General features: G+C 46.5%; 1 protein-coding gene across 1 annotated transcript; it reads left to right on the forward strand.

Moving 5' to 3' along the window:
- Positions 1-14,254: 14,254 nt before the first annotated feature.
- On the forward strand, positions 14,255-97,660 carry RUNX3 (RUNX family transcription factor 3). Its single transcript, XM_054999456.1, has 5 exons — positions 14,255-14,518; positions 23,370-23,526; positions 35,443-35,547; positions 85,228-85,392; positions 96,925-97,660. The coding sequence occupies exons 1-5, from the start codon at positions 14,255-14,257 to the stop codon at positions 97,452-97,454; spliced, it is 1,221 nt and encodes a 406-aa protein (XP_054855431.1). The 3' UTR covers positions 97,455-97,660.
- The last annotated feature ends 46,519 nt before the right edge of the window (positions 97,661-144,179 follow it).

Here is a 144,179-nt window from a genome sequence, read left to right on the forward strand (position 1 = left end):
ATCAAATACCAGGTGATGGGGGAAGACCTTAGCCTAAGAGCCTGGGGAGTCTCAGGCAGACACTACTGACCTTAATAGACTAATGGCCTAACTCAGTACAAGGCAGTTTCATCTGTATGTGAGGTAGCTTATAAATAGTCTTAATTTAATGAATATATTTAACAATGTATATTCTACCTTATTGACCAGAACCAATCCCTTCAAGTATTGGCTTAAGGAAAAGTTAAAATATAATAGTGTTGGGGAAAACTTTTATTACTTCGTTTGCCAATTTTGAGATCCCCTTTCTCTCTTTGGCCGTTTCCACACTACTCACCTTCAATTGGAACACTGCGGAACGTTACAAACAAAATCCAGAAGATAGCGTTTTCTCGCATGAGTTTTGCGTGATGTCGCACAAAACTCACGCAAGAAAACGCTATCTTCCACGGGTTTTTTTTGCAACATTATACGGCGTTCCGATTGAAGGTGAGTAGTGTGGAAACAGCCCTTGTTTGAATAATAAACCTTAGCTTCAAACTTGGTGATCATAGAAGTAAAAGGTATATTTAGCAATAAGCATGATGCAGTCAATTAGGTAACTGAATGCATACAGGAAAGCATTAACACCTGTATTTTATACGTTTCGATCAACATAGAAACATTGTATACAGTTCTCATACAGTTCTGTAAACAAACAGCCCGTTCTTTAAAACAATCTGGTCGAGGTACATGATCCTCTGAACAGTGTGGATTGACAGTTCATAGCCAGCAATCAAATGGAACACAGTAAGAATAACATTCTTGGATGGCACCCTTAATTTCAAAACATAACGGGAAAAGAAAGCCCAAGGCTGGGACTGAATATCTCCGGATATAAACAATTCTTAACCTTTGGTGTATAGTGGAAGTAAACTCACTGTGCCTTTCTCATGGCCTCCATATTATGTTATAATAATAATTGCAGGAACAGAATTGCAAAACATAGGGTGTAAGAAGGATTTTCTCACAGGCTTTGACCAACTCAGATCAATGAGTTTTAACTGGAAATCATGAGGCTACCCCAAAATTCACTAAGAAATAGACATGATCTGGCCAAAGTAAAACATCTTTTCCCAGAAGGGAGAAACGAAATCAAAATGCTGACCCTTGAACTGGACAGCTTTCAGAATTCAGTCTTGTCCCTAAAGTGAGTTTAAAAGAGTTTTATTGTTCAGCATAAAAAACCCCTCAACATCATGTTCTTGTGGTTGGGTGTGTGGCTGATGTGTTTATTTTCATTTTATTTATCAGAACACAATCTTGCCTTTCCCCTCACTCAAGGTAGCTTTCATAAGCATACACTCAAAATGGCACATGACAATTTTCGACCTTAAAGCACATGAAATAACAAGTGTATATTCTAAAAACAATTGTAACTACAGAAAGGCATGCCCAATTTTCCATCAACAGATTGCATTTAGCCATTTAGACATGACATACAGTCCACAAGAGTTGTTTAGAGGTCTACAGATTTCAACAGATTCATACAGGGAACGAGAGAGAGTTACATTCCCAATCTATTGACAAGTCTCTTGAGGGAGGCGGGGTTTGCGACGAAAAAACTGGTGTGGTAGATTTATGCACTTTGGTTAAACTGGTTTAAGCTACATTGACACCCCTTTCTAAGCCCACTGAAACCAAGGGTGCCACTCAGGGCTTTTTTTTGGAATGGAGTTCCGGAACCTCTTGCAAATGCGGCGCGGAGGGCGATCTAAACTCTCCTCTGTCTGGAGATCGGGGGGGTGGGGCCACCAGCCATGTGACCGTTTTCGCCGAGGGTGATTTAAACTTTTTAAACTCCCCCTTGTTCCAGCTGACCCAAAGTGACGTCATTGGCCTTGGGAGCATGTGTGCACTTTGTGCGCACGCATGTGGTACCAGGGGCACCACCTCCTGCCAAGAGTTGCCCCCTGTACTGGTGGCCACTGCTTATAAGGACATTTTGAATGGGCTCCTTCATTTCCCCCAGAGGGGAAAAAGTATCACCTAAATGTTTTTAACAAACCCATAAACCGGTTAAAGGCAAAGTATCATTATTTGAACAGACCAGACCAATTTCACTTTACAGTAGAGGACTTCAGCCACATGGGTCAGGGAGCCTCACCTGCTAGATCGGGAGCCCCTCCGGGGCTGCCATTTTCTTTTGGAAAGATCTGCTGCTAGCCCAAATGCAAGGACAACCGGGCTCCTGCTTTCTCTGTGCACATGCTCAACGGAACAGGAGGGTGGTGAGGTAAGGTCACACAGTGCTGAAGAGGAATCTTCGTAGACTCTGACCCATAGTTTGTTCCTCTGTGTGATGTACTTTTCTGGTGCTTGGCTGGTGTTTCCTACCTTTTGCTGTGTCCACTTGCTGCCCACAGACCTGGCCTTGATGCTGGGAAGGTCATAACTCTGCCCCCCCTCTTCAATGGGATTCCAGGACTGGGAATATTGAAAGGCCTGAAAAGGTTGAAGAATACTGTGGTATGGGATTGTGGAGTATATGGAACGGTGGAAAGCACATTTCGGTTTACCAGCCCAATTAAACAGAACTTTACTTAAGATTTTTTTTTTACTTGTGTCATTTAGAGTCCGCCTTTCTCGCTGAGACTCAAGGTGGATTACGTAGTGTGAAATTAGCACAATCAGTATCAAGGACATTCCCATGAACAATGCCATAGGGTAAACTTGTGCTTAAGTTTACAAAGACATAGCATTAGCAAGAATCCAATACAGAGTTGAAGAAATGCTGAAACAGAACATAAGTAATTCTAGGGCTGACATTAGACCACATGAAGCACAGGTAGCTCATGGGAGCACATATTTAAAGCAACAGATAGTACATAAGGCAACATAGTGGTGAAGTGTATGGCCCTTAACTCATTAGCGAAGCATCTGAGACCCCCTCCCTACAATACAGAATACTTTTTGAATAATTCAGTTTTGCACTGTTTGCAGAAAACTAGGAGAGTGGGGGCTCAAACAAACTTGCCTATAAAGTGGTCCCATTGGTATGCAGGGAACCTGCTTCAAAGAAAACGGTGCTTCAAGATTGATGTAGAAGAAGTCTGGTCTCACTTTAGTCTTAAGGGCTGGCCACTAGGCTCAGCTTGTTCTACCTACCTGTGTGGCCTCTGTTTTCCCTACCTACTATCTGTAATATGGGCACAATAATAGTGACTAATTTACAGCATTTATTATGAGGATTGTTGAAGCTACAGTTGCAGCACAAATAATCCTAAAAGGACTTACAGCCATCAGACCCCACTGACTTCAATAGACTTCTGAGGGTGTAACTCTGTTTAGGATGGCCCTGTTGAACATCTGTGTTAAAAACCCCTTACCCATCTAGAGACTCACATGCGTGGTGTCACAGCTAAAGTAGAGAGCCTCAACTGTGTACGCAGATCAGGGAATTGTGTGATTACACAGTTGTAGTTTTTGTTAGTCTTATGTGTGTGTGATTCAGGCAGGTCCCAACCTGCCATCTTCGAGCTGCACAAAGAAGAGCCCACAGCCAAGTTTTCGTGTACGTTTTCAGACAGGGGGGATTCTGCACAGGTAAGCATTTTATGCTCACCTGGCATGATATTTAAACTGAGGCATAATACACGTGAAATGGTTTCATCATTCTAAAAGGTTTGTGTAAATGCTAAAGGCATATTCAAAAATATTACAATAATGATAGGGTAAAGTGAATAGGGATACGCTTTGCACTGCCATTCATAAACACAGCTTGCTGGTAAAACTGAATGGTTTCTATGAGATGCAATACTTTCCACTTTATATAGTGAATGTTTCTCAGTTCAAACATGTTGATGATTATAGATGGAAGTCTGGAAGGCCAGTTCTAAACATACGGAGAAGAGAATTCATTCAATTGAGTTCTATAAAGAAAATGTGTAGCCCAATTCTGTCTAGGTTTGCCAGGAAGGAAAGGCATAGATCAATGTGTGCACATAGAAATGCAACCTAAACACATCACCGCTCAGGGTGTGGACTGGCAACGGTTAGCAGTGGAGGAAGTAAAATATACACATTTACCGGCTGGTTGGTGAATGGAACCTATTTGTTTCCTTAACTAAACCGATTAAGAAGATTGTAGTCAGATAAGCTTTGAATTTACACCAATTAGGCTATGCTCATTCACTGGCAAACAAACTGGATTTGACAGGAGTTTCCCCAAACAGTAGCCTCTCTAAAATTGCAACAAATTTAAGCCTCAAATGGGAATCCTTGGGGAAAGATAAGAATCTCTCTCTCTCTCTCTCTCTCTCTCTCTCTCTCTCTCTCTCTCTCTCTCAACCCCAGTTCCCTTGGAAATAATGCCAATTGAAATGAATGGGATTTACTTAAAGATTTGTAAAGATTTAAAACCAGAGCACCCTGCTACTTTCTTAAACAGTCCAGATTTTCAAACTACTTACTTGGGCATCTTCCAGAAGTGATCTACATACAGAGATCCTTTTTTAAAAAAACTGAATTTTAATTGAAAAGTTTTAAAAACATACAAATTTTAAAAGTAAGGGGGGGAAACAAGAAAAAAGAGCAAAAAATGAAAGAAACAAAAAGATATATAGAAAAATACATACAGAGATCTGAGTGTCTTCCAAATAAAAGGAGTCCTTTAGTACCCTAAAGACTAACAGTTTTCTTGACGCATATCCTTTGTGGGCTTGAGGCCGCTTCATCAGATGCATGAAATGGATCCTCAGTTTGTAGAAATATGTAAAGAGCAGAGGGAAAGGGGGAAACGAATGGTTGTGTTAAAAGGCTTTGGATTGCAAGAGGTTTGTGGCATTTCTGCACAAAACTTGAAACTATACAATATGAGCACAGTGACAGTTTACAGCACCACTAATTGGTGATGATGTTAACTTGAGTATTTAACACCTGCAGTCACAAGCAATTTTTTTTAACATGCCGTCAAGTCATAGCTGACTTATGGCAACCCCTCAAGACGTTTGCAAGGCAAGAGCAGAGGTGGTTTGACTCTGCAGATGATCTTGGACTTCCTTGGCCTGACCCTGCTTAGCTTCCGAGAGCTGACAAGATAACGCTAGCCTGGGCTGTCCAAGCCAAGACACCACACGCTATACCTCTTGCACTTTGTGGCTTTTTAATCTACTGTTCATCATATATTACCCCTTTCCTCTGTATACATATTTCTGGTTCAGTGGTAGAGCATCAGCTGGGCATGTAGAAGGCCCCACATTCAACCCCTGGCATCTCCAGTTAAAAGGACCGGATAGAAGATGGTATGGAAAGACCTCTGCCCAAAACCCTGGAGAGCTGCGGCCAGTCTGAGTAGACAAGACTGATCTAGATGGACCAACTGCCTGATTCAATGTTCGTGTGTGTGTGTGTGTGTGTGTGTATGACAAAGTGGGCTGTAGACCACGAAAGCTTATGCCCTGATAAATCTGTCAGCAGGGTTGCCAACAGCCTGGAGAGAGGGGTTTTTTTGGTCCCTTTAATAGAGACTCAGTGTGCAGCAATGGCTAGTTGGAAGTTTTTCATGGCATTGAAGTCAATCACGTTATCTGGTAATAGCCCATTAAACCTCTATTAAAGGGACAGGACTTTTTTTTCTCCAGGACTGTTGGCCACCCCACTTTAAGGTACCACAAAGCTTCCCTTTTTGCTGCAAATAGACTGACCTGCCAGAACTTCCTGAGACAACACATACAGCAATTAATTATGATCAGTAAAGGAATGTTAGTCAAGCAGCTGAAGGCCCAGCGTTGCCACAATTTTACGGGGGGAAGGAACTTCTGAGTAGCTCAAGAAAGCACTTCTATAGAGCGACCAAAGCACCTTGCAATTCTGCTGTGTCTGGAACCCAGCGGTTCTTAACCTTTTTGCAGCCAGGCCTGTTTCTGAAGTCTCACCATTCTACTTTCTCTCTCCCCAACATAAAACCCAAGAATCCTCAGCCGATCAACAGAAAGCCCACAGCAGAAATGGCATTTTTCTTGTGCAGAAAAAGTAAGCAGACACCACTTTGGTTTAACTCCCTCAAGCGTGGGATTACAGAGATCCAAAGCAGATCTTGTGGATCCCAGGAAACCAGAAAAGTGTGTATGCAGAAAACACCTCTCACAGGTTTATTTTTCATGTCCAGTAGTTTATTTATTTATACCCAATGGGGTCCTAAAGCATCTTACAATATCATTCTCCCCTCCTCTATGTGATCCTCACAGCAACCTCCCTGTGTGGCAGATCAGGCTGGGAAAGAATGACTGGCAAACTTGAGATTGAAAACCCTTGCTGTCCCAGAATCAAGGCTGACACTCTAACCATTATGTCATTCTGGCTGCCTATAAATATATGATTCAAGATATAAGCTTTTGAGAATCAAAGCTCCCTTCTCCGTTGCTCTGTCTCTCAAGAGCTTATACCATAGAAATCTCTTTGGTCTTTAAGTTACTACTGGACTTGGATCTTGCTCTTCTACTTTATAGATGTATAGGATTCTTGAGCAACAGGCTGCAACAGTATGCAGGCACCGAACCCACTTTCTCATTTTGCCCTGTTCCACCTTCTCTATCCTGGCTTTGTGAGCTACTTGCAAAATAGTCATTGCCCATTTTAAGTCCTGACCTGTGTGAGAACTATGGTTGTTGTGGGTTTTCCGGGCTGTATTGCCGTGGTCTTGGCATTGTAGTTCCTGATGTTTTGCCAGCAGCTGTGGCTGGCATCTTCAGAGGTGTAGCACCAAAACAGTGTGAGAACTGTTTCTGTAACCTTTACAACAGCTCCATATATCAGGGCAAACTTAAGCAGTGTCTCAGCTTCGAATGACAGCCTTAAGCCGTTGTATGTGCTTATGCTAAAGGTGAGACTTGAACATTTTCTGTTTCTAGATCAGCCTCTTAGCTATTGTTCTAGACTAACCCGGATCTGCAAATACAGGACAAGTTCTTTTTTCTAACTTAGGAAATGTCAGTAGAAAAGCATTAGGGGAAGAAGGGCTGTGCGTGTGTCAATTTTTTTTTTTGCAGCAGCAGACGTGGTGGGAGGTAAACTAGCTGTGGGTTCTGAAAACCCTCCATTGGCAGTGAGGTTTTCATTTTAATACCCGCAGGGTTGTTATATTAAGCGCTTTTATGAAGCTGCAGGTTTGAATGGTGTGGTTAAAGCGCCAACTAGTGGCCGAAGAACAAAATGACACCTCAGGCTGGATTGTGCGGAGCAGGCATAGTATTACTGTGATGCGTTCGCAGTGGAGAAGGGAGCGCTCCGGAACTTCTGATAGATGCGCAGCACTTTCTTTATGCAAAATTAAAACTATCGGCTGTCAGAGATGCTCTGTGTGTCTTGATGAGTCTGTGCAGGCTTCCCGTGTGGTAAACCCATTTGAGTTTCCCCCAGCAGCCACACCTGAAGGAGGTAATTCTGTGGGGTCTTGCTTTGGAAATATTTAAACTTCCACGCCTTAGTGGATTAAGACTTCCAGTTTTTCAACCTCATTTTCCCATTCATATAAGCAGCCTATTGTAAAAAACAATGCTTATTAAAAGGAGAAGCATGTCAGAAAAATCAGATGCTGACTTCCTGATTGGAAAGAGGGCAGACCAGAGCAGTGACTCATGAAGGTACACAATGGGGAACCTCCTCTGAGGGTAGGTAATTCTGGATAGGGCATGAGCCTTCCAATCATACCTAACTTCCAGTTTATGAAGCATTTTCTCAACCCTCCTCCCCCACCCCATGAGGCAACGCTACAGCAGACAGAGAAACGGCAGGCAGCCTCCCTTGTGGAAGGTGTTTTGAGCTTTTGCTTTTAATTAACATTTCTCCGGTAGACTAGAGGTTTTCTCAGTCTTGAAATTTCTGAACTAGACTGAAACACCGTTGGGAGAAATCTCTCTCTCTCTCACACACGCACGACTTCAATTGTCCAACTTCGTTCACTGAAGCCGCTTTTCCCGGCGTCCAGAAACCGGGCCTTGGGGGCAGCCCAGGTCTATTCTTGGGAGGGCGGTTCGGTGGTTTTGCCCTTGACACGCCTCCGGTCACAGATGGGTTTGGATGGAAACGGGTCGCTTCAAAGCTCTGAAACGAAGCAATCGTTTCAATAATCCCGGCACAAATCGCCACCAAGAATCCGCCCGCAAAGGCGCCAGTTTTTCCCCGAGAAAGGGAAGGGTCCTGTGGGCAGATCCAGCCCTCGAGACGCGGCGCGGGTCTCTTTTCTGCGGAGAGGAGACGGATTGAAAACATTTGCTAGTCTGGAACGATGCTTTCCAGTCGCCGCTTTCTATTAAAACCTCTCTCTGGCCTTTTCCAGTCAAGAGCTCACTGCTCTGTTTTCCCCTACATGTTTTCTCGAAAGTAAGCCCCGCTGACTCCAGTGCGTAAGGGACTTGCTCCCACGCGTGTGTGCAACCCTAGGAACGCTTATCTAGGTGGAATAAATCGGACACCCGCTACTTGTCTGCAATGTTTATTCATACGGACCAGTCCCGTTTAAATCAGGTGGGGTTACTTCCGAGTAAAAACACCGAAGGCGTTTGGGCTCCAAGCAAGCCAAGCAAAAGAGGTTCCTAGGCCCCGGGGGGAGTTGCAGGTTAGGTGGGCGTGCCACGGAGGTCGCCCGGACCCTTACTTGGAAGTAAATTACTCGAAGCCGGCAGGACTCGCTTCCAGGTCTCCCACCCAACTGGTTTTGTTGTGGGATTTTATATGTTACTCTAACTAGGGGGGGGGTCAGCGGGAGACCAGGGGTCGTGGACAGGAAGCCTAAATAGGTCTGCTCAGAAGTAATTCCCTCCGTGGGGCTTAAGCCCAGGAAAGCGCTCTTAAGACTGCAGCCCTAATTCGGTCCGCGGTTAGTTTTTTCCAACCGGCATAAGAATCAAAAGGCTCCTGGGGGGGGGGATGATTAGTTTTGCATTCTTTGGAGGGGGGATTCAGTGGGAGATGGGCTTGCAAACGGACGCGATCCACTCTAAAGTCCAGCATTTAAAAAACATTTCCTCCCCTTGATTCTGTCGGAGAGTTCATTCAACCCGCAGGTATTTAGGAGTCCCCATTGAAATGCTTAGGGATTACTTCCGAGTAAACGTGCGGAGGGGAGCGGGCTGCACCCTGGAGCCCGAAATGCCACGGGGGTGAGTTCTGCCGAAAGAAAGGAGCCTCCCTTTGAGTAAAGGTGTAGCCGACAGCAGTTAAAATTGCCTGGACTGGGGTCAGAAGGGGTGGGAAGCAGCGCAGATGCGCCTAAGCGTGTCTACTCGTAAGTAACAGGTTGCACAGTTTTGAAACCTAGTTTCTAGCGAGCCTACGCGGAGCTGCCTGGAAGAATCAAAGCAGAGCGCTGCGTGACCACTCCCGGGCACAGCTGGAGGGGCCAGATCCCGCCCAAGCGGAACAAGTTCTTAAAACGGCTGTCCGAAACCGCTGGATCTGGGAGAGGAGCCGCTGGCATTGGAAACGGGTTTCCAACGTGGGAAAGGATGGAAACGGGTCTCCGGTCTCTCTGCCCGATCCTACCCCGCTAATTACATTGCGGTTTACTTTCGAGTAAACACGGCTACGGCCAGACTGCTGGAGCGCAATCCTACACAGTTATTGGGAGTAAATATAGGAAGCAAGCCCAAGCAGGTCTACTCCGAAGTAAGCCCCATTTTATTCCGTGAGTCTTACTCCTAAGAAAGCGTTTTTGGGATTGCAGCCTTCGTTGCTGAGGAGTAAGTAGACACCGGGCAGGGCAGCATCCTGCCCTTGAAATCACACGGCCAGATTGCTTCCCTTGTTTCCTCGGCTGTTTATTTCAATGAGATTTCCTTAACTGACGTGGTTTAAAGTCTTATATTTTAAAAATCTTCTATAGGTGCTGCTTCTCTTTGGCCGGATCGTACCTATTGTGTTTTTGTTGTTGTTGTTTTAATCCCTTACTCGCTGGAAAACAGGGACGCCCGCAGTAATTTGGCGGTGCAAAGCCGGCAATTCCACCCGCTTTCGCAGTCGCATTTTTCGACCCGCTTCAAAGTCAACCCCAAAGATCTTTCCGTTTCCTCCCCCGATCTCTCTCTCCTGTCCACGCCAGCATCTTTCTTTCCCTTCTAAAGACCCTCTATGTTTCCTAGAATTTTGCACCTTGAGTAATTTACCTAAAAATAAATATCCGGGGATTCATTTCAGCACAAAGGCACTTTGGATCGTGTGTGTGTATGTTGTATGTGTGTGTTGTGGGTTGTGCTTCCAGGATTTCTCTTTGGGCGAGGCGTGCCTGCTTCAGTTTTTCAACCTCTTTGCCCTCCAACAACCCTGATCTTTGATTATTCTCGTTTGACATCAGAGAGGAAGGGGAGAGAGGTCGAGATTTTCTGCCTCGGAGGCTCCCAAGTAGCCGTGCGGTCCAGAAAGGCACTTTTATAAAGGATTGTCGTTTACTGCCATGCCTCTATTACCCTGCTTGTCCTGCATTGTGTAATTCCACTTTTGTAATTCCACGAACTAACAATGGGTTTTTGTATACCTCCCTTTAGGCAATCTGTCCTCTAATTCTGCAGTCCTGGCCCTGTTGAATTCTGCATAGATGTCTTATGTTGTACCCAGGACATCGTTTGTGTTCTGTCGTCCGCCTTGAATCTCAGAAAGGCGGGCTATATAAATAAAAATCCAGAGGAGTTAGCCGTGTTAGTCTGTAGTCGCAAAATAGTAAAGAGAACAGTAGCACCTTTGAGACTGACCAACTTTATTGTAGCATAAGCTACAATAAAGACGAAGAGAGCTGTGGTTCTCGAAAGCTTATGCTACAATAAAGTTGATTAGTCTTAAGGGTGCTACTGGACTCTGTACTATTAGATAAATAAAGACAATGCGTAAATTGGAGAATTCTTGTTCCTGCACCTCAAGATGTTTTTGAAATGAATACCCATTTTAGCCAAAGTCCTTACTGGACTGTTTCGGGTTGGGTAGCCGTGTTGGTCTGTAGTTGAAGAGCAAGATTCGGGGCCAGAAGCGCCTTAGAGACCAGCGAGATTTCCAGGGAATGAGCTTTCGAGAATCAGAGTTTATACCCTAGAAATCTAGTTGGTCTTCAAGGCGCTACTGGACTCGAACCTTACTTTTCGGGAAAGCAACTGGTGGTTTTTGCTGCACGATTTTGGAGCCGGGTTGAGCGAGCAGCGCTCCCAAATTCCCCTGCCAAGCATCAGCCGGCTGGGAGATCAGTCCTGCTCCCCTTCCTCAAAAGCCACCTTGCTGGGCGAGCGGAATAGAAATCTAATAACTAAATTAATAAATAATAAAGGCCGCCCTGTCCTCGAAGTCCTGCAGTTTAACCCTTTCGGCCACAGCAGGGAGGAAGCCACCTGCTCGGGTATGGGAGAGGGGGATAAACCCACTCCATAACCCAAAGAAAGTGACCGGTGGTTAGAACCTCCAGCCGTGATCCGGGACCCCCGGATCCAGTTCTTCTCGTGTCTGCCTTGTGTCCAACACCCGGGCCGCCTGTTCACAAGGCGGGTCGCCTTCCTTCGCAAAACGCGGGGTCTCCCAGCCGCGTCCTGCAAGGAGGCAGAAGAGCCGGGAGTCTTCTTGGGGCAACTTGCGAACTAACCAGCGCTTCTCTCAGCAACTCTCTCTCTCCAGTCCAGCTGCAATGCGTGGGCTTTCGCTTCGCAGACCTGCACAATGGACAGCAGGGGCAGGCTGGGAGAAGGGCTGGGAGAAGGGCTTGAACGGCAAGGGGCGCCCATTCGAATGGGTGTGTGTGTGTGTGTGCAGAGGCCCTTCGCTGGTTCAGACCCGCGATGGGCGCGGGTGGGGTGGGGTGGGGGGACAGGAGCCCTGCAAAAGCTGTCCTGTCAAATACAAAACGTAATCGCGGGAAATGACACGGCTACCAAATCCCAGTAAGATTTGAGTCCAGTGGCATCTTAGAGACAAAGAAGATTTTCAGTGTGTCTGAAGCTTTGACTCTTGAAAGCTTACTCCCTGAATATCTTGTGGGTCTCTAAGGTGCCGCTGGATTCAAATCCTGCGGTTCTACTGCAGGCCAACACGGCTACGCTCCTAAAAAAGTCCCAGTGAGCCTACCTGGTTTTCCCACCTTCCCACTCCTTCCTCACGCCAGCCCTGTGAGGTAGGGCACCTTGAAAGGGGGTGGGACTGGCGGCAACCGGCTTTCCCCCCATGACCCCACCCTGTCTTTTCCTTTAGTGTAGTGGTTAAGAGTGCGGGACTCTAATCTGGAGAGCCGGGTTTGATTCCCCACTCCTCCACTTGAAGCCAGCTGGGTGACCTTGGGCTAGTCACAGTTCTCTGGAGCTCTCTCAGCCTCACCTATCTCACAGGGTGTTTTGTTGTGGGGATAATAGTAACATACTTTGTAAACCGCTCTGAGTGGGTGTTAAGTCATCCTGAAGGGCGGTATATAAATAGAATATTATTATTATTATTATTATTTCCTTAGCTTAGCTTAAGGTGTGAAGGGCCAGCTTTAATAGCGGTTAGTTGGGGTACGAGTGTTACGTGTGAACGAGCCTTGCTTCCCTTTCCCTTCCCTCCCGCCGCTTGCTCAAGGCCGTGGTTCCTCCGTGCCTCGAAAGCGCTGGCGGCTCCTTCCCCCTGCCCGGCTTCCTCTCTCCTCCTCCGGCCCGGCCTGCTGCAACCGTGCGGTGGGAGCCGGCCTCTCCGCATTTCTTAACTTCCGAGGTCAACGTTTCCCGTCCTCAAACCGCTGCCGGAGATCGCACCACAGCTCCCGGCGGCGCTGGCTGGCCTGGCATGGGTTCCCTGCGGCTGTCTGGTGAGGCTGCGGATCGTCTTCGTTTGGGGCTTTCCTTTTTCCCCAAGCTGGCCGTGGGGTTGCCAACGGGCCTGGAGCAAGACGGCTAGTCCCGTTCGTAGAGGCTTAACGGGATGTCGTTGAGCTCCACGGCCTGAAATGCCTCGACTGCCGGTTCCACAACTTAAGACGGGGCATCCCCTCCCGGCCTGTTGGCAACCTCCGCTCAGGCCTCGCACCCCAACCCCCGCCGCCTTTTCTCCGCCGCAGCTTCGCCGCCTGCACAGCCCGAAACCTTCCCGCGGCCATCGGATTCCGTTGGTTTGGAAGGGGCTTCTCCGGGCTGGCGAGTCTTCGCGGGAGAAGCGCGGCGCGGGCTGCAAGGCGAGGCCTGGGGGCGAAAGGGGCGCCTTCCCATCCAGGGCTCGACTGGAAAGCCACTGCTGGGGGGGGGGGAGGGCTTCGGGGTCACGGGCGGCTCCCGAGGTTGGCAGTCGAGGCGGCACCTCCGGCCTCGCTCCCTGGGCACAAACGCTCGGGCTTTCGGGTGTTTCGGGTCAGAGTGGCAGGCTGCGATCCGAGGGCGAGGCCTGCCGGCTCTGGTGCCCCCCACCCCCCCGAAGCGTGCCCAGAATCTCGGCTTTCGCTTGCACGGGGAAAAGCTCCGGAGGGAGCGGGAAAGGTGTTCTTTGCTTCCTCCTGGAACTGAAGTCCCCCCCCCTGCGCTCTGTGCCTGGGTTACAAATCCGCCCGCCTCTGGCTCGACCTCAGCGTCTCCCTTTCGACCTGAAGCCCCCAAGTGGCTTTCTGGGCAGCCTCCGGGTGACCCGAGGGGGGGGGAAGCGGGCGGGGGGCGGTCCTTAGCTGGGAGGAGGCGGGGCTTCCCCAGACCCCGCCCCGGTCGCTTCCTCGGGCTCCGCCCGCCTGGGTTCTCCGATTGGCCTCCCCAGCTGCCATTCCGCCCAAGCGGCCCCGCCCGGCCCCGCGTCTGCAGCGGAGTAAATAAACTTCCGAAGCGGGACGGGTTGCGGACAGTTGGGCGCTCGTTGCGGGATCGCGGAGAGGGGGCCGCTCGGAAACCGCAGGGCAGCCCCAGTCTAGACGGCAGGCGGCGGGGTCCGGCCGGGGAGGGGCGCCACCCGTGGGCAGTGCCAGCCCAGCCGCCCGCCCCACCGCAGGCGCCGGCACGGACTGCCCGGAGGAGACGTCGAGGGGGCCGGCCGGGCTCCGTTCGGACGGGCAGGCTGAGGAGGCGCGCCCCGGGGCCAGGATCGGGTGGGAGCCCCTCTGCGGCCCGCCCGCGAGCAAGACGGGGGCCGCTCTCCGGACTGGGACGCCGCGGCCGAGCGAGGGCGAGCGGGGCGGACCGGCCGGCTGGCGAGCTGCGCCCGGCTGCCCCCCTGGGCGGGACGCGCCAGGCTGGGCTGCCCCGCTGCCGCTCGAGCGCCCCCGGGCCCGGCCGCCCGCCTCGCCGCCGCCGCCGCCGGCCCCCTAACGCCCGCTGTTGTGATGCGTATTCCCGTAGACCCCAGCACCAGCCGGCGCTTCACACCTCCCTCCACGGCCTTCCCCTGCAGTAAGATGGGAGAGAACAGCGGCGCCCTCAGCGCGCCCGCCCCGCCGGGCAGCCGCAGCCGGCCCGAGGCGCGCTCCGTCGTCGACGTCCTGGCCGACCACCCGGGCGAGCTGGTGCGCACCGACAGCCCCAACTTCCTGTGCTCCGTCCTGCCCTCGCACTGGCGCTGCAACAAGACCCTCCCGGTGGCCTTCAAGGTAAGCCGGGCGGCGGGACGGGACGGGGCGGGAGGGCGAGAGCGAGGGAAGGGGGGCGCCCAGATGCTTCCTGCCCGGCCAACTTCCAGGGCGCCGCGGAGAGCTGCGGTTTAACGGACGGAGCGGCCGGCAGGGAGGGAGGGAGGGAGGGAGGGCTGGCAGAGGCTGAGCAAGCCCGCGTCTCCCTGCAGGCTGCCCCGAAGGCGAAGGCGAAGGCGAAGGCGAGTCCCCGGGCCCCCCCCCAGAGAGACCCCCCCCCGGCGGCACATTCTGCGGGCGCCCGACGCCCTCGCGCGTTTCCCGCGCAGGAAGCCGCAGCCCTCGGCCCGGGCGCAGCTGCAGCTCTCCGCCCGCGGTCTGCAGGTCCGAGCGCAGCGGCCCCGGCTGGCTGCCCGGGAAACCGGCCGCTCGACTTCGGCCCGCTATGCTCGGCGCCGGAGGGACGCGGCGGGTTTCGCGGCGCAAGCCCGCCAGCGCCTGGCCTGGGGCGGCTGCGGGTTCCCGGCGGGCCCCGAGGCTTCCGGGGCGAACCTCCGGGGCTCCCGCTGTGCGCTGCAAAGCCCCTCTCCCGGAAGCGCCCGGAGCTGCTTCCCCCTCATCGCCGCGCCAGGCAGGGCGGCTGCGGAAGGCGGCGGAAGCGGGCCGGGCCGCGCCAGGCTGACAGTCAAGCAGGCGACGTGGAAGAAGCCAAGCGGGGAAGCTCCATTTGAAGAATAAGGCTGAGGGACCCTCGCAGAAGAGCCGCGGGTTTGGGCAGGCTGCGCTTTGGGCTCGGGCTCTCCCGGCGAGTGATTCCGCACACCTTGGATAATGCTCTTCCATCCTCTTTATAGATCATTTGGAACAGATTTTGTTGTGTGCTGAACAAAAAATCCACCTCAACCATTGATAGAGTGCGTTGCAAGTGCGTTATCCAACGTGTGCGGAATCAGCCTGCGGTGTGGGAGCTCCAGAGCAACAGGGAAAGCCGCCCAGATCCGCAGCCAGCGGGGCTCAAGCAGCGGTGTGCCCGCCTCACTGGCGCTGCTCCGAGTTGGGTTTGCGCAGGAGAGGCAGGGAAGGGACGCGGGCGAGAACGAGCGGGCGGCCCAGCGAGGGAAGCCCCTTCCTGGCCTTCCCTGGGAGCTCCGGCACCGCCGCCTCGAAGCTGCCCGAGATTTCTGCCCCGACGGAGGAGTGAAGACCCCCCTCCCCTCCTTGGCGGGCCCTGCTTCTCTGCCACCCCCAGCCCGAGCCTTGCCCTGCCCTCGCCGCCTCCCCGTGCCCGGCTCCGTCCCAGCGAATCCCTGCTTTGTAGCCGAGCCCGCTCCGCTGGTTTCCCAAGGCACGTCCCCCTCTCGGGCCCGCGGCGGGACCCAAGCTTCGGGGTTCTCGGGAGCGAGCCTGGCGCCCCTTCCCCGGCTCTTGCCCGAGGCGTGGGGGGATCTCGGGCTCAGGCCGCAAGCCCCAAACCGCCAGCGGGATTCGGACCCCGTGTTAAGTCTGGAGAGCCACCCAATTTGCAGGGACTCCAGGCCTGCCGTTCTGCCGCAGACCATCGTGGCTGCCCGCCTAAGCCGACCCAACGTTTCATACTCAAGCGAAACGCCTTTTTGAAAGCGAGCTGCGCTGCCCGGCGTTGCAGTCTCGGGCCCTCCTCCGCGGAGCGCGGCCCTCCCAGGCCCCTTGAAGTCAGCGGGTTTAGCGGGCTGTCGCTCGGCTTAGGGGTCGCTGGTGGTGGCGACTTTGGGAATACCCGTGGCCCGTCTGCCGGGGGTGCCGCTTCGCCTTCTGGATTCGAGTCCAGAACTGCAGCGAAGAGAGAATTCCTCCGACGCCCCTCGGGAGACCAGAAGCGGCCCTCCTGCGGGTCCATTCAGAAGGAAGCCCCGCGACACCGGCCCGCGTTTGCAGAGTTACTGCTGTCTAATTGAAATCAACGGGTTCGGACGGCAGGCACACGCCGCATAGGATTTGCAGCGTTTGTGCGATCCCACCCGGGTTAGGTTTCAAAGCGGGTCGCTCTTTAAAGAGCGGTTCGGTTCCTCCTCGGGACTGGAGTCCGTGGAGCTTTTAGGGCGGGACGGGGAAGGGGCAGCTCAGAGAAGTGGATTTTTCTCCCCGCGTTTGTGGGCAGAGCTGGAGACCCCTGGCTTGGAGGGGGGCGCAGGACCCTCCTTCGGCGGCCTGGCTTCGCTTCCCACCCGGGGAGGCGGCCCTGCCGCTTCTCCCCCCGGGGATCTGGGCGGCTGCGCTGCTTTGGGAACAGCCGTGTTGCTTCCCCCCCGGGGGCAGTTCTCGCTTCTTCTCTGATTATTTCATTCAGTTAGGAGTGCTCAGGAAACGTTTGAAGTTTAAAGGGAGTTGAGGCTAATTAACGAGCTGGGATTTTTGAAAAACTCAGATGCAATCTCCAGCCATGAAGCCGAGCGACTCGGCTGTATCTCATCAACTCGATTCTCTTTCCTTTCTTATTTTAATAAACTGCTATTAATCCCGCCCAAGCTATATATCGTTTTAATTTAATTTTATCTCGGGCTTCTCTGAGATTAAAAAGATCTCTCTATTTTGATCTTGCATTTTAATTTTTAAAAAAATCTCTTCCGGGTAAAATCAGTTTTCGACTTTGATTTGCAACAGAAATCGAACTCTTAAGCTGAGAATGCAAAGGGCGCCACCCTCGTTGAAAGCTGTAGGGTTTACTTCTAAGTAAATGAGGTCATAATAATAATAATAATAATAATAATAATAATAATAATAATAATATGTTTTGCAAAACCGTCAGACGCCCCTAAGAGTTTACGATCCCCAATCCAATTAAAATCAAGCCCTTTTAACATCCCCTTAAAACACCCTTCCTGAGGATCTTGGGCTAATTTACCGGAGAGCAAGTCCCACTGAACAAAGTGGGTCTTACTTCTAAGTAAGCGTTTCCTTGTGATTATATTTGCTACCTGCCCTAAGGCTGGCTCAAGGAAAAGTAGGACTGCCGAGTGCCCCAAAGCGCTTGGGCCGGATCCGGCCGCGCCTTTCTCGTTGGCGAAACAAAAGGCAGCCATCTGGCATCTTTAAAGGCCCGCGGATGTGTCGAAGTCAGGTTCCTGCCCTTAAGAGTTTGCAGTCCGCGATCCAGCCCAAAGGAAACCCTTTCAACCCGATTTCGTTTTGAATTTATTTGCTCGTTCTGCTGCGATGGACGAACGGCGCCGTCTTATGCAGAGTTACTCCCGTCTAAATCCATGGATTTCAGTGGCTTTAGGCTGGAGGAACTCTGCATAGGATTGCCCCGACCCCCGATTGCCACCCGACCCCCTCCCCCGAAGATCTAAAACTTGAGGGCAAGATGAATCTGCATCAGATTCCAGGAAAGTCCTGGGAATTCTCGCCCGGAACGCTGTTCCCTTGCCTGTTGGAATCAATGGGAGAAATGGTGAGATCGGGCAGGATCCTAGTGCAGTTTGGTGGAGGGGGGGCATCAAAGGGATGGGACACTTAACGGTTTCAGGGATGCCGAACAGCCAGCAAAGAGAGGGGGACGAAAGCAGAAGTGGCAGCTAAAAAAACCCGCCCCAGCACCAAAGGCGCTGGGGAATTAGCAAACCGATCTGTCATCGCTTAGGGAGATTAACAAAACCGCAGCATTTCGGTCTCCACTCCTTGGGGATCTGTGACCAGGTTTAAAGGAGAGAACCCTAAGCCAGCCGACTGGAATAGATCCCTGGCCGTATTTCAGGAATCAGCTGGCTGTTGTCCCTTTAGGCAGGGGGAAGAGGAAATGGGAAGGAACTGGAATGACCCTCTGAAGGCGATACAGTGTTCCCCCCACCCTCCCCAGTTCCTTACGGGAGCCGAGTGGCTGCCTATGCTTGCAGGCTGGGCCCTACTAGAGTTGCCAACAGGCCTGGAGAAAACCTTCTTGCCGCTTTCATAGACACTTAATAGGTGCTGTGATCTCTACAACACCAAAAACTTCAGCAGTCCATTTTTACACATTAAACCTCTATGAAATGGGTGGGAAGGTTTTCTCCAGGCCTTTTGGCAAACCTAGTCCCTACCCATAACTACCTGAAGAATCCCATTCATTTCAGTGAGCTAAAGAGAAAAAGTGTAGAGATGTTTTTGTTTCCTGATTTGGGGGTGGGGAGGAAACTGATTGTGAATTAGCAGTGCAAGGAAAGAGAGTTGGCTTGGCACTCATCAAAGTAATATATGATTTCTCGTTATTGCAAAATGCTATGAAAGGTTGTGAAGTTACCATACTAATCTAGGTAGTTAGAAAACCAATCAGTTCAGCCTTTATTTGGTTGATGATAGTAATTTCAAATTTTCCCCCAATGGGGCTTCTTCAGAGAAACGGATTCCAGGCAAAGGAGAAATGCATGGGGTGTGTGGTGGGGTGGGGTGGGGGCCTATCTACGCCAGGGAAGAAAACGTGCTCTTGCTTTTTAAGCTTTTAAAAAATTATTTTGTTAGAAAGAGGCCTAAGTCCCTGCTCATGTGGACCTGTGGTTAAACCCTACTGAGCTCAGTGGCACTTCTGAGTAAACATGCATAAATTTCAGCTAAGCAAGACAATACACCCAAATGACGGTGGCTAGATCAAACTCTAGTCCCAAACAGATTTGTTCCATTTGCTGGCTTAGAAAGAGGCCATTGGTTGTACTTTGGAAGCAGAAACAGATTTTTTTTAAATAGCATTGAGTGTTAAATACTTGCTGTGATTTTTTTTTTAAGGTTGGGAAAAACTCTATTGCAGCATCGCTTAATTAAAACAATTATAATGATTACTTTTTTTGATCTGATTCTGCTCCTACACAATAAAACAATCCAGTGGCACCTTAAAGATGAACAAAATTTATGCCAGCAGAATCTTTGGTGAGTCAGAACTCACTTGAAGTGATGCTTGCAGAGTGGAAATCCATCTGTCGGCAGAGGGCCATTGGGCTTCTGGGAATTCTGCTTCTGCAAACACAACTGCAATTATTCTCACATACACACATATACATGAAACAATAATGGTTTCTTAAATAACAACAACAACAACAACAACAACAACAATTCTGGCATAAGACATTCAAATCTTCTTTTGATTCCCCGTATATCTGAGGCCCAGGTTTAAATGCCCACCTCCTCTGCTATGGAAACTCTTGGGGGGACCTTGGGTCAGTCACACACTCAGTCTAGCCTACCTTACAGGGGAGAGGTGAGGAGTGAATGAAGGAGGGGAGACTGAGCTCCTTGAATGAAGGGCAGGATAAAGAAATGTAATTTTAAAAATGGAGATGGTAAAATATTTGTGAACTCTGTAAATATAAGAGCTGTAAGGCTTAAGTGCTTTAGCGTGTAATTTGTTCAGTAAAGGCAAAATGATACAAATATTTATTATGTGACTTTGATTCTGCCCTTTGCACAAGGATTCTGTCTTACCAAAACCCTGTGAGGTAGGCTGGGCTGAGAGACAGTGACTGGGCCATGGCCACCCAATGAACTTCATGGCAGAATGCAGATCTGAACCCAGGTCAAACACTCGGACTCCTACACCACTCTGGCTTCCAGTCCACCACGGTGCCTGGAGATGTTTGACATAAATTAGAACCAATTTCACAAAGATGGCACCCCCACAGTTCAGCCCCCACAAAGAGTCCCCTTTTGGGTTTTGTTGATTTCAGAGTGATCGTCTGTTGCTTCCCTTTGGGCTGGATTGTGACTGTGTTTGAAATGTGGCATTGCAAGTTTCCCAAGTTACACAGAGATCTTCCTCTGGTTATAAGTGGGAGCTGGGATGATAGTACTTATTTTTGTTCTTGTTCGACTCACTCTTCTACATGGGAATGGAGGCATTCTTTCGCCACAAGCGAGCTGCTTGCTTTGCCCAACAGGTGTTTATTCAAAACAGCCTCCGTCCAATTAAGGATATATGAAAACCCCAAAGCAGACACTTGTCTGGGCCATCTATCATGGAAGAGGCGTAAAGGAGCTTTTTCCTCACCTATATAAATCTTCTTCTCCCACCCACTACCTTGTTCTGAGAGTAAAACTGAAATCACACCTACCTTTTAAAGTGCAGGGAGGCTGGAATGCGACAGCATGTCACCCTTCCAGTAGGACTGTCAGTTGATTTAGAGACATGGTGCAAGCACGTTTAACGCCGCCTTTCTGTTTTTCCACATGTATATATACATGCTTAAGTCCCAATTTAAACATGATTCTGGCAGGTTAAGGCTTATCCTGCAATGTTCTGTGTGCCCAGTTTGTCTTGTTTAAACTGGGGTCTCATCTGCCTTTACGTGCTCCTTGAAGCATGCCAGCCCAGGCAGGTGTTGCACTGATGTGCTGACATGACATGTGCAGCCCTGCAGAGTCAAAGTAATGCTGGGCACATGCAAGCTCACAGAGGTCACTGCTTTTTGTTTACTGGCATCACAATTAATTGGGCAGGTAGAGTAGCTAGCTACAAATGCCACATTAGGACCCTTCCCAGTGTGGTGTACATGCCACAGGCTGCAGAACGCTTGCATGCTAACGAGGCATGAGAAGCCATTTAGCATGCGCTGTGGCCCATTTTCAATGAGTTCAGTACATGCAGAGTCACGTGGGTAAATTCTTCTCCCCTGCCAACTTAATGTTTAAATTGGGCCCAGAATTGCCCTTCTGATGATTCACATATCTATTGCAATGGGACAGGAGGCACTTTAAATGGCTCGCATAAATTTGGTCTTGCACCGTCCCTCTTTTCAAGATAACAGTCCTGATCTTGTAACACAGAAGAGTTAATTTTTTCATATCCTATCCTTCCTCTGAGGAGGCCAGAGGAAGCTCGGGCGAGCCCTTTTTTTCCCACAGCAACTCTATGCATTAGGTTAGGCTGAAAAGAAATGCCTGGTTCAAGGTCACCCAATGATCTTTGCGACCCAAGCAGGGATTTTAAACCAGCCAAGGTCTTTAACCACTGCACTGCACTGCACTGTCCTCTTGGGGCTTAGGCTCAAAAGAAGCAACTCTTATAAGATTAGCAGTGCAATCCTAAGAATGCTTTTTTGGGAGTAAGACCCGAGTAGGATTCTAAGCAGGGCTTCTTAAGATGGCACTGCAAGGGAGAAAGCAGGGCAGCTCAGAAGTAAGTCCTATTTTATTCAATGAGGCTGGAAAATATTCTTAGGATCACAGCCTAAAACACCAGAGGTAGAATTTCCTTCCTCTCAGTAAGTCAATTGCATCTCATCCCCAACTGGAGAACTCCATCTTTTTTCATATTACTCTCTCAATAAAAAGGAAATGGAGGGACATCAACTATCTCAAAGTCTCACTTTAAAATCCACCCATTTTTGTCTCATAGAAACCTACCCGTGTCAGTGCCAAATAGGGCACCATCCCAATTTAGGGATGGTTTAATAGGTGGATGAATTAAACTGATACTAGAAAAGATGTTATTCAGCCCAAGTTACATCCTTCAACCATATGGATTTCAGTGGGAGAGATGTGCAATACAACCCCATGCGTGTTTATTCAGAAATAACTTCCACTGAATTCAGTGGGACTGACTTCCATGTAAGCGAGCACCACTGAATCAACGTCTTCATCATGTGCCAAACATGGAGATGAATGGAAAGTGGAAGTTCTCTGTCTAAATCTCATCCATTCAATAATCTGCAGGAGCCAATTTTCATTGCTGGGACTGTTGATTAAAGGTTTAGTTTGAAAGTCTTCTATGTTTTTTGTGTATGTGATTCTACCAGGGAACTTTAAAAAGAAACTGAACAATCATATCGCTGTTTGTAATAGTAACTGGCAACAATTAAACCAGAAGTGCTTTTAAAGTCCTGCTAACTTCACCAGGAAAGCGATTTTTTTAAAAAAATAGAAAAGCTGAGAATAAATAGTCCCATTTCTAACACCCTATTGCCCAATGAAATAAATAAATAAAATGTGTGTTTTATTCCCCAGTTGAAACCAACAGGGTTAAGAGTCCAGTCCTAAGCAGAGTGACACCTTTCTAAGTACATGAACCCCAAAGGATTTAGAAGGGTGTAATTCTGTTCAGGATTGCATTATAGGTGTGAGGTTCTTCTAATGCTTAACTTGGGCTAGATTGTGACCCAAATAATCCCACACTTCCTCCAGCTTTGAAAAAAATGAACCTTGTGATTTTGGTGGTGCAAAGATATATTTCAAGGAGATAATCAACCAAACACTCTCGAACTGGTCAGAAACTCTAATAATTAATAATAGCTAATAAAAACACAGCGTGCCGCCCCTCCCCATCAAATAAGCATCAACACCAAGCCCTGCACAGGCAAGGAAGGGTCTTTATGTGCTCCCGGGATACACACAGACCTTAATGTCTCCTTAAACTCAAGCAGGAAAATAAAACCAAAATGGTATAGAGCGTTGAGTTTTAGTTAAAGAAAACAGCAGCTTGCCTGCTGAAGCCCAGCAGAACTTACAGAGTTCTAAAAGAATTCACGTGGTTTTATTGGAGAGGATTTCCCAATCTCTGATAATCTCCAGTGACCTTACAGACCAGACCCTAACATATAAAATATATTTCAAAACTTAAGATGTGTTGCTGTAATGCTTATACTCGTGTCCAGTTCATTTTCTGATGGCCTGTTCCCAAATTATCTTGATCCTCCCTTATTTCTCAATGGTACATCTTGCCAAGATCAGCAGGGATTATTACTCCCAGGCAAGAAAGCCACAGGATTTGTGACAGAGTCTTGAATTTCCCACAAGTTACGCTCCATGTTCATTAGCGTCCCTGAGTGCCACGCTACATTCCCAGCCCCAAAGTCACAGACTGTCCCTAAGTGGTTATAACCTAATAAAACCCTGCTCCCCCCACCTCTTGCTTGTTCCCACTGTCCATTTCTAGGTGGTAGCCCTTGGAGATGTGCCAGATGGGACTGTGGTAACGGTCATGGCCGGCAACGATGAGAACTATTCCGCTGAACTCCGGAACGCCTCTGCTGTTATGAAAAACCAAGTGGCCCGATTCAATGACCTGCGCTTTGTGGGACGGAGCGGCCGAGGTAAGACTGGAGGTGAACAAAGGTTTCAGAGTGAAGCTGGGCATGATCCATTTTCAAATGTATTGTATTTTTTATTCATTCAGATATTTACGCTCCGCTTTTCTCCCCAGTGGGGACTCAGAGCTGTGTAGAGCAGGGTTCTCCCTTTCTCCATGTTCTCCTCTCCCATGAAATAGGTTAGGATGAGAAAGTGTGACTGGCCCAGGTCACCCAGTGAGTGTCCATGGCAAAGGTTCATTCTATGGCATCTCAAGTAAAGGATCAGGTCACACAGGATGTGAAAGATCTTTAACTGAGACCCTGGAGAGCTGTCGCCAGGCTGAGTAGACCCTACTGATTTTGATAGACCAATGCTGTGATTCGGCATAGGGTAGCGTCATGTGTCATATTCACTACCTTTGTCTAAGAGCAAAGCTACACGTGACTTTCTTCACGTGGAGAACACTAGATTTTTCTCACCAGATTACCTGGGAAGTGAAGTCCGACTGGTCCTTCCCTTCTCTGTTAGAATCGCTGCCTGAAGAGCCACAAGAGGGCTTCGTTTGGGGGCGGGCAGCTGCTACTTTCTCCCAGGGCGTCCTGCAGGCTGCCTGCTCCTGGGGAGCTGCTCGCGGCTGCTTTCTCCAGAGCAGCTCCCTGGGAGCAGGCAGCCTGCAGGACGCCCTTGGAGAAAGTAGCAGCTGCCCGCCCCCAAACGAAGCCCTCTTGTGGCTCTTCAGGCAGCGATTCTAACAGAGAAGGGAAGGACCACTCGGACTTCACTTCTCAGGTAACCTGGCGAGAAAAATCTAGTGTTCTCCACGTGAAGAAAGTCACTTGTAGTCACACTCTAAGTCACGGCTAGGAGTGGAAGTAAGAATTCTGGGCAATGATGATGCTTCTGGAATCCCCCCACTTCCTCTTTCATTTTTAGGAAATGCCAGGTTATCTGTATTCCTCCCTTGGCATTATATGACCATATTCTTGCAGAGGGGGAATCAATGCTGCAGGAGAACCAGAGTAGTTTAGTAATTTGAGTGTCAGACTTGGATCTAGGAGACCCGTCCTTGAATCCCTGACTCTGCCATGGAAGTTCTCTGGGTGACCTTGGACCAATTGCACACGTTCAGCCTCACCCACCTCACAGAGGTGTTGTCATCAGAATCAAATGGTGGAGGGGAGAATGGTGTGTGGAGCCACTGTGGGTGAAAATCGGGGTACAACCATCTAAATAAATAAATAAAACATCGGCCCTCACTGCAAAGGAGACGGAGAGGTGAATGCATCCAACATAGTGGCTGTTTTCAAGGTTCATTTCAGTCCTTCTCTCGACACAGTTTGAGAATTGTTGTCCTTGCAACAGCTTTACAGCAAGCACAGTAAATGGGAGTTGATGGCTCAGATGAATCTTCAAGGCTTCCTGTGTGGCATTCACTCATACAAACTGGCCTTAGGAGAGGAGCCATCTCTCAATGATATGCCCATGTTTTGTGCAGCAAAGGCCCCCAGTTTTATTCCTTAGCAGCAAAAAGTAGGAGGATCTTAAGGAGAAGGCCTCTTTCCTCCCTTGAGATTTTGGAGAGCTGTGTCAGTTTGGTACTGGGCAGGATGGACCAATGGGCTGACTGAACTATGGTTGCCGTCCTCCAGGTAGGGCCAAGTGATCTCCCAGAATTACAACTGATCTCCAGATGACAGACATCCGTTCCCCTGGAGAAAATGACTGCTTTGAAGGGTGGGTGCTGTGGAATTATACTCCACTCTCCCCAAGAATTTGCTATGCTGGACTTGGAAACGCATATATTTTAGGAAAGTGTTATAACTCAGTGGTTCAGCACCTGCTTTGCATATTTATTTATGTTATTTATAGTCCGCCTTTCTCACTGAGACTCAAGGCAGATTACATAGTGTGAGATTAGTACAATTAGTGGCAAGGACAAGGTCAGGCATTTCCATAGAGTTTCAAGAACATTTCCATAAACAAAGTCATGGGGGTAAAAGAATATAAGTTTATGAAGATATGGTATTAGCAAGGATCCAGTATGGGGTTGAGGAATTGCTGAAACAGAACATAAGCAATTCTAGGACTTACAGTGAACAACATAAAGCACAGGTAGGATATTTAAAGCAACAGATAATATGTAAGGCAACATAACGGTGAAATCTATGGTTTCTAACTCATTACTGAAATATTTGGGAACCCTTTCCTACAATACTCTTAGCTGAGAAAAAAGGCCTTTTTGAATATAGAAGGTTTTAAGTTACATCCCTGCTATCTCAAGTATCTTGAAAAACTCACACCCTTATCTTGAAAGTCTCAGCCAATCTGAGCTAGACAGACCATAAAGCATAAACTCAGCATAAAGCATCTTCAGTAAATTTGTAGCCATATTAACACAGATTGGGAGAAGCTGAAACAATATTTGGTGAAAAAATGGGAGGTGGGAGGAGAACTGTGGCAGTTTGAAAATTATTGAAGAAAAACAAAAGAAGAGAGAAGTGACTATACCGGGGGGAGGAGAGTTAAAGAAGAATTACTAAGCAATTATTCTATTTGATTATTCTATACAGTATTGAGTAATAGTTATTATGTGATATATAAGAATAGAAATTAATTAATTAATTATGTTGCTGGCAGATAGGGGTGTAATTGAGAATTAACAGAATTAAAATTCATGAATACAAGAAGGGAGGGAATGAGAAGTAGCATATAGAATATAGGTTAAATTGATTGACTTATGTTGAATGTATATTGTGTTTATAGTTATATTTAGAAATGTGTAGAATATGAGTCAAATTGATTGACTTTATGTTATAAAGATAAGAGATATAAGAGGAAGTAAAGAGTAACATATAGAGTATAAGTTAAATTGGTTGACTTATAAATATATTCATCACTTATGAGTACTCAAGTTATGTATAGGGAGGGATAAATTGTTTAGAATGAATAAGTTAGAGTACAGGATATTGAGAATATTACCAGTATTATTACTATTGAATAATATGCCAGGAATATATCAGTTAGTTGATAAGTGAAGGGAAACTGACTTATCACTGTGTTATAATAGATTAGCTTAGAAGAGTGTGAAAGTATATGTTTAATTGACAAAATAAGTTGAAATGAGTAGGGGAAGAATAGACAAAGGGTTGGAAAACTGTTGGAAGTCAACAAACGGGGGGGGGGGAAGGGAGGGGGTTAGAACTGGAATATTAGAGTATTTTGATTGTTATAAATGACCAAATATTTCTAATTCCAATAAAAAATTTTATAAAAAAAAAAAATTTGTAGCCATATTAGAGGTTAGGGACTTTGAAGAGACAGAGATTTATAAAATGATGGAGGAAGTAGATAGAGGAAGCTTTTTTCCTTTTTGCATGTAATATTAGGACTCATGGGCACCCCATCGAGTTGATAGGAAATTGATCTGGGATGGTCAAAAGGAAAACACTTTTTGCCTCAATGAGTAACTAAGGAATTGAATTCACTGTCCGTGAACTTAGGGTCACTCTACATGTTACTTCTTTTATGAGTTCGCCACAGAGCCTACTCATGCTCTGCACAGTCATACCGCAGCTCCAGGGAATGGCTTCTATTTAAAAAAAGGAGAGTGCAAATGGACCCAAAAAGCTACTGCGGAGGGAGGGAGAGCGCCTGCCTTTCTCCCAAGCTTTTTTCCCCATGAAAAAACAGTGCAGGGGGAGGAGAGTTTTCCCATTTCTGACGCGGCTCATGCAAACAATAACTCCACATGAGCAGCAGAAAAGGGGAAACGGTTTCCCCTCTGCACTGTTTTTGCATGGGGAAAAAAGCTTGGGAGAAAGGCAGGATCTCCCCCCTCCCCCTGGGCAGCAGTTTTCCGAGCTTATTTGTGCTCTCCTTTTTTATATATACAAGCCAATCCCTAGAGCTGCTGTGTGACTGCGCGGAGCATGGGTTGTCTCCGTGGAGAATTTGTAAAAGAACTAACGTTTAAAGTGACCCATAGTGATTACTTTAAAAGGGGATTAGGTCGATTCTTGGGGGAGAGGTCCATCAGTAGCTGCTAGCCGAGATGACTACAGAGAACCTCCTGGTCCAGAGGCAGTCGTCCTTTGAATATCAGTGCTGGGAAGGAACACCAGGAGGAGGAGGAGGCCTCCATGCCCTGTTTGCTGGCCTTCTAGGGCAACTGCTTGACCATTGTGTGAAACAAGAAGCTAGGCTAGGCGGGGCACTGGTCTGATTCAGCAGGATGCTACATATGTTCTTAGATAAGGGTTAAAGCAAGTTTTACATTTTTCCGAACATTTCATTCACAATGGGTGCAGCTGATGGGAGGGGGGTGCACTCTCTCTGCAACATCTGTGTGGGGTTTGCATGCTGCTTCTGCTGTAGGTCCATGCGCCAGGCTGTTCCTCCCAGCACTTTGAATGTGGACATGGCAAACGGTGGAAGAGATCTTCTTCCTTTTTTGACTCCTCGGCATTAAGGCCGAGTGATCTTAAGAACGATTTGCGTGTAATAACTGTTTACTTGTTGCTCTCAATGAAACCTAAATAGTTTACATTCTTTCAGACATTTCCGCTTTTCCTGTTGGCTCCTGCCCTGAGTTGCAGGCTTTTCTTTCAGTCTCCCCCCCCCCCACCCACTTAACTGCTTGCAGGTTGATGAATGGAAAATGTTTTGCTTTTATGAATTAAAGCTTTCATTTCTGTACTCAATTATTCGCCGAAGTCTCCTCCTTTCCCCCTCCTCTTTTTCCATCCTCCTTCCACCAATTTTCAAACTGAATGCAGCTCAATCTGAACTTGACTCTTGAATTCATTACGACCCTCCCCCCCCTCCGACTTGGGTCTCCATGTCTGGGCTAAGAAATTACGGTAGTCTGGAGTCCTTGGGAAATGTCAGGGATTGGGTTTCCACTTCAGACAAAGCCTGTGAGAGTCGGCAGAAAGGGCTTTGTCTTTAGGTGTAAAATCTCATGCTGAGAGGTCCAAATTCTGTGCGCTAAAAAATTATCATTTTGTAACGGTAAAATGATTGTGTGCAGAAGATAGATTTCTGCAAAGAGAGATCCTTAGAGCCAGCATCTAGAACCCTTGTCCAGCTATTATTTTTTTTCTTACCTTTCTTCTAAAGAGATCAGGGCAGCATATACGGTTCTTCCTTCTTAAATACTGTTTGCACAACAACCTTGCAAGGTACTTAAGACTAAGAGTGTACAACTAGCAAAGACTTATCTACTGAGCTTTGAAGGGCTGCCTACAGGCCTGGAGAAAAATGCCCTGTCCCTTTAACAGAGGCTTAACGGGTGTTCTTCACTATACGAGGCTGTTCATGTCCATGCTGTGAAAAGCTTCAACTGCCCATTTTCACATGCCAAGCCTTTATTCAAGGGGTGGGACTTTTATTTCCAGGCCTGCTGGCAAGCCTGTGGCTGAACAGGGCTTTGAACCTAGGGTTCCTTAGAATGGCCTCCACCCTCTAACCACTATACCGACCAGCATAGGGAGGTGGTAAGGTGAACTGCACCACTACAGATTGTGAGTGTGGGGGGGTCGGGGGTGTTGCCATGTTTGTATTCTGCCCCTAAGTAAGAAAAGGAGAATGCTGAGGGTTAACTGGGCTTGATTATTGCTGTGCCAGTTTTTAATAGCAGGGTTCTCTCCCCCCACCCCCCGCCACCCTTTTAAACATTATGATATAGTCGGTAAAGTTTCAGATGAAGGTCTGGGAAACCCAGATTCCAAGCCTCCATCTGCCAAGCTGGCTGACCCTGGGCCAGTTGCTGTCTCTCAGCCTGACTTACCTCACAGGGTGGTTGTGTGAGGACGGACAAAGCGGTTGTGGTAAGAGTAAAGTGAAAGAAAGGAGAGCCGTGTTGAAAGCCACTTTGGGTCCCCCCTGGGGAGGAAAGTAGGGAATAAAAACCTGAATAAATACATCATTTAAAAAATTGTGTGTTTTCTTGATTCTGAGGAGGGGGAAGGGAGATTTGTACGTTTGAGAAATCTGCTAGCATATGGGAAACCTGCAGCGTTAAGGAGCAAGGTTCCTTCTCCCCCTTCCAGTTTGCATTTTTTTATGTCCTTCATTTTTTTTTCTGCAGCAGATCAGCAGAAAATACAATATTGTTTCAGTTGTGGGGATGCTAGGGGAAGGTTCACCTGAAGAAAGACATAGGAGAACAAGGCCTGGTACCAAGGATGATACAGTGAGGGGGGAGATGTGAAATCTGTTATGCAAAGAACCCAAATGCAGTGGTTGAGTTCTAAAGAGTACTGATGGGCCTCAAGCCCTGAAGCTCTTCTTTCAACACACGTTAAGAAATACCTAGGTTCAGCACGTGTTCTCTTACCTCAAGGTTTGCTGGGATCTGTAGGCGTCCTGGAAGCTTAAAGTTTAGCATTTACAGAGCAGCAAAAAGGGAAAGAGAAATACAGGCGCCTGTATTTTAAGCTTTAAGCTTCCAGGACGCCTTTAAGCTTCCAGGACGCTTGCAGATCCTTTAAGCTTCCAGGACTTTAAGCTTCCAGGACCCCTACAGATCTTTAAGCTTCCAGGATGCCTACTTTAAGCTTCCAGGACTCCTACAGATCCCGGCAAACCTTGAGGTAAGAGAACACGTGCTGAACCTAGGTTTTTCTTAACGTGTGTTTTGGCTCTTGGTTTCTTAATTTTGGGGTGCCTTTTTATAAACGGAAGCACAGTTGTGTTTGAGGCCTTTCTGTGGATCTGATTTGTGATTAGGATTTTATTTTAGTTGTGTTATGTAGTATAATTAAGCAACGTTGTGAGTGTTTTTAAGTTGTTAACTGCCTTTGGGCAGGCTGTTGGAAGCTGCCTTGGGCTCCGGAAAGGAATGCAGGGTATAAAACATTTTAATAAATGGGAGAAGCAACACTCTGCTCATGCTCAGAGGCTCCCTTGTTTTGCACAATCCATCGCTGAGTCATAGTTGTTCAAAGCAAGGTCGAGGCAAATCCTAACTCAGATTAAATTAAGGCCTGGTGATGAAATGTGGCAGGATGCTGCTATGTTCCTTGGGAAATGTCGGACACTGTAGTATCTGCTCCTGCACGTTGTTGAGACAAAACGGGGTACTTGAGCCAGCTGTCACAGATGCTGGCCAAGATGGTGTCTGTTCTGCCGTGATCAGTAGCCAGCTGGTCTGGCAGTACCATCTGTCCTGGTCTACTAGCAATTGATTATATCTGGTCCATATAGAAATTTGTGGTTTTGTGGCTGGAAAACTGAGTCTTCAAGGCTCTTCCGTTCCCTTCTAAGTTCTCAGTTTCCACATTCTGTTGCTTCTTCTGGAAGGCAGTGAGTGTGGTCTAGGAGCTCATGTTACCTACTTCTCTTGAGAGCAGAAAATGTTCTCTGTATCATATGAAGTCCTTTGTGTCTGATGCAACTCCAGAAACTTCTGCAGCTGCGCAAATGGAAGGATTCTGGTGGCATCATGGCCAAGATGAAGTCTCTGCAAAGGAGTCTAGCTGCAGCCATGAATTCACTCAAGTGGTCCAATGCAAACTACGGTCTTGGCCACTCATATAGAAATGGCGATGCTAGCCTGCCTTCTGTAGAACTGTTGTACCAATGTACCAATGAGGTAAATGAATATGTGTTAGTGCCTGGCAAACTGCAGGACTGTTGTACCAATGTGTGAGGTAAATGAAATCATGTTAGTGTCTGGCAAACTGCAGGACTGTTGTACCAATGTGTGACGTAAATGAAATCATGTTAGTGCCTGGCAAACTGCAGGACTATTGTGCCAATTTGTGAGGTAAATGAAATTATGTTAGTGCCTGGCAAATGGTGGTCCCCTAGGCCTTATCTGGCCTCACTTTCTAAACCCAAAGCAAAAAAAGAAAAGCATCTGTGGTGAGTTGCAACAGATATTGGTCACATGCCATTTTGAGGGAATGAAGCATGACTATTTTGCCAGAATCTCACTTCAACAAAATAGGGGCACACAAGACACCCTGCCCCCTTTTCTCAAGGGGATGCTCTTGCAAAATTATGCTATCTGCCATGGGAGTACTTGAAATGGCTCATCGCAATGCTAACAGCTGGTGTTGTGTAGTGATTAGCATATTAGGTTAGGCCTAGCAAAGCCCGAATCCTCTGCTTACTTTAAAGTTCACTGAGGGACTTTACACCAGTCATTCTGTCTCAGGCAGCCTAACCTACCGCACAGCGTTATTGTGAGGATTTTGAGGATAACATGAGGGAAAGGCAGGATTTTTAAAGAAGTACTAAATCAAGCACATAAATATTGTCTCATGGTCACCTAGTCTTGTCAGGTGCCCACCTATGAAGATTTTGAGGGCAAAGGGTGGAGTTCTCAGATGTGATGTGGCTTCCAAGTGACCCTCTAGGAATTTGCCTTAATCTCTGTGGTACTGACATGGGGAAATTCCTAGAGGGACACTATAGAGGCCATTTTCCAGCATTTTTTTCTCCTGCTCCTCAGTTTATCAAGAGTGGATGATTGTGGCCAAAGGGGGATTACCTACAGCTGATGTGCAAATGGCAAGCCTAAGAGTAGGGTGGAGAACTGGATTTTCACATAAGCTAAGTAAACTACAGTTTACACCATCTGATTATGAGGGCCCTCCAAATGCAAAATAGTTACAGTATTTTACATTTTACACATTTTTTTTGGCAATCCTATGGGGTTTCTTAAACTAGAATAATTTAGGGCGTCAAACATGTCTAAATCCAGGCCTGGTAGCATGTCTGGTAGTAAAGTAGCCCCCAGTTCTTGGGCAAGCAACCTCCGACCCACCTGTCCAGGCTCCTTGTGGCAGCAAAAGCAAAATGGCAGCGGGGGGGGGGGGGGCGTTGGTTGTTGTCAGAGACTGGGCCTTCTCCCAGTCTTACCTGGGCCAGGACACAGTGTACGTCTGTGGCCCTGGCCCCTAATTTTGGGCTGCCAAGTGAGTCAGCTTGGCATTTTTTTCCACCATAGGAAATAATGGAGAGTGGCTGAGGGCACCTTGTTCAGGGATGTATAGAATTGGATGTTGGGGTCCAGTCTTCCTGAAACTTGGGGTGTGTGTGTCTTTAGTGGACAGTCAGGAGTAGGTTCCCAGCAAATTTGGCGGAGTTTGCTTGAAAAGTCAAGCCACCTGGATATTTTCCCTCATAGGGGAAATAATGGCAGGATAAATCCAGAATTCTCTGATCTTGTCCAAGCGAATTTGAAAAATATTACCTGGATTTCAGGGATACTGGATCATCATCAACAACAACAATATGCAATTTATATACCACCCTTCAAGACAACTTAACACCCACTCAGAGCAGTTTACAAAGTATATCATTATTATCCCCACCACAACAATCACCCTCCTCACCCTGTGAGGAGGGTGGGGTTGAAAGAGCTCTGAGAAGCTGTGACTGACCCAAGGTCACCCAGCTGGCTTCAAACGGAGGAATGGGGAATCAAACCCAGTTCTCCAGATTAGAGTCCCGTTGCTCTTAACCACTACATCAAACTGGCTATCAACTGAATTTCCGGGGGCGGGGGGAGGTACAGAAAACCAGAAGTGATGTCACAGTGTTGACTATGCCAATTATGAAGCCTCTGCCCCCATTTTGCTACTGAGGATTGCCAGCTGAGGACAAGCCTCTTCCTGCCAGTGGAGTTTAGGCCCAAGTTTGAATCCCCCTCTGAGTCATGGAAGCTCACTAGGTGACCTTGGGCCAGTCACACAATCTCAGCCTCACCTACTTCTCAGGGTTGTTGCGAGGATAAGCAAATAAATAAATAAAACCTCGCTGAAGAGTTCTGGAGAACTTGAAAGCTTGCACACTGTTACCTGTCGTTTGGGTTGGACCTAATAAAAGACATGACGTGGACTGTGTTCTTGGTTTTCAACATCTTGAGTTGTTACGCTAAGCAAAAGCCCACAGACGGTCCTCACCCTTTCCACTGAAGCAAAACAATAGCATTCCCTTTGCTGTAATTCTCTCAGTATGCTTAAAGTTTTGGCAGTGCAGATTGTAATGGAAGTTTCCACAGTAGTGTTAAGAACTCCGAGGGGTATTTTGCTCTGGCATTTGTAGGGATGAACATAAGGAGGGGCACTCACCCTACCCCACCCCCTGTGAAAGGGCCACAAGTCTGAGGAAAGGCTCTTTAGACTGGAGGAACTTTGCTGAGTAGAATACAGGCAACTACGAACACACATCATACTCTTCCCCTCCTGGTCCAATCATATGTATTGGCCCTCTTTGGATTATACCACTTCTGAATGCAAACATTTGACTGTTATATAAAAAACATCCAAGCACTTGGAAAAATAGGATATCTGAGAGAAGGCAGGACTTGAAGTCTTCTCCTTGGGTTCCCTCTGGCGGGGAGTTTTTAACACAGGGATACCCTGAATGCAGCATGTTCGCCCCTTTTGCCCTCTCAATTGTCACACTTGCAGGAGCAGCGTTCCTGAATGTTGTTTCTAGTGGTCTTGAGGTTCTGCGCATTATGTCGTGTGTTAATTTACTACCTGGTCCCAGCAGCTGCATTTAGACAGCAAGCATAACCGGTTACATTAAAATGCACACAGGTTTGCATTCACACCTCGCTCCTTTCCCTCACATGGTTTTCGGTGAAGGAATCTCAATTATAAACCAATCGTAGCTGTCTACGACATAAAAATACAGAGTATGTGAGTGGACTGAAGTTAGTTACCCGCCATCCTCTAGTAACCGGGATTCTAATCCAGAGCTTAACCCCGGTTTAGAGACCTGGCTAGTGAGAGAAAAACGAACTCTGGGTAACCCACGTGCCTCCTTTTGTACATTATGGGCAGCTGGAGTTAATTAACTAGCCAGGATTCCTCCTGGGTGCATGTGGGGACCTTGCATGCAAACTGGGTTCACACATATCAACTGCATGCCATCAGCATGTGGCAGTACATTATATTGTCAGCTTGAGCATATGAAGCTCTCTTTGCCAGGTCCCACCCCTAGTTCCTCCCCATACACTTGGTTTTTCTGCTGTGGGGGGCAGCGACTGTTTGGGGTCTTGGGTGGAGGGGTGGTCTTGTTCAATGCCTGCCCTGATCCTTTGACAGCGATTGAATTCAGTGTCTTCTGCGTGCAAGGCGGGGTGCTTTACAACGGAGCCAAGGTTGAATCAGGCCATTGGTCTATCAAGGTCAGTCTTGTCCACTTTACTGATGATGGTAACAACAACTTCACTTATATACTGCTCTTCTAGACAAATTAGTGCCTCACCCAGAGCGGTAAACAAGTTAGTGTTATTATCCTCACAGTACAGCTGGGGAGCTGGGGCTGAGAGTAATGGCTGACCCAAGGCCACCTACTGAGCTCATGGCAGTCGTGGTATTCGAACCAGTAGAGTGCTGATTCTCACTTAACCACTAGTCAGTATCTGTCCAGCGTCTCAGGAAGAGGTCTTCTCCTATCACCTACTTCTTCATCCTTTTAACTGGGGATTCTAGAAATTGAACCTGGGGCCTTCTCCATGCAAAGCAGATGCACTACCACTGAGCCACAGTCCCTCCCCATGAATATGAAAATATGCAGCTGAGTCAGCCTCTTGGTCTATTAAGGTCAGTCTTGTCTACTCCGACTGTCAGTGACTCTACAGGGCCTCCGTTAGAGGTCTTTCGCAACACCTACTACCTGATCCTTTTAACTGCCAGCTTGTCCAAGAGCCTCTTTCTTTAGTTTCAGACTGTTAATTTTACTCTCTCTGGCTATTTCACTCCAGTAATCTTGAGTCCTTCTATCCGGGCATCTGTTTAAGGAGGAGTAGTGATAGAGACCAGTCTTGAGAAGCTGCTGGTTAAATTAAGCTTTGCTTTCAAAGTGGCAGCTTCCATCTCTGTTTGCTCACAACTTTGGCTTGTGGGTGCTTTCCCCTCATACTTCTCTGGCTCATGGATGATTTTCTCTAATCTTTTTTTCTCTCTCTCTAGGCAAAAGCTTTACGTTGACCATCACAGTTTTTACTAACCCCACCCAAGTCGCAACCTATCATCGAGCCATTAAAGTGACTGTCGATGGACCCCGGGAGCCAAGAAGTAAGTGGCATCTTTGTTTGTAAAATGTGGATGGTCAATGTGTGTGTCCTTGAGTTAATTCATGTTTGTTGTGGATGTCCTTTTTATCATTAAGATGTGGCTAAGTTTGGTGGCACCAAGATCTGTGGCTAACCTTTGCATTGGCAATGTGTTCAAGGGCTCTTGTACGAACACTAGAGATGAGCAAGAACCGAAATATGAACGAAAGTTCGTTGGTTCACAGACTGGCGGTTCGTCAGAGTGCATTTTTGATGAACCGTGACGAACCGCTATGATTTTTAGGCTGGTTCGTTTGGTTCATTTTTTGTTTTGTCACTGCAGACAGCCTGGCACCAATCAATCAGTTTCCTAGGCAATGGGGGGGATGGGCTTTCTGCAGACCTTCTGCTGCCCCGGAAGTGCTGTATTCACAAATCAAACGAACCGGTTCACAAACCGGGCAATTTCATGCCGGTTCATGTTTCATGAAATGCAACGAACCACGATCCACAACAAACTGCCATTTTCCCAGTTCATGCCCACTTCTAGCGAACACCTCCAATACAGCACCCAAAGGACACTGCCAGTTGAATACTAACTTGGGCAGTGCTGTGGTCATGCTCCAGGAGACTCATGCAACCATCACTGTCACACAACAGAGGTGTTGTGGAAGCCAGTTGCAGAGGAAGCTGTTTTGCAACCCCTTCTGCCCTGCGAAGGTGGCACACGAGTCTGAGAACAGAAAAGATCTTAGGTGGAGGGCAGGTTCATAGAGGAGCAAGTGGTGTCTATCCCAGTCCCAGACCATTCAAGACTTTACAGGCAAAACCCAGGGCTTGGAATCATTCCTGGAAACTAATAAGAGTCTGGTGTTGTAAGACAGGTAGGGTGTATCAGCTGGAATCTACACCAACCAACAATCCTGCTGCCACATCCTGACCCTCTGAAGTTACTGAGAGTCTTCAAAGGATCAGCATGGTGACAAAGAGCCCCCACACCTTGGAAGAGAATGAAGTCACAGTAGGATTCCCAAATTATGAGGCCACTCTTTACATGATCACCTTTTCACTGGAATATGTAGCTTGGATCCCACCAACAATTTACCATGATGGAAGGATTTCCATCAGCAGAGTTTCGTTTCCCTGAATCTCCTCCTCCCACTGCAGGACAATGGTCTCCTCCAAATGCTGCTTCTGTGAGATGGGAGCCCCCCCGGAATCGCATAAGGGAGGTGTTGGAGGTTTTCCAAAAAGATTGGGCAAAAATTGCTCATACTTCCACTTGCAGAAAAGCTTCACGGGATCCATCCCATCCATGGGATCCACTGATGTGTGTTCAGTTTGCAAAGAAAGAGTATATACCCTAAAGCGATAACTAATTTACCACCATCTCTAATAGTAAATTGGGGTACGGTGGGGAGCAGCTGATGCCACCACCAGGTGCGGCACCACCAGATGCATTTGGGAAGATGTTTAGTTTGCAAACTAACAGCATGGGAAAAGGGGAAGGGGAAAAGCCTGCTTGGCCCTGAGCATGGGCCAGGATCCATGGAAGGGGATGGGGGTGGGGGGGTGGGGAGCGGTATCTTGAGCAAGCCTATAAGAACGTGGAGATTGCTGGAAGGAGAGGTTTCTTTTTTCGGGGGAGGTGGGATTTCCAGATTGTTTCCTCTGTCTCCCTGCCCCCCTCCCCATGGCTTCTTGCCTTGAATGATTCTGAGCATGCACTCATGTTCAGGAAGTGTCCAGTTGGTGTAGAATGAGATTGACCTCCCCCAGCCTCTTTTGCAAACATCCCAACCAATGGCAGTCCCATCACTGGTCCCCCAGAAACTATTCATTCTTTACCCAGCTCTCGACCCTGCACCACACTGGCTTACTAAGCATCATTGCTAATGTAGCCCGAATTCAAACTGTGTGATTCATCCCCACTCCTCTTGTGTATTTCGACACAGGACGGAAATTAAAGATCTGTGGCGATAGGCTGATGACTCGCCGTATGTGGGAATAGTTTTTCTAATTGGATGAGTTTCTGTTGGTTTGAGGTTGTGGCTGACCCAACTTGGTGTGGGGCTCTTTGTACACCAAAAGTAGGTCCCCCCCCCCGCCAACTTCTTATGGTCTGAAATTTTGCAACTGGCATTTGAAGGCTGCAGCAAGAGACTACTACAGCCGCACCCTGTTAACAAAGGTTTTGGAAACCTTGCGTGGTTGCTTGGTGGTTTATGCATGTCTGTGCATTGCTGGGCTTCTCTTCCCTCAGTGTCTGGCCAGTGCATATGTGAACTCTGCTGTACTGGAAAAGCGCTGCATGTTTCTTTCACAAAGTTGTGACATTTTTGGTGCACAATGGTTACTTTGCATGCACAAGTCAACACCCGTTGTTTGCAGTGGCCCTATGAAAAACATTTGTGTGCAATGTATTGATTTATTTAGATAATTTATACCCTGTTTTTCCCCACAATGGGGATGGTAAGTGGCTTACAACTTCTTCCTGCTTTTACTTTATGCTCACAACAACCGCCCTGTGAGGTAGGTTAGGCCATGAGAGAAAAAGAGACTGGCCAAAGGTCACCCAGTAAGCTTCTCTGCCAGAATGGGGATTTGAACCTTGGTCTCCCATATCCGAATCCTCCACTCAAACCACTACACCACCCTGGTTCTTAACATGGACAAGCCCTGTAGAAGCTTGCTTTTGAGCTAAAAATCAGACAGGCCTCCTTAATACTCTAGATCCTAAGAATGACAGCTCCAAGTTTCTAGTTCTCATGGTAACAGAGCAAGAGATCTGAAAATTTCCTTGATTTCCTGCGTCCCCTTCATATTACACAAATCGCAGCTTTTTGATCCTGCCACTAATAATAGAAATGTTTATATTGTTCTTCCCTTCTTTCTTTTGCAGATGTATATTTTAGCATTCAGGAAATAACAAGTATAGTTAGTATTTATGTAGTTTCTGAAGTTGTTCAAAACACTTCATATGCATTATCGCAGTACTGTCCACTGCATCCTTGTAAGGTAGACCAGTCCTGTTATCCTCACACTGTAGACTGGAGGATGAGATAGTAGCGAGTCTCAGGTTACCCTTTCCCCTGTTGTGGCTACCAACTTTGGAACTTGGATGGGTAGCTGTGTTGGTCTGCAGTAGAGCAGCAGGGTTTGAGTTCAGTGGCACCAACACTGAACTCAAACCCTGAGATCGCTGAGCTTTTATATTCGTTGGCTGGGATATAAAGGCTCAGTGATCTCCATTCCTACTCATGTCTGAAGAAGGGAGCTCCGATTCTTGAAAGCTTACACTCTGAAAAACTTATTGGTCTCTAAGTTGCCACTGGACTCAAATCACGCAGCTTTAGAACTTGACTCTCTTATGTGCATGTGGCTGGGATAAGTCCATGCCATGAAAAACTTTTAGTTACTGACTTCTGCATTTCAGTCTCTTGCTAAAGGGACAGAGTCTTCTTCCTGGTGAGTTGGAAACCATAATGCCTGCCTATTCTAAAACTGTTGAAGGCACAGGAGCCCTAGCTAGAGAAAAGTTTACCTCCATGGTTAGCCTGGCCCTTGGGATGTCAAATGGGCCTGCATCTTGGAGTGCGGAGCTGGTTCAAGGTTAATCTGTGGCCCCAGGTAAGGTACACCCATCACCTCCTGGGCCTGAGGCACAGCTGCCTGGATCCAAGCCAGACTTCTGCGGTATTGTCCAAGAAGGGGTGCCAGACACCTCCCATGCGATTGATCGCTGGGAGGCACCCTCATTGTGCCTCCTCATTGGGTGGTGACTGGAGAACTAGCTTTCCTGGGGTGCCAAAGTCCCAGGGGAATCTCTGCCTCTGCTATGACTTGGAAAAGAATATTTGGGAGCTGCTTACCTTGCCTCTTTTTTCCCAATTTCCCTTTAACTCATAGAAAAGCAAGAATTGAGTCCAGTAGCACATTAAAGACCAACAAGATTTCCAGATTATAAGCTTTTGAAAGCCATACCTCCCTTTGTCACATAATGAAGGGAGGTTGAGTCTTGAAAGCTTATACCCTGGAAATCATATTGGGCTTTAAGGCGCTACTGGACTCAAATCTTGGTCTTCTGTTGCAGCCCAAAAGGGCTGCCCACCAGAAACTAGCTTGTAGATGGACCTCTTCTAGTCTGTTATAAAGGAGGCCAGTTAATAGTATTTAGATGAGATTATGATGTTTTGATACGATGTTTTAATGTTTTTATAATGTTTTTACTGTTTTAAGCTGTTGTTAAACCGCCCTGAGCCCATCTGACGGGGAGGGCGGTCTAGAAAGGTGATTAAAGAATAAATTAATTAATTTATCTGGAATACAGTGGGATGATACTTGAAGCTAAAACTAAAGATAAAGAAACTGCATCTCACGGAATCTCTTGCTCATTTATTCTGCTATGCTTCTGTGCAATCGTGCTTGCTAAGGCACGTGTATGAGGGTGGGGGGGCAGGTGGATTTCTCATGTCTATAGGGCAGCAAAAGACCACAGACCCATCATTGTACCCCAGAAGTAGGACCAGTTCTCTGCCCAAGCTACCAAACTGCCCGCTTAGGGAGCTGCAAGAAGGAGGTTGCCAGTGACTTGTAGCCGGCATCCAGTGCCTGCCACTCATCTACAGTTCAGGAGGAGGTTGGCGTCCTCTCTTTCGCTCAAGCTACTGCCTGCTCATCTCGGGAGGGGATAGGTGTGCCGTGTTACGCTGGGATGCCAAGATTCCTTGGTCCAGTTCCGCAAGAAAGCCCTTTTCCTCACTACAGATGCTGCTGATTTTGCCATGAACAGATATGACTGTCAAACTTACCGTGTTTGAAGGTGGAAATCAGATGTAAACTCATCACTCTGGCTGATTAGTTCATGCGAAGCAACTGTGAATGCCACTGAGCTGCTTAGTATTGGTTTTCCAAAAACGGAAAATGTGGAAAGACATTGCTAATTCACAAAGATCGGTGGCCATTAGCATTCCTAAGGACTGCTTAGACAAACAACCAAGGGTAGGATTTTACTGAAAAATAGCATTTATTGATTATTAGTTTTATATGATTGGTGACTGATGTATCTCTAAGAAATTGCCAGTGGAGCAGCAAGAATGAGGGGGTAGTAGAACTCAACTGTGCTGTTTAAGAATGCTTGTGCACAACAACAACAACAACAACAACAACAATAACTGCGCTTATATACTGCTCTTCTAGACAGATTAGTGCCTCACCCAGAGCGGTGAACAAGTTAGTGTTATTATCCCCACAATACAGCTGGGGAGCTGGGGCTGAGAGGAGGGGCTGACCCAAAGCCACCTACTGAGCTCATGGCAGTAGTGGGATTCGAACCAGTAGAGTGCTGATTTGCAGCTGAACCACTTAACCACCGTGCTACAGCATTGTGCTTTAGGGTTAATAAGGAATATAGCGGAACAACCTGAACACCTGTGAACATATCACCAAACTGTCAAACCGATTACTGAAAAAATCAAGACGCTGTTCACGATTGGCAAATAGGACACGAGCCGAACTGGTGGGTGTTGGAGCATCTCTAGTCCTTGCGTTTCCTCTCCTCTCCTTCCTACTCATTGGCCAGTGTGCCTGGCTTGCAGAACCTGCCTGAATTCTTGAACCCTCCCACTAAGTAGTTTTTGTTTAAATAATAGAGAGGAAACAGAGGTGGGGCAGTTGCACCAGGAAGGAGGGGTGTAGCCAAGAAACTCCTTCTGCCCAAGAGATGAAAGTGGAAAGATATAGGTGGCTTCATCTGATGAACAAGCTCTGTGTGTGTATGTGTGAGAGTCCCCCTTTATCTGCAATCTGGCTGTTAGTCAGTTAATTGTGATGATTAATTGAGGCACGTTTTGAGTTTTCTCCTTGTCCTTGTGGTCTTCAAAGGAAACCATGTTCATAGCTGAGCGGTGGGTGTCAGAACATTAAACATTTGATTATACAACAATGTGAACCAGTGGATGGTTTCGTTTGGTGTGGTTTGAACCTGGGTTCGAATCCTGGTGCACAGTTGTTTTATAGATTTGGAGGAGACCATGATTCAGCTTTAGAGCAACTATTTCATTGGGAAGAGCTGTTTACAGCTCAAGAAGGGAAGACCCTTCTCTGAGACCATGGAGAGCTGCTGCCAGTCAGAGCTAGATGGGCCAGTGGCATGACTCCATTCATCTGTTTGTGCAATGTGCAAGATTGGTTGCCAGGGCCAGTTGATTCATTGCAATGAAAAAGGTCCTGGGGTGCATTAAAGGCTAATTATTGTGGCATCAGGCATTCGTGGGGGAAGAGCCTGATTCATCAGAGGAAAGCTTATATTATAACAACAAAATGACCAATTAAAAATAATGAGGAGTCTGGTGGTGCTGTAAATCATCATCATCATCATCATCATCATCAGTCTTATTATTATTAGCCCTCCTGTCTCACTGAGACTCAAGGTGGATTACAAAATAGTGAGGGGGGGGGATTCAACAAGCCAGCAAAGATGACAATGCAGTGGGACTAGGACTAAAGGTATAAGGTAAAGGTAGTCCCCTGTGCAAGCACCGAGTCATTACTGACCCATGGGGAGATGTTGCATCACGATGTTTTCTTGGCAGACTTTTTAATGGGGTGGTTTGCCATTGTCTTCCCCAGTCATCTACACTTTACCCCCAGGAAACTGGGTACTCATTTTACCAACCTCGGAAGGATGGAAGGATGAGTCCACCTTGAGCCAGCTACCTGAACCCGGATTCTACCAGGATCGAACTCAGGTCATGAGCAGAGCTTGGGCTGCAGTACTGCAGCTTACCGCTCTGCACCATGGGGCTAGGACTGAAGAACTGTAAAGCAATGCAAGGAAAAAGGAAAAGAACACTGCCTAAGGCAACACAACAGGCTAAGAAATGGCTAAGGCGTCCATGGCCTAGCTCTGTTTGTTAGCAGTGTGAAGGGGTGGTCTCTTGGCAGCTATTATCTCCTCTGCTGCACAGATGAAAGCAGACTTGCTTCTAGCCCTCTCTGTTTGGGTGGAGTGTCTTGTTAAATTTGTTAGTGTAAATTTTTAATGTAGCATCCTGACTCAGCTTTCTTCCCTCTAGAGGGAACCGGATGCATCTTATCTCTTGTGCCCCTGTGGAACTCTCATGGTCACCCCTTGCTCTATTGCACATGGTTACCATCAGGGCTTTTTTCAGCAGGAACGCGGTGGAGCGGAGTTCCGGAACCTCTTGAAAATGGTCACATGGCTGGTGGCCCCGCCCCCTGATCTCCAGACAGAAGGGAGTTTAGATTGCCCTACGCGCCGCTGGAGCGGCGCGGAGGGCAATCTAAACTCCCCTCTGTCTGGAGATCAGGGGGCGGGGCCACCAGCCATGTGACCATTTTCTCCGAGGGCAACCCACTGAGTTCCACCACCTCTTTTCCCAGAAAAAAAGCCCTGTTTACCATGCACCGTATGAATTTATTGTGTTCTAACCCTTTGGCCTCAATGGACTTAAAAGCTGTGGTTGCTCACGCAGTTGATGTCTGGGTTAGAAATATACTTTTAAAAACCCATAAGGGCCTTGGAGTGTATCAGCAACAGTTCAAAACATGCTGCTGCTGCTGTGTATGAAATGGCAGGGAGGGTGGAGCCATGGCTCCATGCTAGATCATCTCTTTGGCCTGCAAAAAGTTCCAGGTTCAATGCATGGATCTCCAATTTTTTTTTAAAAAGACTGGGAAGTAGGTCACGTGGAGAGCCCTCTATCCAAAACCTTGGAGAGATGCTACCTGTCAGAGTAGACAGTCGTGACTTCAATAGACCAAGGGTCTCACCTGGGATAAGGCAACAATGAAGGGGAAGTAGCTTTGTGGCTCAGCATCTGCTTGACATGCAGAAGGTCCCAGGTTTAATCCATAGCATCTCTAATTAAAAGGCTCGTGCAAGAGGTGATATGAAAGACCTCCATCTGAACAGCAAGATTTTTGTAGCCCAGTAGCATATTAAAAGACCCAAGATCTTCAGGTGGGAGAGGTGTTGCAAGACTCCCTTCCTCGCAACACCCCTCCCACCTTCTGACTGGGATAAAAAGGCTCAAGGATCTCCATTCCTACTTGTATCTGAAGATGGGAGCTTTGACTTTGTAAAGTTTACACCCTGGAAACCTTGTGGGTCTTTAAAGTGCTACTGGGTTTGAATCTGGCTGTTCTACTGCAGTCTAATATGGCTACCCACCTGAAACTACCTCCCCCTGAGACTCCAGAGAGCTGCCGACAGTCATAGCAAATGAGGCTGACCTTGACAGACCAATGGTTTTCCCCAGAAGAAGGTTGCTTCGCACATCTGCATGCACATCCGTTTCATGTGCACGGACGCAAGAAACCAGATGCATTTGGCTCCCACTTAAAACCTTACAAGGGTAGAACCACAGAAGAATGTGAATCGTAGGTTAGAAATACTAACAAAAAATCCCCATGACAACCCCCCCTCCCAACAGAGACCAAATCTGGACGGTGATTTACTAGGAACAGCTACTTATTAGCAAAGAGCGTTTGTTAAACAGGAGAGCTGGAATACAGAAGCAAGCATGGGGGAGGGGGGTGTTATTTATTAAGAAGGCCTGGCCCTGCAAGCGAGAGGTGTGCCCCATTACTAAATGAAAAGGAGATGCTGCCAAGAGTCCAATCAAAGAGGGCGTGACCCACTCCTAACTGGTGATGAATTGGCAAAGCCAGTGTATTCAAACACCTAAAGAGAGGTAATTACTTTTTGTGTGGAGCTGGCTGCTCCTAATTATTTTATTTTTTAAAAAAAAGCCCTCATAACTGTGTTAAGGAGACAATGACATGCTTAGAGAAGCATGCATCACACAGGTACACCTGTCAGTGAGCGCGGGGGGGGGGGGGGGGCTGGAGCATTGAATGCATGCTGAAGTGGAAAAGCCATGTGCCGTTGTGCATTCACCCAGCTTCTTGGGGTAAATTGCCACTCTCTGCCTCTGTTTCTTGTTCTTAAAATGTGGGGGAGGCATTTTTTTTTAAAAGCAAGATTCTAATCTTTCTGCATGAATAGCAAAACTGGCAGTCATCTGGGAAGGGGCCTTGGTTCAGTGGAAGAGCATCTGTTTTGCCTGCAGAAGGTCCCAGGTTCCATCCCCGGCATCTCCTAAAAGGACCAGGTGACATGGAAGACTGAGTGGACAATACTGACCTTGCTGAACAGACGGTCAGATTCAGTATAAGGCAGCTTCATGTGTGGGTACTGAAATCTCAGAGCTAAAGGGTCGCTGTAAGGATTTCTAGTGGGTGCCCTTTGGGCCTGTCTTTCCGATTCCTGCTCCTTTAGGTGTACCGACCGGTGCCTTTTCCCCTTTTCCAGAGGGCTGAAGCTTTTCCTGGTGTGGAGCAGAGCATGAGAGAGCAAAACATGAAAGTCTGCTCCACCCCAAGGAAGGGGCTTGTGGTTGGTAGAAGGTCCCCGGTTCGATCCCCCCAGCATCTCCAGTTAAAAAAAACCAGGTAGGAGGTAATATGAAAGACCTCCACCTGAGACTGAGGCTCTGGAGAGCTGGTGTAGATCAGAGTCGACAAGATTAACCTCGGTAGACCCGTGGTCTGACTCTCTGCAAGGAGCTTCATGTGTTTCTCACTGCATACCAGACAGCCCTTAAAGGGACAACTGCAGGGACTGCTGCCAGCCCCCCCCCCAACCCGGCCTTTATCATCTAGACCTCAATTCACCTCTCCTTGTATCTTTCTGTTTTATGCCAGAACATGCTCCATTTGTCAGAAGTCTTCACCACAGCAAAGGTGTGCATGAGAATGGCTTTTTGTGGGGGCTTCCTCGGCTTGGGTTGGAGATTTTTGAAAAATTAAGGATGGCAACACAGGGCACAACTGTTCAGCTTTCCTTCGTTTTCTGAAGCACTTGGCAGTCTAGTCAGCAGCTGAGGGTGATTATCCTGGCAACTGAAAGCACTTAGAAAACATTTCTCTTTAAAAAAAAAATCCCATAATAATTATTCCCAAATTTAGCATATCCCAAAACTTTTGCAAAAGAACACTGTTTGCAAAAAAAAAAAATTGCCACGTTTTCGTCTGCATCGGCTGTGTGTGTTTGCTGTCAGATGTTGACATAACCCTACAAACAGGAAGTAATAAAATAGCTGAACTTCCTGAGGTATTTCCTTTACAAGTTTTGTTTTTTTTGTTTCCAAAGCATCTTAAAAAACACAAGAGTGTTTGCAATTAACAACTTTGAATTATTAAAAACAACTAAGCATGCTTCGGGAAGCAAATTGAGATATGGGTTGCTAGCACTGCTTGGCAAATGTCAGTAGATTTTGAAGGTGGTGCTGAGGAGAATGGGGTTTGGGGAGGATATGGCATCACTTCTGGGTGACATTCTAGGAATTTCCTCTGATTTCTATGGAAAAGTCCACTGAGGCACAGGGGAATTCCAAGAGCGTCGATAGGGAGCCCGTTTGCCACACATTATTTCTCCTGCTCCTTGATTTCCTGAGCATGGAGGATTGGGGCTCCAGGCAAACGGTGAGCTTAGTGACGTAGTCGATTTGGGGCACAATTAAGAGTGGCAGAGTGGGAAAGATTGGATTTATGTGAGCCACAATCCACCAAGAATGAATGGGTGTCCTGTTCTTGAACATAAAGTTGCCCGGGACACTTCCCACCCTGAGGAGCAGAGATGGACCCTGGGAACTAAAGGGTGGAGCCTAATAGGATAGGAGTGGAGCCTCATAGTAGAGGGTGGGATTCAGGGGAGGAACCTAGTTGTGCCTGATATCTCTAGGGAGGAACCTGATAGACTGGGAAGTGGAGCTAACAAGAGATATTCTCAAGCCATGTTTTCAAGGTAATGATTGGCTTCCATCAAGGGAGCTCAAAGGAAGAGTATTTGTTCGGTACCCAGAAAGTCATAGATTCAATAATATGCATCTCCAATCCAATGGTCCTAGGGGCCAGGGTTCTCAGGGTTCTCTGCCTGAGAACTGCTGCTTTCTTTCTGACAAGTAGCTGAGCTGAGTTTGGCAACTACATCCCAAATCAGGCTATCTGGGCAACCTGAATCTTCCCAGGCTGACCTAGTCCAACACTGTAGAGATTTTCAACTTTGTTGAACATTTGAAGAATTTTGAGGATAGGTGCCAGAACAACACGGCTGCCATTGGGGCGCTGTCCAATTACAAACTGCAGTGATTAAAAATCTACAAATATTAGGAGATTCCAAGCTAAGCATCCTGTTATGATAGGGGAGCCTGTTTCCTAATGGGTGCTTCCTGCCTCCCAGGTCTTCTGAAGTACTCCCTGTTCCAGTGCGGTGGAGCAAAGCCAAGGATTGGCTCTTCATTTTAGGGAAGCAGTAAGTGGCTCCAGGAGACACACTGGTGGGTGTTATGGAACTTGTGGAAACCACTCTGGGGATGACTTCTCTAACCACCACACTGCACTGCATAATTAGCCTATGTACAGAGTGAAAGCCGAACAGAAATGGCTTGTGGTCTGTGTTGACCAGATGTTTTAGAGGTTCAGGGGTGTACTTTAGCTGTATACCAATATGTGCTAATTACTATAGCAATCAAGCATGAAGCTGCCTTCTACTGAGTCTGGCCCTTGGTCCATCAAGGTCAACCTTCTCTATCCTCACTGGTCGTGGCTTTCCAGAGTCTCAAGTCTTCCCCATTACCTCCTTTCAACTGGAGATGTTGGAGATTAAACCAGGGACTTTCTACACAGAAAGCAGATGCTCCACTACTGAGCTACAACCTCTTCCCTTTAACGAGAACACATGAAGCTGTCTTTTATTCATGTATTTCTTCATTAGATAGGTTAGCCTGTCTGTGTGTGACTGGTCCAAAGTCACCCAGTAAGCTTCCATGGCAAAGTGGAGATTCAAATCTGGGTCTCCCAGATTCTAGTCTGGCACTAACTGCTAAACCACACTGGCTCAGACCGTTGGTCCGTCAAGGTCAGTCTTGTCAACTCAGACTGCCAGCAGCTCTCCAGGGTTTTAGGATGAGGTCTTTCACATAATCTACTATCTCGTCCTTTTAACTGGAGATGCCAGGGATTGAACCGGGGACTTTCTGCATGCCAAGCAGACGCTCTGCTGCTGAGCCACAGCTCTTCCCCAGAATTTTATGGATCAACCAAAATACTGTCTTGGCTCTTTGAAAACCACATTTTAATGAAGATGGATAAAACCAAATTCTGGAAGCCATCTAAAGTCGTCAGCTGGCTTGGGGGCGGAGGGCGGGAACCTGGCCTGTCCATGCCCCTTTTACAGAGACAAGATGATCCAACTACTGGTCAACAGGCAGCAACAGAAGCCTCTTTGCAACTGCCTGTGGCTCGGTGGTCGAGTGACTGCTTTGCATGCAGAAGGTCTCAGGTTCAATCCCCAACACCTCCAGATAAAAGGCTCAGGATAGGTGATATGAAGACACCCACCTGAGACCCTGAAGAGCTGTTGCCAGTCTAATCAGACAACACTGACCTGGATAGGCCAATGGTCTGATTTCATATAAGGCAGCTTCATCAGTTCATGTGATCCTTGAGATATCTGGTGGGACTGTGGCTTACAGGTGATGGGCTGGTTCACCTGTGCTTTCCATACTCAGGGGTCAGGTGTGTTGCTGCCCTCTTCTGGGGAGAATGCAAGGTGTTTTGGCACCTGTATTATCCCTACTGAATCAAGGTGTGCTGTGGGCGAACAGGGCGCTCAGTTTTACTCCTGTCCTTTTAACAGCAATGTGGTCTGTAGAAATGTAGTAGGTGAAACAATTCCTGGCATAAACATCATCTATTCAAATCCTGTTGGTCAAGGCAGAAGAGCAAGGCCAGAAAGAGAGACAGCAATCCTAGGCAAGAAGATTGCATTTAACCAGTGGTTTACAGACCCTGCCCAGCCTCAACTCTTCCTTCTTGCCTCAGGAGAGTGCTGACCCCACTCCCTTCTGAGATGAGGTTGCAGACCTTTGCACAGATGCAAGAGAAATGTGTTGGGGTTGCCAAGGGTGTCCCCCCTCCCCTTTCTGGCAGGCCTTTGCCAGCATCCAAAGAGGTAGAAGTTCAGTACACCATGATCTCTATTTGCCAGGGAAAGCATCATTGCCAAGGAGTAGCTTGCAGAGTAGATTTTATTCTAAGAGCCCTGTCAGTAACCCCAGAGGTGTGTGACACATGGGTATACTACTGTATTTATCTGTCAAATGTTCTGCAGATTGTGCAGTCCTGAAATTATGCAGTGGCTGTTTCCCTGAGAAGGCATACTGGCCAAGGCCAAGACGATGTTCAAGGATCTCCCCTTTGAGAGCTCTGACCTATGTATTTAGATAGTGATACTCTCCTTTTGTCCCTGGACTTTTCTGCACTGGGCTATTTCGTTGGTTCTCTGACCCCATACTGCATCGATTTCTCTCCAGAGTTTTGCACATGTGGTCAAAATACCCCATTCAGTCTCCAAATTGCTTCCCAGACTTTTTTGCATTCTACACAGTGAAAGCCTGCGTAAGCTGCAGAATGAAGTTTTCACCAGGTTTTATGCAGTTTTTCTCCCTGCACACATGCTCTGATTTTTTTCCAGCAAAGTCAAGCCGAAGCTTTTTTGAAGTGCAGAATGCTCTCTTCGGTGTGAGGCCTGGCCCTGGTCCTCCCCTATATCCTTCTGCTTCCTCATTGGTTGAATAGCAACCAATTCGGTCTTTTCTTTAAAAAAATTTTTTTAAACAACATTGAAATGTTGCAATGTTGGTGCATTAAAAGAAAAAAAATTGCAAGTCTCCTAAGCCTCTCAGTTGCAATATGGCAAAGAGAAATTTTAAGAGTGGACTAAAAAGTGTGTTGTGTGTGCATGCTAACCTCAGCAGTAAGAAGCAGATTCTTTAAAAAAAAAATTTAAGCAACAGCGTTGTAACATTGCAACCTTAATGCATGGGGGAAAAAAATCCTTGCAAGTTTCCTCACCTGATCAACTGGCAAAACTGACAAGTCTTCAGCCAATTAATTGAGGACGCTGACATGTCCTTAGCTGATTAAGTGACAAAACTGACGAGTCAAAACAGAAAGCCGGCAGCAAAAACAAGGCATTTTTCCAGCGCAGAAAAGAGTAAGCAAACACCACTTCGGTTCAGCTCCTTCAAGTGCGGAATTACAGAGGCCCAAAGCATATCCGATCCTTATCCAAATGGATGACTGCCCCAAGATCACCCAGCTAGCTTCCATGGCAGACTGAGGATAAGATCTGGGGCCTCCTAGGCCTTAATCGTTATGCACGCGTACACGCACACAAGCTAGGTTTGCAGGGGGCTAAGTCTCACACAAGACAGTCTAACATTAATTCCGGGGCCTCACTAACAGCTGTATCATTTTCAACCCATTTTTAAGCCTGGCTTTTAGAAAAAGTTTCCAGGCTCAAAAGGGAAATCCAGATCTCTGTCCCCTCAAAGATCCCAAGGCGATCACAAGCAATTTTTTAACTCTGAACATGGTTCCTGCTGCCAACCAGTTCGGCAAAAAGCGGGTGTAATTCAAAGTAAAATACAGATTGTTTTTCATATGCTGCATGAATGTGGACCTCTGAACGTGTTCTCCAGTACCATCACCACAATGCCAGCTGGAAGGCCAGCCCAAGTCTCTGTGGGGGAGGGAAGGGAAAGAGAAAAAGCAATGAAACTAGCACGTGCCAAGGCAAACTAGAATTCGAGCGATCTCTGCAAACTGTTTTCACTAAATGAATCCATGGTTACAATTGTTTTGCATTAGGATCCATCTGAGCCTGTCTCTTCAGCTAACCGTGGTTAATGAAAAATATATGCTGACAATGGTTGATATAAACCGTAGTTTTTCAGTGTCCAGCTAAGCCTACAGCTTCAATTAACCGTGGTTAGTGAAAGATATAATGCTGACCAAGCTTATGGCTTCAGCTAAATATAGTTAGTGAAAAATATAATTCTAACCATGGTTAATATTTAACAGGGGGGCATTTGTGAGCAACAAGGGGCAGAGCACACAAGCATAGATGGCACTCTGAGTTTTCTAACTTTGGTTAGGAGACTGAGCTGTGTTAAGCTGGCAAGAGAGGTGGGGAAACAAAAGGTTCCACTTGTGTGTGTGCAGGGCTTTTTTTCAGCTGGAACGTGGTGGAACGGAGTTCCGGAGCCTCTTGAAAATGGTCACATGGCTGGTGGCCCCGCCCCCTGATCTCCAGACAGAGGGGAGTTTAGATTGCCCTCTGGGGGCAGGGCTACCAGCCATGTCACCATTTCCTCCGAGGGCAACCCACTGAGTTCCACCACCTCTTTTCCCAGAAAAAAAAGCCCTGTGTGTGTGTGTGTGTGTGTGTGAATGCCGAGAAGCAGGCAGAAATAGCTCTAAAATGTCTCCTGTTTACAGCTCAAGCGACTCCAGAAATAAAGTCTGTTTTTAATGTTTAATGTTACACTTGGAAAACCTGATTAATGTGGATGTTTTCCCTCCGGCAAGTTTTTTTTTTTTTAATATGAGGAGTCAAACAGGCAGGCTTCTGTTCTGCAGAACTGAACAAAATGATCCCACTTGGCTTTGATTTTCCCTTCTGGGGCAAGGCCCCTTTGGATGTATATCACTCACCCTGAGCCCATTTAGATGAGCTGATTGGGATATTGTTTCAAGGTGGCAAATTCCTCCTCTTCTCCTGAGGAGGCGGATTACTTTCTCCATTTTTTTCTGCTTACCGTGGATGTGCCGGTGGCGAGGGGAGGGCAATCCAACGTCCCTGGGTAGCAAACCCCAAAAGCCAAAGACAGGAAATGCAAGCCAAACACCAGGAGGTTACCTGGGTGAGGACGACACCTAGGTCAGAGCCATGGAGGAGTCCTCTCCACCCTCCCCTTCCTTGCCCTGCTTCATTCTCAGCATGTGTGCTGAGCGAGGCAGGAGGTCTGACACCCTTGTTTTGTATGCAGGAGGTCCATCCAAGAGAACAACAAAAAAAAAAAGCTGCTGTAGCATAGTGGTTAAGTGGTTCGGCTGCGAATCAGCACTCTACTGGTTCAAATCCCACTACTGCCATGAGCTCAGTAGGTGGCCTTGGGTCAGCCATTCCTCTCAGCCCCAGCTCCCCAGCTATGTTTTTGGGATAATAATACCACTAACTCATTCACCGCTCTGGGTGAGGCACTAGTCTGTCTAGAAGAGTGGTATATAAGTGCAGTTATTATTAAGGGCAGCTCCATAAGGGCTTGCCACCCCATAGGAGCCTATGATTTAAGAGTCACAACCTGTCAGTTGAAGGCTGCTGGACTGGACAAGGCTGAGGTAGACGAGCCAGTGGGCCAGGTAGCTCCTTCTATTTGCTTGCTTGTTTGAGAGAGGCTAAAGCTCAATAGCAACCTGATATCAGATTTCGGAAGCAAAACAGGGACAGCTACGGTTGATGGGATGGGAGCCCACCAAGGAAGACCGAAGTTGCCACACAGAGGTCGGCAATGGCAAACCACCTCTCTTTGCCTTGAAAACCCCATCATTCTGGGCTCACTGAAGTCAATTGTGACGTGGCAGCACATATTATTATAGCTCAGTGTTCAAGTATGTGCTTTGCATGCCAAAGAAAGTGTCCGGTTCGATCCCCGGCATTTGCAGTTAAAAGATCTCAGGGAGCAGGTGGTGGGGAAGATCTTTTCCTGCCCGAGATCCTAGGGAGCCACTGCCAGCCAGACTAAGCAATACTGAGCTTGATGGACCAATAGCCTGACTCGGTTTAAGGCAGCCTCAAGTAGGTAGATGGAAGAGATAACAAAAGAGTTAATAATCCTGATCTGCACTGCCCGATGGTTGAAAGGCTATTTCAAGAGAATTCGCAGGAAATGCTCTGAAGTGCTCTTATTACTGTTTTAATACTGGGGGAGAGGCAGATGAGCCCCCTTCTCCAGCAATGCTTGGCTAACAAACTTGCTTTAATATCTTTTGCAGGCAGAGATGCCCAGAATGCTGCAAAATACACCAGGGCCGTTTCCACACGGCTTACTTTTGCTCGTAACGACCCGGAACATCGCGCAAAAAACGTGGCGTGAGAAAACGTGATCTTCTGTGTTTTTTGCGCGATGTTCCGGGTCGTTACGAGCAAAGGTAAGCTGTGTGGAAACAGCCCAGGTTTCATAGCCATTCCTTTTGCTCTTGAAATGTCATGTTAGGTGATGTTTAGAAGTAGCTTGAATTTTGTCCCCAGGGCCGGCGCGCCCATTGAGGCCAGGTAGGCGGTGGCCTCAGGTGCCGGGTGCCGGAGGGAGCACCGGAGGAGGTGCGGGGGGCGGGAGCGCGCGCCACAGAGCTCTCCTATTCCTCCCGCCCCGCGCCGTCCCCTTCCAACTCCATCTCTCTTTTTTCCAACCGTGGTGGTGGACGGAGCCCCGCTGAGGCTGCAGCTCTACGACACCGCGGGGCAGGTAAAGGGGGGATATCTGTGTGTTGAGGGGGGGGCGGGAGGCCGTCGGCTGCCCTTGCCCTTTGCTTCGCCCGCAGGAGGAGTTAGATGGGCTGTGCTACCCACGTGCCGTCAGAGCTGCCCACTGCAGCGATCGGGCTGGCGGCGGTGGCGCGTGCGATCCCGTGATGATGTCATGCGTGACATCATCACGCAGAGCGGAGCGCGCGCACTTGCGCGCGTGGGGGCGTGCCCGGCCAGCTGGCTGCGAGCACCAAAAAACCTTGCGCCGCCCCTGTTTGTCCCAAGTACTCCTAAAATGCAAGGGAAAATTGTTGTTCAGTGAAGATCCTGAAATTCTTTGGTTTTATTTATTTAGAGAAGTTCTTTCCCCCTTTCTACTAAAATATCACTTATAAGTTTAAAAGCAGAATAAATATTTACAACACTGAGAACTAAAACTCTGAAAACGGCAACCTCCACCACGTCTCCCAGATCATAGCCTGATGCTCTAACCACTACACCACACTGTCATAACCACAGCGAGTATGGTTTGGCATGACATAAGAAGGAACACATTGTTTTGTTTTTGTTTTAATCCCCTCCCACTGGCTGGAAGGTGCCAATTCCTCATACATTTCTAAGTATTGCATTCCCACAATTGGAAGGAGATTTCAAACTATCAAGGAACATTCTTCTTGGTTTATTCAGACCTCAACTACTCACTTGCCAAGAAAGCCACATTCTCAACTGGATTCTTTCACCAGTTCATTGCACCCATGTTTTGATTAAAAAATGTGATTGATTAATACAAGGCCAGATGTTACAGCTGATAGCATATTGATATGGTAAGTGTGGGTTGGCTGTGTGGTTTTGTCTAGTTCCTTTCCACTCCTTCTATTCACCTGTCTTGGAGCAACAGCTTCTAAGTATGATCACAGCTGCTGCCGTGGGTTAAAAAATACAACTATTTTCATCCCGTTGTTTCCATTCCCCACCCCCATCCCCAAAGAAGCAGAAGGAGATTTTTTTTTTTGCTCTACATATGGAATACTTGAGATGCAGAAATTATCCCTAGAAGTTCGAGCTTTCTGTCCTCAAGGGGGAGTTAATTACTTTGAAGGCCTCAGGTGTGCTTGCAGGATTCAAAATGCATTTCTTAAACCTTCTCTTACAACAGAGGGAATGTCCAAAAGTTAAAAGAACTCTCCTTTATACTATCTGGCATGTAGGCTCTGAATGACTGAGATATTTTTATACCCTGTTTTTCTCCCCAAAGTGGCATACAACGTCACTCTCCCCTCCTCTATTTTGTTCTCGTAATAACAACTGTGTGCAGTAGATTAAGCTGAGAATGACTGGCCTGTGGTTCCATGGCAGAGTGCAGATTCGAACTTGGGTCACTCAGAGCCTAGGCCTACACTAACTGTGCTATGCTGGCTTTCCAAAGTGCCAAGGTATGGGTTACAATGGCGACATTAGAACTGACACCATTCCGATGTCGGTCAAGGGCCCTCTGGCCAAGCCCAGAGCGTCACAAGGCATCTGATACCTTACATGTTTTTACACGTCCCCTGGCACTGTAAAAGTAGTCCATTTTCAAGCTCCCAGCTGACCATGATACGTGTCAGATAGGCTGTGCTCAGTTTGGCATGACATACGTTAAGCAGATCTACTGCGGGGCAATTCATATGCTTGTTAAGCACTTGCAAATTATTATTTGGACCCATCACGTAAAGAAAGAGTTCACTTGGACTGACTTTGCCAGTTTGCTGCTGGTAATCCTAATCCTTATATCTAATAGCCCTGTATTCCCCACCCCCAACCAAGTTCCCCATTCTGGCCAGGCAAATATTTTGGCGGCAGAGTTTGGGGAGGATGTGAGGTCACTTCTGGGCAACACTGCAGGAATTTCCGCTTACTTCTCGGGGAAATTCCTTGCATGTTACTATGGAGGCCATATTTTTGTCTGGCTCCTCAAAAGAGGGAGATTGGGGCTTGGGGCTGGGAATTCTCCACCAGGCCCAGGCAATTGGAAATCTATTCCCTGCTCCCTCCACCCAGTGTAGATCAAAGAATGAGCACCACAAGAATGGCTTAGAAGATATTCTTTAAAACTAGTAAAGCTGTAAAGTTTCTGTAAACTTCTCCGTTTACAGGAAATTAAAAATTTTCTTAAAAATCAAGTAAGTAACCCAAAGTGAAGGAAATGAAAGCAGAAGCTAAGTAGGGGGGGTGGGACACAGAGGCCAGCAGGGAGGAATGCAACTTCCCCTTCCATGCGAGTCCTTGCAGCTCCACCCCAGTTAGAAATTGGGAGGGATGTTGCAAAGAAGGGAATGATTACATTTTGCATTGTACCTTTGCATCCTGACTCCCTTCTAGGTTTGCCAGATCCCCTTACTCTCCTGGTGGGAGGCTGGAGACCTGGCACTTACCTGATGAGGTCTCCTTGCGTGCGTGCTCCCAGCCTGCATGATGACATCACTTCCAGAAAGTGATGTCATCGCACAGGCAATGTGCCGCCCTTGGAGTGCTCCAGCGCTCTGCAGGGGGCCAAATCAGGCTGCTGTGGAGCACGGGAGCGCTGCTGCACTCCGCAGTGGGAGCGTTGCTGTCCTCTGCAGCAGCCCAGTTCGGCTCAAATCGGTCCGTTCCTGGACGTGACGTCATCGTGCAGGCCACGTGCTGCCCTGGGTGCGCTCCCACGCTCCGCAGGGAGCTGAAAAGCCCAATTTGGCCCAAATCCAGCCTGATTCAGGGCTGAATTGAGCTGCTGAGGTACATGGGAGTGCGCCCCGGGAGGCATGTTCCCCCTCCCCCACCAGCCAGGTAAGCAGAGGCAGGAGGTGGGGGATGAACGTAGGGGAATCTCTTGCCCCCAGCATGGGACTGGCAACCCTACACCCTTCTTTTCAACATCCCTCCCACCTTCTGACTGGGATATGAGGGCTCAGAGAACTCCATTTCTACTTGTATCTGACAAGGAGAGCTTGACTCTCAAAAGCTTATACCCTGGAAAATTTTGGTGGTCTTTTAGGTGGTGCTGGACTCCAGTCCTGCTCTTCTACTGCAGACCACCATGGCTACCCACCGGAAACTGGAACTCAGTTGTAATTCCAGGAGAACTCCAGGCCCCACTTGGAGGCTGGCAAAGTTAGGGGAAGTTTTCTTTTTTTTGTAGGCAGCCCTAGCCTTGATGATGGAGGGATGTGATCTGGTTGTATCGCTGTGTGCCATCTCGAATTGTGCTCAGAAGCGTTCTTGAGGTTAATTCGCTGCAGTGTTTTACAAGATGTTCACCCCAGTGGGATAAAGGGTTGAGGGTTGGCAGGTGCTGCTTTGAAATGACCTACCTAACTCCCTAAGAAGACAGGGATGAGCTTCAAGAGATAAAGCAACCATCCCAAACCCACGCTTTAAAAAGAAAAAAAAAGTCCTTTTCATATTGTACCTGCTTTTGCTGCAGTAACATAAAGACCAGGCTTGCCACACCTCAATTCCAGCTGCCCACACCCTCCCTATCTTATCCTGTCTATCTCGGTTCTCATACCACACCCATTTGCCAAGGGATCAGAGCATCGCCTTGTGGTTTGATGCTTCTACTACTTTGCCCATTCTTGTGTGCCCAAATTGCGAGGCCTTTTTGTGAGTTCTTAAGCCTCTCAGAGTTAGGTGGAAATGTGGGGGACAAGGGTAGAGTTCTTGCGGTCAGGGGGAGATTAAACTGGACCAATTCAGACTAGAGATGGTGGAGGAACCTTTGGAATGAGCTTATTGAAGCCTTTACTGCCATCTGATTTTTAAATCATGCCCGTTGCCATGTTATCTGTCTGCTGTTTGCAAAAAACGGTCTCTTCCAGCAAGTGAGTTTTTGTGGGCTTCTGATCCAGAGGCAGGGCTCATTTTGAGGGGGAATGCACAGGAACACAGTTCCGGCAGTTCCCCAAAGAGGTCACATGACAGGTGGCCCTGCCCATCTGACTCTTGGCCATTTTGGGCCTGTTTCGTCCTGGATTGGGGCCAAAACAGCCCGGATCGGGCCTCTGATGGGTGGTGGATCACTCTCCTGTTCAGCAGCGGCCCGATCCTGACCATTTTGGGCCCCTTTTTGGCCATTTTCAGCCCCTTTTTGCCATTTTGGGCCCAATTTCGGTCCCGAATGGCCAGGATTGGGTCCAAAACAGCTAGGATAGACGATGTCAGGGGGTGTGGCATATGCTAAGGAGTTCCTCCAGCTCTTTTTCTACGAAATGACCCCTGTCCAGAGGAGTTAGCTGTGTTAGTCTGTAGTAGCAAAATAGTAAAGAGTCTAGTAGCACCTTTAAGACTAACCAACTTTACTGTAGCATAAGCTTTCGAGAATCACAGTACTCTTCGTTAGATGCATCTGACTGTGGTTCTCAAAAGCTTATGCTACAGTAAAGTTGGTTAGTCTTAAAGGTGCTACTGGACTCTTTACTATTTTGTGGACTTCTGCAACTGGAAGACAGCCCCCGTTAATTCCCTGTTTTGCCATCTTTACTCAGCTCCCAGGTCCAAGTTTCTTGCAGCCATTTTAGCCAGGCTATCTTTTTGCTCTGCGATAGATAGGCTAATCTTCTTTCTGACGATGACCAGCATGTTACTTTTATGATGTGTTTATATGTACTGGCCACTAAGAAACTGCACAAAATCTTTGCTTGACATTTAATGTGCTGTAATTTGTTGTTTTGGCCCCAGAAATTTGCGTATCACTTTCAGTTGTATTGTGCTTTTATTGTTATTTTATTTATCATTGCGCGGGCAGCTGATTTTGTAATATAAACAAATTATATAGAAAATAAATTACTTACCTACCTTTTGGAATGCACTGCTATGTGTAAACCATTCTGCAAATCAAAAGTGGCCCAGTATGGTGGCCAGGCTAATTAATATCTTCCTTCCTGATGGGCCAGTTCTCTACTTGCAGGGAGTCGTTCATGGTGGGAGGGGAGCGTTCCAAAACACCATCCACCCCTGCAGCCTGAAGTGGTACAATCCAGTCTGCTGCCTCTGGCTTGCTCAATTGTCTGTGTAGAGCACGCCATGAAAAGGTCTTCAAATAGGATTTGCTGGAGATTTGGAGGTGGGGCCTGGGAGGGTGGAGTTTATAGAGAGGATGGAGCTCAGTGGGTAGGTGATATTGTAGAGTTCTCCTTGAAAAGCTACCATTTCTTCCAGGAGGTAACAGATCCCATGTATTAGGGTTGCCAGGTTCCCCAGGGCTCAAACCTAGGGACGGGTTTGCTGGGGGGAGGGGTGCGTGTGCACTCAGCGAGGGGGTTTCAACCCATCTCCATGCCTTTCCCCTCACCAGCCAGGGGAGAGATGGAGGGGGGCATAGGCGGGGAGCAGTGGATCCCCTGCCACCACCAGGATAAAGGAATCCCCTCCATGTATGCTGATCACTTGTGATTCTAGGAGAATGCCAGGCCCCACCTTGAAGTTGGTAACCCTACTTTCCAAAGAGTCCAGTAGCACCTTTAAGACTAACCAACTTTATTGTAGCATAAGCTTTTGAGAACCACAGCTCTGTTTGTCAGATGCATCTTTACTATTTTGCAACTACAGACTAGCATGACTAACTCCTCTGGATCTATTTCCATTCAAAGGTGCTGTTTCAGATTTGGGGGGGGGGTGTTTCTATTTTATTTATTTATTAAATTTGTATTCCACTCTCCCCGCAAGCAGGCTCAGAGCGGATAACATCACATAATCTAATCACAATAAAATCCCATTAAAAGACATAAAATGCATTGGTGGAAGATGATGAGCTTCGAATGTTTGCTCCAGGGCCTCACCAGTTGAGTCTAGATTGCTTTGAGAGGGAGGGAAGTTTCCAAGCATAGCCTCCCCTTGCACCTTTCCCGCTTTTCTCACAGTAGTGCAGTATAATAGAGATACTTGCACATGGCTTGGAGGAGCCCAGGTGGCCGGTGGTCCCCAGGAATTGCTTGAAACCATAGTGAACCCAGGCATCTCTGCCGTTCCTCTCACATCACCTACTTTAAAAGGTTCCCTCTAGAAGTGGGCACAAACCAAAATACAAACCGAAGTTTGTCATGAACTGGGCTGGTTCGAGGTTTGTGAACCAGCAATTCACGGGAGCTCATTTCTCACGAACCGTGATGAATTTTAGCCCAATTCGTTTGGTTTGTATTTTGGTTCGTCACTGCAGACAGCCTGGCGCTGATCAATCAGTTTCCTAGGCAACAGGGGGATGGGCTCTTTGCAGACCTTCTGCTGACCTGGAAGTGACGTTTTTCATGAACCAAATGAACCCGTTTGCAGACCGGGGCAAGTTCGTGAAAGTTTGTGGTTCGTGAAACATGGCGAACCACGAACTGCACGGTTTGGAATTTTCCTGGTTCATGCCCATCTCTAGTTCCCTCTTGTCTCTTGCAGTATCCCATTGCCACCACCAGAAACACTCCGCCTACCTTCCCTACTCGCGTCTTCTCGCGCGAGTTTTGCGCGATGTTTTTTTCGCGACGTTCTGCAGCTTTCCAGATGAAGGTGAGTAGTGTGGAAACGGCCAGTGACTGGTCCAAGGTCACCCAGCAGCCATTCCATGTTTCAGTAGGAATCAAGACTGGGTGTCTTCGTCACTGTAACCATTATACAACCCTGCCTCAGCCTAAGCAAGGTTGCTGTGAACATAAAAGGGAGCAGAGAGCCACGCATGCTGCCTTCCTTGGGGGGAGGGTGGGATAGAAATGTAAGAATCTATGGGGCTGGTGTGCCAAGTTTGGTTGCAGGGGCCAGCGTTTGCCAAACTGAAGAGTTGGCAAGCATACATCCCAAAACATCTTCCAATGCCTTCATACATTCCAACATTTTACAGATGAAAATCAGGGCAAGCTTTTAATGCCTCACTCTGCATACCAAGGCTCAATTCCCTGCCCATGTCAGCTATGCGTTGCTGAGGGCTCTGTTCTGCCTTCTGTGTTCCCGCTTCATTTGGTTTGAAATTGACTCTGTCATCTAGTGGTTGAACAGTCCAGAAGAGGGGTGTCAAACTCATTCCTGATGGGAGCCTGATCTCTGGTATCCAGGGCTTTTTTTCAGCAGGAACGCGGGGGAACGGAGTTCCGGAACCTCTTGAAAATGGTCACATGGCTGGTGGCCCCGCCCCCTGCTCTCCAGACAGAAGGGAGTTTAGATTGCCCTCCACACCATGGTGCAGAGGGCAATCTAAACTCCCCTCTGCCTGGAGATCAGGGGGCGGGGCCACCAGCCATGTGACCATTTTCTCCGAGGGCAACCCATTGAGTTCCACCACCTCTTTTCCCAGAAAAAAAAGCCCTGCTGGTATCGATATGAATTAGGGTTGCCACGTGGAGCCAGGAGATCTCCTGGAATTACAGCTGATCTCCAGACAACAGTGATCAGTTCCTCTGGAAAAAATGGCAGGTTTGGGGGATGGTCTCTCCATAGTCCCTCCCCTCCCTGGGATCCGTCCCCAAATTTTCCAACCTGAAGCTGGCAACCGTAATATGGGTTAATTAATAACTTATTTAGTATTTGATTTGTAAACCGCTCTGAGTGGGCATTAAGTTGTCCTGAAGGGCGGTATATAAATCGAATGTTATTATGTTATTATTTTAGGCAGGCTGGTGTTCTCCTGGGCTGCCTGATCCAAGCGTGAGGTGCCTGAGAGCCACATTAGGCCACTTGGTTGCCCGGATGAGGCGCACAGGCCACATATTTGACACCCTTGTTGAGAGGGTGGTTTTGATGAATGGGTGCTCCCCCCACAGCCACCCCAAACTTCTCCATTTGAACCAGATCAAAGAAGGTTTCTTTGAGCTGGTTTAAAGAGGAAATCCTCAAAAAGCCTATGAATCAGGCTCAGAATGAACGCAATGCCATGGGGACATTCTGTTTTAAATATTGGGTGTGGGGGGGGGGGGTTCACTGTGGAAGCAAGCAGCATCTGGTGTGCTAAAGTCTGAGCAGATTACAAAATGCTGGACCCCTGCAGAAAGTTACACCTTGAGGCACAGGGCGTCTAGACCCAAGGAGGAGAGTTCACAGGGACTTCAGGACAGCCCTGCATCTATTCAAGGGATTTTCTGAATGCTCCAGGTCTTGTCTCTCCTCACCATCCAGCTAATGGAGGTTGCAACATGCCTGGAGCGGCAGTGCCAGACGCCCACAGAAGCCTCAATTTTAATAGCAGCCTCTTCTCCTCCCCCCGCCCCCCACCATTCTGCTCATGTTCTGATATGAAGATCATTACCATAACGAGATAATCATTTCTCTTATCAGCAGCTCATTTGTGTAGGATATCAGCCTGGGACTCTTGGTGGCTGGAACTGGAAGCACACCAAAAGGCCACCCCGTAGTCCCTGGCTTCTGTGAAATCCCAGTCAGGAACTTGGAAAGAGGGAAAACATCGTCACGTCTTTGCAAAACATGTTTGCATGAATATCCCCTAATTCTCTCCCATAATGCTGGTCAGGGCTTTTTTTCCGGGAAAAGAGGTGATGGAACTCAGGACCGCACAATGACATCACTTTGGGTCACCTGGAACAAGGGGGGAGTTTTTTAAAGTTTAAATGGCACGGAGGGCAATCTAAACTCCCCTCTATCTGGAGATCAGGGGGCGGGGCCACCGGCCATGTGACCATTTTCAAGAGGTGCCGGAACTCCGTTCTACCATGTTCCAGCTGAAAAAAAGCCCTGATGCTAGTACTGGGAGACATCCAGTGAAGTTGAGGGGCAAGAGATTCAGGAGGACATTTGGGGGTGGTGGGGTGGTAGTAGAGTCAGGCTGTGTGAGAATACACAAGTGCAAAAAACCAATTGCACTATCCTGCACTATTAGGAAGACATATGTAGAAGCAGCCTGCTGTTGAAAAATTAGGCCACTGGCAAACAGGAGGACATGAACTGACCCAGTGCCTATGTGAGCCCCTCTAATTGCAAGGGAGCTTTAGGTAACATTGTTCCTCTTTGGTGTGGATCCATGTGGTCCACATGGCTTGTACTGCATCAAGAGCCAGTGTTTGAGAGCCACTGTCAGACTAGGATCTGGGAGATCCAGGTTCGATTCCCTACTCTGCCATGGAAATTCACTGGATGATCTTGGGCCAGTCACACACTCGCAGCCTAACCTAACTTGCAAAGTTGTTGTAAGGAGAAAATAAATGACAGGAGAACTATGTAAGCCATCTGGGGTCCCCGGTGCGGAGATCATAAATGAAAGAAAGAAAGAAGGAAGGAAGGAAGGAAGGAAGGAAGGAAGGAAGGAAGGAAGGAAGGAAGGAAGGAAGGAAGGAAGGAAGGAAGGAAGGAAGGAAGGAAGGAAGGAAGGAAAGAAAGAAAGAAAGAAAGAAAGAAAGAAAGAAAGAAAGAAAGAAAGAAAGAAAGAAAGAAAAACCCATCACATAAACGATAGCTACCTAGTTGCTTCCAGTTGTCCTGTATTTGCAAACTTTGCCATGTTTGGACATGACTGGTCATTTAGAGGCAATTTGTTAGCTCTGGGAAATTGTAATTGTGGCCTGAATTAGCTCTCTCATAATAAAGTAGCCAGCCCTGCCCCCAGTTCATAAGCCAGTAGGTTTGCCAGGTGTCTAGTTTTCCCTGACAGTCCAGTATTTTGGGAGCCTGACTCGGGGAAACGTACCAGACACCTGCCCCCTCCCATCCCATTCCACGCTGCTTCCAGAGGCAGCTCCATCACCCAGCCTGGCTGCCCAGCCTCCTGCAGCTGTGCAGCACCACCACCAGCCTGCGGAAGTGGTCAGCCAGCCCCACTCGCCTTGCCTCCAGTGGCTGTGTGGTGCCAGTGGGGAAGCGCCCAGCCAGGCTCCTGCAGCTGTGTGGTGCCGCTCAGGAGTGGCCAGCCAGCCCAGGTGCCTGGGTTGGCACAATGTCACATCTGGTAGTGACATCATTGCACGGGGATGAGAGCGCACAACAAACACGTGTTTTTTTTAAAAAAAAGGTATTATTTCAGACTCCATCAGGCAACCCTATGAGTCAGGTTATCTTTGTCCTTTTAAAATCTCCTGTAGTTCAATCTGGAAACAAGCAGAGCGGTATGCATGCATAAAAGGAAAGGGTACTCATTGTTCTAAGCAATAGGGAAAGGGTGAGGAGTAAAGCCTTCATGTGGAGTCTATGAGCTTCCCAGCTGCATGAGGCTTGGCAGAGTGGAGATCAGAAAAGCCTGCCCCGTCTTCTGCCCAGAATGCTTGGTTCTACTTGGTATTTAAGCAGATCCCGGTATGGGATCTCCTTGTTTCCCACTGGGCAACTGGGCCTGCAAATCATGTCCTCTGTGAGCCTCACCAACTGGGTTTGGGAGGAGGGCATGGAGAGAGAAAGGGGAAGCTCTTTCAAGGTACAGTTAACAGAGACCCCTGGATAGGAACACCTCCCAGGCAGGGCTGGCCATCCCATGAAGCAACAGGAAGCCATTGCTTCAGGCGATGGATTGCAGAGGGGAGCTCTGCCGTTTTCTTGCTTCATTATCAAAAATGAGTTAGGAACAGGTTTCCCTTTTGACCTTTTTTTGCTTTGAGTGTAAAAACATGCCACTCGTGACTGCTGCTAGAGGTTACCAGGAGCAAGCAGTTGGTCAGGGGCCTGCACTTCTCCATCTGGTTGCTTCCACTGGGGAGTTTTAGCATTCAGCCTGGTGCAGGATTCTAAAATTATCTACATGGCATTCGCTAATTGTACATTATCCAGGTTTCCCCCTGCTTTGCTCAGATTTTTCTCACACCTTGTTGGAGACCATTGGGGGGGGGGAATCACACTCAAAGTGACTTTGCATTCCATGGGAACAGGAAAGTGAGCCTCTTTGATGGCACTGCCCGTCTTAGAGCCGTTTTTGTTTCCTCGGCTTCTGTGGCTGCCACCCCCCACCTCCCAAAATCTCTGGAGGTTCTGGGCAGGGTGCTTTTAAAAACAAAATTAGTATTTGTCTATAGCAATGTGTCAGTTACTGATCTTAAGCTATGCCAGTTACCAATAGGAACCATAGCCGTAACTTAGAGCCGAGCTACAAGTGACGCCTGACACAGGTTGGACACTTGTCAGCTTCCCTCAAGTTTTGATGGGAAATGTAGGCATCCTGGTCTTGCAGCTGTAATGGAGAGCCAAGCTGTAAAACCAGGATGCCTACATTTCCCATCAAAACTTGAGGTCAGCTGACAAGTGTCCAACCTGTGTCAGGCGTCACTTGTAGCTTGGCTCTTAAAATCGGCAATAGACATAATAATGCTGTAATGATGTATCAATAACTAATTCTTTTAGAAAGCCCCCCCCCCCCAAGCCACACAGTGGCACAAAGGGCAGAAATGGTAGCTGTGGGGTTCCAGAGCAATGAAACTACAGGGGGAACTCCTCTGAGGATGCCCCATTGCTCCTGTGATCGCCTCTACATTCATAGTGGTGCTGTAAGGAACATGGAAAATCCCCACTCTCTCGGTGACTTTTTAATCTCACCTTTCCACCAAAGAACTGAGGGGAGTTCCTTCTTCACCTTCTCAACAGCCTTCTGAGGTAGTCTGGGTGGAGAGAAAGTGATTGGCTCGAGGTCACCTGCTGAGTTTCAAGGCTGAGGGGAGATTTGAATCTGGGCCTTCCCTCGCCCTGTCAAACACACTAACAAACCACTATACCACACCCTTCTTAGGGAGAACCACTGCCTCAGTCCTGACGTGGTATGTGGCCTGTCAGTTCAGCTCTGTTGTGACACGTGTCAATGAGAACACACTTTAGAGGCTTAAAAATACTTGCAACGCTGTGCCACTGTAGCCTTCTCATGGTCTGTGGGCCTTGCACCTCTTCCAGGCTGCAGTTCCCAGCTTTGTACCCCTGGAGAGTGCTGGAGCCTTCCTTAGTTTGCCAGAGAGGGATGCGAAATGCTGTGAAAACATCCATAGACATCTTGTGGGCCACTTTCAACCACTTTCAAACATATGACAGGAGTAAAATAGAGACCTCGTCATACCTGGAATCACATCACAAACTCCATTCCTCTCCATAATGAGACATTGTCGAAGGCCATCGCCGAGGGTTACCATTTGCCTGATTATGCCAGGCAAACTCCCAGGGATTTGTTCTGTTGCACATCACCACTCTGAGCAGTAGCAGGAAAAAATAAAGGGGGGAAAAAGGTTCCAGCCTAGTCACCAGCACACCAGTTCCAGGTCCAACCCAGAAGTGACAGCAGTAGTTCTAGGAATTATCATAGAGTTTTACCATAGAGTTGTGACACCATTGTCATTTCTGGGTTGCACCTAGAAGTGACGTAGTAACACTGGGGACATTGCATATGCTACACACAACCCATGTCCCCCCTCCCTCGCTTCTTGCTGGTTGCCTGGCCTGTCAACAATTAGGGTTGCCAGGTGTCCAGTATTCACCCAGACAGTCTGGTATTTTGGGGAACTGTCAGGGGAAAAGTTCCCAAAATACTGAACACCTTTTCCCTGCTTGTCGGCAGTGCTCCTACAGCTGCATGTCCCCAACAGGAGTGGCCAGCCACCTCAAATGCCCGGATGGCCTCATGTGGCTGTGTGCCCTGGCAGGAGCAGCCAGGCACTCCAGGCACCCAGGTGGCTTCCTGTAGCTGCACATGCCTGCAGAGGCAGCCGGCGAGACCAGGCAGCCTCCACAGTGCTCCTGCCGGTCTCCTGGGGCTGCGTGGGGAGCTGGCTTGGGGAGGCCAGCGTGATGATGTCATTTCCATTAGTGACATCATCACGCAGGCCTGAAGTGTGCACTGCGCACATACGAGAAATATTTTAAAGAAGGGCAAGTGCCTCTTCCACCCTCTCCATGGGGTCTGGTATTATTCTGGACCCCATCTGGGACCCTTATCAACAGTGCCATTGCCACATGCAGTGTTGATTTGCCATGGTAGCTCAACCCTCCACCAATTTAAAAAACACAGTGGTGATGAAACAGTATTGTCCTGCAACCTCCAACTACCCACCATTCAAAATGCACCTCGGTGACTCAGCAGGGTGGTAAAATGGCTGGCTGTGCCCTGTGTGGTGCCTTAGGGGTCATGTGTTTTTATTTCTGTGCCTGGGTGATAGAGACACTGGGCCTCTAATCCCCATTCTCGATTTAATTTCGAGAGAATTGGAGAGGGAACTCTGACAAAGGCGAATGCAGAGAACTTACACTCATAGAATTTTAATTGGGCTGATCTCAAAGTAGGTCAAACTAGGGATGCAAATTATTCTGGGATGTTGGTCAGAAAACAGGACTTATTACTGGTAAATTAGGAGCGTTTGGAACCTATATCAGGCTGACTCTTCCTCCTAATACCTGCGAGGGTTATGCCAAGAGAGTGCCTCTTCTGTCGTATCACATACCTCATATTCATTAAGAATGGGGGTTATCTTTATCCTCAAAAGAGATAAACCAACCTTGTTGTTTGAGATGCATACGGTATTCATGTTTGATGTGTCAGCTCAGGGAAAGTGTGAAGGTGTGAGGGGTACCTCAGACATTGCAATTTTCCCACTCAAACATCAGCTCCTTATAAATGACTCACCCATTGCTATTTTGTGGTGTGGCCGTGCCACACTTTTCTAAAAACATAATTTAACCAAAACTGACATATAATTTCTACTTATGGTGTTGTTGTGAGCAGCCCTCAAGGCTGGGTCCATTGCCCACCCGTCAGCCATGGTGCCGCTGCGATCCTTCTTCACTTTCTCAACTGTTTATCAGTATATGATTGAAGATATGTGGGTTACGCGAAAAGTGAGGGCCATCTTTACCTCAAGGTTCTATTTTCTAGGGAAGCTTCTAGATTCGTTTCTTTTTTATATTCTGATTACGTTTCACAATGGAGACTCAATCTTGAGTCTAAAATCTTGAGTCTCAATCTTGAATCTAAAATCTGTATTTTGGTGCTGTTCACTGTATTTCTGTTATCAATCGGCCCCTGGGCTATGTCTGGATAGAGCATTGGAGGCCTTAGATCCTCAGTCAGCCTTTGCTAGGGTTCATAGTGTGTGCTTGACTTTATTTTTTAGTATTGGGCCATCTTTTACATCTTATTTTTTATTGATCAACCATCCCTAAATATTGGAGGACTTTCCTTTTGGCTAGGTTAACTGGTTTTCCTTCTCTGTTTTGCTTGGTAGATTCCGAGGAGCAGTTTATTCAGGCACTGGGTTTAGGGACCTGGCAAGTTGCAACCCTAGGCCCAACATCAGCTCACAGGCCTCTGAGGCCAGAGTTATGCTGCATTTCAATTTATTTTACTTTTAATACAGTTCTGCACTGCAGCCGCTAGAGCAGCAGGGAAGGCAGAACAAAGCTCTGACTATCTGTTGCCCTGGCCTTTCTGCAAACTACTGCAATGAGGCTGAGGGAAACCCTTGCCTAGCACAACTTGCCGCTAAACCCATCCATCAACCAGGCCAGCACTGGAGCAAGGCGAGAGCAGCCAGCACAACTGATGGCTGCTACACTCATTGCCGGGATGCGGCCTGCTAATAACAAGGACATTGTCTCCAGCCGTCTGTGGCCATTTCCACACATGTTGAATAATGCACTTTCAATGCACTTTAGCAATCCTTTGGAAGTAGATTTTTTGTTCCACACATGGAAAAGCAGTTCCAAATATTCACTAAAGAGTATTGAAAGTGGATTATCCAACATGTGTGGAAGCAGCCTGTGGTTTCCCTCTTCCTTTGGTTCCACCCTCCTCCATAGTCTGCTCAGCCTAATCCTGCACAGGGGTAGGCCCTGTAAGTGGATGGTAGCAAAACAAAACAACTTGCCCTTTTCTTTTCCTTAATTTCTCTTCCCCTTTTCCACACTTTTCTTCTTCATTTTGCTACCTTGTTCTTCTCATGATCTGCCTTCATTTCTCCCTCGCTTCTAATTTTTCTGCACCCCCTTACTTTCCAGCGTCTCGGTCTCAACTCCTCCTCATTCTTATCCTTACTGGCAATTTGAAACATACTTAATAGCAGCATAACAGGCCTTTGTTAATATTATGAACTGTCTGTGGAGGGGGGTAATATTTCCCCCTGATCAGGGATTTTTTTCTGGGAAAAGAGGTGGTGGAACTCAGTGGTGGAACTCAGGACCGCACAATGATGTCAATTTGGGTCAGCTGGAACAAGGGGGGAGTTTTTTAAAGTTTAAATCGCCCTTGGTGAAAATGGTCACATGGGCGGTGGCCCCGCCCCCTGATCACCAGACAGAGGGGAGTTTAGTTTGCCCTCCGTGCCGCTGTGTCTGGAGATCAAGGGGCGGGGCCACCGGCCATGTGACCATTTTCAAGAGGTGCCAGAACTCCGTTCCACCACGTTCCTGCTGAAAAAAAACCCTGCCCCTGATCCATCAGAATAGTAAAAGGATGCTTTTTTCCCTATCCACCATTTCCATGCATGTTTTAGTGGTTATACACGTGGAACAGAAGTTAGAACTCCTTTTTCCCCTCGCCCTATTTAATTAGATTTAATTACATTTTCAGCACTCTTCAGGCACTGTGTTGTTGTTATTGTATTAGTAATCCCTTTGTAAATGCTGCTTTACTACTGTAGGCATTAAGCTTCATGTTATATGACAAATGATGTCATCTTTTTAAACAACATGTCAGCAAAATCTATTCCTGTGATCCCAATACTCCTTATCTAGCTCTACTACACAATCCATTTTGCCTCTGCTTTTGTGCTAGGTAAAGGTACGGGCGCCAGATTAACTGAAATAATTTTCTTAACTGATTTGCTAACCAAAAATGTATTGTGACATGAATTTTTTGTGAACTAGAGCCCAGTTATAAGAAGTGTACCCTATTTTGGTAGGTAGGTAGGTAGGTGTGTGTGTAAATATAAAATTACAAAATCAGACACAACACTATTGAGGCTATATCAAGAGGCACAGGCTGTGCAAATTGAGTAGATGAGTTCGTTTTTTACAGGAATGGACAGATGGATTGACTTGCAACTCTGGCCGTTTTCACACTGCTTACCGGCCACGGAACATCGCACCAAGCTCCCGGAACAACAGCATCTTCCTGGTGCAATTTCGCGCATTCTCGTGAGAAATCGCGCCAGGAAGACGCTTTCATTCCGGGAGCTTGGCGCGATGTTCCGTGGCCAGTAAGCAGTGTGAAAACAGCCTCTTTTTATTATTCTAGATTCATGGTAATGGCAAACCAAGTGATTTGGTATGATATCTGGTTTGGATCAGGTGGAATATTTGTCTGGGGGCCAGTGGGGGCTCTTGGCAGCCCTGGAGGGGGCAGATTTTTGGTGTCCTGCCTGGCAGTTGGAAAGTTAATTCAGAAATGGCCCTCACTTTTAGTGTAACCCACATATTTTCAGGCATATACTGATAAACAGTGGGTTAAGCATTTTTTAAAAAGAAAGCAGGAAAGCTAGGATTCTCAGAAATTTGGACTTTTTTTTTACATGCTCAAGGGGAATTGTGACTCATCCACAGCCTTGAAAATATAATGTGTGAAGATGCTTTCAATGTTGTTCCCAGTAGCAGCAGGCTGTACAACGTCAGTTTGTTGACCAGCTTAATATTATTTTCAAGCCTTAACGGCTCCAACTCCTGGAACAGTTGGTGAAATCTGCAGTTTTAATAAAATGCAAAGTCTGGCTGCTTCCTTGCTAGCTTGGGAATTTTTTCCATCCCTCCAGAAACAACAATTATCAAGTCTGGCCAAATTTCTGACTCCTCAGTAATTACTAGTAACAAAGAGCAGCTCTTTAGGGCTTTCTTAATATTGCGTTAGTTTTTTTCTTTAAAAAAAAAAAAGAGGAGAAACATGTTTCAATTACCTCGAAGAAATCTGATTACATGAGGGTCAAACGATTAAGTTAAATGGTGCATGTATTCATTCACTCTTCTCCCCATCCATAAACTCTGCTGTTCAGGGCGGGGGCAGATTACCAGCAGTCTCCATGAGCTCCAAAGTTGAAGACGGAGGACTTTGCGCCAAAGGGCCCCGTGTTCTCATCCTGTGGTGCTTTCATTTCGTTAGGACTTACCTCGACTAGGGCAGTCAACTCTGGTTGTGCTTCGTCAAGGGCCCAAGTCTGAACCCAGAGAAGTCAATTCAGGTCATCGAAGGACTTGCGCCCACTGTGTCTTTTTCTCTGTGCAAATGTTTGCCATCTCTGCGTCTCCTAGCGTCTGATGTCTGACAGCCCTCCCTCTCCCACCTTTCCCCAAACCAAACCCGTAGAGCAGCTAAAATTTGCAAATGGTATTGTGCCATGGGGTGGGGATGAAACAGTTTTCAGAGTGGAGACAGAGACCTGATTGCCTTTTTGTCTGTCCTTATAGCATCTGGTGTTCAGAAGTTCTTGTTAGTTCTCGTGGCTAACGGCTGTTGCTTAGTCCCCATCAACACATCCTTTAAACAAGCCATCTCCATGAGTGGCCATCGCCCCATTCCATGATAATGAATTTCATACATTCCATATGCAGAGGGTGAAAAAGGAACTCCATTTTGTGTTTTCTGAATCTACTACTGATCAAACCCACCAAATTCTAATATTAAGAGACAGCTTCTCTCTGATTCCGCACACGTTGGATAATGCACTTCCAATCCTCTTTATAGATCATTTGGAATGGATTTTTTCATGTGCGGAACAAAAAATCCACCTCAAACGATTGATAAAGTGCATTGAAAGTGCATTATCCAACGTGTGCGGAATCAGCCTCTGTCTTGCAGTACTCTCATTTTAGAAGCTGCCTTCGAACATATTCGTTGTATATACCATATCCTTTCTGAGATGGGGGCAGCTAAAGTAGTACCATCTTACAAAAGTGTGGTCACGCCATCAGTTTATAAAAAGGCAACTGCCTTTATGGTAGAGCCGGTGGAGGTGTCTGTCATTGTTCAACTTCCTCCTAAGAGACTCGCTCATGTTACAGCTGAGTGAGCGTGTGGAAGGCTATTTTCATCCACTTGTCATGCACTGTCAAAGGATCTTTTGCATAAATCCACAGCAGAGAAGCAATTGTATTGCACGGCAAAAAGAGGTTTGGTTAATCATGGCCTCACATTGTGCCTCCAGCACTTGGCAAGTTGGCAATAAAAAAGGTGACGAATACTTGGTGAAAGCAAGCGATAAGGTAGGCTCAGGTTTGCCACCCAAAATGGCATCCTGGTGTCCAGTTCTCCTCCAGTCCTTCATAATGTCTAGTGAAAATCATTGTGCCATCTGATGATCCACAGCTTTAGTGTCTGCTGCTGGGAGCAATGGAACTCTTGGTGTGGCAGCAGCCCATCACACAAGGAGCACCATTAAAACTTATTGGGAAGAATTAGACACAGGGGATGCCATTTGGAGTGGTAGCCCTGGGTGTGTGTGAACTGAAGGCCCAGGAATGCCTATGGAAGAAAACCTGTGAGTGTGGACCCAGAAAAGCTGTTCTGTACCGGGCAATCCAAATAGCTTTCCTAGGGGAGTGATTCTATGAGGGCTACCCAACAGATGTATTTGATCTGCTTGTAGGATGGTCCACAGGCAAATAGAGTGGGAAATCTGTGAGCACCTGCTGCTGATATGGCCTTCCGATGAGCTTCCAGAGAGAGAATCAGAGCCTGTGAGCATGACAGATTTGCTCGGCTTCCACACAGAGGTTTTGCTCTGCCTTGGCTTCCAAACTACACTGCTTGTTCAGGGGGAGTTTCCATACCATGCTGTAATCCTCCTGTTTCTAGGTGTTCTCCATCCTGAATCAGCTCCTTCCTAAACCTGTAAAGAGTCCAGTAGCACCTTTAAGACTAACTTTATTGTAGCATAAGCTTTTGAGAGCCACAGCTCTCTTCGTCAGATGCAACTGACAAAGAGAGCTGTGGCTCTCGAAAGCTTATGCTACAATAAAGTTGGTTAGTCTTAAAGGTGCTACTGGACTCTTTACTGTTTTGCTACTACAGACTAACACGGCTACTTCCTCTATTCCTAAACCTGTGTTTTGTTTTAAAGAACTCCATCCGAAAGGAGCAGTATACGTTTTCCTGATCATTAGTTCATCTTGCCAAGTCATGTCTATCCTGATCTGCAGCAGCTTTCTGTAGTCTCAGAAAGAAGACCAGTGTCTGTGGCCCATCTGGCTAGTTAAAGGTTGCCCCCTTATTTCTGGCTATGTTCCTGTGCCTTTAACATTAGCTTGACACCCAGAATTCTGCCCCCCCCCTTTCAGGCTGCTGTAAACAGCATAGCAACAAGGCTAGGAAAAAACAGCAACCTTAGATGATTGCAGGAATGTCTCAGCTTTTCTTCTGCTGTTAGAGTTGCTGACTGACGGGGCAAAATAGCCTGGCTCGCTCTGATGCTTTTAGCCAAAGGTTGGTCTGCAGAAAGGGAAGCTTTTTCCACCATGGAGTTCTCCTGGTCTGGATCTGCCAATCAGGGCCTGTTCCAGGTTTTGAGGAGCCAGCAGAGAATGTTTAGGGTCCCCTCCCACATGCCCACTGCTAGGCTCCCTCTATTGCCCCTCCACCCATGGGCCCCTATCTGCCCGTGAGTCTTTCCTTTGCCACCTGCAAGCTCCTTTGCCACTTCCCTTTGCCACCTGCAAGCTCTCCCACCACCTGCAATCGTGCCATTTCCCCAATGGTGTTGAGTGCTGGTGTCTTTGTTTCCCAGACATTTAGGAAAACGATGCAGCCAAGAGCATTAGGGTACACCCTAGAGGAGTCTAATCATATCAAACGTGCACTTGCAAGGCTAGCCAGAAGCACAGCTGAGGTTTTCTGCTCCTGGCTTGTAAAGCATTGCAATCAAAGTGCAGCGGGTTAATAATATAAAGGAGAATGCTCATGTAGGCCAGTGCCTGGAGCAAAACAGATTAAAGTGTGTGTGTTTCTCAGACTATTAGAGCCTGAAGCACCCCTTTTCTTCTTAAATTTAAATCATAATGCGTGCTTTACTCTCACACCTGAAAATGTAGCATAAGAAGTACCCATCCTTAGATGAGGGCACCCCCTCTCGCTTTGCCATGCGAGTCACTTTTCTGGGTGTGTGTCCTGTTACAGAGAAAGCAAACCCTAAACCAGTGACTCACGCAGAGGAATAGCCATCAGCCTCCTCTGCAGGCCAGTCACTCTACTCTAATATTCTGTCAGGAGTTGCTGGCCTAATCAGGTGTAATGCTGAGCCATGGGAGAGTCACTTACCCAGCAGGGGCTGAGAGACTGTGAATTCTGCAAGGATGCAGTAGACCAGGACTCATTTCGAGGGGGAATGCGCAGGAACGCACTTCCGGCAGTTCCCCAAAGAGGTCACATGTCAGGTGGCCCCACCCACCTGACTCTCGGCCATTTTGGGTCCATCTCGGCCTGGATTGGGGCTGAAATGGCCCGGATTGGGCCTCTGATGGGTGGTGGATCGCTCTCCTGCTCAGCAGTGGCCCAACCGTGACCATTTTGGGCCCCTTTTCGGCCCACTTTTTTGCCATTTTGGGCCCAATTTCAGCCCTGAATGGCCAGGATTGGGTCCAAAACAGCCAGGATAGGTGATGTCAGGGGGTGTGGCATATGCAAATCAGTTATGTTAATGACACACTTCCGGCGATGTCAAGGGGCACGGCATATGCTAGTGAGTTATGCTAATGAGTTCCTCCAGCTCTTTTTCTACGAAATGACCCCTGCAGTAGACAGTATCTTCTTGTGGGTGGATTCTTTTGGGCTCACAAGAGTGGTTATTGATTTATTTCTCACCCCACAGTGGTGGGCTCTATCAGTATATACCATGGGCATTCCTGGTGTACTCGGCACTGAGTTTCTAAATAATGGTTTTGTTTGAGAGAAGGGAACAGGGATAGAATTTTTCATCATTATTCACCATTGATAGGGCCAGAAAGTCATAAGGCGCAGAAAAACAGGCCAAGGGGAAACCCTTGGTACAGTGTAGACATATGCCAAAGTATCTCCTAATAAACTGAATAGAACTTACTCTCAAGAAAGCAAGTAATAAAATTGCAGCATGATGTTAAGACTCGTTTAGCAGTGGAATCGACTGCCAGGAAATTGCGGGTGCTTTGAATGCTAATGAGTGATTGGCAGCAATTAAAAAAAATGGTTGAAGTTGGCTTTCGATCCCCATTGTGTGTCACCTCATTAAAGATTTTTAGTTGATTAGTCATCGGTTGGTTGCATTTAAATAAATTTGTACCTTACCAAAACCTCAGCCCAAGTGTTTTTTAAAAGATATTGAAAACAGTGTAAGAAGACAGGTTACACTGTAATAAGCATAAGTTATTGGGTTGGATCCTACCAGCTTGTTGGCTTGATCTTGCCCAAATGCCTTTGTTTCGTAATAGAATAATTTGAATCCAGATGGGGTTAGACTAGGTGGCCTATAAGACTCCTAACAGTGCTGTGATTCTCTGATTTCTATTCAGTCTCCCCAGATCACCTTCCAGATCAGTTGCCAACCTCTAGGTGGGGCCTGAAGATCTCCTGGAATTACAACTGATGTCTGCAGACCAAGCTACAAGTGACGAATGATGCTTGAACAGCAAGTGAACAGACTCATGTGTGTTTCTCCCTGTTCACTATGTGATCAAGTGGAGCGCAAGTGAACAGGGAGGAATACACGTGAGTCTGTTCACTTGCCGTTCAAGTGTCATTCGTCGCTTGTAGCTTGGCCCTAGACTGCACAGATCAGCTCCTCTGGAGAAAATGGTTGCTTTAGAGGGTGAACTCTATGGCATTATATCCCACTGAGGTCCCTCCCCTCCCCAAACCGTGCCATCCCTAGGCTTCACTCTCAAATCTCTAGGAATTTCCAAACATGGAGTTGGCAACCCTAGGGTCAGGCTTTGTACACATGCAACAACTATTACTAGGCTGGGGCCGGCAACCCCAAGAGGACTTGGGCGTGGGGCCTGTCACGCCAGGGTTGCTTTTCTGCCTTTAAAACCGTGGGCTGCTCCAAGCCCTTCGTCATCACCTCCCACAATGGCAAGCAGATGAAAACAGATGCGGCAGATAATGGTTCTTATTTCCTAGTTATCAGTTTGCATTTACAGTACCACCTCCAGGCCTGCCTCACAGTTGGTGACAGGCTTGTTAGCTTTCTAGCAGGTTGACACATAGAAACTGACTGGTTTCCGGTGCTGCTTAATCTTTGCTCCAGGAAAAGTTTTCATCTGCTCCATTTTTCAGTGTAGGCTTGTATTAAAGAAGGCCTGCACAAGTTGTGGCCCATTCCTGGCCTCAAGGAAGATGGGGACAAAAGTAGGGACTGGGATTTTACCAAAGACTAGTACCATGCATTATGGTAGCTTTTCAGCAGTTTTGCAACACTGTGATTTGTGGCAAGGCGCACACTGCTCTCAGGCAGCAGTCAGGTGCTGTTTCCATTTAAAGGAGACAGGAGGTACTATGCCCAAAAAAGCAAGCAGGACTAGGATCAGCCAGGGTCTAACGAGACAAGATAGTGAATGGTTTGTGATCAAATCTTTTCGAGCGAAATAGCAACTGCTACATGGAATGCAGGGGGAAATCTGAGTGTCCATCTTTTTTCCTCCTTCAATGACTACAACCAGATTGGGGCATCAATTTTGATTTGCCAGGCAATACGGGGGTGGAAGTGGTACCCCATATGCATGCAGCCTCAATCCAAATGGAGGCTCTGTGGGGCTGCTGTTCCTGTTTTTAAAATGCTAATAAGGTGTATTCATGGATTTCCCAGCCTCTTTTTTATTTAGGCCCAACATGAATTTTGTTATTTGGTTGCATCAGTCTGGGTTTTGCTCTGGATGTTCCAGATATGGTTGTCAAACTTCAGGTGTGATCTGGAGAGGTCCTGGAATTACAACTGATCTCCAGACTACAGAGATCTCTTCCCCGGGAGGATATGTTGGCTTTGGAGGTGGACTCTATGGCATTATACATTAGTGAGGTCCCTCCCCTCCGCAACCCTTCCCTTCTCTAGCACTACCCTCAAATCTCTTGGAATTTCCTGTCCTGAAGTTGGCAACCCTAGGTCCAGACATTGTAAGTAAATAGATCCAGAAGAGTTAGCCATATTAGTCTGTAGTCACAAAATAGTAAAGAGCCCAGTAGCACCCAGGGCCGGCGCGCCCATAGAGGTCAAGTAGGCGGTGGCCTCAGGCGCGAGGGCACTGGAGAGGCGCCGGAGGGGGTGTCGGGGGCTGAGGCGCGCGCCGCGGAGCTGGTGTGGCTGGCCCGCAGCTGCTGCAGCCAGCCAGCCCTGTGCCGCCACTGCCACCGCCACACGCCCCCAGCCGGGCACAGCAGCCACGAGCCGCTGCCAGGGCAGCATGCGGAGCACGCAGCAGCCTCCGCCCACCATCATTGCGCAGACCGTGGCATGCAGTCCATGGTGCGCATGGCGCGCACACGCGGGAGGGTTGCCGCAGGCGCCAGAAACCCTGGCGCCAGCAGTGGTAACACCTTTAAGACTAACCAACTTTATTGTAGCATAAGCTTTCCAGAGCCACATTTCTCTTCGTCAGATGCATGAACTGTGCTACTGAACTCTTTACTATTTTGTAAGTAAATAGTTCTTGGTGATTAGGGCTGCCAGGTTCCCTAACCCCCGTGGTGAGAGGGGTGGGGAACTCAGCACTCACCTTTTCGAGGTCTTTGCACATGAAGCACACATGAGTTCCTGCCATGACATGATTATATCACTTCTTAAAGAATCAGCCTGTTGGGAGCCCAAATCGGCCCGGCACGAAGAGCGGGAGCATTCCTGCAGCCTGCGCAATGATATCACTCCTGGAAGTGATGCCGTTGCGCTGCGCTGGGAGTGTACCCGGGAAGGCCCCTTCCACTGCCTTCCCCCCCTCTCCCCCCTGCCAGTCAGGTGAGTGCTGGGGGGGGCAAAGGGTGGGAGCAAGAGATCTTCTGCCCCCACCAGGTGATTCGCTTCTTGAATCCATCAGAAAGGCTTTGAAACAATCTAAATCAAATCAACCTTGTAGGTAACAAGTACTCAGACATCTCTCCCCAGCATTTCTCAGATACAAATGCAGAGATTTGTCCTTTTTCTGAAGTAAAAAGCTTCTGAATGCTTTTGCCAGTCCTCATAGGGAAGGAGTGCCAACTAGGGTTGCCCGGTCCCTCAAGTCTCCCAGCGGGAGCTACCTCTTACCCTGTCGCGGCTCTTGATGTTTTGACCACATGTGCGATGACGTCAATTCCAGGAGTGACGTCATCACGCAAGGTCAAAGGGCGCCCCACATGATGATGTCACGCATGCCGGGAAGGGGTAGAGAGAGCGGGCAGCTCTCTCTCGCGTGTGCTGCCGCCATGCCCCTTGTCGCTGCTGGCGCTGGCTGCACAGGGGCAGCTGCAGCTGCATTGAGAGAGCAGACCGTGGCCACCACAGCTTGCTCTCTCGCCACCACCGCTGCCGCCGCACCCCTTGTCCCTGCTGGCACGGGCTGCAAAGGGGTGACGGTGAGAGAACAGTCCACGGTGGCCGTAGTGGCAGCGGTGAGAGCGGCCTGCTCTTGCCACCGCCGCCTGCTCTCTCTCTCTGCCACTGCCGCCTGCTTTTGTGGCGTGGGAGGGCGCTGTGCCTCAGGGAGCGCGCCCCACCCTCCAGCCAGGTAAGTGGGTGCGGGGGGGGGAAGGGTGGGTGCGGGGGATGGCAGCCCTAGTTCTAACCCCTTCCTTGACCATTGTAAATGTTCTTTCCAGTTCTACGACAAACTGTTTTTGAGAGAGGGTGACCATCCTCATCAGCTGCTGTCAAAGGCATAGCTGCAGGGCTGATTGAAGAGCTGGCAAACCGTTGTTTCCTGGGGCTTCTGGGAAACCAGGCTTTTAATACCGGGTTTTGTCTTTCTGTGTTATGATTTACTTCTGGTCTCAGGTCTGCTTTAAGGATTTTTTTAGGGTGCTCCCTCATTCCTTTAAGCTATTTTTACACCTCAGTTTATTTTTAATGGCTTGCTTTGTTTTGATATCGATAATTTATGATGTTATGATATGATAAATATAATCATTAAAAAACCTAGGAGCTGTGAGGCCAGGGCCACCAGCTCTGATTTGTTCCGCCACTAGGGGCAGACTCAAGGCCAAGCTAGAAGTGACGAATTACACTTGAATGGCAAGTGAACAGACTCCCATGTCTTCCTCCCTGTTCACTTGCACTCCACTCGATCTCTACGTATAATTTGTCACTTCTAGCTTGGCCCTTAGGGTTGCCAGCTCCAGGTTGAGAAATTCCTGAAGATTTGGGGGTTGTTGCCTGGAGAGAGCTGGGTTTGGAGAGGGGAGGGGCCTCAGCAGGGTATAATGCCGTACAATCCACCCTTTAAAGCCTCCATTTTCTCCAGGTGGACTCATCTCAGTCGCCTGGAGATCAGTTGTAATGCCAGGAGATCTCCAGCCACCACCTGGAGGTTGGCAAGCCTAGGCAGACTGGGTAGGCAAAAGAGGCTGGGAAAGGGGTCACATGCCCTTCCCAGCAACACCCCTCCACCATGCCTCCCCGTACAGGAAGGATTGGCTGATGTCGATGGCTGCAGGCCGTTGCCAAGGGTTAGCGTTAGGGTTGCCAGCTCTGGTTTGGGAGTGGAGCCTAGGGGGAGCAAGATTTGGGGAGGGACCTCAGCGGAGCATAGTACCAGAGAGTCCACCCTCCAAAGTAGCCATTTTCTTCAGGAGAATTGATCTCTGCAGTCTGGAGATCAGTTGTAACTCCTGGAGACCTTCAGGCTCCACCTGATGGTTGGCAACTAACTGACGGGCTCAAGATGAGTCTCTTCTTGCCTCGGGCCGCCCCACATGAGGCAAGACTTGCCTAGGGCCCAGGCAACCCCTCAAGCCACCGGCTTGATAACATAAACAAATAAATAAATAGTCCCACCTGGACTTTCCCCAGTGGACTTAATGGCCAATCCATCCCTGTCTGCCGCTGTATGAAGTCTGGAGCAATCTTCTCAGAAGAGTCAAAGCGGAAGAAGTTCCAGCCAAGCATGTGAGTTTTCCCTGCTCCATCTATAACCCTGCAGACCAGCACATGCCACAGAGTAGCTTCATTTCGATATTGGCCCTTCCCATCGCTAATTTATTTGTTATTCTCCTGGGTGAGAGCGAGTGTGACATGATATGATTACCCCAGTTACAATGCATGTTCCCATCTGTGCAGAGGCGGTGTGGGGCTGTTGTTGATACATGCATATCAGGAAATTATGTTAGCATCACCTATAAACCTTTATCTCACAGCAGCCTTGCTGCATATAACATATACATTCAAATAACTAACCAAAGTAATTTCCTCTCACTGAACCACAAGGTCCCCATTTCCAATAACAAAATCTCAGCTCTGGGTTTTGAAGGATTGGGAGCTGGTTCAACTGGCTGTCTATATCCTGGATCCCCTCCCCTTCCCCCGCCAGAGAAACAGCTGGGTCTTGGCAACAAAAGAAAGTACTTCACACAATGCATAATTAACTTGCGGGACTCGCTGCCACAGGATGTGGTGATGGCCATTAGTTTAGATGGCTTTTAAAAGCGGATTAGATGCATTCATGCAAAACAGGTCCAACAAAGGCGATTAGCTGTGGTGGCTGAATAGAACCCCCATGTTCAAAAGTAGTATACCTTTGAATGCCAGTCAGGATTGCGAAATCCACCTGTCTTAGTTCCAGGGGAAGGGGGGTGCCAGGCAGGAGGGGGAGTGCTGGTTGTAATGATGTCATTTCTGGTGAACCGGAAGTGATGGTGTCTCAGAGGGGCCAATTCTTTAGGGGGATCCCCTGTCCTCAGCAGGGGTCTGGAAACCCTAATGCCAGTTGCTGGGAGCATCAGTGTGAGGAGGCTTACGTCCTCCACTTGTCAACCTTCCCAAACATCTGGTCAGTTACCGTGTGAAACAGGATGTGCCGAATTCTAATCAAAGTGTACTCATAAGTTTGCTTTCAAAAAGGAATGTTTTCAGAAGTTCTGGAGAGAAAGACTACCATGCTTTAATGTTCCATCTGTCTTTGGGCTTTCTTGTAGCAGTCAAGTCTTCTCAGTTACAGAGTACATGCACTCAGGCATAGCTGAGAGATGTAGCATTAAACTGTAAACTATCTCCCTTTCTTACATCTTGAAAACATTTTTTCTTTGCCTTGACTGAGGGAGGCACAGTGCATTACACATCAAATATAAAGTTCCCAGTTCCAGGCTTTCCTCATAATTCTGATGCAGAGGGTGGGGCAGGCAGGGGCGTTTGCAACAGTCAGATAGGTGAGGATATATCCTTAACTTTTGAATATTCCCCTGCCCCCAGCAGTATTTTTACCATTTTTTCCACCACTGAGATCAGGGACAAGGAGAACGTTAAGCTAAGTGAAAAATGGACTGGAGACATTTGGGGGGGGGGCAGCCTTTCCCTTACACTGATTCTCCCTTGCAAATGTTCTTCTGCCAGATTTACATTAATAATCTAAAATTTAACATGCAAAGAGGCAAAAAAGAGTAAGGTTTTACTTATACGCACAATAATGCAGTTAAAATAAAATAACGCAGTTAAAATAAGAACAAGGTTTTTACTGTATATGCACAATAATGCAGTTAAAATAAGTTTATTGTTAGGAAATCTGATTGTGTGGAATTGAAAACATAAAAGGAGAGAATGTTATTCTGAAGCTAGCTAGTAGGTGTGCTTTTCAACCCACAAACATGGAGCTTCCGTTTAGCTGTGGTAGCTAACAGCCCAGATGTCTCCCATTCTTTTTTTTAAAGGCCTTTAACCACAGTGGACAGAGCCTTTTCTGTGGTGGCATCCAGATTGTGGAATATTCTCAACATCAACCAGTGGGTACCTAAACTCTATGCAGATGTTTAAAATCATTTACCGTTGTAAGCACAAAGCAGCATTGCCCATGTGATCATCTTCAACAATCCTTGCATATCCACAAAGCACGCACGTGATTAGGAATGCAGCAAAACCCAGAATCTCAATAGTGTGGCAATGCCTGTGTGCATACATTTGTTTGTGTATGGGACTCACTGCAGACGACAGGGCTAGCAGGCACTATCCTGCTCCCGTCTATCTGTATACACTATTATGTGCTTTTTAACATATGCACAGAGGTCTACATCATTAACTATGAGGCGCCAGTTAAAAACTTTTTTTGGGTTTTAATTACCAAAGCCTTTGGCAACACTTGCCTGATTCATTGCCTCTCCCATTTCTGCGTGGATTCTGCTGAGTTTATACATGTGGGTAGTTATTTTTATTCCTCTTGTTGTTTTTAATTGCTCTGAATTGTTTTTAATCATTGTTGTGAATCAGCATAAAGGCCTGAATTAAACAGCAAGGCAGAATACAAATTCCTGAAGTCACTAAATAAGTATCTAAGCACAGTCTTAAACATGCTCATTGTAATGCTCATTTTCTCTGCAAAAAAAATTCTGGAAACTGCATCAGGTTTCTAAGCAAATTTACATGCCAAAAATTTGGCAACTGCTCCAGTGGGTGGGGGGGGGTGCTGTTGGTGATTTAAACAATCCTGGCTAGAGTCTGGGAGGATGAAGATTTGTTGGCAAACCTTATCTCCCAATATGGCTTTTAGTGAGACGGTGAGAGGTTGTGGTTCAGCAAAACAGTACGTGGATTTCATGTTAAAAGGCCAAAATTCACACTCTGGTGACTTTTTAAAAAAAAATCAGGATCTCAGGTAGTGGATCTTGAGAAAGAACTTTTCTCTGCCAGAAATCCAGAATAGCTACTGTTAGTTGGAGCAGATGGGGGTCCCCAGACTTAGTAAGCCTGTTAACACCTTTGGAATCTTGAGGACTAGTAGTGGGTGGCAAAATGATGGCCATCAGTGGGTGTGACCAATCACAGCATGGCTGCTCTGGGTGGACTGGGGCCAAATCATGTTAGGAGGTTACACAAGGATTCGAGCCAAGCATCCTTTTATAATGAGGGCAGCTTTCCTGAGTGGGTACTTCCTGCAGATATCGAGGCGAGGCCTCCTGGGCTTTTCTGAAGTACCTCTTGGGAATTGGCTGTTTGCTTTAGGAAAGAGATGTTTTGGGGAGGAAGCACATAGGTGCTAGGAAACACATGGGTGGACACACTGGTGCCCCAGGGCACCACGTTGGGGATTGTGGAAATAGACTGTATTGGGCTAGAAAGAGCACCCTGATGTATAGCTGTTTAGGGAAAAGCCGTAACACAGTGGGAGAGCACTTGATTTGCACACTGGAGGGTCCTAGGTTTGGATCCCTGACATCTCCACCAGAAAGATCTCAGGTAGTAGAAGACCTTTGCTGGAGAGCTCCAGCTACCCAAAATAGGACTGAGCTGACCTGAGATCTGTATGAGACAGCTTTGTATATATGTCACTTCCAAGGCTCTCGAAAGAACCCATTTCCATCTTTGAAAAGTGAATGCAGAAAGACTAGCTACTGACCACTTCCTCAAAGACAGGCGTTCTCAAACATTACATGCTGCATTTTCAGTGTCTGCAGTCTGCATTTGTGCCAAACCAACCCCGAACAACCGTTGTGCTTTTTATTACTGCCTGCAGTATCAGATTCATCCTTACATATGGAAGAAGTTTTATGGGTTTGATAGAGTGATACAGATATTCTTCTTGTTGGGAGGAGGGGAAATACCCGACATGCTCAAGTCATGATGCCATGGCATCCCATATGTAGAGTGGCATCTTTGTGTAAATCTTTCTTGTCGACACACAAAGGCAGCAAATTCAGTCTCTCGTAGTCTGTTTATTAGTTTGATCCCACCCCCAACGCCACCCCTTCAGTGCGATAAAGCTGAGTCTAGCGCTCATATATCCTTTGTTGCAAGATAAATATGGGAGATGTGGCCCATCATTTGCTGATGTATTTCGTCTCTCCGGGGCATACTCTTAGATAGAGATGTTTTGGAGAACCCTGGTTGAGTTTGTTAACAAAATGAACCTAGGGCACTCGAAAGTCTATGTGGTTCATTCAGATATGGAGCTAGTTTCCAGGTTGTCCACTTTGGCCAAGATTATTATAACAGCAAATTAGAAAAAGGCAGAATCCCCCTACCTTAAAACTGGGGGGTGCTTCATGAAGGGGTCTCCTCCTTTCCACCAGTGCAAGCTTTGAATGTATGCATGGTTCCTAATGACGTCACTTCCAGTTACAACTGGAAGCAACAGGCCTTTTTAGCAATCAGCTCCAAATACAGCACTTTTTTGAGACCAGGTCACTTCCTGTTTGAACCACATGTGAGCTCATTAGAAGACCTACAAAGCATGCACACACCATTTCACTGCATGCTTCAGTCTGCCTCCCCATACCTTCCCCCCTTGCTGGCCAGGTGAGGTGCAATGCCAGGTTCAGTGGAACAGCATGGCAGCTGGGGTTCCCCCCGCCCCCAGTGGGGGCTGGCAACCCTACCCCTTCTATACAATGAACGGTTTAATAAGATCCGATGGGCTGCTTTATTGAGACAACTAACATATCACCTAAGAACTCAAGGGAGCACTTAAAATTTTAAACTAGTCTTGTATCAAATTAAACAACTCATCATTTCAAAAAACTGATAAATTTAATAAGAGCTGGCCCAAGCTAGCCTGGGCCGATTCCAGACAGCCCTCCCCACCCCGAAACGTTGCACGTCGTCGCGCGTCAAACGCGAAATATCGCGTTTTCTCACGCAAGTTTTGTGCGATGTCGCGCAAAACTCACGCGAGAAAACGCGATATTTCACGTTTTACGCGCGATGACGCACGACGTTTCGGGGTGGGGAGGGCCGTCTGGAATCGGCCCTGATCTCATCAGACCTCAGAAGCAAAGCAGGATTGGCCTTGGTTAGTAATTGGATGGGAGAACACCAAGAAAGTCCAGGGTCCCTACACAGAAGCAGGCAATGGCAAACCACCTCTGTTCATCTCTTGCCTTGAAAACCCCTTGAGGGGGGTTTCCCTAAGTAGACTGTGACTTGATTGCACTTTCCACCACCATTGTTTATTAAATTCTAGAATGAGAAAATAAGTGACATGCATGTATACAGGGCTTATTATCAGGGGGCATGCACCAATACTAAGTACCACCACCTTTTTACAGAGTATCAGCACCTCTTCGGCATTCAGGACTTGGGCTGAGAGGAGAGAACTTCATGTTTATTTTTAGGGAAAAAGCAATATATATATTAGTTAAATATAGAAGGCTCTAATGTTTTGCTGTTCTCACAACACAGTGTTGTTACACATAGCCAGGGGTTTTTTTTCAGCTGGAATGCAGTGGAACAAAGTTCCGGCACCTCTTAAAAATGGTCACATGGCCAGTGGCCCCGCCCCCTGATCTCCAGACAGAGTGGAGTTTAGATTGCCCTCCGCACCACAGCCATCTGACCATTTTCGCCGAGGGCAATTTAAACTTTTAAAAACTCCCCCCTTATTCCAGCGGACCCAAAGTGGCGTCATTGTGTGGTTCCACCACTGAGTTCCACCACCGCTTTTCCCAGAAAAAAAGCCCTGCACGTAGCCTCACAGAACAGAAGATGAGATTTTGGGTCAACGCACTGAGAAAAGACCAGATACATATATTTTCTCATTCAGACAAATATAAAAACCTCTCTGAGCTGAGTCTGATGGTTTCACTCGGTGGGCTTTCTGTAGGTCCATTCACTGGGGTTATATCATAATTTAAGGCCCAAAGGTGGAATGATAAAGCCAGCTTTGCCCTGTGGTGTACACACATCCACATTCATGTCCCACTATGGTCTCTGGCCAAACAAGTTTTGCAAGTTTTTGGAGGCTGCAAAAACCTGCTGACCTTGTTGAACTGGAGATCAGAGTAGAGCTTGGGGTGGGGGTGGGACATGAACGCACATGCCCACTAGCCATCATTAGTTTTGTTTCATTGCCATCAAGTTTACTACATTAAGGCCATTTCCACACATCCTTAAAGGGACGGCCCACTCACCACATGCAGGCAGCTTTCCCCTTGACTCCAGACGTCTCTGTTTTCAAAATGGTTGCCAACTGTTTGCCTTCTGTTTTTTTGGTGCCTTTTCTAGAACCGCACTTTCCTGTGGTGCCAGAAAAGGCACCAAAAAACCATGGAAGCCAAACAGCCAATGACCGTTTTGAAAACAGAGAAGTCTGGAGTCAAGGGGAAAAGCCACCCATGTTCAGTGAGTGGGCCGTCCCTTTAAGGACATGCGGAAATGGCCTAAGTCCCATTCACAGCCACTCGCTGTCATTTAATCATGATTATCTTGAACCCCCACCCCTGCTGCCCAATTTCAATGGAACTGTTGGGACTCATGGTCTTGAGATCATACCCAACTTCTCTTCAATTCATTTTTATAATCCCGTTGATTCTACTCTGAAAAAACTTTCCCTTCTTTAACATTGCAGGGCACAGACAGAAGCTTGAAGAGCAAACCAAATCCTTCCCTGATCGCTTTGGGGATTTGGAAAGGCTGCGGCACTCCATGCGAGTCACCCCCACCACCCCCAGCCCTCGAGGATCTTTGGGCACACCTGGTCACTTTGGAACGCAAGCGCAGAGTCAGATACAAGGTAAGAGGGCGGGGCTCCTTGGCAGCAGTGAATCTCTCAGCAGGTCATCCATTGTGGGACTCAGAGCTAGCCAAAGGCTTGGTTTTAATTTGAATAAGCTGCAAAGCTCAATATGTTGCATACACCTCCCCTGGCTGTGTGGCTGGCTTGAGTTCTCTGAAGTTCTTTGGTCTTCCCAAACCGTCCCACAGAGACCTTCTTCTCTTTGGGATGGCAAGGATCGTATCTTGTGGCTTGATTATTGTGCGTAAGCGAAGGATAGCCTCCAACAGTCCTTAGGTACCAGGATTATGTCCCATTTTCTTGCACCTGTCCCTGCTAAATCACAACCTTTTTGAAACCAACCTCCAGGTGGGGCGTGGAGATCCCCTGGAATTACAACTGAATTACAGCTGATCTCCAGACTACCAAGGTCAGTTCCCCTGGAGAAAATGGCTGCTTTGGAGGGTGGACTCTATGGCATGACATCTCTGCTGAGCTCCAGCCCTCCCCAAACCCCACCCTCCCCAAGTTCTAACCCAAAATCTCAAGGAATATGTAAATCCTGAGTTGGCAACCCTAACTCAAGGCAACAAGCAACATGATAAAGCCACCAGTGTTGATTTGGGCCCAGGAAAGCATGAAGCTCCCTGGGCAAGTCAGCGACTCTGTCCAAGTCTAACCTACCTTACGGGATTGTTGAGAGAATAACAACAGGAGAGGACATTGTGTGTGCCACCCTGAGTTCTTGGGAGGAAGTTTGGGTCCACGTATAATTGAAAAAAGCTGGCTAAAATCCATCCGTCTAGTTTGTCCGGGGCTGGTACTTGTTCTTTAGGGCTTGCGTCCTACCCAAGACCAGCACTGGCCTTCTGGAACCCTCATTTTATTTATCTGTCCACCTTGACCACCTGTGAACACAAGAATCAGATAGCGTGTGGGTAGCCCAGCTTCATCATGTGCCCTTTACTGGGCTGTCGGAGCATAGTTCTTTTTTACAGGACATTTTTCATGCTCTCCTTTACACATGAAGGGACCTACCAAAGGAGGGCAACCTAGATCTTACTCGTTATTAAAATACAATTCACTATGCTTTCGTAGGTACAGATTTGGCAGGTGAGTGTGAGTTAAAGTGCCAGCTTGACACTGACTTTTAAAGCCAGCTCTTACGTTTTGAATTTTTGTGTACAGTGAGGTGTGGTGTTCTGACTGGGCTGCCAAATCTGTCTCTTTTTGTTGTTGTTGTTCATCTCTCTCTTTCTCTCCTCTCTCTTTTGCCCTCAGGGTTTAGTCTCTGAGCAAGAATTATTGAACTGAGGCCAGACATCACACAAAACATGCCGAGGCTCTCATTTCTGCTTCCTCAGGGCTCTTCAAGATATTATTTTGTTTCTAAGATGCTCCTTTGAACAGCAGAAATGACATTTCGCTGCAGGGGAATGAACCATAATCACTTTCAGAAGCCGCTAACTTTCCACAAAAACCTCATTCTGGGGCTAATCAGTTTGGGCCTTAGATCTTAAAAACTGTGAGAACCACAATTTAAAGTCTCCTGTGAGCCCAAAGTAGCCACACCCACCCAGGAGACTCCCTGTTGCTTCTCTGTGAATCTCTGCTCTGGTCTCTCTTCATTCCTAATGGCCTCTGCTGGGCTGGGTCCCGATTCTCCGTGTTGGGTGTGAGTGGGTCAGCTGGTCTTTAAGGAAGAGAGATGGCAGAATGACTTCTTGTCAGAGGAGGCTGCTTGTTGTGTCTCTAAGAGCCAAGCTACAAGTGACGCCTGACACAGGTCGGACACTTGTCAGCTTCCCTCAAGTTTTGATGGGAAATGTAGGCATCCTGGTCTTGCAGCTGTTATGGAGAGCCAAGCTGTAAAACCAGGACGCCTACATTTCCCATCAAAACTTGAGGGAAGCTGACAGGTGTCCAACCTGTGTCAGGCGTCACTTGTAGCTTGGCTCTTCATTAATCACTAAATTGCCTTCTTGCATTCCAATCAGGAATGTTCAGGCCAACGACTCGTACCGAAACCTTCCAGGGAGACTTCCTTTTGTATCTCTGCGTGACTCTGGGCTTGTTTCCTTCCCAGTTACTGGGGCTCTCTGACTTTGCAACATGATAGGCAGACAGGCCTTATGATAGGGAGGAAAGGCAGTCCCAAGAAGCTGTCCTCGGTACTAGGGAAGAGCCTCGGTGCAAGGCTAAAGAGTCATAGAATTCCTCTGGGCGTGAACACAGAGAATGTCCCTCACGATGATGTGAGGGCTCTGAGGGTGTGGGCTTCCAGGCAAGCCTGCGGCCTGGCGTCTCCCTTTTGAGAAATAAATCCCCGACTCTGTACATCCAGTGAGCATTTTGAAACGCTGCTTCATGAGCCTCCGAAAGGCCGGCCGCACGCTTAAGTATCCATGTCTTAATGACTAAAAACATCTGGAAGCTGGGCAGCAGCGAGATGGTTTTCCAAAGGAAATTAAAGCAAGGATTTAGGGAAAGTGAATAGAATGCATGTTGTATTTTCTCTTTCAAAGGACAGAAAGAACCGAAATGGTTTGGCTGGCTTCTTTTTCTGGGTCTTTTAGTCATTCAGTTATTCTATCTATCTATTGATTTATCAGTCTATCCATCTGTCTGTCTGTTTGTCTGTCTGTCTAATGTTCATCCTGCCCTTTCTCTGGGCCACGTACAAAGTTCTTCCCTTCATCCATTTTATCCTCGCAACTATTCTGTGAGGTAGGTTAAGCTGAAAGAGACTGGTCCAGGGTCGCCCAGTAAGCTTCCCATTTGAGTGAAGATTTAAACACCCACTTCCCCAGTCCAGCATCCTAACCACTATACCACACTCTCCCTACTATGAGTTCTAATGCAACAACCTTCTGTGGCATTCAAAGGTGATAGGCTACAAACTATAGCAACGACTAGCAGGGGTCAGCAATCGATGGCCCCTAGGCCAAGTCTGGCCCACTGAGATATTCTGTTTGGCCCTCTGGTTGCCAAACCAGAAGTGATCATGGGAGGTAGGGGTGTGATTGATTCCTGGAACAGCACATAGCTGCATGTCATGGCGGGGTGGGGAGGCACGGAGGCAGGATGGGGCTCGGCCCTGTGGCACTTGAGGATTATGAATCCCAGCATCAGTACCAAACTTTCACCTGTGCTAAAAATTATTCACATGCCTGTATGTCAGTGCTGATCCCGGCTACAGCAAAACATTCACAAAACAAAACCAAATTCTGCATAGACGTTTTGCAAATAAACCAGATAATCGACTTAATTAGTCTTTGGCATAGAAATAGATATAATTTGTGCGTGCACACTGAGGAAGCGAGTCAACTTTTGGTCAGACAGCAGTTGGCATGTCACACAGCTAGACAGCCATTCCTCCCTCCCCAGGCCCTGCTGATCTTCCTCATCCCACAGATGCCCATTCAAGATCTTGCATGTATTCTTGGGAAGGAAGAACACTGTTAGAAAGCCAGAGTGGATGCAGAGTGTTTCTAAGGATTGCCTCTATTTTGTCCTCATAACAATCCAAAGGCCAGTTTAGGGTTCCCAGGCTTTGACAATCCTGCCACAGGAGGCTCCAGCAGCAGGAATGAGCGGAAATTATGTCATCGTGAAATCTTGGCATCATTTCCAGATGACGCACTAGAAGTGATATCACTGCATTGCAGTGATGCTTTAGACATTCTGCCGATCTCTATTGTTTGACCATAGAGATCTGTGAGTTTTCTTGAGTGTCACAGCAATGTGGCAATATTTCTTCTTCTTTTTTCCTAAGTGGAAATGATGTCAAGGCATTGCAGAACACCATTTCCCCCCTCCCCATTTCTCCCTGCTGCTCATTTGAGCACCAGTCTGGACCAGGGAAGATCAGCGGGAGCCTCCTGCTAGAAGCAGGTAAGCACCATCCCTAGGGGGGTTAGGCTGACCAAAAGAGAGAGAAATTGGCCCGATCATGTAGTGAGCTTCATGGCTGAATGGCGATTCAAATCTTGTCCTCCCTGATCCTGTCCTCACATTCCAATTGCTCTAACATTGAATCTAGAACCTGTGTGTGTTCAGGCCTTACAGAACTCTTTGTGGACACTGCTGTGCTGGGTAGGTGGCCCACTTCAATGCTGTTGTTGGCATTAGATTGGTATAATGCCAGTGCACCCTGGCATTATCTCCAGGTATGCCACCCTTGTTAGGTGGAGATATCTCAATGTTACCCCAGTGTAGGGCTTAATATCCTAGACCATTCAGTGGCAGCATTTAGGAATGCATCAATAAAGATGTAGCAAAGATCATCTAGCAAGTGTCGTGGTGGCTAGGCAAGATTGTAAACCCTACTCTCCCTAATGCGAGTTCAAAAGAACCACACCACGCTGCTTCTGGAGGTGGAAACGTGCTCCAGGAGACTCTGCAATGTCCTCTTATTAGAAAGCTGGTTTAAATGGAACGATACCATTGGTCTATGTAGATGGCTGCTAACCAAGATCTTAGAGAGCTTTCATATCCTAAGAAATCTTGTTAACTGGGAGTCCCGGGGATCAAACTTCTCTATCTGGCACACTTTTTCCTGTGCTTGTCCAAGGCACTTGGGGTGGCATACATGATTCCCCCCCTCCTCCACTTTATCCTTCTCAGTAACCCTGTGGAGTAGACTTGGGGCTTGGCCTGGAAAGAATGTGACTGCCTCCAGAGTCACCCAGCAAGCTTGGTAGCTGAGTAGAGCTTTGAACCCGTCACTCTCAAGTCTGCATCCGACATGGTAACCTCTGCACCACATAGTGTCACTACCCACAAAGCATATGCTCCATCACTGAACTATGACCTCCACTCATTTTGCTTCCAGATGAGAAAAACAAAGCCCCCCCCCCTCCTAGTTTCCTCCCGTTCCTTCTCGGAATCCATTAAGGCAACCAAAGACCTCAGTTTTCTCCAAGGCTGGTATGAAAACAGAGATGATCTTTCCTTGCATTGGGGTTGTTTGATCTGGAAACGATCTGAGAAGTTTGAAACCCAAATTGTATACTGCTTGGCAAAGAGAGGGCCCGTTAAAGAAGCCATGGGCAGCCACAATTTAAAAGAAACAGACAACGGGTAACAAACACAACTGCCTTTTTGATGCCACTGACCTCACCCACCCCTCAACAAGACAGAGAGAGTGGTCAGCCCCAGGAGATTGCAAAATTACACCCACAGGGACTCTGACTGCTGGTTCAACATGCATTCTTTGCTTCCCAGTTCTCTGGTCCAAAGTGCTGCCATTTCCGTTGATAGATCGGGTCAGATATTTGGAGTGTGCGGGCCTGTGGCTCAGCACTCACAATGGTGAAATTCTTACCTCTAAATGGGCTTATTCAGTTAAGGCAGCAGCTGGTACGATTTCGAGAAGAAAATAAACATTGCTTTCAAATATTTTGATTGGCAGCGCGACAAGCAAAATACTCGCCCTCGGAATTGCCAGGGCCCTAGGAAAGAAGCAAGATGGGAGGGGAGGAGATCTAGAAATACAAGTCGGGTGGTAGTTAAAAAAAATAAAAATAAAATTCAGAGCCATAAAACTCTGTGGCGGCTTTTATTTTAACTGGTGGATTCTGTGCACCGTTTTCCTGCATGCAGGAGGGGGAAATAACCATTGCCAGCTCTGCCGGTTGCAGACAGAGCAAAGAGAAAAGAAACAGTAAAAGCATAAAAAGTTTTAACTCCCCTTGTTTTCAGGACCAGTAAAGCAGAGTGGGGCCACACCCTCTGGTGGCGGATTTTCAACAATTATGGCATAAATATATGTATTTACTCCTCTGTTTTAAAAGTAAGCTTCCACACAAGGCCCTGCTCCATTTATCCTATCAACCCTGTGAGGTAGGTTAGGCAGAAAGTGGGTGACTGGTCAAAGGCTTTCATGGCAGAGTGGGGATTTAACTAGATTCCTATGATGATTCCCCATGATGATATTTTTCCCTGAGTCAGATCACTGAGCCATGTATCGTTGACTTTGATTTCTGGGATCTCAGGCATAGGAAAATGGCTGTTTCCAAACGGCCAAAGCCTCCGGAAGATTGCACGAAACTCACGAAACGAAATGTCTTCCTAGCGCGATTCCCAGCATGATCCCATTAAAGGGGATCGTGCGGGGAATTCGCGCTAGGGAGATGCTTCGTTCCGTGAGTTTTGCGTGCTCTTAGGGGTGCGTGTGAAAATGGCCCGAGTTTGCCAATACCTGGTACCTGAAATCCTTTAACTGGAGATGCTACAGACTGAACTTGGGAACTTTTTACATAAAATAGGCTCTCTGGATCATTGCAACCATATGGCTTTCAAGAGATGAACTCTTTATCACACACACAGATTACATCTTCAGCCTTCGTCTAAAGTCTTTGCATGGGTTGGGGAATATGAGGACTTTGTATCATCTGTGCCATGAGAGTTTTGTGCCTCCCAGGCAGGCACTGGCTCTTACAGCAAGGCCAACAGTAGCTCCATGGGGCAGTTTATAAATGTGAAAACCACACAGTGGGAGGCTAAAGCCGCTTCTTCTTGTGTGCTGTGGTTGCCAACAGAAAAGAGTCAGTATGCATCTGAGAGGCACAAAATTCCCCTTGTGTGTGTGATACTGGGATTGCCAGCTCACCAAGAGAACTTTGGCCGTTGGGACAGGTTTGCTGGCATCACACCAACGCATAACGTCACTTCTTGCACAGAACTGGAAGTGACATCATTGTGTTGGGGTGATGCTCTAGGATTTGCCCAAATCTAGATGATGTCACTTCCGTTTCTGCACAAGAAATGACATTGCACATCAGCACAATGCTGACAAGTCCCCTTAATTCCCACCTACCGATAAATGCCAGCAGGGGACGTGGGGCTGCATACTGGGAGTATACTAGCCATTACTGTCCCTCCCATGTGATACAAAGTCTTTGAGTTGTTTCCCAAGAAGCATGGGGACGTCGTCATGTGTAGGTAATGTTTCAGGCTACATGGGCAGTAATTGCCACAGGCAGTCATGTACTGAAGTCTTCAGCCTGAAAATGAGACCAACGACTCATGTCTCCGAGTCAAGGATTGGCAATCCTAGTGACAACCGAATTGGGGATCCCAACCCGCCATTTGAAAACCAATAATATTCATTTGTCTTCACTAGTACTAGGAAGTTGTTGTTCATCATGTCCCCTAACCAGGGCTCTTTTTCTGGGAAAAGAGGTGGTGCAACTCAGTGGGTTGCCCTAGGAGAAAATGGTCACATGGCTGGTGGCCCCCGCACCGATCTCCAGACAGAGGGGAGTTTAGATTGCCCTCCACGCTGCTGAGCGGCGCAGAGGGCAATCTAAACTCCCCTCTGTCTGGAGATCAGGGGAGGGGCCACCAGCCATGTGACCATTTTCAAGAGGTTCCGGAACTCCATTCACCCACGTTCCCCCTGAAAAAATGCCCTGCCCCTAACCATGCAAATGGACATACATCCCCAGGTTGCAGTAAAAGAATTTTGTAGGTGAGAGGTCTACTCTGAACATTTTGGTATAGTGCACTCTCACTCACTCTCTTTCACACACACACACACACACACACACACACACTTTTTTTTGTTTTGCAAGCCATCAGTAATTAGCACATTTACACTGTTGCTTTTATATTAGCAGCAGTGTGGATTGCCAAGTGTTGCAAGCACAGACTCATAAAATTTGGCCTCTATGAAAACTTTGGGAGTGTGTTAAGAGAGGAAAAGAAAGGGGAAATGTGCCCTGAGCACTGAGCTTTTTTAAAATTTCAGCTTGCTCTTTATGGAATATTATTTATGGCCACATGAAACAGAAGGAAGGAACGCTAAGCCCTCTCCCTGCTCAAGCGGCGGAGCAGCAAATGGCGCCGAGCTGCTGTTTATTTCAAGATAGCCATCTACTGGCATTCTCACAGCCAGCTGAGCCTCGGAAGAAGACGGAACAGGGCAAAAAGCAGAGGAACGATACAGAGAACGTGAAACAGCTCAAAGTGTTAAGGCTGGATTTGGAAAGGGCAGTTGGCCACCTTTCAGTAAGCGGAAGCAATTTGCCCGACTTTATTTCATTACTGTTTTATGATATTTCTTTTGTCATTGTCCTGCTAAAAGTATTCCAAAACCATATCCAGTTAATAGTGCAATCCTAAAGAGAGTTACATGCTTCTAAGTGAGGGTTGCAATCCTGCAGGTGCAGCCTGGAGACCTCCCGAAATGATAACTGATCTCCATAAGTTCCCTTGGAGGAAATGGGAGCTTCAGAGGCTGAACTCTAAGGCATCACATCGCTACTGAGGTCCTTTCCCCCCTCAAACTTGCCTTGAGGATGACATCATCAGTCCCAGCCCCCATGAAGTGCAGGAGCATGCCTGCTGCCGAGCATGATGACGTCACTTAAGGAAGTGACTTTATCACACCCTGCTGAAGCATGCCTGCTGTGCACTGGCCTGGGAGGTTTTTTGCCTGTGTGGTGTTGCACCAATGCTGCGGTGTCACTTCTGGCACAGACCCAGAAGTGATGTCAGTGTGTCAGGGTGATGCTCTAGGATTCAACCAACACTCTATGGTTTTACCATAGAGCTTTACCATAGAGTTTCAGATGACTCCTAGAGCATCACCTCAATGTGGTGACATTGCTTCTATGTTCATGCCAGAAGTGATGCTGTGACATCAGTGTAATGCCAGCAACCCCCTCCCTTTTGCTTCCACTGTTTCATGGAGCAGCAAGAGGAGCTTAGGGGGCTGGAGCAGGAGGTCTAATGCCAAAGCCAAGGCAGGAGACCTGGCACAGCTAGTGTGTTGAATTGGGAAGTTGAAGTTTCATATCATGGAGCTAAAGAACATCACTTGATATTTCTGCAGATCACTATGATATTAAAGGGACGGATAGAAGGACGAGTTTAAATAAGCTTGCCTCCAACCTGTCACCCTCTACCACTCCTAGTGGTGATGGGAGAAAAATAAAATAAAAAATAGTGACACCACCAAAATCACTACATCTCTTCTGGGTACAACCTGGAAATGTCAAATGATAGCTCTAGGAATTGCTGAAAACTCTATGGTTTGTGATTCCTTTTTCATTTCTTGCTTGCACCAAGAAGTGATGTAGTGACAGCGGCATCATCAATGATCTCACAAGGATGGTTCGCCTTAGAGATGACACGTCATGCTTGAAAATGGTATGTTGCACTATAACCCTTTGGTAGGCAACTTCTAGGTCTGAAATAGGAGGAATTCACCACACAGGCCCAACTTCTCTTTTCTTTCCCCAATGAAATATTGCTACTCAGAAAGAAAAAAAAAACCATTTCGTACTCCCTTTTTTAAGGCTCTTGGGAGCAGAAAGGAACAGAAATAGCATGACCTACACAGTAAGTGAGCTTTTAACGGTGTGTTTATCAGCTCCAGTCCCTCGAGCCTATCAGCACAAACAGACCACCCACACACAGGCCTCAAGGCCTGGCAGAGACTCCAGATTTCCCTCTATGTCTCTGTGTTTGTGTGAGCTTGTGTGTGCCAAAGCGGATAGACCAGTGAGCCTGGGGACTCACCATACAAAGGCCGTGCTGCCTCTTTGCTACAAAGACCCAGAGAGCAGCTAAACCATTTTATTTCTGCATTTATAACTGTGAGAGAGGAAATCAAGAGCAAAAGCATGCACAGTGCAGTATTCACACAACCATGTACCACAAAGTCAAAGTGGCAAATGGGAATGGTCTGTGATAGCCACAAATTAAGATGCGGTGGTTGCAGTATTTATTTTTAATGCTTATAGACTGGGAGATTTGATCAGGAGAAACCATAAATCCAAAATTGTCTGTGGTCCTTTTTAGTTGTTACAATTTTTGGCACTCATGCTTCTTGTACCCTTCATAAACCGAAATCGGGGAAACCCTTGTATTGCTCTGTTCACACAAAATGGTGGCTGCAAATACGAGAGGGTTGTGGGTAGCATAATCTCCTCTTATTCATGGTCTGAATGCCAAAATTATGACGACAGCAAATGGCTTGCATGGATTTTGAATTTCAATGGATTTCATGACACTGCTGACCCCAAAGGCAGCAAAACTTTTGGCGCTGCATTCAGGCATCATGGGGGGGAAACTGGGTAAAAGAAAACCCAAGGGATTGTGGGATTTACAGACTCTTTATGTGGACACTGAAGACTTCCTGGTTCAAAACGAGGGAAGCAGCAATGGTAAGGGAGAGGAAGGACGGGGTATATGGGCAGAGTGCACCGGCTGCTGGTGTATGCTAATGACAAACCAACACTGCGGACTCGCATCAGTCTTATACCTGTTAACCACCAGTTTTATACTTGGCTCCTCCTGAAGGTACTTGCACGTTCATGAAGGGGCTAAACATTCTGTTCTGGAACACACACATACCCCGCCCACCACCAAATCTCTCTGACTTCATCCAACCATGGCCGTTTCCACACAGCTTACCTTGTTGTGGAAAATAGCGAAATCTCGAGAAGATGCTGTTATCGCGTCTTCTTGTGCAATAACAGCATCTTCTCGCGTGATAACAGCGTCTTCTCGCGAGATTTCGCTATTTTCCACAACAAGGACCGTTTCCAGATGGCTTACCTGAAGCCGCTCCATGCTGCAATGTTGTGGATCGTGCCGGGGAAAATGCGAAATATCGCATTTTCTCGCGCGAGTTTTGCGCGATGTCGTGCAAAACTCGCGCGAGAAAATGCGATATTTCGCGTTTTCCCCGGCACGATCCACAACATTGCGGCATGGAGCGGCTTCAGGTAAGCCCATCTGGAAACGGCCAAGGTAAGCTGTGTGGAAACGGCCCTTGTGGGTAGTTCAATACAATATGGCACATTATGGTTACAAGAAAACATACACATTTGACTAAATTCAAAGAAAACAAGATACCCGTGGACAGGCGTTGGTTTTGCTTTGCTCAGTCTTAGAGTAGCAAATTTCAGCCACAAGTTACCTGGAAGTTATCCTGCACAAGCCACACTGAGATGAAATGGCTTGCACAGGACCAATTCCTAGTGGCTGGTGCCCATAAAATCATGACGGTATCTCTCAGCAACGTTTTGCTTCTCCTGGGAAAAGCAGGCTTCACTTTTGGAAGGCAAATTGACGAGGGAGAGAGCTGCCAAAAGTGTATTGGCCTCCTATGTCCTACCCCTCCACTAAGCAAACTGTGAAGCCTTCTTCCAACTCAAATGGCGCTTCCTCCCATGGAAGAGCCACTTCAATGAAGAGCCAGTTTGGTGAGCTTGGTAAGGTAGGATACCGCCTGCTGTTTGGCAAGTTAAATGGAACCTCCACGTTCAAAAGCTTGCTGAAAGCTTCTTGGTACCCAGCTCGAAAGAACAGAACAAAATGCCAGACAAGGTGGACCTTTGATCACTCCTTACGTTCTTTTCTGTGATATGTATGGACTTATTTCAGTTAAGCTGTTGGGGATTTTTTGTGTGTGCAAAAAATAGACAAGCTAATAGGTCTGCCTTCTTCATTGTCTACCAATGAAACATGTCAGGAGACAGCTAAAAATCCCACACTACAACAACATTCTTGTCTCTCTCTTTTTCACCCAAATAGGTACATCTGACCTGAGCCCTTTCTCTGATCCACGTCAGTTTGACCGGTCCTTTTCTGCATTACCAGGCCTTACCGAGAGCAGGTTTTCGGACCCTCGCATGCACTTTGGACCCTCCGGTGCAATGTCTGCGGCTTTCCCTTACGCAGCCACACCGTCCGCCACTGGAATTGGAGGCATCAGTATGACCAGCATGCCCGCCGCCTCTCGCTTCCACCACACATACCTTCCCCCACCATACCCCAGCTCCACCCAAAACCAGAGTGGACATTTCCAGACCAACCCGTCCCCATACCATCTGTACTACGGTACATCATCTGGGTCATACCAATTCTCCATGGTGGCAGGGGGAGAGCGCTCACCCACACGGATGCTTCCCTCTTGCCCAAGCGCCTCGGCTGGCAACAACTTGATTAACCCCAGCCTCACCAACCAAAGTGACGGTGTTGAGGCAGATGGGAGCCACAGTAACTCGCCAACAGCCATGACAACTACCGGAAGGATGGACGAAGCTGTCTGGAGGCCGTATTGAAAAGGACTATTAAATCAGCCACCTTTTGCTTTCACCGAATGAAAATCCCCAACCAAGTGCTATGTTAAGAATTAAAATGAGCAGGAAATTAAAAAGGGAGCTGCTGTAGTGCCCTTTGCAGTGCTTATCCCCAGGGCTTTTTTTCAGGGGGAACGCGGGGGAACCGAGTTCCGGAACCTCTTGAAAATGGTCACATGGCTGGTGGCCCCGCCCCCTGATCTCCAGACAGAGGGGAGTTGAGATTGCTCTCCACACTGCTTGGCAGCGCGGAGGGCAATCTAAACTCCCCTCTGTCTGGAGATTTTCGCTGAGGGCAACCCACTGAGTTCCACCACCTCTTTTCCCAGAAAAAAGCCCTGCTTATCCCAAAGATAAGATGGCTCGTGTACAAAATATAGGCCGTTGATTATGCAAAGACAGACTGGAGATATGCTGAAATTTGTATGCATTTCCGAAACAACAACAAAAAATTCTCATTGCTCCTTCAGGTTCCCCTTAGACTAATATGCATCATGTTCAGAATGTACATAGGAATGTATAGAATGGATTGCTTTACTCCTTTGCAGGGAGGTGTGTGAGTGCAAAAAGCCCTAACCAAGCACAAGAGATTTAAAAATAAATGTTTTTCTTTTTATTAAAAAAAAAGCAGAAAGTTTAAAGAGTATTACAAGATGCTCAGTCTTCAAGGGTTGGTTCCTATGACACCCTTCCACGAAGCCTTCCTTCAGCAGAGAAAGATGACCTCCGATGGAGAATGCCTTTTTCTAATCAAGAATGGTTTTTCTCCATCAGAGGAAATCTTCCCTCCATCCCTCCCTGTTGAGGGAAGACTTGGCAGAGAAGAGTCATAGTTGAAGGGAGTTGCAAGATCCACCCCCGAATATGCTAGACCTGTTTTCTCTAGCATGCAGTATTTATCATCACTGGGCAAAATAAGTATGAACTAGCATTTGCACCTTCAGCTACTATAGACAACAAGTGAAATGTGTAAAAACAGCTTAAAAGCCTGAGTGCTCTCATGTCCCACCTTGCTCTTAAACAGCAGCAGCCGCACCAAGGATTAGCTGGTTGCTCCGTGTGGTAGATTTGGGTATTTTTAAAGGCGGTGTGAAGAGGCAGATCTGCCCCGTGGGGCTCAAGACTCCGGATGCTCCCCCTTTGCAGGCAAGGCAGCTGCTGTCTGAGCTGCAGGTTCCTGTGCAGGGCCGTTTTCAGACGCCTTACCTGCCCCCTGGAACGTCGCACCATGTTGCGGGGAAAAACGCGATATTTCGCGTTTTCCCCACAACATGGCGTGATGTTCCGGGGGCAGGTAAGCCGTCTGGAAACGGCCCGGGACTTCCCAAATAGAGCTGGAGCTCGTGCTTATTAGCACTAATGACAGGGTGCCGTTTTGAATTTTCTGCCTCCAGAAACTAAATGTCTTGGTCTGGGCTTGTGACTCTGCAGTCCTTTAGCCCCCAACAACCCCCACCCCGCAAACTCTCTCGATATGCCAGAGTCAGCCAGCTGGATTCGAAACTGCACGCACGATTCTTGAGCATCATCGCATGGTAACAATGAAACTTGGCATTGTTTAGATTCGCTGTTCAAAAGGAGCTTGGAGTTCATTATTTAATTTTATTTAAGATATTTATAGCCCACTTTGTCAGGATTTTGTTTAAAGCAGATCATAAACCAAAATTTGTAGCCATGGCGGGGAGGGGTTATATTCTTTAAAGGTTTCAAACAATAGCAGAACAGCAGCAAAGCTAACCAAAAAAACCCCTCTTAGGCAGAATTCAACCTCAAAGGATAGGAAAACAAGAGTGTCTTTGGGAGTGGGCCTAAGCAGGACTACTCAGGAGTAAGTCGCATTGTCTTCAGTGGGGCTTACTCCCAGGGAAATGTTTTTAGGATTTCAGCCTTTGTCTGGTCTCTGAATGATGATACAGGCTGAACCAGGTGTATTCTGGGGGATCCCATTGAAGATGGGTTCCTCTTCCATCCATTGTGCCACCCCACCAAAGAGCCAATTGGCATGCTTCCAGGTGCTTGTACCAGGCTACCTGCACATAACCTAAACTGCTGCATAGGCCCAGTCTTCACTGACATGCTCATTTTCTATGTGGAGGGAGTCTTCTTTGTTTGATGGAGCGTTCAGTCATGACTCATGTGAGGCCCTCACCTACATCTGAAATGTTATATCCCGGCCATTATCTCCGTGAGATGAAGAGGGCCATACTGCAACGTCATAGAATGTTCGTGCCTGCCCTGAAGCCACGTACGTGGAAATCTTGTTCATAGCAAAATCAGCTGGGCTGCTTCCACATGGTGATGACTTCTTGCGGATTTATTACCACTGCAAATGCAGAGGCGTTCCACAAATACCAATGGAGCATCCACATAGACACTTCTGTGCGTTCCGTCCTTCTGTACGTTATCTTCCTTCAGCTGCCATTAGCAGATACCGATTTTTTTTTAAAAAAACGCTCTGGCTGCATGATGGGGAGGATGGTGGCTACAAGTAAGTGTAACTGCAGTAAAATTGTGCCAATGCGGGCAGGATGCTCGACCATGCACACCTTTCAACTGACAGAGTGTGCAAATCTGCTTGGACTGGAAGCCTTCCTGAAAGAGCATAGCAAAGCAGTTTCGGGAAGTTTTCAAGCCAACTGGAAACTTTTTTTAAAAAGTTTTTTTAAAAAAAACCTGGAAAGTAAATGATTGGAGGCCAATGTTATGTGGATGCTCCAAAAAAGCACTGCTCCAGCTTGAGAGCTGAGATGGAGCAAAGCATCCATGTGGATGAAAGCCTCGTGAACCTTAAGTGCGCACAGCCCAGATGGCTGAGGGATGCGGCTTTTGGGATCGGCTGGTTATCAACGAGCACTGAAAAGAGGTTATAAAGCAATGGCTCGTTCCTTCCCACACGCACATAGAGAGATGGTTGTAAAGCCCAGCAGCAGTAGCGTCCACCTGCCTCCCTCCCCTTCCGCAGCTCTTCCTGGGCATGACCTAGAACATGAATCTGCTTCTTGTCTCCCCATCCAGCACAGCATGTTGCGGGGGTGGGGGTGGAAATTCTCTACCAGCACCTTGGGTAGAAAAAGGAGTGCAGAACGGGGACACGGGATTATGGTTTCCCATTCTGGGAAGTGGTCAGGGCACCCTATGGGCCATGTGCCTCCATTAGGAAAGGGCTTCATTGGCCTGTGTATGATCTTTTATCATCATGCAGTGACAAACAACGTCCTGCCTTTTAAAAATTCTTCATCTGCCCCCTCCCCGGCTCATGCAATGGGAAACGAGCCACTTTTTTGTTGTTTAAAAAGTCTCTTCTTCATACAAGAGTTTTGCTGCCGTTCTGGCACCTTTCTTTCTGCCTCTAACGAAATCTTGATGGCTATTCTAAACCAAACTGGGCTGGGGGACCTTCAAATGTTCGGAACATTCTAACGTTTTTGATGTGCTCTTGTAAACCACAATACAAAATGCAATCTCTGACAGCCCACCCTTTTGAGTTCATTGACAGACTGTCATACGCAGGTGTAAAGAAAACCACATCTCTTCTATGCAAGTGATCAGATGTTGACAAAAAGGGGGGGGGGTTGGCTTTGCACTATAATATGCTTTTTTTAAAAAAAATTAAAATGCACAATTGCTTGTACAGGAAAATCTTTCATGTGGTTCATGGAATATTTAAGTGTAAAAAAAAATCCTACTTTGGTCTTTATTTGTTATAATAATATAATTATTTTCAAAAGATGTGTCAGTGAAGGATCCCAGTTCTTAAACAATTCTTAGAATGTGTGTGGGTTTTTTTTAATGTGGAGAATGATGATATTAGAACAAAGATCCTACATTCTGTAGTCATGTTTTGTTTATATTTGGCCGCTTTTAAAAACTGGAGCTGATTTTGATGCAAAATATTTTAAAGCTGTTAATATTTAAAGGTGGGGGTTGCGCAATATTCTAGCCCTAGTGGGTGATATCTCTGATTTGACATGTAGCCCACCCACCCCTTGCCTCAAGCCAACATTTCAGAACCAATCCTAAGCATGTCAACTTGGAAGTAAGTCTCATTTTAGTCAATGAAAGCCAAGCTACAAGTGACGAATTACACTTGCCAGGCAAGTGTGATTCATCACTTGTAGCTTGGCTCTTAGTCTTACTCCCAGGAGAGTATTCTTAGGATTGCAGCCTTTGAGCCAAGTGACAAGTGACAAATTACACTTGCCTGGCAAGTGTAATTCATCACGTGTAGCTTGGCTCTAAGTCTCTTTATCTGTAGCACTTGTAAACATTTGGGACACCAGTTCTGCTGTAATTGGACAGTCCCAAAGTCTGGGGGGGGGGGAAGCATGGACAGGTGTGTATGTTTCCATGTGTGTGTGTGTGTGAGAGAGAGAGAGAGAGAGATAATATTTAGAACAGATTTAAGTCGCACCCTTGCCTTGGCCACTTCCCCTGGAAGCTTCGTGCAGTCAATGGCAGCGTGGAGTATTGCTCTGCCCACCCCGTCTCTCCGTTGATAAAACAAACCCTAGCACAGCAGTCGATCCTGTGTTTCTCCTTACTAGAAAAGAAAAGAAAATACCAACCAAGTTCCATGTTCGTTTTCAAATATACATGATTATATTGCTAGGTGTTACATGTAATCATTTTAATGCCTTACCATGTGGAATAAATAAATGTATGGTTACCAAAGGATAAGCAGTCTCTTGCCTGGTGAGTCTCCTCTTTTGATGCTCCTGGACTCAATAGGGATGTCTGTAGGCACCAGAGCGCCACATGCACCCTGTAGCACACTCTGGATTTGGGATGGAGAGAAGATGCCTGCATGTTCCTGCTACTTTGTCCAGAATGGCCGAAGGCATCTCTCAGTCCATCAGATTAACAATGTATTATTTATGTTGGCTGCAGCTGAAGAAACAGTTTGCCAGACTTGAAAAATTGCTTTCAGTTAAAGGAAGTCAGAAGTGGCTATGTGCAACACACCGTTTGTTGTGCATGATGCAACAATGGACAGCATAATGCAGTCCTCTACATATTGTAAGGCTGAGAAAATGGCACATGACTGCAGGTGCAAACACTTTTCAAAATTTAGGAGCTAGATTGCAAGGAGGAAGGTGGCATAGTATATAGCCCAACCTCATTCATTCTCAGAAGCCAAGCAAGGCCAGTACTTGGAGGGAAGTCCACTAAGGAAGAGGCTGCAGAGGAAGATAATGGCAAACCACCTCTGCTTGTAATTTGCCTTGAAAAACCCCTTGCTGAGATTGTCATATATCAGTTGAGCTATGACGGCACATACATAGATTGTAAGAAGGAAACAATGGAGGCCTGAAGAGTTCACAGGGTGCAAGAGCGTGGGGACCCCAGAACCAACCAATGAAATGCAGCACACTACACATGATTCGTGTATTCTCTCTTCCCAACTGCACTGTTTCCATTCCAAATTGGATCATGGCACATGTGAGAGGGAAACGGGGAAAGGAGGTACTTGGCCCATTGCAGAAGTCCAAATGGGCCAAATAGCTCCTTTCCAGGATCTTTTCTGTTTGAGGTAAGCGGGGGGTGGGTGGGAGTTGAAGCTCTTTCTGCGCTTGCACCATGGTCAAATCTGGAATAGGAGCAGTGCACGCAGGAAGAGAGGAGAACATGTGACTGTGCCAAAGTTCATAAGTTGGGGGCACAGTCCCCACCCTCATTCTCTGTGAGCTCTGTCTCCAGGAACTTGACCTAGGGTTGCCCCTTACCCTCTGGTCAGGTGGGAGAGAGACCTGGCACTTACCTCTATGTTGTCCTTGTGCATGCATGCTCCCAGCACAGTGCAATAATGTCCCTTCTGGGAGTGACACAGGCCCCCAGAGCTCAGCTGATCTGGGCCCCAAATGGGCCGATTCTTTAAGAACTGGCCCAATGCGAAGCCTGAGAGCACTCCTAGGGCCTGCACAACGACGTCACTCCTGGGAGTGATGTTGTCATGCTGTGCCAGGAGTGCACCCTGGGAGGCCCATTCCCGCACCTTTCCCCCCACCGGCCAGGTGAATGGTGGCAGGGGAAGGAGGCTGGGAGCAGGGAATCCTTCATCCCTGCCCCGGGATTGGCAACCCTAACTTGAACACTGACCACTGAGAGCCAAGCTACAAGTGACGCCTGACACAGGTTGGACACTTGTCAGCTTCCCTCAAGTTTTGATGGGAAATGTAGGCATCCTGGTCTTGCAGCTGTAATGGAGAGCCAAGCTGTAAAACCAGGACGCCTGCATTTCCCATCAAAACTTGAGGGAAGCTGACAAGTGTCCAACCTGTGTAAGGCGTCACTTGAAGCTTGGCTCTCAGAAGAACGGTCCTTTTCTCTTTGCTCCCATCCACCCTTCCCAGCTCAGCAGGGCTGACTGATTGATGCCTGTCACTAATGGGCGCTCGGGCATTTGTATCACTGCGCATGACAATCTACCCAATGCCATTCCATTCAGAGCTAGATACAGATGCCCTACTGATGCAGGATTATGTATTGCAATCACAATACTGCAGCACGTGCAGTTCATCTCCGAAGCCCATCCCAGCACAAAAACCTACTTCCACGCACAGCAGCAGACATCTCCCTAGCAGGAGCCCCCAAAATTGTGCCTTTTGCTTGGTGCTTTGAGTAAGATAGTATGTAAGAAGCGGGGGGCCCAATTTGAAAGCAGCGAAGAGGCAGAAGACTTTTAGAACGGATTGTGTTACTACCACTGATTTGCATGCCAATGTCCGTGGTCAAGCAGAGCCCCAGAATGCAAAGGGAACACCCCCCTGTTGCAAACCATCAGATGGATTACTTTGCACTAGAAAATGCCCTTCATTATGATAGGTGGGATCTGAGGGGGCTGGATGACCTCTCGAACACAGGGACCCTGAGGGGACACTGCGTACTTCCGCAATCTATTTGCGTAGACATGCTGCACTCTCCATGGGGTCCTGCACTCTCCATGGGCTACTAGGGCCGTTTCAGAGCCAAGCTACAAGAGACAAATTACAAGAGGAGAGTCACAATGTTAGCCAAGAAGCTGAGTTTGGAAGGTTATGTCAATTTCTCCTCTCTACAAAGCCAGGGAGATCTTCGCTCAGAGGGTTTGTTAATTTCCTCTTTGCCTCCAGAAGGTTCTGTCAGTTTCACTTCCCCTTTTAAGAGGCAAAGAAGAAATAAACAAACCTTCTGAGCAGGGATCTCCCTGGCTCTATAGAGAGGAGAAATTGACAAAGCCTTCCAATCTCTTTTAAAACTCATTGCAACTCCCTTCACCTACTCCTCCTTGCAGGGGCGGATCGAGGGGGGGCAGGGAGGGTAGTCTGCCCCTGGTGCCACCAGGGAAGGAGCACCGGGAGCAGCTGCCAGCTGCCAGAGGGCGCAGGCCTTTTGCCTGCCCTGCAGGGCAGGGGGTGTGCGGCAAACCAGCCGCCCCCTGTCCTGCGGGGCAGGCGAAAGGCAGCGTGCAGGGCTACGAGGCCACCCGTGCCATTCGCCTGCGGGGAGGCGAATGGCACGGGCGGCTTCCCAGCCCCACACGCTGCCTCCGCCGTTCCACCCTGCGTGATGATGTCACCGAAGTGATATCACACAGCGTGGGGATCGCGCGCGCACTGTGCACGCACACAAGGTGGTCAGCCTAGGGTTGCCCCAGGCGCAGGCAACCCTAGATCCGGCGCTGCCTCCTTGTGTAATTTGTCTCTTGTAGCTTGGCTCTCAGTCTCCTCTACAGTGTGGTTCCCTAATGCAGTGCTTTACTTTTCCCTACCGGACTGGTCAATCATTCCTTTATAGAGAAGACAGCCAAGGGTTGGCCTTTGCAGACTACTCAGTTGGGGTTGCTTCCACATGGAGGTTTTGCTCCAGTTTGGCATTCAAACAAGAGTAGGGTTTTCTAAGCACCCACACAATGTCACCCAAATGGCACAATGGCCAGGTTTCCTCCTGCTTTGCTACGCTCTTTCCAAATACAATCTTTTGGTAAAGATTACAGCCCAAGCCACGGCTTGGCAGTAGAGCATCAGCTTGGCACCCATGCTTGGCAGGGTTCAACCTCCAGTATCTGCAGTCAAAAGGGTCAAGCAGTAGGTGATATGAAAGCCTTTGACCTGCCAGTCAGAGTAGACAATACTGACCATGATAGACAAAGCCAGTGTGGTCTAGTGGGTAGATAATAGATTATGGTTCCCTGCTCTGCCTTGCAAGCTTGCTGGGTGACCTTGGATCAATCACACACTCTCAGCCTAACCTACCTCACAAGGTTGTTGTGAGGAAAAAACAGAGGCGAGGAGAATGATGTAAGCGGCTTTGGGTCCCCACTGGGGAGAAAGGCAGGGTATAATAATAGAAGACAATTCCTTGTGGTTTTCTTGTGTTCATCTGCATAGCTGCACTGTAGCTTCTGGATTTGGGGGGCCATGTTCAAATGAGGCCTGCAACCAAAGAGGAAATGACATGTTCCAAAGTTCTACGATTCCTTCCTCTGCTTTTAGAAAAAGCCCAAAGAAGCCTACACAGGCAACAAGACCAAGTGACCAGTGAGACGATGCTGCTGAACCCTTTTCCTCTGGTCCTTTCCCAGTTCAAAAGTCACCTCTACAAGCTGCTTTCTCACCCAGAAAGAAAGGGATACAAGGGGTTTCATCCTAACATGCATCTTGAGCTTCCCGGGGATGGCAAGACTGTGCTGAGGCTGTACCACTTCCCTCTACAAGGCAGCAGGGGCAGGGGGACTTCCCATGATTGAATACTCTTCCATATAAAATAACTCCCTGCACACAGAAAACTAACATATGGGGACTTTTGCCAACACACGTTCACTTTCCATGTACAAGGAATCATCTTTGATGTAGGAGCATTCAACAACATGAGCCTGCACTTGCAGTCTGAAGTGGAACAGCCCCAAGAGTGGTTTACTACCTCTGGGGAAATCAACAGAACCTAGGACTGGTACATACATCTAGGATCTTCTTTTGAGTCCAAGAACTTCATCTGAATCTCTTGATATACTCTTTTCCCCCATATATGCAATCTTGTCCTAAATTTTGTTTTGCTAGGCGCAGTACAAACTTGCCACTGCCGTTTCCTCTACCACCCCACCCAATCCTACCTTGCACATACCGTCGCATGATATAAATAGATCATATTGTGGTAAGGGGCTTGCAGTTTGGGTTTCCCCACCCCCAGCTTCTGAGCCTGAATAAAGTGTACTTGACCCCTCACCTGAGCTTGTTTTAATCACAGTTCATGCCTTGAAGAGCTTCAGATTCTTGCTAAACATGAGACAGCGTGCTTTCTGACACCTAAGCAATTATTTCGACCCTCCACCTGCACACAATTGCCTGCCCCGTAGCTGCATTTAGAAGAAACCACAAGAAACACTCAAGCGGGTGAGAATTTTGCTTCACAGTCTTGACTAACGGAAATGTATTTGCAGTACAGCCACACAACACAGAGACACCTCTCGGTCGCAGCGACTGGGAAAGGAAATCCCCCCAGGGTGTGACCCTTGTTTGTAGGAACTTTCCATTCCAACTTGATCAGAGTGTCTTGGAGCTCAAGTTAAGATTAAAAGGGACTAAGAGGGTTAAGGAGAAACCTCCCAGAGATACTCTTGGTAGAGGAAAGGATTTTGCAAGGCCTATTTGGCAGCTGGTAGCGAAGCCTCACTTCCTTAACTACAGCTTTCTGAACATCTGAATTGCCTTAAGCCATGAGTCTCTCTACCCCGTGGCACAGAGTGGTAAGCTGCAGCACTGCAGGTCTGCAGCCCAAGCTCTGCCCACAACCTGAGTTCGATCCTGGCAGAAGCTGGTTCAGGTAGACGGCTCAAGGTTGACTCAGCCTTCCATCTTTCCGAGGTCGGTAAAATGAGTACCCAGTTTCCTGGGGGTAAAGTGTAGATGACTGGGGAAGGCAATGGCAAACCACCCCATGAAAAGTCTACCAAGAAAACGTCATGATGCAACGTCTCCCCAGGGGTCAATAATGACTTGGTGCTTGCACAGGGGACTACCTTTACCTTTTATTAGTCTATCTAGCTCAGTACTATCCTTGATGATTGCATCTTCAAGGTCACAAGCAGAAGATCTTTCCCAAATAGGCTCCTTTAGCTAGCAATGCCAAGGGCGGAATTATGGAACTACACATTACATGTTCATGAGTTAGGGCAGAACAGCACATTCAAACATATATTGTGTCGTTCCATAATTCTATTGCTAGAGGTGCTGCAAATTCCACCACGGACATGTTTGACTATTGAATTTACTGTTCAAAGGAAGTGATCAGATGTGAGCTGATCGCTCAGTCTACTTCGTTCATGATGATCAGCAGCAAACTTTTGTCAAACTGGTTTGCTTTGGGTTTTCCCAAAACTGTGCATGCACAAAGACACAGCCAGTTCAAACTGATGGGCAGCCATTAGTGTCAATAAGGACTACTTATTCATTTATTGCATTTATTTTCTGCCTTTCTAACCAATGGGGACCCAAAGCAGCTTACAACATTCACCTCTCCTTTATTTTATCCTTATAACAACCCTGTGAGGTAGGTCAGGCTGTGTGTGTGAGTGGCCCAAGGTCATCCAGAATGGGGATTTGAACCTGGGTCTCTCATGTCCTATCCCAACACTCCAACCACTATACTACACTAGCTCACAAACACTGACGGGCAGGACTTTATTGAAACGCAGCATTTATTGATGCCTGGTTTATATGGTCATAGATCCAGAGGAGTTAGCCGTGTTAGTCTGTAGTAGCATCTGATGAAGAGAACTTGATTCTCGAAAGCTTATGCTATAATAAAATTGGTTAGTCTTAAAGGTGCTACTGGACTCTTTTTGGTTTATATGATTTGTGAGTAAACTGTCTATTTAAACCATCACCTACAAGTGGAGCAGTTGCACAGCAAAGATGGGGGTGAGGGTAATAAAACTCAATGGGGCTGTTTGAGAAGGCACATGCACAAATAGCCAGTTGCCTTGTAGGGCATGGTTGGTAAGGAATAGAGTGAAACAGCCTGCCAAACACTCATGAACAGATTGCCAAACTGTTGAACCGATCAATGAAAAATCATGTCTCTGTTTGCAACCAGCGAACAGGACAGGAGGCGAATTGGCAGGAGCTCAAGCATCCCCATCTGCTGAAAGTCTTATAAAAAATGTATACAGGTTACTGTTGTATTGATGCTTCTTGGATCAGTTTTACTGTGATATTGAGAATGAACGTATTTGCTTTTATTTGTTAACTGCCTTGAGAGTTCTTAAAAGTGAAAGGTGGAACATCAGTGTTAGAAAGAAAGAGACTAAGAGCCAAGCTACAAGTGATGCCTGACACAGGTTGGACACTTGTCAGCTTCCCTCAAGTTTTGATGGGAAATGTAGGCGTCCTGGTCTTGCAGCTGTAATGGAGAGCCAAGCTGTAAAACCAGGACACCTACATTTCCCATCAAAACTTGAGGGAAGCTGACAAGCGTCCAACCTGTGTCAGGCGTCACTTGTAGCTTGGCTCTGAGATTTATTAGGGAGGAGCACCAGAAAACAGGGACTATCCCTGTGGAAAACACAGACGGTACAAATCTATCTCTGAACCCACATGTTGTTGGAGACGGTGCAATTGTTGCCCTGTAGCGATCATTCACAACGGGATGGTCTTATTCACACAGGAAAATCCAGTTGCAAATTATTGCTAAACAATGATAGCATAATATACATCCATGAATAGATACAGCCTGTGTGTTAATGACATGCCTGAAATCTACCACCTGAGGCAGGCCACTTAACTTTGCCAAAGGGAAGAACCCACCCTTTGTGTAAACTCTGGGGTGGGAAAAGAAGGAAAACTCCTGGATAGTTTGAGGAGAAGGGGACGAAGCAACAGTACTCCTAAGCCAAAATCCCCCTCCCAAGATTCAAAGATGGTGGAGTAGCAGGAAGGTATAAACCGAAAGCCAATCAGAAGTGCCCCAATTCCCACAGACAGTCATAAAAACTCTCAGCATTTGAGCCTGAGGACCAATGAGCCACCGTATCGCCCTGTGCTGCCACTCAAGCTGGTTTTTACATGTGTTTGGCTTCATATTATTCTGCCCCCGGCATGTCCTGTCATAAAAGCCATTCTATGAATACTGGCTATTTAGAAATGTATTTGGGGAGGGGGGGAAGGGACATGGGAGATTCATTAGCTGCCTGGGAAAGTGGTTGCGTGATAGACATCGTTCACATCCTCTTACTAGGCCTGACTGTACGCCTTGAGGGAGAACCGTTTCTTCAGCTTGATTTGCAGAGAGGAGTCCGTCGTTTCTCTCCCTGCCTCGTCAACGGAAGTTCCCCCAGGCTTTCCATACAATACTTGGTCTGTACAGCATGAGAACTGTTTCTCGCAGATCCTAAAAAAGAAAAAGAAAAAAAAGGAAAATGGCAGAATTTGCATGTGCAAATCTAGCATTCATACATGCTAATTTGTGCATAATTAATGTAATTTAAATAAAAATCCCGCTTACCCTAGTGGCAGCTCTGTCTGAGGCAGCAGACAGAGCTCATTAGGGATCCCATTCCCTTGGTGGGGATGGGGGTTTCCCCCCCTTCCACAGTTCACCTCCCCCCTCCCGCCACTGCTTACCTGGCTGGTGGGGTGGGGGGAGGCAGGGAATGGGTCTCCTAGGCGCACTCCAGGGACCGGTGCAAATGATGAATAAAATTAACTTCTGTTTTTATAGACATTAATATAGATCTCCTGACAAAGCAGCCTGCAAAATGCTTTGTGTGAAATGTAGTATCTTCTCTGCTTAGAATCTGTGTTGGTGTGATCCTTTTTTGCCCTTGGGTATTGGATTTTCAAATGGCGCCTTCTCCTCATGGATTGTGTTTGGGTGGTTTGACAGACTTCTGAACAAGCCATCCATATTTAGATCCCATCCATCACATATTTCTGTGATTGGTGTTTCTACATAAGAAGGCTATTAACACTTATTTACATATCTCCACGTTATTAGAATATTGCCAAACTAAATGTATTCCCAGGGGACTAAGGATCAACAAGGAACCTGTTCATTTCCAGACTGATGAAGAATTTCTTTTTAAAAATCATGCTGAATAAATGTTCCTTGGACCTTATGGTCTTTCTCACCAGTCTGTTATTCTATTGCAAGCTTCCATGGAAAACAAAACATCCACGTTGAAAGAAACACAGACTGGAGGATGTTCAAACAGATATTGCAGAACTTGGATGATGAATTACAACAATTGAAGAAGGAAATGAAAAAATGTAAGCACAAAAACATTTATGGGACAAGATGGACTATGATAATAACAACAGACTCCATCCCTGGCTATTTAAAGTACAAAGGACGTGTGCACACAAGTTTCCTTTGCAGAGTCTTTTAGACACCTCAGGAGAAGAGCAAAAATCTATCACGACAGAGACCAACATTAGCTCAGATGAACGTGCAAGCTTCAATAGATAGGCATCCTCTATGTCTTTTTGGATGAGGTCATGCAACTATGGACCACCAGAGGCATTTTATCTAGCCAGCAAAAGGAACAATTTCAAGAAATGACTTATTACCAATACATATAAAGACAGGGACTTTGACTGGTAACCTGTCAGACAGGAGTTTATCTAAGCATGAGATGGAGATTGTTATCTTTCATTTCGACTCCATAGTATCATCTACTGGACATACGGTTGGATATCTTTAAACTTACTAGAACTTTAAGGCCTAAGGCATTTTTAAAGGTAATGCATGCATATAAAAAAAGGTAAAGGTAGTCCCCTGTGCAAGCACCGAATCATTACTGACCCATGGGGGGACGTCTCATCACAACGTTTTCTTGGCAGACTTGGCAGACGGGGTGGTTTGCCATTGTCTTCCCCAGTCATCTACACTTTACCCCCAGGAAACTGGGTACTCATTTTACGGACCTCGGAAGGATGGAAGGCTGAGTCAACCTTGAGCCGGCTACCTGAACCTGGCTTCCGCCGCGATCGAACTCAGGTCGTGAGCAGAGCTTGGACTGCAGTAGTGCAGCTTACCACTCTGCGCCATGGGGCTCGCTAATGCATGTATAGAACACATCTACCATCTTTCACCCTGTATCTTGCTTTATGCCTCTGGATCCAATTCCACCTGAAATACAGGTCTTTAAGAGTAAGATTCTCAAGACATGGAACAATAAGAAAAGAATACCAAACCTAGATGGAACAATTTAAATAACAGTGAGACTAGAACAATAAAAACTCTGTCCATGATGTAAGTATTATTATTAAAAAAGCAGACTAAGGGAGAGCTATTTTCATACAGAATAGGCAGGGCTATGAACTTGAAGTTATGAGATGGGTTGACAACCAGACATTATAATTTATGCAGTCATGACTTGGTCAAATCCAAACAAATAAAAATTAGGACTCTTCTTCAAGAGGGTGTTCCTGTAGGGTATATCTCTTTACTGGAGAGACAATTTCTCAATAATCTTGGTCCCAAAACGCGACATTTTATGTTCTGTTTAAGATCCATAAGAATGTTTCCCTTCCCCAGGGACACAAATAATCTCTGGCTGTGATTCAGTTCTGGAACAGCTGTCTAAATATGTAGGTTTCTTTCTTAGACCCTTTGTCTCAATGATGTAATCTGTCATAAAAGATTCACAGATTTTATTAATGAACTAGATAAACTAAGCAACATTGAGGCAGATATTCTCTTGGAATGTAATTTCTAGGGGTATGCAAAACAAAACAAACAAGCTAGAAATACACCCAGAATTTGCTGTTTTGTTTCCTTAAAACAGATTCCAGAATGGTGAACCAAATTGGGGGAAAGAAGCTATAACAAGCCCCCCCCCCAAGTTTGTGTTTTTCGTTTTGGTTCTTACTGTACAGTCGCAGTGCAGGCAGGCACTGGGCCAGTGGTGGCATCTTATTTTCCTTAATGGCAAGTCTACCAACCAAGGGGAGAGCTGAGCCCTTAGCATTATACTAATTAACTCTATTGGTGGGAAGGAGAATGTGTGCACTGTACATGACTGCATTTTTCGTTTAGCACTTTCCAGTCAATGGTATTGTCTCCCTGCTAATCTGGTCACCGAAAGGGGAGGAGCACTGACTCCTCACCCCACACATTGGCTCCAGACTCTTTTCTTCCATTTAACTCTGTTGGAGGGGAGAGGTGAAGGTGCATATTTTTTTGGCACTACCCTGGCAAAGGCATTGTGTCCCTGCAAATTGGAACTCAGGGGAGCACTGCCATCAATTGACCCCTTCCTGCCTCAAAACAAGACAGGTGTGTCTTGTTTTGAGGGGGCGCTACATGCTCAATGGCATTGTTCCCCTGCCAATCAGGTCCTAGGAGCGTGATCCTTCCCTGCCTATTGGTTTTGGAATACAAGGATACATAAAAGCAGGATTTTTATTTAATGCCATCACTGCACTGCCAGTGGTTGGAGTGCTCTTCTGCTTGGGCACTGCAATGCCACCACTGCAATGCCACTACCACTTTGCCAACCAGGTTCCTGCCACAGTGTGTGCCCACTAACACTCGCCTTCTTCTGGCTTGTGTGGGTGAGTAGTGTACTTGAGGGAAAACTCGGTGGCTCAATGGTTTAGAGGGAGGACTGTATTATGTGTGATTTTGGTGCCATTAAGTGCAAAAAAAGCTGTCACAGAGGCTTGTTTCCCCCACTCCCCTTGAAAAGGGTAGCGTGCATCTGCGCATACGCAGCCAACACTCACATGTGCAATGGGCCCAAAACGCATGAAAATGAAAAAAACCAAATAGATTAGATCCAAACTGGCAGTGGCCACCTGAAACAAACCAGTAATTGAATGGTGTTCATTTTGAAACCCTGGATTTGAAACTGTAATGAAATTTTTTTTCAGTGCATACACATTCCATTCCATAGAAAGATGCACTTTCAATAATAGAAAACACTTGAATTAACAGACAGCATTGTTACCCACCCTTCTTGATAGGATTAGCAGAAATTGTTCCAAAAAGGAATTATTTTTCATTCAATAACAAACTCTATTGGCAGACAAAAGGTGTTGCTGTGGGATCTTCTGTGGCACCAAAATTTGCTAACTTATATTTGTGGGATATTGATCAATTATTTATTCATTCTAGTACTAATCCCTTTGCAAACTGCACAATCAAATGATGGCATTATATTAATGATGTATTCTTACTGTGGAGAGGAAACCATGATCAATGGTTAGATTTTCACAACGAGTTAGACTGGCCGAGATGAGACTATAAAGCTTGAATTACTTATTAATACGGTGCAGGTACATTCCTTAGAAATATGATTAACATCAAGGACAGGAGGATCCATACAGGCCGGTATTTACTAACCCACAGATAAGAATTCCTCTTTGAGATCTGACAGTCATTATCCGGCACATATTAACAGAAATCTACCATATAGTCAATTTCTTAGAATAAGGATGAATTGTACTAAAAAATAAGACTTTCCAGAAGAGGCCCTCGTTTTGGAATGTAATTTGACCACTAGAGGATACCCTAAACGTATATTACAGCCAGCATATTCTAAGAATAAGAATACGTGTAGAAAAAAACCCCTGTTCCAAAGTAAGAAAAATGCTGACTTTGAGAGATTGGTCTGTAGCTTTTCTTTTAACCATATAATGGATGGACTCAGCAAGAGATATCCCAGTATTGAAATATATTGGACAGACTTCCTAGATGTGATAAAATCCTATTGTTTGATTTAAAAGAACATCTAATCTGAAAGACCTACTTGCACGCAGTGATATATATTTACCAGCCCCACCCTAAAGCTGGTTTTACCAGGAGCTGCACATCCTATAAATTTACATGTGGTGTTAAGGAATTCAGAAATCCCACAGATGGGAAACAATACACGCTCCAAGATTTCACCACATGTAGTTACAGAGACAGATTGTATATATCATCAAGTCCCTTTGTAACAAGGTACGTGTGGGCAAAACATCTTAGAAAACTTAAAACAGGTATTGCTAAACGCAAAAGTAATATTTCCCTCAAAAAAAGAAGAGCACATTCAGCACTTTCTTGAATACAATCACAATCCCATGGATATCATCATTTGGGCCATTAAAAATGCGCTGATTAACATGATTCTGGTTTGGAGGGCCAGACAACCCTCTCTTGCAATTTCAAAATCATAGAGTACACGTACTGGCCTTGGAGGCTCTGATGATGGAAAGAGAACGTGGGATTGCAGACTCATGGGGCGTGACATGGCCAATGGGTCCCCTACTGAAGGCCCGATGAGACTTTGCCTTCGACACAGGACCGTCAGCTGCAAATTCTCTATGAAAACTCAGTTCTGAAGCTTGCGGAGCCCCAGTTCAGATCAGGACCACAGCGGCAAGGGGGGAAGGGGATTCAGCTCAGGGGATTCAGGGGATTTCCCCAAACTAAAACAGCCCTGATCGGGGGTTGCTATTTGCCCCATAGGGGCAGGAGCTGTGTGTATATCAGTGGGCTACTCACGACTTGAGAAGCAACATTTGTCCAACCGTGAGAAACAGACATCGCCTCAGAGATCTTAAAAGAACTGGCCTGGTGTGACAGTGAAACTAGGAACCAGCATGGAGTGCTCGGGGGCACTCCTGGAAGCCCGGGAAAACTTTGGGAGGCAGAGCATGGGGGAAACAGACATTGCCAGTGTGTTGACGCCACTTCTGGCCAGCACTCTGAAGTGATGTCACAAACGCACATAAAGAAAGACAAAAAACTAGAGTGTCAATAACATCACTTAACAGATTTTGCTGGGAGAGAGGCCAACATATTGATGACTCCTCCCCCATTTTCTCCTTCTAGTCATTTGAACACCAGCAGACTTCCCTGCTGGGTTGCATCCAGAGATCATTTCGTAGAAAAAGAGCTGGAGGAACTCATTAGCATAGCTCATTAGCATAGCTCATTAGCATATGTCACACCCCCTTGCCATCACTGGAAGTGTGTCATTAGCATAACTGATTTGTATATGCCACACCCCCTGACATCACCTATCCTGGCTGTTTTGGACCCAATCCTGGCCATTCAGGGCCGAAACTGGGCCCAAAATGGCAAAAAGGGGCTGAGAATGGCCAAAAAGGGGCCCAAAATGGTCAAGATCAGGCCGCTGCTGAGTGGGAGAGTGATCCACCACCTGTCAGAGGCCCAATCCAGGCTGAAACGGGCCCCAAATGGCCGAGAGTCAGGTGGGCATGGCCTCCTGACGTGACCTCTTTGGGGAACTGCCGGAACTGCGTTCCTGTGCATTCCCCCTCGAAATGAGCCCTGGTTGCATCCCTTTGCATCAGGTGACTGGTAGGAATGTGCATAATGGAAAAAAATGAGCCCAAAATACCCCTGTAAATCGCTGTGTTGTTTTGTAAAATAGTAAAGAGTCCAGTAGCACCTTTAAGACTAACCAACTTTACTGTAGCATAAGCTTTCGAGAACCACAGCTCTCTTCGTCAGATGCTTCATAGGGTGCACTTCTCTAGGAGTAAGCACATGGGATTTCTGAATAGACCTGTTTAGGATTGCTTCCGTCATCTTTCAGGGATCTCCCTTTTTTTTTTTTGAGTAAAATGGCAAACATGTACCTACTCTGCCCTTTCCAAAACTATCTTGCCTGCTCCCACAGCAAAAGGAATACCTGTGGTGAAAACATAGGTCTGTTTTGGGGGGGGAGGGGGAGGAATCCAGACAATCGTTTTGCCTGCCTGACTCCATCTGGGCGAAGGAGAAGACTGGCAGCAAGAATGCCCCGTTTTGCAACAAAATGCTGAACATCAAAAAGAAGGATTTGAATTCTCCCCTCATTGTGGGAACAAAACTACACAGCATAAGGAAACATAGCAGCAACAGGCAACAGCAGAATGCAAAGGTAATAAGTTATTGGCACTATAGAGAAAGAAACAAGTGAACTTGAAGCAGGATTGTTTTTAATGGCACTCACTGCACTGGTTGGAATGGTCTCCTACTTCAAAGAGCCCCACTGCCTCTGCGCTGCCTGCCAAAACTCGCCTTCTACAGCAATGTTGTGTGCATGTGTGTGTGTGTGCTATTGTGCATGAGAAAAAACTCTGTAGATTAAGGGTATAGACTGGGGGGGAGACTAATAGTTGATTTTTGATTAAGTATAAAAACAGCTGCCCCAGAGCCTCATTTCTCCACCCCCATTGAAAAGAAAAGCATGCTTTTGCACAGGTACAGTCCATGCCCACCTTGTGTGCACACAACAGGCCAAAACTCATAAAAAAAGAAGAAAAAAACCAAATGGATCAGATCTGAGCCAACACCGGCGTATCAGAAACAAACTGGTAATGGAATGGAATTATTAATTATACCCTTGGAACCCAAACTGAAATGGCTATTTCCTTGGTGCGCATCTCGAATGACTGGCCTGCTCCATTCTGATACTGGCAATCTCTTACAAAAAGTATTAACACACAATGTTCATGGCCTCTTTATCCTTCCTCAGCACCAGCCTCTCCAATACTTCCTTCTGTGTAACACAGAGGACATAATAAAATAATTACTTTCAGCAGTGTAGACAAAGATGACTTTTAAAGATGTTTGTCCCTTGACTGTAGCCCGAGAAAGGCAAGCCGGGCTGTCTCATGCCTGAGAAACTTTACGTCTGGAATCTCAGATTTCAGGGCAGGGGAAAAAAAAGAAGAAGCGGCAGAAATTAAACCTATATTGCTAATCTGCAGATCTTTTGTTCTTGGCAATGTACAGGCAAGACAGAAAACGGAGGAAAATCACATGTCTCTGGCACCCTCTGCCCAGCCCGCTACAGTAAACATTCATTTTCATAGAGAGATGGAGAATGAAAGTAAGTTTAATACTTCAAAGTGGCATGATAGGGAAAGACAAAGAACAATTATTCTCATTAACTTGACTTTTGAATCATACGAGATCACTGGAAAGATAGATGGTTTTAATTAGCAAGGAAGCCATAAGGAAAAAAAACTCTTGCATTACTCCTGAGTCAACATGAGTGTACATGAACATGTGGACATACACAGAAAAGGGGGGGGGGATAAGCCAGTGGGATTCTGAGCACCATAGAAGAATTGGACCATAGAATAGTTAGTCCGAGTTTATTGTCTATAGCCATAGGCCTTCACAAATTTTCCAAGCATCATGTCAACTAATAAACAGTTAACTTCCAGTATCAGTAAAAACTTCCAGTAAAAGGTTAATTAAAATTAATTAAAACAGTACAGTATACCAAACTATCCCAAGAGTCCCGAAACAGCCTCATTCAGTACCACCATAGATTAGTTGGTCCTCCGGCTGCTCGAATGGTAGGGGACACTCATCCAGGAGAGCTCTCTATTTCTAAGGATGTCTGCTGTCTTTAGTGACTTCTTGTTAGAGAGTTCTTTATTTTCACTAGGAAATTGTTCATTCAAGAATTTAGGGATAGAATCATGGGAGTAATAGAAAACATTTTCAAGATCTGCCTGTATAATTTAGTTGTAACAAAATTTTATCAGTTTCCACACATTTTTGTCAGTAGCCAGACAAACTCACATTCAAACAGTATGAACCAGGAGTGGAAGAGAATGTTCAGAATTCCCTCTATACTTCAAAAGTTGCTCAAATATTGCCAGAGTAGGAAACACCTGGGCTGTTTTCACACATCTTACCGGCCACGCAAAATCATGCAAAACTCCCGGAATGACAGCATCTTCCTTGTGCGATTTCCTGTCATGACTCCAGTTTGTGGCACGAATCGCACCACAAACCGGAGTCTTAACAGAAAATCACGCCAGGAAAACACCATCGTTCCAGGAGTTTTGTGTGATTTTGCGTGGCCGGTAAGATGTGTGAAAACGGCTCAAGTTTCCACACTGAATTCAGCCTCCCTAAAAGCCTTTTCTGGAGTAATATTTCAAAGTTGGACAGCCTGATCCTCTCTAAGTTTCAAAGGCCTCCTCTTAAATGTATTCAAGATTAAACGAGGGAAAATGCAATACATGCAGAGCATTGAGGAGTAATTTTCCATCTGAATGAGGGGTGCAGGCAGATTCTAGTCCTTTTGAGACTGTTGCTGCTTTCATTTGCCATCCCTGCTCCCACAATAATTTCAATCCATCATTAAGGACAGTGTCTTGAGTGGAGTAAAGCTGAGTCCCACAGACACCAGTGGGAACTCTCGAAAACCAAGGTTTGAGTCCAGCGGCACCTTAAAGAACAACAAGATTTCAGGGGTATAAGCTTTCAAGAGTCAAAGCTCCCTTTGTCAAAATTCTTTGATTCTCAAAAGCTTATACCCTGAAAACCTTGTTAACCTTTAAAATACTACTGGACCCGAATCATGGCCACCCACCTGAAATTATCTTCTTGAAAACCAAGATGCACATGTTATGTTTCTTGGTCACACTGGGACGGGGATCTGTACTGCCTGGATTAGATCACGTGGGGATCCTCTACCTCAAGCAAATTTCCAACATTGTATTTCTCGGTCAAAGTCATTGTGAGCTAATTAAATCTAATTTAAAATTGCAAAGTGGCTTTTACATAGCAGGCTAGCCAGAGTTATGTGTGCTATCGTAGAATAATCACATAGGGTCTGAAACTTGAGAAGCAGAAACTGTCGTGTCCCCCCCCCCCCCCGCTCACAGTCCTTAAAGGATGCTTTCCTTCCAGTGCCACCAGCTTTAACGGGATTCCACTTTTCCTCATGTATTTTATTGTAAGTTATTTGGCCCTTTTAGGACCAGAATAGCAGCATAGCAGTTGGGTATATTTTGTCATCTCCCTGATATAAATATATCGGAACTGACCCTCCCTTCAACGGGCAGAGCACAATCTCTCCTGACTATTACCCATATATTCTCACTCTCCTATGGAATCATTTCCTCCCCAAACCTAGAAATTACACTCAATCACCTTAATTCTGCCCGTTCTCCTGGTGAAACCAGCTTAATGTTGCTCACTTTGATAACCTATCTCCTCCTAGCTTGATATCTGACCACACAAAACATCCACAACTTGTTACACCAGGGAAGGGTTGTAGGGAACAGAGATAATTAAAAGGTCATAGTGAAGGCTGTCTTATCAGATATGTGGTATTAGTAACAGGGATATTAATTTAGGCTTGCGATCTGCAACCCTCCTGTTTGCCTTTTGTGCATTTGACTCAATCCAGGCAATCAGGCAGGAAAGCTTCATAGAAGTTCATGCTTTTAAAAAGCCATCAGTGTGGGCTAGTAAACAAACAAGAAACCATTCTAGACTTCTTGGCACAACTATTGGGGATTAGGTTTAGGGTGAGGATTAAGGTTAAGGTCTGCCTCATGGCGCAGAGCGGTAAACTGCAGTACTGCAGCCCAAGCTCTGTTCAGAACCTGAGTTCGATCCTGGCAGAAGCTGGGTTCAGGTAGTCGGCTCAAGGTTCACTCAGCTTTCCATCCTTCCGAGGTCAGTAAAATGAGTACCCAGTTTCCTGGGGGTAAAATGTAGATGACTGGGGAAGGCAATGGCAAACTACCCTGTCTTCCAAGTCTGCCAAGAAAACGTCATGATGTGACATCCCCCCATGGGTCAGTAATGACTTTGTGCTTGCACAGGGGACTATCTTTACCTTTACCTTACAGAAAAACTCAGAAAGCCAACATCTGCAATTGACCTTGCATCAGAACTTTTGCTATCTTAATTTTCATGATTGGGATGATGACAGGAAATACAAGTGGGACCAGCATCCTATTGGGGCCAGCATACATTTGCCTGAATGCTTTGCACACCTGTGAAGAAACACATTAAATGGACCCCATTGCAACTTCCAACATGATTACCAAGGTTATGTTAAGCTGTGCTACTGTAACACACTGCTGTTATGGGAAGAGTCCTTTGATACAGCTGCCTAGGACTTTGTGCATTATATTAGAACATGGGCTGAAAGTTCAGCAATACTCTTGGGAGATCCAGGGAACCAGTGATTTACATCATAAAATGCAATATCCATGGAGGGGGATATCTGTTGCATATCTGCATGTGTTACTGCTCTGACCTGATTCCTTTTAATCAATAGTCATGCTCAGAACAGCATCTCATGAAGGAGAATGGCTCCTCTGAAGTCAGATGACTCTTACTTTAAAATTAAACTTTTCCAGCTGCGAGAAAACCAAAGCCAATGTCATAGCACAGAAGTTACAACAGGTTTATTTGAATTGCTACCAAAGTTTCCATCTTCCAAAATGCTGAGGTGCATTTGAAGGTTCTCACTCAAGCAGAACATCTGAAGAATTCTGAGGAAGACAAAATAATGTTGATAACTAGAGATGAGCACGAACAGGAAAAAACAACGAACACGATGTTTGTTGTTCGTTGCAATCTATGAACAGGGATTCATGAACATCAACGGACATGACATGTTCACGAACATGTTCGTAGCTGGAGGTTCGTGGGAGCCAGAATGGCCCCCTTGGGACTTGGCTGAACTTGAGCCAAGGAAAGGAGAGTCCATGGGTCTCCCCCTTTCATGTCATTTTCTCTTCACAGTGGCAAAAACTGGACTCTCTGCTGGAAGCTACTTTGAGGGGTTACAAGCCGGAAGGAAAGCCAGGAGTTCAGAGTTCAGACACTCCATGCCTATGTTGCCAGGGGAATTGATTGAAAGGCGCCAGACAGTCTGGCTTTATGATCGGCTAACGAACGCAACGAAGAGGGCTTGGAACGAACACATGTTCGCCAGGAATGGGGCCACACGAACAGCTTGCTCGCGAACAGCGGATTGGGCTGTTCGTGACTTTTTTTTGTTCATATTGCTGTTTGCGCCCATCTCTATTGATAACACAAATGACATTTCTTGGAGAGGGAGAGAGGAATATACTTAAACTGCCAGAGGTGAAATTTCAAGGCAAATTTTATAGCACATTTGTTGTGACTATCACAAATTGAACAACACAAGTTTGACTGTGGCTCACTGGGTCTGTTTTGTTCAGCACCAAAAGTCCTGAATGCCAGCCGAACAGGGTTGCACCAAGTTTTTTTTTTGCAAAACTGCATGTGTCGAAATGCTGAATATCTAAAAGATCAACAGCCATTAATATCAATAAAGAACAACTAGACTAACACCAACTGTAGAATTTTAAACACTTACTTATGAGTGCTATATGTGATTTGTGAATGGCTTAACTATTTAAACAATTGCTGACTGAGCAGATTGGCAACATACCTGTGTGTGGGGAGGGGGGAATCTGAGGCTGTGTAAGAAAAAACATGCTCAAAAAGTCAAGTGTTAACAAAATATGATATACTCCTAAAACCTGAACTCATCTTCCTGAATATATGGCAAAACATGTCAATTCCACAAATAAGACCAGACCTGATTACACCACTTCTAGTCACTGCTAAAACAGCTATCGCCTCATGTTGGAAATCCTCATATCCACTTAGCCTGAACTTATGGTTCAACAAAGTATGGGAGCATATGGCAATGGAGAAAATAACTGACAGACTACAACAGTCACTATAATACCCCAAATTCTCAAACTTTGCAGAAAAGTGGCAACCATTTATAGATTACCTTTTAATCAACGACACACAACCAACAACATCACCGTACCCAGGGCTTTTTTCAGCTGGAACGTGGTGGAACGGAGATCCGGAACCTCTTGAAAATGGTCACATGGCTGGTGGCCCCACCCCAATCTCCAGACAGAGCGGAGTTTAGATTGCCCTCTGAGCAGCGGCGCAGAGGGCAATCTAAACTCCCCTCTGTCTGGAGATCAGGGGGTGGGGCCACCAGCCATGTGACCATTTTCACTGAGGGCGATTTAAACTTTTCAAAACTTCCCCCCTTGTTCCAGCTTACCCAAAGTGACATCAATGCCCCTGGGAGCATGCATGCACTTTGCACGCGCACATGTGGTACCGGGGGCACCACCTCCCGCCAAGAGTTGCCCCCTGTGCTGGCAACCCACAGAGTTCCACCACCTCTTTTCCCAGAAAAAAAGCCCTGACCGTACCTGAATTTCCTAGAATTACGGTGGAAAAGACAAAACAAATTAGTACCGAACATAAATATATCTCAAGGTCCATATTGCTCTTAATTCACAACACCCAGTATGAATATATGCTACATAAATACATAATCTAATCTGACCTACGTACATTAATATATCAACTATTCTTCCATGTGATGTATATGTTTATTATCTTTTTTGTATAAAGTTTGAATTTGTATTTGAAAAAATGCTCTATTTAAAAAAAAGTCAATTGTGCCATCCTGAACTGTTAGAAAGAAATACAGTGAAGCAATCTGATGAACAGCAACAAATGGGTCAATGAAGAGTCCGTCAAAAAATCAGCGATCTGTTCACAACTAGGGAATAGGATGTGCACTGAACTGGTAGGCATTTAAGTCGTCTAGTGCTAAGAAGAAACATACGAGGGATTTCAAAAGAAGCAAAAATGTTTTTAAAGAAAAACTAAGGACGAGTGATTTTGCACACGTTGGATAATGCACTTCCAATCCTCTTTATAGATCATCTGGAATTGATTTTTTCATGTGCGGAACAAAAAATCCACCTCAAACAATTGATAAAGTGCATTGAAAGTGCATTATCCAACGTGTGTGGAAACACTCGGAAATTCTCAAAAGCGTCCCACTTATCTACAGGAGCTGCAAATACATCCTCAGTGATATTCTGCCACCTGTAAAATGGAACTAACTATATTCCCACAGAAAAACATCTGCCTTAAGACTGGTTTGCAAGTTACTTTGAAATCTCCACCTAAAAGATGCAACCTACTCATTATCCTTTATCCCCACAAAAAAAAAAGTGGTGAGAAAAAAAGAGGTAGATTCTGATCTCAACAGTGTAAAAATCCAGAGGGACTTCACCTCACTAACCATGCAAGCAATTAAATGCATTTTAATTACAACCCTTGCGGCTTCACTTACCTGTCATGCAAACAAAGTTGATTGCTGCTGTATTAAAAAGGAGGATTAATCACAGTGGAGCTTAACAATGTCGCGCTTAACCATGTCAACAACTATATGCAGGAAACCTCTTTAGTCACATCAGATTTTTTTTTTAAAAATTCAGATGTGCAGGGTGAGGCACTGACAGAGTACACAATTGTATTTATTTATTTACTTCATATAAAGTAAACCATGCCTTTCCCCTCCAACAGGACCTAAAGTAGCTTATATCATTCTCCTCACCTCCATTTTAGCTTCACAATAATCCTTCGAGAGGAGGCTGAGAGTGTGTACCTGGCCCAAAGTCACCCAACTAGCTCCCACGGCAAACTGGGGATTCGAACCTGGGTCTCCCAGATCCTAGCCTGACATTTGAATCACTGCACCGCCATGATTCTCAAAACACAGACCTCAATAGACCAGTATTCTTATTCAGTAGAAGACAACTTTATGCATTCACATGGTGTATGTGTGTGTTTTGTTCAAATCACTAGGAGCTCCAAACAAAGAACTCCCAGCGTATGCCTGGCTTGGTCTGGAGAAGGGTTAGGGCATTCAAGCGGAAAAAAAAGCTCTCACCATTTTCTCTGTCTTTCTTGAGTGCCCCATGCACAGTGAAAAGAGTGGTGCTGTTGGACCAGTGAGACCCAGGGCTTTTTTTCAGCAGGAACGCTGTGGAATGGAGTTCCGGAACCTCTTGAAAATGGTCACATGGCTGGTGGCCCCGCCCCCTGATCTCCAGACAGAGGGGAGTTTAGATTGCCCTTCGTGCCGCTCGGCGGCGCAGAGGGAAATCTAAACTCCCCTCTGTCTGGAGATCAGGGGGCGGGGCCACCAGCCATGTGACCATTTTCTCCGAGGGCAACCCACTGAGTTCCACCACCTCTTTTCCCAGAAAAAAAAACCCTGGTGAGACCTCATTAACATGCTGAGGGGAGGGCTTAACAATAAAAAGATAAGCAAAGCCCTGTGCAGGTATTCGTTAGGTGTGCAACGGAACATATGGGAGATGGGAACTGTGCCTGCTAGCTTTGCTCTTGACCTCCTTGCATTCAACATCTTATTTGCACAACTACGCACATAACTACCCTGCACACACTCTATGAGCACAGGTACCTGCACTGACAGGTCCGTGAATGTATGGGTGAATGCAGCTGATTTAAATCTCCACTCTTTATTGAGTTGTATGCTAAAGGTACAGAGCTGTAAAAATACTCATATGAATCTCATGGTGAAACAAAAGGACATGGTATTCAGAAAGCACCATGAGCTGATCAGCTATCAGAACCCAACCCCGCCTAACCTATTGCAAAAATCTTGAGCCAGAAAGGGACACTGCCAGTTCTAGTCCTCATATGATCTTGATTTCTGTGTGTCACTAGAGATCTACATCCCAAAATGTCACCAAATATGTATCCTACAGGGACACTGGCCATGCATACCTTGGAGACCAACCCTGGCAATGAACAAAATGGCCTTAGTGTTACCTAGTGTTACCAACGATCCCAGATAACAGGAAGACAGCCACAGATGCCCAAACCAATGTGGTGTAGCAGCAGCTCAGGGACTAGTCTTGGATGTGAAGAAACCCAGCTCTACATCCCTGCTTGGCTTGAGAAAGCCACCATCCTTCAAGAACATGTCTTACACAACCCAAGTTTGAAGGCCAGGCCACAGTGACAATATCTGGAACATTGTGGTTGGATCACTTCTTACACAACCCAAGTTTGAAGGCCAAGCCACAGTGACAATATCTGGAACATTGTAGTTACTTCCCAAGCTAACCTGAAACGACTACTGATGAAGGTTAAAGGAGAAGGCACCACAAAGCAGGAATTTACAGCTGAACATCAAGAAGACAAAAGTAATGATGACCACTGAGGAATTACACAATTTTAAAGTTGACAATGAGGAAAATGAAATTGCTCAAGATTTTCTATTCCTTGGCTCAATCATCAACCAAAAGGGAGACTACAAAGAAGAAATCAGAAGAAAGTTGAGACTTGGAAAAGCAACTGTGAGGGAGCTGGAAAAGATCCTTACAGATAAAAATGTGTCTCTGGGAACCAAGATCAAGATAATCCAAACTATGGTATTCCCTATTATTATGCATGGATGTGAAAGTTGGATGGTGAAGAAAGCTGACAGGAAGAAAATTTTCATTTGAAATGTGGTGCTGGAGGAGAATTTGGCGGATACCATGGACAGCCAAGAAGACAAATAAGTGGGTTCTAAATCAAATCAAGACTGAATTCTCCCTAGAAGCTAAAATGATAACACTTTGTCACGTCAAAACTTTGTCTCATGATGTGACTTTGGTCACATCATGAGAAGACAAGATTCTCTGGAAAAGTCAATAATGCTAAGAAAAGTGGAAGGCAGTAGGAAAAGAAGAAGACCTAAAACGAGATGGCTTGACTCAAGAAAATAAACCACGTCCTCTAGTTTGCAAGATTTGAGCAAGTCTGTTAATGATAGAACATTTTGGAGGTCTTTCATAGGGTCGCCATAGGTCGGAGGAGACTTGATGGCACATAACACACACACGCACACCCAAGCTAACATAATTCCCTCCCTTGGAGCCAAGAGTGCCAGCACAAGGAGCATCACCATCACTCAACCCAAGTGGTTTTTGCTTTTCAAATGCTCCCGGACTTGTGCCGGGAAGATAACTACACACAGACTGCTCAATGCAGAGGCATCTTAAGAATGGTAAAGACATGAGGAAATCCCTGTAGCCATTTCCCAACCCCTTTCCTCCCACTCTTCAGTTTCTTAAGGGTCAAGAACTGGGGCTGAAGGTAGGGGTTTACCAGCCACAGGCAGGCAAATGACAAGCCTTCCTATTTCGTAGGGCTGGCTTGTTCCTTGTGGCAAGTGGAAGTGTGGCAAGCAATTGTAACAGAATAAGTAAATATCCTCAAATGCACCAGCAAGTTCTACCTCTTTGTGTGGTTCAGCTGTATCACATGACAGAGCCATATACAGTGTCAGACAACTGATCTTCTCTAATTTAGTGAAATAGAAAAGAGTCCAGTAGCACCTTTAAGACTAACCAACTTTACTGTAGCATAAGCTTTCTCTTCGTCAGGTGCATCTGTGATTCTCAAAAGCTTATGCTACAGTAAAGTTGGTTAGTCTTAAAGGTGCTACTGGACTCTTCTCTATTTTGCTACTACAGGCTAACTCCTCTGGATCTAACTTAGTGCTAGCTCTTCTGATTGGCCAAGGTTCTTCAGACCTCAGGCTGATTTTTTTCTCCCTCCATTTTCCTCTGGGGTCTGAGATCTTTTAACTGGAGATGCCAAGAACTGAAACCGGGAAATTTGGCTCTCCCATGGAGCAATTATCCTTCCATAATGGCTCATCGAATTTCATCCTTCTTTAGGATAGTTGGATCCAAAGGAGCCCTTACCAGAACTGCATCCATAGATTTTGGACCTTCCCCCCTGTAGCCCCCTAACGTGTGCAAAAACTCACTCAGACACAGTGAAACACATACTCTTTTAATCACAGGCACTGTATCAAAGTTTTGAACTAGAGCCAAAACTTAATTGAGACGAAGGATGAGGTGGGGCGGTGGAGGGTGGGGGTGCTTTTGCAAGCAATCTCAACAATGTTGTCACTTAAGAATACCACTCAAGCTCAGTCTATAAAAATGATGAATAATTGCCTTTCAGTGTCAATGCTTCAAAATTTTGGCCAAGTTGGTTTTAATCAACTAAACTTACCCTTCCCCCATTCAGTATCATGTATAAACCTAAGGGGTTGAACTAACTGAAATATCTTACACTATTGTCTCCCTTGGGAGTCTCAAAGCAGACAGGATGTACAAGATTGGATTGGACCAGCTAGGATTGTCAAGTACAGCCTGGCTAACAGCAGGGAGGGATTTTTCCGGTGGTGGGGGAGGGGGATGCCGATGATATAATGACATCACTGGAGACACTCTGGCATCATTCCCCTTGTGCCCATGTCAGCAGCATGTTGCTGGGGATGCTCTAGCATTTGAGCAAAACTCTATGGTTATACCATAGTTTTGCCCAGATCCCAGAGTGTCCCAGCGACATGCTGACATCACTTCCAGGTGCATGGAGAGTTACATCAGCTCTGTCCTCCACCCCCTCCATTTTCTCCTGCCAGCCAGTTGAAGGTGCAGGAGGTGCAGCTGCACCTAATCACTTTGCATGTCAGATACCCATAGCTAGGGTTGCCAGCCTCCAGGTGGGACCTGGAATTATCCCATAATTACAACTGATTGCCAGACTACAGAGATCGGCTTCCCTGGATGGAGTGGAGCTTTTAGTGGGTGGATTTTGTGGCATCACATCCCCACAGAGTTCTCTCCTCTGCATAGAGCTCATCCTCCCCCAGCACCATCCCAAATCTCTAGGAATTTCCCAAGCCTGAGTTGGCAACCCTCTTTCTGAAGATTGTATTACCATGCAGACTAAGCAGATGTAGCAACTTTGTATAGGTTGCAGTACACCTTATATGAGATCCTGAGTACATGCAGAGTTGCACAAGAAATCTCTCTTCTTCACCAGCATTGCATTAAAATCCAGACTTTAATTAGCTTCGTTGGGGTGCCAGCAGAGGTACAAAATTTTCCAGTTACCCATGATTTTGTATGTGTGGCTCTCTTTCAATTTGCTTCTGCCCTGGGATCTTCTGAATAATTCTCAGTGTGAAGAAAGCTCACTAAAAGACTTGTAACTCTGGGAAAACAGATTGTGGCCAAAAAGCTCAAGGAACTGTTCCATTCAACTTGCAAAGCCCTGTAGCCCCTAACAGGACTACAAAGAGAGAGAAGGCGGCATTTAATTTGTGTTTTTTTTTTATTTAGATGCATAATCTGCCCTGTCCTGAGGGCTCCGGGCAGATAACAAGCTTTATAAGACTGAAGCTATAAAACAAGATTTAAAAGATTACGCACATGTCTAAATTAAAAAAAATACAATTAAAAATAAATCCTTAGTTATTCTTGGTAAATATTTTGCCCAAATATATGTATATGTATGTATGTAAGTATTTCAAATTATTCATTTATTAATTCCACTATTTCTCACAGAATCCCTGACAATATCCTGTGGAACCCCCAGGATTCACGGAACCTTGGCTGGGAAACACTGCTCGAGAGGAAGGGAATTCAAAAATGGTTGAAAGGCCACCCAAAACTCTCTGCAGATCCTCGTGACTCCTGTATTGTAGTTCCAACAGATGACAAACTCAAAAGGACTCTCCCTGTTGACAATAAGCTGCTTTTAAAAAATTTTATCTTTGCAAACTCTCTAGTTTTACGGGAAATCATACTGAGTCCATGTCTGCATACTCTGTGTCAAATCACAGGCCAATTGGAAACCTTATAACTTGGAAGAGTTGCCCCCTAACTCAAAAGATTCAAGGGCTAGCAAGAGTGGCTCTATGCATTTGTTCCCCTTTTAAAGCCATCTAAGCAGCCTTCACTACCTCCAGTGGCAATGAGTCCCACTTGTTAATTAATAGGGGTGTCTATGTGTGTGACACACTTTCCTTAGGACCTACTGCAATGTACAGGTTAATTGTTAGTGACATGCATAGGTTCCTTAACAGGCCATTTGCTGGTGCTATGGAAGATCGGCCTACCTAGAAAGTCTATACCTGTGAGCTAAACTACACAAGACGAATTACATGAGGACACTCAAGTGAAGGGAGATGCAATGTTAGCCGGGAAGTGTAGTTTGAATTTCACCTCTCTCTACAGAGCCTGCAAAGATTCTTCCTGAGAGGGTTTGTTAATCATTGACCGAGCCTTTGGGGAGGCAAAGAGGAAATTAACAAACCCTCTAAGGAGCCAGCTCTGCAGAGAGAGGTGAAATTCAAACTAAGCTTCCCAGCTAATATTGCGTCTCCCTTCTCTTGAGCGTCCTCGTGTGATTCATCTCATGTAGTTTAGTTCTGTATCTTGAAGTTAATGGCATTTCCTCTGTAAAGTTCTGTCCTAACTCCCCAATGTAGTAGTCTCACATCCTACTCAGTCAAACAGCCCTTGAGAGAGCGTGTGAAATGCAGTTGAGAGATTAGAACAGGAGTTGTTCCTTTACTCCCCAGTTCTCCTGTTAAGTGGGATTTGGAGCTTTCCTTCAGATTATCCTGCCACCACCTCTTGCTTCTCCCCTGCTCCTAGTTGCTGTCAAGAGGTATGGAGACCCAGGAGCGTGTTTTCCATAGTGTTTGCAAGCAGTCAAGGAATATGTGCTGGAAATGGAGGCTTTTACACTGTTCCAAGCCTCAGTTTTCAGAGGGGACTTGGAGAGAGTCAGCAAGATAGAGAGGCCAAGGATCTGTTCATCCTTCCTTTCTACTATTGTGCTGCTGTCCCTTTGAAGTGCAGATTGGTACTCTTAAGGGCTTCCTTCCTTCCATCTTCAGCTTCCTTTCTCCTCACTCTCTTCTCCATCTTGCAGCCATGAGAGCAGGGCACGCTTCCTGCATCCCTTGGCACCCTATCTTGGATAGATTAGAATGTTATCTCTACTCTTTCCTATCCAAAGTGAAGTTCCTTACAACAAGGGACTCTTGTTTTTTTGCTAAATACAGAGCAGGCTCTGTCCAAGTTTATGTCCTCAAGAGCATACATGCACACACTTAGCTGCAGCTACTAGGCTACTCTGTCTTCATTATGGGAGGAAAGCTCAGTATTCATTACGGGAGAAAAACATCACAACCTTTTGTACTATTGGATTGCTTCTGAGAAGCCTGCAAGCAAGACTTGGAAAGAAATACTGCAAACTGCTCAGTAATAATTATCATCCAACCCTCTCATTATAGCAGAAAGGTTTAGAATTCACAAAACAAATCATCATGAAAGCAAATGATTCCTCATTTGCAGCAGATTTAAAAACAAACTTTCAGACAGTGGTGATTTCAAGGAGAGGATTTAGAGTCTCTCTACACAAGACGCCTGGGCGCGGGTTCTTCAAGGGTCGAGTACTGCAGGTTTACCTGGGAAGTGTAGTGTTACAAAGGACAGCTGCTCAGGAGAGTGATGCGCGGGATACTCTCTCTCTCTTGCAAAAACTGCTCCACTCGGGTTTTCCTCTGGGAGCTCAGGGGCGATAGAGGGGGATGTAACAGGAGGCAGGAAATCCAGGGCAGCTTTTTGAGAGAGAGAGAGAGAGAGTATTCCTTGATGTATTGTCGAAGGCTTTCACGGCCGGAGAACGATGGTTGTTGTGGGTTTTCTGGGCTGTATTGCCGTGGTCTTGGCATTGTAGTTCCTGAGGTTTCGCCAGCAGCTGTGGCTGGCATCTTCAGAGGTGTAGCACCAAGTGTAGCACCAAGTGTAGCACTCTGAAGATGCCAGCCACAGCTGCTGGCGAAACCTCAGGAACTACAATGCCAAGACCACGGCAATACAGCCCGGAAAACCCACAACAACCAGAGTATTCCTTGCATTGCTCTCTCTCTCTCTTGCAAAAAGTATCCTTCGCATCCCTCTTCTCCCCAGCAGAGGAGGGCACTGTGAGAATCATTTCCACCCTGGATTTCCTGCCTCCTGTTATGCCCTCCCCCCCCCACCCCCGAGCTCCCAGAGGAAAACCCAAGCCAAGCATGTTTTTTTTCCAAGAGAAAGAATATCCCTCTTGCAGTACTTCCCGGGTAAACTTGTGGTAACCGACACTTGAAGAACACGTGTCAGATGTCTTGTGTAGAGAGACTCTTAGAGATGCCTTAAGACATAAATATGAGACAAAGCACAGTAAGAATATATGAAAGAAACTTTGGAGTGAGGGAAACTTGACTTCCAGCTACACAGTCAAAGGTGGAGTAGCAATGCAAACAGCGAGGGATGTTGTGGAATTCCAAAGAAGAGCTAGAGGAGATGTACGACATGTCGAATAAACAAGGAACAAAATGAGGAACAAACAAACTCAAGCTTACTTACTGTTGTGGGAAAGGATTCACTCCCCAGCTTGAGTCCGGGTCCAAAGATGTATACAGCAGGAAAGACAATTAAAAGGGCATATTTAAAAGGTATGTGGCATGACAAAGAATACTGAAAGGTTCACATCATGGCATAGGCAGAAAAATGCCAAACTTCACATCCTTAATGGAGAGGGTAGTAGAAAGTCAGGCTGTGAGAATGGTTTAGCATGCCTGGAAATATGTAATAGTAGTGAAACGGACCAGCTATTTCATTGACACCAAGCTGGACGTGGAAGCGGCAGCGTCTGTTATTTCAGAAGCAGGAGCAGCTATTAAAATGAACAAAACATCCCAAAGGTGTTCCCATAAGCCCTACAAAAACTGGTTACACAAAACAAGAAGTTGAAAATTATCTTAAACCAGGAATTGTAAGTATTTGAAAAAGGCATAGAAAGCATATAAAAGGAAAACTGGTACTTGAGAATCACAGCCCAGGTTTCACTAAGGGCCAAGCTAGAAGTTCACTTGAATGACAAGTGAACAGACTCAAGGGCCAAACTACAAGTGACGCCTGACACAGGTTGGACACTTGCCAGCTTCCCTCAAGTTTTGATGGGAAATGTAGGCAGCTTGGCGGAATGTTGGACAAGTGACAGTTGAAAAGTCCATTGGACAGCAGTCGGAGAGCCAAGCTGCAAGACCAGGATGCCTACATTTCCCATCAAAACTTGAGGGAAGCTGACAAGTGTCCAACCTGTGTCAGGCGTCACTTGTAGTTTGGCCCTTACATGTATTCCTTCCTGTTCACTTGTGATCACTATATGATCGAGTGGAGCGCAAGTGAACAGGGAGGAATATATGCGAGTCTGTTCACTTGCCATTCAAGTTTAATTCTTCACTTCTAGCTTGGCCCTAAGTCACACCTGTTCATTATAGTATTTGTCCTAAAGTGGATGCTGAATTGGACCGCTTGGAAAAAGAAAGTATCCTTTCCAAACAGGCCTGGAGTGAATGGCAACTCTTATTGATCCAATTCTTTTTAAAAGGCAAGGCAGTGTAGCTCTGTGGAGATTTTAAGGTTAGCAGGCTCTGATTTGGAGATGAAAAGGTATCCTTGCCAAGAATTGATGGCATATTTTAAGTCCTGTCCAGAGGGAAACAATTCAGCAAGATCTGTTTGTTACAGGCCTACCAGCAGATGAAAATACAAAAAGATTCCAAGGAATGCCTCACCATCAACACGTAAAGGCCTGTATGGGTATAACAGAATAGCGTTTGGTATTGCATCAGCTCCAGCTATGTGGCAAAGGACAATGCATCCAAGTTTTGCAAGCTATCCCAAGAAAACTGTCTGGATTTTACTGTGAGTGGTGAAAAGTTGTGAAGAACATCTGAAGATCTTGCAGACGATACTTATATGCTTCAGAGACGATGGGTTAAGAGCCAACTGTGCAAAATGTGACCTTTCTAAGGTGTTGGTAGCTGACTGTAGCTATATTATAGATTCACAACAAGACTTTTGTAAGTGTCCAGAGAAAATAAAGGAAGTCTTGGGAGACCCATTGCCCAAAAGATGTATCATTTCTTCGTATGGACTCGATTTTTGCCAAAGTTGGTAAATGCATTGCAGCCTTTGAACTGTTTGTTACAGAAGGATTAAAAGTGTGGTCACCTCTGCCTGTGACGAAGTCCTCTTACAGGCCAGGAAGTTTGGTCCCACCAGATAATGCGCTGACATGCTTTGATACATCCTTACCCTTTATCTGACGAAGCGAACTGTGATTCTCGAAAGCTTATGCTACGATAAAGTTGGTTAGTCTTAAAGGTGCAACTGGACTCTTTTTGATTTTGCTACTACAGACTAACACGGCTAACTCCTCTGCATCCTTACCCTTTAGGTTCGCATATGATATTTCACCATGTGGAATATAGGCAGTAATACCTTATCTGATGCCTATCAAAAAATAGGAAAGAAAAAGACCAGCTGCATTTTCCTCCAAATCTCTCTCATCAGCTGAACAGATCCATATGCAAATAAATAAGGAGGCCTTATTTTAAGGTGCAAAGTGACTCAATCAATTGCTATATGCCATCGTTTGGACCTCCAAGGCACCTGATTGGCCGCTGTGTGAGACAGGATGTTGGACTAGATGGACCAGCGATCTGAATCAACCGGGCTACTCTTTTTGTTTGTTTGTATGTATGTATGTTTGGAATATTTCTGTGCTGCCTATTCAGAGTCCTGCTTGAGGCGACTTACAATTAAAAACCACGCGAGCCATTAAAAAGCACAAACCGTTTAAAAACATTAGCAGCATTATTTTCTCATCATTGGCCACCAGCCTCTAGTTTCCACATCTGTGTGACCATCTCTAATGCAGGAGAAGCTACAGCAAAATTGTTAGCACCTCACCCAGCTGGGAGTCTCTCTACACGAGACATCTGACACGAGAAGAACACGTGTCGGGAGATGCAATGTTACCTGGGAAGGGTAGTTTAAAAAGACAGAGCCAGTGGCAAGGCAAAGGCTTTGCTATACACTGGAGCTGTATGAAGGGGCAGTGAAATGCCAGAAAGGAGACTTCGGCCCATTATAACCTCTCCAGGTCCAAGCCCGGCTCTAGAAGGCAGCTCCAGCCCATTTTCATTCCTCACGGCCCTCTGGTTGCGATCCCACAGTTTTAGACTGGAGAGGTGGAATTGACAGAGCCTTCCAGTAGGCAAAGATGAAATTAACAAACCCTCTGAGGAGAGATCTCCACCAGCTCGGTCTTTTTAAACTACGCTTCCTGGCTAACATTGCGTCTCCTTACACTTGACAAACACTCACCGAGGTGTCTCATGTAGAGACACTCTAAGATTCCCAGGATTCCTTGGGCCATGACATCCAAGCAGGTATAAAACAGATAGAAGGTTCTAGTGCAGTTGTTACCATAATCAATTCGATCTCATGGGCTGGATCCACCAGATGTTCCTGGAAGGTGTTAGTGGAACAGATCTTTTCCCACCTTCCCCAAGCAGCCTGCTGTTCCTCCCAAAATGCCTCCATGAGAATCAGAACCTCACAAGCATAATGTGCCATAGGATGTAGAATCAAGTAAAATCAGCTCTTCTGGTCATGGCTTGGTTCTTCTTGGCTAGTTTCCCTCACAGCAGACCTGTGAGATAATTTAGGTTCAGAAAGAGTAACTGGCCAAGGTTATGTAGTGATAGGGTTACGAGGTCTCCAGCATCCCAAATTCTGAGAGTCATGGAGGGATGGGATCCAACAGTGTTGTGATGCCATGGGGCAGGGCTGGTACTGTCACCCTGAATATCAGTACTGAGGTTAATATTTCCACAAACTATTAGGAACTGTAGCATATGGTACTGATGCACGCGGCTTTCGAGAGATTCACCACACTCAGTCATACATACACATAGATACATTTTTAAAAAATAGCATGGGCATTTACTGGGGCTGGCAACCAGCTTAAGAGGGGTGGGGAGGCAGAAATGGTGTTAAGTGACACAAAGTCCTTTTTGGCTGGAAAACTAGAAGTAACATCACTGCATCATGGTGACACTGTAGGAATGCATTACAGAGATTTGTTGAATTCCTAGAGTGTCACCATCACCTCCAGATTTTGGGCTGGAAGTTGCATTGCATAATGCCATTTCCCCCTCCTTGTTTTCTCCTGTTCCTCATTCAAGCAGTGGTTTGGAACCAGGAAGAATTAACGGGAGTTCTGTCACATTACAACCAAAATGTTGATCAGCTGTTAATGCCAGATTATTGCTTCCCATCTCAAAACTACAGTACAGCACTTACTGGCATGCACAGAAGACCTTAGAAGATACCGTTAAGTGTGTGGGCTCAACAGTCCTAAAATCTTAACCTGCCTTCCTAAGAATGAGCCCCATAGTCTGTGTCTTGGGTCTAAAATCTGACACCTGGCAACCTCACCCAGTAATGGTTGTTGGGGGTTTTCCGGGCTGTATTGCCGTGGTCTTGGCATTGTAGTTCCTGACGTTTCGCCAGCAGCTGTGGCTGGCATCTTCAGAGGTGTAGCACCAAAAGACAGAGATCTCTCAGTGAGAGATCTCTGTCTTTTGGTGCTACACCTCTGAAGATGCCAGCCACAGCTGCTGGCGAAACGTCAGGAACTACAATGCCAAGACCACGGCAATACAGCCCGGAAAACCCCCAACAACCATCGTTCTCCGGCCGTGAAAGCCTTCGACAATACTCACCCAGTAACTTCCATGGCAGATTTCTTAGTTTTGAGTCTAGGTGTTCCCTATCCTCTTATCATCATACCACTAGTTCTCCATATCATTTGTAGGGGTGTGCAACCCAAAAAGATTCGGGTTTCCTGCTTCGGATTTACCCGAAGCGGGAAAAAGATCTAGAAACCCCCAAAATCCGAAACAGCATGCCGCTTCGGATTCAGGTTTCCAGGTCGCTTCGGCATGCTCTGTAAAAATTCAGAGCATACTGAAGTGATGGGGGAGAAGGGAGGGGAGAGGCTGCCCCCACCCTTAAACACCCCCCCACCCCACTTACTTTGTGCAGTCAGGGCCTTCCCTGCCGCCGCCGTGGCCAGTGCGGCTGGCCAGCAGAGAGGGCTTTCCCTCCTGCCGCTGCCACGGCTGGCGCGGCTGGCTGGCAGACAGGGCCTTCCCTCCTGCCAGCGCCGCGGCTGACGCGGCTGGCCAGCAGAAAGGGCCTTCCCTCCTGCTGCTGCCGCGGCCGCCACAGCCAGCCAGCAGAGAGGGACAGCCTTCCCTTCTGACGGTACCAGGTAAGTGGGATGGGTGGGGAGGAAATGGTGGGAGGGAATGGTTAGGTTTAAAGGGCCCTGCCGCTTGCGAAAGGGCCCTTTAAACCTAACCCCCTCGGGTCCCCTGAAGCTTCCCATAGCATTCCGAATGCTTCTGGAAGGTTTGCTTCAGGATTTCCAAATGCACACTGGCCCCGATTTGGAAATCCCGAAGCTTTCCGGATCGGGTCCGATTCGGGTATTTTACGCAAATCGGATTCCCGAAGCGCACACCCCTAATCATTTGTTCTTTAAACTAGCTCCAGGCAACAAAGTTTGCAGTTAAGTTGATCACTCTGGCTTGGGAAATTCCTGGGGATTTGGTGGGGCAGTGCCTGGGGAAGGAGGTGGTTGTGGGGGGAGTTCAGTGGGGATATGATGCCATAAAGTCTGCCCTCCAACGCGGCCATTTTCTCCAGGGGAACTGCTCTCTGTAGTCTGGAGATCAATTGTAATTCCGGTGAACACCAGACCCCATCTGGAGGTTGGCAACCATCGGCTGTGGCCTACCTGCTCTCTCCAGTTCCTTCCAGCTTGGCAGCGATTATTGTTTATATTTCATGGGTTCTTTTGGAAAAAAAAGTTGAATGTGGAACACCCAGGCTTCCATGTGTGCAATGAAACTGATACAGTAATTTTATTCTTGTGTCATAAATGGAATGGGCTGTAAAGTTCGCTTTTTTAAAAAAAAGAAGCTCAAAGAATGAATTGTTCCAAAGGGTCTGTTTAATGAGACAGAGAAATGTATGTGAGGGTCATGTCTAAGAGGGTTGATTTTTCTTGCTAAAGGATCCGTGTTCTGAAAACTTAAATAATATCCATCTCTCTCTCTCTCGGCTCTCACAAAATAACCTTCTCGTGGTTAAGAAGGCCAGTAGGAGACACGTGCCTGGATTTATGCCTCACTGACAACTTGTGTGGCCCTAAGAGTGCTGTTTCCTGGCCCTAGCCCTCATTTCCCTTTTTGGAACAAAAAGGTAGCAATATTTAACCATTCCCAAACAGAAGATCAAGACCTCAGCTACACGGAGCTTAAAGCTGTAACCACAGAACTAAATCAGCATTTGGGGATGCCATTCACATTTGACAGCTTGCAGAGAAGCTTGGAAAACTTTTCTACCATTTCTTCCCCCTCCTTCACCTAGCATCCAACTTTCTCTGTCCTAAAAGAAGTCTGGAACCTGTGTCTGTGCATTGCCCTTGGTTGCTCACAAAACAGGAAGCTGCCAAATCCCAAGCCACACTCCCAGCTAGGGTTGTCCCTCTAGACTCCCGCCGGGAGAGTTGGGACCTGGCACTTACCTTTCTCTGGCCCGGTCTAAATCACTTTTGTAAGTGATGTCGTCATGCCAGCCACAGTCCTCATGGCTCTGATTCGGCTGGTTTGTGGCCCAAATCGTCCCCAAACGAAATGCAGGGACGCTCCCGCAGCCGGTGTGATGTCATTTATGGAAGTGACATCGTCATGCCGTGTGTATGTGTGTGGCGTGCATGCGCTCCTGAAGTGCCTACCAGTGGCGGGTAAGCTCTGGGAGTTTGCTCTCTCCCACCAATTGCTGGGCAATTGGTGGACAAGGGAACAAATCCCCGGGAATGACAGGCACCTGAGAGCCCTAGCCTATCTAGGTCAGTCCTGTCTACTCTGACTGGCAACAGATCTTGAAGGTCCCAAGGAAGAGATATGTCATTTTACCTGCTACCTGATGCTTTCAGCTGGGGGTGCCAGGGATTGAACCTAGGACCTTCTGAACACAAAGCAGGTGCTTGACCACAGAGGCACGACCTCATCTTGAAGGCTTGAGGCTGGCATTGAGGCTGAGGACCATTTGAGCTACCTTGCAGGGAAGACGGAATCATTTGGACCATACACCATTTGGCAGCAAACCTAGATTCAAGGGGAGCAGGAAAGAATTGAAATGACATTCCAGTCCTGCCAGTACAATGCCCATAGTCAGCTCCTCTTTTCATACGGCATACATGTTTGCTTGTATGTAAAACACATGAAGTTAGTGTGTTGAGTCTTCTTCTTCCCCCCTCAACCTTACTAATTCCCTAAGAATCTGGCATGCTATTTTCCTCCTATGGCATTGTGAACAATTTTTTTGCTTACATTCACATGAAACATGGCTTTGACATGTCATGCTCTGAATGGCTGAAGACTCTCTAGCCTTCAATTTCCGTATACTGGAATTTTGGGAATACTTTTGCCAATTTCTGATGCAACTCTCAGGTGGATTCCTGGGAAACAGTTTCTCTAAATCAGGCGGGAGAGAGGCAAAGAATCTTTGTAACACAACAGAAAATATGTAAGCAAAAATCTACAAAGTGCTTTTCTTTAAACCAAACATTTCCAAACTTTTGAATGAACCCCTTGACCTCCTGTACCCTCAAGCTCTTATCCCCTAATTTACAACTAAGGATAAATCAGTATTAGCATGATGAAACAATAATCAACATGGCAGGGGAATCCTTATATAGTAAAGCCAGAATCATACCTTTCTAATATTTCACAACTAAAAATAAGAATGCTGTTGCAGTTATATTAATGTCCATTTTCTCACACCAAAGATCACCCTTGAGCCCCACCCAGGGCTTTTTTTCAGCTGGAACGCGGTGGAACGGAGTTCCGGGACCTCTTGAAAATGGTCACATGGCCCGTGGCGATTTTCACTGAGGGCGATTTACAATGCAATCCTATGGAGAGTTACTCCAGTCTAAGTCCATTGACTTCAATGGGCTTAGACTGGAGTAACTCACCATAGGATTGCATTGTTAAACTTTTAAAAACTCCCCTCTTGTTCCAGCTGACCCAAAGTGATGTTATTGTGCGGTCCTGAGTTCCACCACTGAGTTCCACCACCTCTTTTCCCAGAAAAAAAGCCCTGGCTCCATCCATTCCCCTCCCGATGAGACCAGATTACCAGAAGGCTTCATTATCTATGCTGCATAATTTCTTATCCTGAAATAGCCTCGCCTGCTTGAGATTTGAGCCTGGCCTGCTTTGATGCAAAAGCAGAGAGGATGTTAGAAAAGAACAGTGACCCGTATCTTACCACTTCACTCAGCAAACTTGGAAGCCTTCCTCCAGCCTCCCCTGGAGAAAGGGCCCCTTAATTTTGATAAAGACTAGAGGAAAGGTTCAGATTTTGCTGACCAGAGTGGCCAATATATTGTCAACAAGTCAAAATCAGCTTCATTAGCTGCTTGGGCAAATTGGCCATTAAGGTCACTGAAAAGAGTCTTGGTGGGCTAACGTCCCAGAGGGCCAGACAAAGGTGCAGGGAGGAAGGGTGGACTGCAGCAACGGACACAGCCATCCAGGCCCACCCTAGCCTGGCCTCACCATGGCCTTTTCCAGCACTGTTTTCCCCTGCCCCAGTCCACCCCTGCCAGTGGAATGGCAGAGTCTCTGCACTGCCTGGATTAGAACCACTAAAAAATCCTGTTGCTCTGCTCAACTTGTGCACAAAAACAAACAAACAAAAACAGGAGGCATAGCAGCCACGTGCTCTGTGCGCACACACACTAGCAGCAGATCCTACCTGAAAGCTGCAAACACCCCTCTAGTGGCTTTGCAAGAACTCACAGGTTGGGATTCATGATCCACCTGAGAGTTCCAACCTATGAGCTGAAAACTAGTGACCATGAATAGATGCCCAGTCCTTCCCTTTCCCAAGCAAGTCAGCCAATCAAAACTTTCCGTGAAGCCACCGATCCTGCTCTGGTCAAAGTCTATGGAGAGGAGGGACATAAAAATTACAAAAGACTCCCAAGATTATGACCTTCCCCCTGTGGCCTCCCCCCCCCCGTGGCCTCCCCCCCCCCCGATCACATGCAATTTAAGTTCCTTGAATGAGGAGACATTTTAACCATGTTCTTTAAATCAGCCCCACAACTTGGTTGTATTTCCCTGGACATCCTCACAAAGAAAAACACGGCAAATGAGAAATTTGGTTCTCATTAAAACCTTGAATGTAAGGGGTTTTGTAGTTTTCAATGGGTCTTTGATTCCCGCAGATGATGGAATGTTTTCAGAACTTTTTTAAAAAAAATGTTCTGTGCTTTTCTATCTTATAACGGCAGAAAACTACAGTAGATTTTTAATTCGTATGTGAGCGTATTTATTTTTATATAAGCGTGCCAGGGTGGACTTGTGATAATTACAGGGGGCGGGGAGGAAAAGACCAAGGCAGAAAGATGAACCTGATGACTTACACTTATTGAGTCTGTCCATTATATGGTTAAAAGAAAAGCTTCAAAATAATCTCTCAAGGTCTGTTTATTTCTTCTTTGAAAAAGTTTTTCTCTATTAAGGCCTTAGAACACACGCTGTAATATAACCGTATAATGAGCAGACTCTGTAAGAGCATATCCAATACTGGAATATATCGGATGGAATCCCTAGATGTGATTTTTAAAAAGATGGTTTGTCTTAAAATAACATCTAATCTGAGAGACCTGCTAGTACACAGTGATACATATATACTCCCCATTCAGCCAAGATTGGTCTTACCAAAGAGATATTTTCCCTGTGGGAACTGCACATACTGTAAATTTACATGTAGTATTAAGGAATTCAAATATCCAACAGATGGGAAACAATAGGCGCTCAAAAATTTCACAACTTGTCTAGAAGTTGTATATATCAAATATCCCCTTGTAATAAGATATCCCCGTGCAATAAGATAGATGTGGGCAAAACATCTTAGAAATCTTAAAACATGTATTGCTGATCACAAAAGTAATTTTAAAAAACCAGGTACTCCTTGGGTTGGGTTCAACGTTTTTTTGAATATAATCATGGTCCCACAGATATCATCTTTTGGACCACTCAAAACGTGCTAAATAGTCATGATAAGGCACTACTGAAGAAGGAAGCAGAATGGGTCCTCAGATTTCAAACCAATGCTCTGCAGGGGTTAAATGACAGTTGAGAATTTTTTACCACTGGTATGACTATAAATTTCACTGTACAGTGGTCATCTGTTCTACAGCGTATTACAGTGGGAACATTATAAGAGATGGTTGTTTTACAGGTTGGTTATATTCTTAATAGTTTGAATTTAGGGAAATGTATGTTAATCTGAAAGTTTTGTAGTATATGTAAATAGCAAATATTTTAGTCCCAGAGTGTCTTAAAGACCAACACAGCTGCCCACCTGAAACTATATGTAAATAGTTTAGTCTGTATGTATTTGGGCCAGCTATGTGGAAAAGCCTCAACCATTTCACCTCTGTACGGGTCAGAGTTTTGCTCCACTCCTGAAAAATAGTTTTTCCATGTTCAATTTGCACTGAACTGCCTGCAGTTTTCAATTTTCTGTATATGTTTATGATTTTTAAAAATCTTTTTATATATTATTTTAGATCCCCTGATGAAGTTGCATGAGAAACTCATAGGGATCTCTGACTGAAACACAGGCCATTTTCACATGCCCTAACACTCCGGAAAATCGCGCAAAACTTACGGCGTGAAGCATCTTCCTAGCACACTTTCCCGGCACGATCCTGTTTAATGGCACGTTTTCTGACATCATCACGCCATTAAAGGGGATCGTGCCAGGAAATTGCGCTAGGAAGACGCTTTATGCCGTTAGTTTTGTGCAATTTTCTGGAGGGTTACGCACATGTGTGAAAACAGTCATAATAAATATCTTTTCTCCACTGAACCATCGTTTTTTCTTCTTTGCTTTGCCTCTGTATTGATACGGGTGTTCCCTTTTTTGTTTCTGTATCCTGCAAATTCTTGGTGCATGAAAGCAACACAACAGTCCCCCATTCAGCCATTATGATTTTGGTGATCTAATCATGAATAAAGGGAAACCATGTTATATGTCACTCTCTTGGTGTTTGCAATTGGCATTTTGTGTGAACAGGGTATTGTGTATTTTCCAGCTTGAACAAGCATAATCAGAAATGCAGATTTTTGAGAGTCCACATTTGTGAGTACCAAAGCTGGAAAATACACATGCACTATTCACACAAAACGGTTGCATGCATATCGAGAGGATTACAAGTAACAGGTTCTCCCATTAAGGGAGATTGTGGTGCCAAAATCATAACAACCGAGTCAGGTTATAGAACATGCACATGAATTGCAAAATCACCAGAAAGATGAAAAGATCTTTTAAGCATTTTAGGAAAAATTTCTACCCCAACAAAAACACTATTATTAACACAACAACTGCCACAGAAAGCTATTTGATGCAGCCCTGCACTGCATTCTCGTGGGAAGGGTTCTCTCTTTCCCTACCATCGCAGCCACAAATGAAGAGACACACTTCTCAACATTGGGAGTACTGGCACACAGAAGTGTTGTGTGCATTTTCTTCCATAAGCCACCATTTTCCCGCCATTTCCTCCTGCACTACCAGAGGGCTTTTTAAATTTTTGGCTTTAAAAAAAATGAGAATCGCTCGATCTCTATGGCATTATGGTGTTATAATAGCCTATAATCCTTATGTACCAGTTCCTCAGAATTCCAAGAATTCCTTTTTTCAAAGGTAAGACTCTATCCCTTTGTGCTTTGGTGGAGCAGAGGGTAGGAGCTGAGGCAAGAAAAATGGGACTGATGTGGGGGGGGGGGCTTAAAATGTACAGTTTTATGGCCACAAGACGTGCAAAGGTGCTTTGACTGCTGTCAGTCCTCCCAAAAAGTCCTATCAAACAAGGTTTGGGAAAGGTCAGAGCAAAGAAGGGGGAAACCTGCATAAATGGGAAATTAGGAGGACAGCGTCAAATGCTCCAAAAAAAACCCTGCACCAGTTTGGATGTCAAACGGGATCAAAACTTTTTTGTGGAAGCCAGCCTACTTATTTTACAGTGCGGCAATTCCCCCCCACCCCCGGACAGCATTCAAACATGCAATTCCCACCGACCCACCCGGATTCTAAAGGGAACGATTTTATACACATGACCTGTTTTTTGTGTAGATTTCTTTTTTAAACTTTTGAACAATTAAGGGATCCGTTTCATCATGCTCAGAGATCGTTTTATGCCAGGAACTTCAATGCCCACTGAGTTTGCTACGCAGCATCGCCCTTAGCCTGACTCTGCTTCAAGGAATTAAAGGGGGAAGCATCAATGTCGCCTTCATTAAGACAGATTAGCTTTACAAGATAAGATAGCAAATGCCTCCTTTGGCAAAGAAGAGCCCAGTTTAGTGCCCAAGGAATGAACAACACCAACACCAACAATTTAACAACAGAAGTCACACTAACAATTTTCAAAGAGCTTGTCCTGAGAGAGAGTATAATCATTTTCTATTGCACTTTTTTCACATGAAGATTTCAAAGTACTTTCCTGGCATTAACTTAATTAAGACCGACTTCAGCCGTGGGAGGTTGTGTGTGTGAGAGGACGGTTATGGCAAGCGTCGCCCTGTAGCTTGCTATACTGCCTCCCGAGTTGTGTGTTTTAACCAAAACACGTGAGTAAGTGGTCACTTGTGGGCAAGCTAGGCTTGCTTGTGGGAAGTTTTAATGATGCAAGTTTCTGGAAGATTCTGCCCGATGGGAGAGATAAGCCTTATCTTGACATACCGAAAGAACTTGGCAGACCCAACCTTATCAGAAAGAAAATGAAAGCAGTTCTTAAAGTGGTATGTATGATTCCAAATGTGGGTTCAGGCTGGCACATGTTTAAAAGCCAGGGCCGCCATGCTCAGGGCAGATTCTAATTCAAAACGTGACACACGTAGAAACCTATCTTTCAAATTCTGGAGCTTGAATTTTGAACAAACAGGAGTCTTGTGGTGTCTTAAAGAGGAACAGGTTTTTATTCAAGCACAAGCTTCCATGGGAGGGTTGCCAGCTCTGGCTTGGGATATTCCTAGACATTTGGGGGCAGACTGTGGTGAGGGCAGAGTTTGGGAAGGGAGCAAAGCAAGGAAGTGATGTCACTCTAGGTCTTTTGTTTCTCTTATACTTTATGGTATACCATCGGTCTGTAAAGCAAACTCTGTGGTCTACCACAGAACGAGCCCTGTGATGCTAACATCCTCCTGGGGGCTGAGCTCTGTTGTCTGGAGGTCAGTTGTAATTCCAGGAGTTTAGCTGCATCTGACTAACCCAGTTGCCCTTTGGAAGT

Source organism: Eublepharis macularius, chromosome 15 (assembly GCF_028583425.1).
Source record: "Eublepharis macularius isolate TG4126 chromosome 15, MPM_Emac_v1.0, whole genome shotgun sequence".
In the NCBI taxonomy this organism is placed as follows: domain Eukaryota; kingdom Metazoa; phylum Chordata; class Lepidosauria; order Squamata; family Eublepharidae; genus Eublepharis; species Eublepharis macularius.

Bases quoted from the DNA above. Each gene is read 5' to 3' on its own strand.
- RUNX3 (XM_054999456.1), top strand. From the start codon at position 14,255: ATGCGTATTCCCGTAGACCCCAGCACCAGCCGGCGCTTCACACCTCCC. The intron at 14,519-23,369 runs GTAAGCCGGGCG...GTCCATTTCTAG, and splicing joins CCCTCCCGGTGGCCTTCAAG to GTGGTAGCCCTTGGAGATGT. The intron at 35,548-85,227 runs GTAAGTGGCATC...TTAACATTGCAG, and splicing joins TGGACCCCGGGAGCCAAGAA to GGCACAGACAGAAGCTTGAA.